At 34.1% G+C, this 143,212-nt stretch overlaps 5 protein-coding genes across 10 annotated transcripts in view; 4 read left to right on the top strand and 1 right to left on the bottom strand.

The window, feature by feature from the left end:
* Positions 1 to 13,446, bottom strand: part of LOC106111287 (round spermatid basic protein 1-like) — a 16,275-nt gene extending 2,829 nt beyond the window's left edge. The window contains exons 1-12 of the mRNA XM_013293314.1: positions 13,035 to 13,446; positions 9,861 to 10,560; positions 6,469 to 6,624; positions 5,899 to 6,016; positions 5,191 to 5,379; positions 4,251 to 4,391; positions 3,571 to 3,707; positions 2,927 to 3,066; positions 2,188 to 2,347; positions 1,518 to 1,657; positions 1,253 to 1,351; positions 6 to 1,068 (exon numbers count right to left, since the gene is read on the bottom strand). Of these exons, the coding sequence (XP_013148768.1) occupies positions 6 to 1,068; positions 1,253 to 1,351; positions 1,518 to 1,657; positions 2,188 to 2,347; positions 2,927 to 3,066; positions 3,571 to 3,707; positions 4,251 to 4,391; positions 5,191 to 5,379; positions 5,899 to 6,016; positions 6,469 to 6,624; positions 9,861 to 10,560; positions 13,035 to 13,242 (3,251 nt within the window). The 5' untranslated portion in view covers positions 13,243 to 13,446. The remainder of the gene's footprint in view (positions 1 to 5; positions 1,069 to 1,252; positions 1,352 to 1,517; positions 1,658 to 2,187; positions 2,348 to 2,926; positions 3,067 to 3,570; positions 3,708 to 4,250; positions 4,392 to 5,190; positions 5,380 to 5,898; positions 6,017 to 6,468; positions 6,625 to 9,860; positions 10,561 to 13,034) is intronic.
* Positions 13,447 to 24,241: 10,795 nt separating this feature from the next.
* On the top strand, positions 24,242 to 80,554 carry LOC106111434 (forkhead box protein P1). 2 transcript variants are annotated; one of them, XM_013293526.1, is made up of 18 exons: positions 24,242 to 24,919; positions 42,092 to 42,291; positions 52,643 to 52,669; positions 69,069 to 69,157; positions 69,334 to 69,439; positions 69,572 to 69,772; positions 70,036 to 70,147; positions 70,544 to 70,660; positions 71,334 to 71,442; positions 72,190 to 72,359; positions 72,981 to 73,058; positions 73,437 to 73,513; positions 73,789 to 73,890; positions 74,433 to 74,575; positions 77,839 to 77,914; positions 78,178 to 78,269; positions 79,027 to 79,169; positions 79,824 to 80,554. In XM_013293526.1, the coding sequence occupies exons 2-18, from the start codon at positions 42,244 to 42,246 to the stop codon at positions 79,973 to 79,975; spliced, it is 1,842 nt and encodes a 613-aa protein (XP_013148980.1). In that variant the 5' UTR covers positions 24,242 to 24,919; positions 42,092 to 42,243; the 3' UTR covers positions 79,976 to 80,554. The 2 variants fall into 2 exon arrangements, with proteins under 2 accessions (XP_013148980.1, XP_013148981.1); XM_013293527.1 differs by lacking the exons at positions 24,242 to 24,919; positions 42,092 to 42,291; positions 52,643 to 52,669 and adding an exon at positions 65,208 to 65,300.
* An 11,173-nt stretch (positions 80,555 to 91,727) lies between these two features.
* On the top strand, positions 91,728 to 96,007 carry LOC106111309 (zinc finger protein 891-like). The gene is made up of 6 exons (XM_013293333.1): positions 91,728 to 91,969; positions 92,636 to 93,682; positions 93,808 to 93,906; positions 94,558 to 94,676; positions 95,192 to 95,353; positions 95,647 to 96,007. Exons 2-6 carry the CDS (start codon positions 92,770 to 92,772, stop codon positions 95,881 to 95,883), a joined length of 1,530 nt encoding a protein of 509 aa, XP_013148787.1. The 5' UTR covers positions 91,728 to 91,969; positions 92,636 to 92,769; the 3' UTR covers positions 95,884 to 96,007.
* Positions 96,008 to 99,071: 3,064 nt separating this feature from the next.
* On the top strand, positions 99,072 to 105,501 carry LOC106111286 (vitellogenin-like). The gene is made up of 7 exons (XM_013293312.1): positions 99,072 to 99,102; positions 99,431 to 101,675; positions 101,746 to 101,959; positions 102,094 to 103,081; positions 103,157 to 104,035; positions 104,185 to 104,377; positions 104,650 to 105,501. Exons 1-7 carry the CDS (start codon positions 99,072 to 99,074, stop codon positions 105,473 to 105,475), a joined length of 5,376 nt encoding a protein of 1,791 aa, XP_013148766.1. The 3' UTR covers positions 105,476 to 105,501.
* A 1,161-nt stretch (positions 105,502 to 106,662) lies between these two features.
* The window catches only part of LOC106111401 (trehalase), a 51,077-nt gene continuing 14,527 nt past the window's right edge, over positions 106,663 to 143,212 (top strand). For 4 of the 5 annotated variants that reach the window (XM_013293471.1, XM_013293470.1, XM_013293468.1 and 1 more), the window contains exons 1-13: positions 117,404 to 117,513; positions 130,702 to 131,050; positions 133,428 to 133,565; positions 134,347 to 134,462; positions 136,156 to 136,311; positions 136,857 to 137,022; positions 137,891 to 138,043; positions 138,583 to 138,660; positions 138,970 to 139,082; positions 139,900 to 140,066; positions 140,469 to 140,639; positions 141,619 to 141,834; positions 142,405 to 142,513. In XM_013293471.1, coding sequence (XP_013148925.1) covers positions 130,968 to 131,050; positions 133,428 to 133,565; positions 134,347 to 134,462; positions 136,156 to 136,311; positions 136,857 to 137,022; positions 137,891 to 138,043; positions 138,583 to 138,660; positions 138,970 to 139,082; positions 139,900 to 140,066; positions 140,469 to 140,639; positions 141,619 to 141,834; positions 142,405 to 142,513 — 1,666 coding nt within the window. In that variant the 5' untranslated portion in view covers positions 117,404 to 117,513; positions 130,702 to 130,967. Of the gene's footprint in view, positions 106,855 to 117,403; positions 117,514 to 130,701; positions 131,051 to 133,427; positions 133,566 to 134,346; positions 134,463 to 136,155; positions 136,312 to 136,856; positions 137,023 to 137,890; positions 138,044 to 138,582; positions 138,661 to 138,969; positions 139,083 to 139,899; positions 140,067 to 140,468; positions 140,640 to 141,618; positions 141,835 to 142,404; positions 142,514 to 143,212 lie in introns of those variants that run through there. The other variant, XM_013293469.1, reaches the window with a different exon arrangement.

Below are 143,212 nucleotides of genomic sequence, written 5' to 3'. Positions count from 1 at the left end.
CAGACTTATCGGAAGCTCTACTTTCCGGTTTGTCAGACTTATCGGAAGATTTACTTTCTGATTTGTCAGATTTATCTGATGATCTACTTTCTGATTTGTCAGACTTATCAGAAGATCTGCTTTCTGATTTGTCAGACTTATCGGAAGATCTACTTTCTGATTTGTCAGACTTATCAGAAGATCTACTTTCTGTTTTGTCAGATTTATCTGATGATCTACTTTCCGATTTGTCAGATTTATCTAATGATCTACTTTCTGACTTCTCATATTTATCAGAAGATTTACTTTCTGATTTGTCTGCCGACTTACTTTCAGCCTTATCGGATTTGTCAGAGGATCTGCTTTCTGTCTTGTCACATTTTTCTGACGATCTGCTATCTGTCTTGTCAGGTTTATCTGATGTTCTACTGTCAGACTTGTCGGTCAATTTGCTGTCAGGTTTCTCTGACACTCTAATTTCCGACTTTTCTGTTGCTTTGTCACTTTTATCTGCCTTTTCTGTATCTTGAGTTTTTGTTTTGTCACATTTATCTGATAATCTATTCTCCGTTTTATCTAATTTGACATTAGATTTTTCTTTACTCTCAGATTTATCGATAGCGTCAACCTTTTCGATCGACTTATCTGTTTTAACTAAATCTGTACATTTACCGTCAACTTTGTCAGTTAACCGATTTTCCAATTTAACAACTACCTTATCTGTTAATTCTATATCTAATTTATCAATGTGTTTGGAAGTTTTATCTGAATCTACTTTTTCAACCTTAATTTCAGTTTTGGTTGTTTTGACGTCTTTTTCAGTTTTAACATCGGGTTTTTCCGATTTCTCTGATTTCTCTGATCTATGTCTGTCACTATCTCTGTGTCTATGTGATTTCTGGTCCGTTCTATCAGACCTTTCATGTCTGGATTCTCTCTTTTCCTTCTTATCTTCTGTCTTGTTAGTCTGTACTTCTGTACTCTTTCTGTCTGTCAGTTTTAACGTGGGTTTGTCTTTGTATTTAGCGCTCAACGCTCTCATCTCAATAACACCACTTTTGTGCTTCGTTGCTGATGATTTTTTAGGTTCTGTGGAAATATAAAAAAAAATTACATTCCTTACACGGGGTAATTACAACTTGATTGAATGAAATTCGACTATTATAATATTATTTTACAATTTTGGACTATAAGTAACAAACAATATTTTCAATTCACGTTAATATTTGTGCCAAAATGAAGGTTTTTTTCATATAAGTAATTAATAAATTACCAGTATTGACGTGTGGCGTGGGGTCCGCAGCGGGGCGCTCCTCAGCCGGGGACGAAGCCTCCGACGACGGATAATACTGCTTCAGCCGTAAATGCCATGCTGAAAATAAATAAAAAATATTGTTTCAAGCGCCCCAAATGCTCTGATCTTAATGCAACTCAAAATACGCAGAAAAATTCGCTGATTCTGAATGGCGGTTATAGCTTTTCACATATCGATGTTACTTAAGGTAATGTTTGTTTGTCTGTGTGTCTGTGTGTCTCACCGACGGAAGTGACAGCGGAGACGGTGCGGAACTGGTGTATGATGTTGCGTGGCAGGAAGTACACGTCGTCTGCGCACAGCGCCAGCCGCGAGTAGCGCACACCCTCGCGCCGCAGCTGGTTCAGCTTCGCCTCCTCCAGCCTGACACACATACATTTTACATAAATAATAGTTTGTAGCCTAAACTGTTCAACGGATCTCAATTAAATTTGGCATAAACGAGGATAATCTGGAAGAACACATAGGCTACTTGGTTTTGTTTTTTAAAACCACGCGGACGGAGTCACAGGCGAAAACTAATACATACTTTTAGACAACTTATTTAATTGATACTGTCGCTTTAAACGCAGAGCAACACTTCTCGTCCAGACCCAGGTTGCGCGCCAATCTATCCATACTTCTAGTGACATTGACAGCTGTCAGCTAGGGACGTGACGTTTATGCCGATAATCTAGAGTTGCGCCAATTCTATAGCACGGTACTAATTTTATTCCTAACAATACATACATTTGGTCAAGTTGTGTAAATTTATCACAGAAAAACGATAATTTTCTGAATAGAGCGTTAATAGGCTCGAATTGTAGATAGTCTGAAAGATATGGGCTACTTCTGTGTTTTAATTCCACGCGGACAGAGTCACAGGCGTAAGCTAATACATATAGTGTACTGACCAGGTGACGCACTGCGATATGGGGGGCTCGTAGAGGTCGAGCTGCAGCAGCTGCACCAGCTTGCTGAAGTCGGCCGCGTGGAACGCCACCACGTCCTTGGTGATGCGGCCCCGCACCTCGCCCTCGCCTTCGCCCTCGCTCTGTATGGCCTTCAGCACACCTGCAATATACATTAGCCAGTACAGTTGGACAACGCTAACTGGATTGGTGTGCTGCATGTAAATACTGACGCTCGTGAATTTATGTTTTTGTCTTGAAATGTCTGTGTCAGATACATATTAAAGTATATAATGTAGCGTAATGTAGTATAACGTAGCGTAGTATATTATAGCATAGCGTAGCGTATAGTCACGAAGCGTAATGTAGTGTTAGCGTAGTGTAGTAATAGCATAGCGGAGCATATCATAGTGAAATGTAGTGAAGTGTAGCATAGTGGTGTGAAGCTAAGCGTAGCGTAATGTAGTATAGGATAGCGTATAGTGTAGTGTAGTGTAGTCTGGCATAGCATAGCGTAGTGTAATGTAGTATAAGTAATGCATGTAAAGTGAAGTGGTGTGGTGTAGTGTAGTATAACGTAAAGAAGTGTAGCGGAGTGCAGTGTAGCATAGCATAGTGATGCATAATTTTTTTTATAGAGGGAAAAATGCTTTGCTTTGCTTAGTGTTGCATAGTGTAGTGCAGTACAGTGTAGTGTAGTGTAGTGTAGTCTAATGTGCTCTAAAGCGTATGGTCAACGTACCGACTGCGGCAGTAGTGATCCTGTCCAGTCCGTGTCCGACGTGGTCCGCGTGCGCTCGCGTGCGGTCCTCGAACAGGAACTCGCGCGCCTCGCTCCAGCGCGGCAAGTACTGTAGGTTGCGTAGCTCGTTCATGCCAGTACTAAAAACACGTTGGATAAATACATATACAAGGTGATAGCGGTCACACACTTTAGGGAAAAAATAAGTACAAACGAAAATGGATAAAAGTACACTAAACAAAAAAGGCCCAAAAGGTATTGATAAAAAACAGTCTATCATATTGTATTATTCTTGCGTACATCAGCTAACTTCGCGACAGTTCTGTCAAAATCAGTCCAAACAAACAGAAAAACAGACAAACAGTCATACGTAGTACATTTGAAAAATTCAATTTTCATCATAAACAACGCAACTGTCGATAAAAACACTGTCAATTTTGATAAAGTTAAAAATCTGGTCTAAATTCATTTAAAAACTAGATTTAACAATTTAATTGGTCACACAATATTATGGATAGATTTAAACCAAATGTTAAAATAGAATTTTTAGAAGCATTCACCAGATATAAGACCTGTAAAGCATTTGCAAAGGACACTTAATAACGTTTTTTCAGTATAATTTGAATATAACAAGTGAGTTATACCGTCTTTTCTTGATGGGACTCTTCCCAAGCTCTGCGGTTGGCACCAATTGTTCTCCGGGACGGATCCATAAGATGGGTCCATCGTTAGACTCCTGCGGTTCCATCTCTACTGCAGCCATTGGACCCCACGGCATTGTCTCCATAAAAACACATTTTTATTATAATTTGCTTCAATAATATGAAAATATAATAGAAATGATGAATTATAAGAAAAAATCAAAACAAAAATATCTTTATAAGGCTGTGATTGTAGACTATATAAAAAATAGACATGTTTCTATCGTCAAATCATTAAAAAAAAAGCAAGTGAAATGGAATTATTAGCCAAAAACGTGTTTATTTAATTACTCGTAACTATTAACATAATTTTAATAGAAATTTACTTTGTTAGTACTGTTAAAAATAGGAGATATTGTAATATAATGGATTAGACAATATTAACAAAATTTTAATAAATAAAAAAACAAAAACTTCAGACTTATAATACGTTTTTAAACTCTGAAATTACAAGATACTTTTGAATTTTGAAAAAATTGAAATATTGCAGATCGCGGAACATAACTATCGATTAAGAAACTTGTTTATTCTAAAAAAACACTTTACGTTTTCGGCAGAAATAGAGTAACTCTGAAACTTTATTTCGGAAACACTCAATAAATGGGGGGGTAACTGGTACTTACCAGTTTGAGGAACGGGCATTGGGCAAGCATATCCAGCATATCAGGGAAATATCCCCCTACTTCCTCATGCACGGTGCCCACCAGAGAAATCTGGTGCAACGGCCCACAACGGAATGTACCCGCTGCGTATGTTTGTTGCACCTAAAATACATAAAACGCAAAATTACTCATCTGTATACTTCTATACTATTATAATAAAGCGTAAACACACACTTTGTTGCCTAAGATTTTAGCAATTACAGCATATTTTTGAATAATTCTTTCTTTAATTAAAAGCTCTACACTTACGTCACGCTTTAGACTATATATTTTAACGCCATTAAACTTAGGGGGTAAATATTTTGGATAAAAACCCTAATGTGGGAAAGAGACCATAAGTTGCTGCCGACATCAAGGCAGCAAGGTTACATTGTTTGTCGTAGTCATGTCATTTTGACATTTGCTATTGATAATTTGACAAATGTAAATAATAAAATTAAATTTTCTTAATTTCATGCGGATGAAGCCACACGGGAGCAGCTAGTAATACTAATATAATAAATACGAAAGTTTAGATGGATATTTGTTAGAGTTTTAAGCCTAAACAGCTAAATGAATGAAATTTGATAGATGTAGAGGATAGTCCTGAACATATCTTTTGTATTTTAATTCTCCGCAGACAAAGTCGCGAGCGACTTGTATACTAATATAATAAATAACAGATAATGTTGACAAAATAGAAAACAGTCATGCTAGAGTCCAAGAAGTGGATCACACATACTAATAAAAAAAGGTTATGAGTTTGTCCCACAACTGGCTGATAGAGGCTCAGATAGCTTAATGACGTCACTGTTAGATTAGGGAATAAAATCCGATATTTCAATCAATTATTTACTTGATTATTATCAATTTAAAATTTGTTGAGACAGGTCCTTAAATCAACTCTTGATGTCTTACTAACCTGCTGATAATATCTGCTGATAGTGGTAGTCTCTATATCGGAAGCGCGTGCTAACACTCCCGCTTTAACTGTGAGTGCGGGATGTCTCTCTGAGAGGTACCGCAGCAGACAGGGCAGCCTGCCCGCCGCGCCCCGCACCACCCCGCAGACGAACTGAGCCCACCCCCCACTGTCCTCGGAGAATACCAGCTAGAAACAAGGGAAATTACATTATTTACACTATATATACTAGATTTTGTGACTTCGTCCGCGTGAAAACACCTATCTTACTCTCTGATGACATAGCTATCTGGTGGTGGAAGAATTTTTTAAATTAGCCCAGTAGTTTTTGAGTTATTACAATACATACAAAAATACAAATCTTTATACAGAGTGAAGATTACTTTTGTATTTATCGAATTATATCAAAAACTACTGGACCTATTTTAAAAATTATTTCACCATTAAAAAGCTACGTTATCAGTGAGTAAGATAGGCTATATTGGATGGATGCTTGTTAGAGTTTGTAGCCTAAACGGCTGTACGGATTTCGATAAAATTAACTATAGATGTAGAGGATAATCTGGAAGAACACATAGGCTACTCACTTTTGTTTTTTTTTATATCTACGTGGAGGGAGTCGCGGGCAAAAATTAGTTAACAATAAAATAAAGTTTTTATAATTTCATGTGGATGCATTGCACGGGATACTATGAGTATTCATTTTACCTTAAGAAACTCCTTGGCTAAAGATTCCTGTTGTTGTTCGCTCAACATGTCGATATCATGCTGATATAGGTAAACTACACTAGCGCCCCCATTCGGATGAGTTTCCACACGCATTAACCTGCAACACAAGATAAATATTGCAGATGGAAACTTAATAAACATATACAAATAAAAATTCAGGTCCTGTCCCACCAAATTGTAAATTGTCTGATAACAATCCAAAATAAAACATGTGATGGAAATATCGGATTTTGTTACCTCTGATAGTGACGTCATTTTAAGCTATCTAAGCCACTATCAGCCAGTGGTGGGAAGCCCTTAGAATCATGTATTTAATTGGCTTACTGTTTATAGCATAGAATAACATTGTAAACATAAGGTTGAAAAGCTATATTTTAGTAAAATGTTAGAAAAAGAATATTTGGAATAGCTACAAAAAGCTTCAATATGTTTCTACATTGTAATTGCAAACTCATAGTTAAATTTTACATTTTTTTATTTTTCTTATTGTAAGCGAAACATTGTTTTTCATAAGAATAAAATATCTTTAAACTTGAAGGGAGAATTTACCTGTGGTATTTAAGGCCTTTAATATCCACACAGGGTCCTCTAGGACCCCAAATGGGTGCTGCCCTCTCCCGACGACATTGTACACCAATAGAACATCGTTTGACGCGCGCCCGTCGCCTACATTGTTGACACGAAGAATGACGTGAAGAATGGGACCTAAAGACCAAAATTTTTACATACTAGATATAGCTCATGACTTTGTCTAATCTGTATAAAATTTTAATAAACTAGCTGTTCACGATTCCTCGGCTTGAAATTAAAAAGTAATAAAATAAATAGCCTAGAGATTGCTCAGAGCAATAAGGTTGCTCTGGGGTAAATCTTGTAGTAGCTTGATTTAGTATACTTATTGTAATAATTATGCAAAGTATTAAATAAATAAATAGCCTACGTTACTCACTAATAATATAGCTACCAAATGGTGAAATATTTTTTTAAATAAGCCCAGTAGTTTTTGAGTTACATCAATACATACAAAAACACAAATTGTTCCTGTTTATAATATTTAGAAGACTATTTTGGTCAGTTATAACATCTCTTATCTGTACTTATAAAGAGGAAATATTTGTATTGGATAGTTTCTGAAACTACTGATGTGTTTGAAAAAAATTCTTTCACTCTAAGAAAGCTCCATAATTAAAATTCTAATGAAGTCATTTTTTTACAAACTTTTATTGTAAATTGTTCAGTTCTTATTTTAGAACAAACTATGATTTCCATATAAACGCGAAACTCAAGCAAACCCCAAGGGTAGGATAAATAATTAAACACTGTTCATGTTTGTGCCATTTTCATTCCCGGACAGACAGACAAGCAGTGCAATTACATTATCTCTATTAAAATTTAATCTTTGTTTATTCACTACAATTTTATTAGAAATAATTCAAAAACTACTGGGGCTATTACAAAAATTCTTTTAACATTAAAAAGCTATGTTGTCAGTGTAACACAGGCTATTTTTCATATTATTTTTTAATTTCACGTCGACAATCGCAGGCTAGTATCTAATAAGAACATAAAAATGTATCTCTTTTGTTTTTTTAATTTATCAGTTACTTTTCTACGGCAATGAACAAATCCCCATTGAAGTTAGGTAAATATAAAAGACCACTTATAATGTAAGGTTGGCAGATCTTACAATTTAAAACTACAAGAAGTTGTACATTTTGTGGTAAAATCAAGATTTCTTACTAAATTACGGACCTAGTTTTTTTTATTTCATCTTATTGAGATTTAATTAATAATCTACAACAGCTATATCGTAATATTCTCGGCTTAGTTTATCCTTATGTGTCATACAATACAACATACAAGTAATACAAATCCATTCAAGTTTATCAAATGCCGCACCTCACAAGCATGACATCAGCCAACAAATTACTTTTATGCTAAAAAGGTTTTCCCTGTGACTGTATGAATCATTTTTTTTATTAAGCTATTTTTTTTATAATATACGGCGGTAAACGTTCAAGCGGCACCCTGAATCCACCGAAATAAAAAGCGACAGCTGCCCATAAACATCCGCAATTGCAGAGGCGTTGTCTACCTTTCATTAGCGGAGGAGGAGACGCACTTAAATAGGACATTTCCCCTTCCTATGCGTCTCCTCCACCTTTTCTTCCCATCCTTTCCTCTTTAGAAAAAGGTAAAGGTGGAAAGGGAAAGGGACCAAAATTAGGCCTCCGGCATAACACTCATCAGACGAAACGCGGAATTGCTTCCACTTCACGCCTGTTTTCTGTGTGGTCGTGGTATCACACCGGGCGAGCCTACCCATTCGTGTGAAGATGTTAAAGCTGGCTCTACCACTGTTAAAATAGCTGCCTATGTCTTTTTCAATGCAAAATTTAAATAACTAAATTAGCCTATTTGTACTTCTAGAGTATGTTCATCTGTGCCTTCTTTGATTCTTCTAATTTTATTAGACTTTCTTTGCCGACATGGTTGTATTTGTAAATTTATTAATAATTATTTATTGCCTATTAGGATCCATTACTATTTGGAGATAAATAATAACAGACATCCATCCATACATCTAAAACAATCACATTTATAGTAGTAAGTAGTAAGATTTAAAATATGTATTATTTAATGATTATTCTATACTTTAAAATTGACAGTAAATTTATTTGTTGTACTTGCCGTAGCTCACGACTTTGTCCATGTGAAATTACTAAAAAGTAAAATAATATTGTTTACATTACTTAGTGATAATATAGCTTTTTAATCATGAAAATTTTTTTGAAATCGGCCTAGTATGTTTTGTGTTCCATACAAAAATACAAATCTTTCCTCTTATAATATTAGCATGGAAAAGATATATTATTGGTGATAGTAACACATTCAGTACTAGCTGTTGATCGTGACTTCGTCCGCGTGAATTAAGAAAAGTAAAAACATAGCGATGTACACATACGGTGAAGGAAAACATCGTGATGCAACCTGCACATATCGGCGAAGAAATTCAAAGATATTTGTGAAGTCAACCCACAGTGCAGCGTGGTTGACTATGGCCTAGTCACCCCTTACTTAGGGTAGGCTCCGAGCCCCTCGGTGGGGATGTATAGTGTGATGGTGATGATGAAAAACATAGCCTATGTTACTCACTGATAATTTATCTTCTTAATGGTGGAAGAATTTTTAAAATTGGCTCAGTAGCTTTTGAGTAATTTCAATTCATACAAAAATACAAATCTTTCCTCTTTATAATATAAGATTATAGTAAAACTGTTGACATTTACTTGTGTTGTTATTGACATTTTAATGTTAAAGATCCAAACTTAGAGTTATTTTCAAAAGTATTTGTAAACAACTAGTAAAAAACCCTACTATTTTACCAATACCAATGGATGGATGTTGGCAGTTTCTCCAAAACTTCTAACAAAGACTCATTATCATCTTTCTTCTTATCCTACTCCCGTAGGGTCGGTGCAACAGTCCATCCATCTCTTTCTAGGTCTACCTCTACCGGTGTACCCTTCCACACTCATAACTAACATTCTCCTTATAACATGCAATTCATTCCTCCTCATAACATGTCCATACCATGCTAACCTGATACTCGTTACCTTTTCGACTACTGGGGCTACTCTCAAACTTCCTTCAAACAACTTCTAACAAAGACTCTCAATGTAATTTAGCACTGATATAGAACATAGTCTTGAACACTTAGGCTACTTAAGTTTTATGTTAATTTACTAATATTTCCATTAACCATTCCAACTAAGCTCTAGGCTTGTGCTAGGATATGGTTCACGACAATAGTCGAATGGTGGGATATGAGTCCTCGACCGCAAGATCCGAAGTCCGTACCCCAAAACATTAGGCTATTGCCGCTTAAATCGTGCGAAAGTTGGGGGCAAAAGCGAGTAACGTACTATTCTAACACTTACCTATCTTTATCTCTTTCTTTCTCTTTAACTTTCTCTCTTTCTCTCTCTATTTTCACTTTATCATGTTCAACTTTCACTAACACTTCACTTTTCACTTTATCAGGGTCCGTTTTAATACCAGTACATATAGCGGGAAAGACTTGTGATGAGCCTTTCTCCGGTTTCATCTTCAAAGGTAGTTCCAAATTCCCATAACATGGTAACTCTCTTCTCGGAGTTGTTTGGAACTTGATCGCTTTTAGTGCTAAACTGAAATGAGTCGCTGGTCTTCGGAGATTGGTGTGTTCTAGAAGGATATTCGACCTGGTCACTCTGGGATATTTATATCTCTGCATGGATTTCTGGAAGTGAGCATTTATTATCTTCAACTGACGGGAGACTGATGAGAAGATGCGTTTCGTGACGTCATCACGTGGTATAGTTTGGTTTAATTTAGTTTGACTCCATGATGCATTGATTCCTCCAAACCAGTCTTCATTCAGAGTTTGTTTGATCTCTAATAAGCTTTCTTTATCTTGATGATATAATAATGGGTTGACAATATTCGGGGATTTCTGTACAACATGTAGAGTTAACATGGCAGCATCTCCGAATCCTCCGGAATCAAATACTGGCCATATTTTACTCATTTTCGGTGGCTTAGAATTATCTCCCCATACGCATACTTCTTGAGAATCGTTGCTGCGTTTACGTTTTTTACCTGGAACGTACAAGAAAACTATTAAGTATTAAGTAAGCTGTTACTCGCGACTTCGCTCGCGGGAAATAAAATAATAATTTAATGGTATAACAATACTTTAAGGCCCAGTAGTTTTTGAGTTTTTACAATATATACAAATCTTTCCTCTTTATAATATTAGTATAGTTGTTTATGTGAAATCCATTCATAAAACTAATATATTTGCAATTTGAAGATTGAACATGATAGTTGTGTAAAAGAATCTTTGACTTTAGCCCAGTTAACCAATATTATTAAGAAAATTATGTGAGAGGGTGTCAGTATTGGTCATATCTATACTATTATAATAAAGCGTAAACACGCACTACTTTGTGGTGTAAGATGTCAGCAATCACAGCATATTTTAGAATAATTCTTACTTTAATAAAAAGCCCTACACTTACGACACACTTTAGGCTATATATTTTCACGCCATTAAACATAGAGGGTTAATATATTGGTTAAAAACCCTAATGTGTGAAAGCAACCATAAGTTGCTGCCATCAAGAAAGTAAAAATTGCCACAGTAAGGTAATTGGTATTTTGATATTTGCAATTGATTATTTAACTCATGTAAAGAATAAAATAAAATTTTCATAATTTTATGTGGATAAATTTGCAGGGGAACAGCTAGTAATCTTATACAGCCTAACAAATAAATATGGTATAAAGTTAAACTTAGGAATAAACTGAGAATAAGCAAATATTAGTACAATAATAATAATAATAATAAAGTCATTTTACAAATCTTGCTTATACTTAGTTTATTCCTAAATTTAACTTTATATCACATTATGATACAGTCCAGATTTAGAAAACTCAAGAAGAGTGCACCTAAAACTGACGAAGACGCTGGATATAGAAGAATGTAGAAAGGTTGGTCAATACTGTGTTGTAACAGATATTGTATTCAACTTTTTAAACTGTATTTTCAACTTAATAGTAAAAATACATCATACACAAGTAGGAATAATCAATTTATTGTTATTAAGAGTGTAATTTTTTTATTATGAACAATATTAGCTTGTGCTATTGCTCAATTTTGATGTAGATTGTTAAAAAAGTAGTGAGAATGTGCTCTACTACCTAAAGTAATTAGTTTACTACAGTAGAACCTCCATAACTCAAACCTCGATAACATAAAACCTCTATAACTTAAAAAAATAATATGTTCCCTCCCCATCAGAGCCCAAAACCTCTATAACATAGACCCTTGATAACTTAAAACTTCTATAATTTAAAGTATTGTGTGTTTCTTTCCCTTGGACTTTAACTTATAAACATTTACCAGTAATATAAATGCAAATGTTTAGATGGATAAATGGATGTTTCTTAGGCTACACCTAAACAGATCTGGATGAAATTTGGCATAGATGTAGAACATAGGCTACATACATTTGTTTTTGCAGACAGTCACAGGTAAAAGCCAGTTTATTTATATAGAACATTAAATGCTCTTTAAAATTTATATATCACAGTAATTATATGAAGATCTGTACAAAACACTTCCAACAGTTAAAATCAATTATTTAGGGATTTTACAATAACTTCAGTTAATTATTTTATGGTGAATATGCAACAGAACTATTTTAATCAATAGCAAAAAAAATTGCTTGACCAAGGCCCACAAAGGGCTGTAGAGCTAAGGAAGAAGAAGAAGAAGAAAAAAAATATTATAATTTTTACCACTCTGGGATAGAACTTTCATGTTATCTACATTGATGAAACCATTAAATACAACTCTGTTGTGGAAATCTTTCCATGTTATTTACAACATGAAATTAAAGGTTTTTTATAAGAGTTAGGGCTAAGAATGAGCGGGAACACAAAGATTAACTACCAGACATCTACCTTAGGGGAACTGCAGTGTTGGCAGCGTTTGAAGTGTTATTTTTAAAAGGTGATGTGAACGAGAAGTAAAATTTAATTGTGGAAGATAGATTAGCCAATTGACAGGAGTGACAAGCAAGGTGATGTTATAAAATTATGTTCCAAAGCAAAACATTACTAATTTGGACCAATAACTTATAAAAAACCTAAATAAATTACAATTTTGTACATAACTACACTTTTAGTGATGCTGGAACATTCTAGAACATTTAAAGTTGTTTGTATAATACAATTTTTTAAATTTTTATTTGTACTAGTATGACAAATAGAAAGTGAGTGCATAACACAAGGTCATGTACTGTTGCAATCGAAAATAGTATAATAGTGTTGGTTTAGTTGATTTATTGTAAATTTCCGTGTAAATTTAATTATTATTCTTTCAATTTATATTCTGCATATGTTTATAAACAGATATGACCTCCAGTGATATGATGTAACATAGAATTTGATAGGTTAACTATTTTCCCACCAAAATGTTTTATAGCCCAGATGACTCGAAATCTAGCTTATAAAAGAATGTAAGGGTATTATTATTCTTTGTAATAAGACAGTCTAAGGTTTCTTACCTATAGAATCAATAGATGCGTGTGTGGATTCAGTTGACATACTTGGATCGTATCCCAGTTTACAATGTTTCTTATTATCTTGAGTCATTTTACGACGCTTAACACCTTCACCGGCGTCCCCAGCGTAACTTGAATTACAATTATCATCTGACAAACTAGGATTTTCACTTAGTTTTACGTGGGATTCCAAATGTTCATTCGACGCCATTGTTTCGTGGAAATAATGAAACGTCGACGAAGTAAACAATGTTTTTCAATTAGATTATAACACGTATAACTAAATAACTGATACGACCGTGGTGTACATTTAATACGACACAGTAAAAGAGAAACACATAGAAATCGCATAAAAAACAACTTGAGACGCCATTTACTTGGCTGCCTCGTACTTTTTTGTTGAGTTTTTTGTGAAGGTGTTGTTACATCGCGATGTAAGTCACAGGTAACATTTGTACAGCCAGTGAAACGAAAATTTATTTTGTAGTTTATCCCAACATTTAAAAATAAAAAGGTATCTTGAATGTTTAAGCAAATCCCATAAATTTAAAATAAAAAATTTGTAATAAATGCGACAAAAATTAAATCTTTCGGAAAAACAGCGCACTCTGTTGACAAAAGACTGAAAGTTGAAACGTCACCCAGCTTAATGACACGTCACTCTGAAATTTTTTTTACATAATTGATTCTAGAGGTCGCTTTAATATTTATTTTAAAAGTTTTTTTAAGAACTCAAGAAAATGCTTAGTTTTATAATTCACGGAATAGCTTTTACGGTAAACTACCGTTACCTAATTGAAGTCACATAAGCAGTTAAGTGCCTGGCAAATATCTTTGTAATAAATTTACTTCTTGATTAGGCCTTTTTACGAAAAATCAATAGAATCGAGTTGTTTATATGAATTTAATCTTTAAGCTAATATGTAAAAGTTTTAATTTTTTATTTAATTGAAAAGATACAGTATTCATTAACTTTTGGACTAAGACACTACAATTTTCTTACTGTTTTCTCCATCAGATTGAATATTAAGAGAAGTATCAGATGGATAACGAAGGAGAGATATACATTTAATTGATGATTCATAAAAATATGGCCAGCAAGACATTACAGGAGAAAAAAAGTCGTTTCTGTTCCAAGGAAAGTGAGGGTAGGAGATCACTTTTTAGTGAGATTCTAATGACAACATGGGTAAGCAATATAACTATATAGTCTGTCTATGCAGATTTAAACTAAACTAGATTTCATTTATTTTTATCTATACACATTTGTGGACAAGACGTTATTTTTTACCCAGTAAACTCGTTCGACAATAATGCAATTTGGTCTCATCTTGTATAGGCCAAATTCTGAAACGAATTCAAAACATTTTGCTTAGTAACCGCCGCTTACAATCTGTCATACGTCAACATTTTAATGAAACTTGGAGTTTAAGCGTGTTTTTATCGATACGCGGTCCTGTCGTTTCAATATTAGGCCGATGAATGTTAAATTGTAGTTCTTATAGCGATATTCTATCACAAGTGGGAGAATTTAATACCTTGTCTACGTAGGTAATAATTTGTCTAACGGCCATAAAAGTTTTAATAAGTCTATGGCCGGACAGATATGATCGGCGCGTGTAAGAACGCCGAATTGTGTTCCGTACCCGAGTACCCGTGTATTTGTGTTTGTAGTATGAAATAGTCGCGGCTAGATGGAATCGCAAATAAAACATGCCTACACGCTCACACGTTCGCGGCCAGCGCGGAGCTATTTTTTTTTCGCTGTAAAATATTGTAATCATAGATTATGAAACAGAGTGAATTGCAAACAAATAAATCACAGATTAAAAATCGATTATTAACTGTAACGTTAATTTGAACTGAAGTAGTGAATACTACGGGAACTTTAGTATTCTTTCAAGAATCCGAGATTTTAAAAACATTTTTTTATATGAAACAGAAGTAAACCAGATCTTAGTCAGAATATGATTAATTTATAAACTATTGAATGGAAAACTTGCCATAGATCTTCAATTATTGCTAATATCATACTTCAATTGGGAGGAGCAAAAAGCTGATTTTAGCGCCAGTAGTGCCCTGGGCAATATTTCTGCAGTAAAAACTCATACGTAATAAAACTCCTCTGACTCCTTTATGTCATCCCATCTCGTTCTAAGCTAGTATTAAAAAAGCTTTATTAATTTAACACCTCTGAGGTTACCTACTCTATACAGTTTAGGTCACATTATGTAACCGGCAGTTCGTAAATTTTGAATTCATTAACAGTCGGCGCGCGGCGTGCTCGGTGCGAGCTAAACCCGAACCAATTTGTATGCCACTGGCACCACTATTTGGCCCTGAATCGTTTAATTTGCGAATAATACATCACAATATTTTACTACGGCTCGTCTGAACGCGTTAAAATTCGCATTCAACGTCTGCATTAGTATTAATGGCGGGGAAACGAGTCAATGGCGATTCTATTACAAGGAGCGTTCGATTCCCGCGCATTTTTTTAAAATTACGAACCATTCGTTACATTTTTTTAAAATAATAATGAATAGAACGTTCACCTGATTTTAAGTGTTTATTTAATACGAGCTGTCGCCCGCAAACTTTGTTAGCGAAAAATCGTCCCAGCCGTTTTGGAGATTGCCCGGAACAAACGCGGCTTGTGGACAGACAGAGAGAGGAAGAGACAGACAGACAGACAAAAAATGTTTAAATGCGATTTTCGTTATCAGCAACGCAAATACATCATCTTCCCGAAATCTCGAATTTTTCTTTTGATATTACAGACACTCCAATTTTATTATATGTATAAAAGATATTGACAGTACAGGTTTAATGTTTTTGAAACAATTTTAATACTAAGACCATTTCTGCTTCATCATCATCAACTTGCCCTTATCCCTTACGGAGGGTCGGCACAGTATGTGCTGCTTCCATACATCTCTATCAGCCATATCTGAATCCTTTCTTAAGTATATCCTCTTTCACACAATCCATCCATACTTTCTTCGGTCTTCCTCTACCTTTGTAGCCATCCACATTCATTCTTAACACATAATGCTTTATGTCCTCAAGACCATTCCTTCTTGTTTTTGGGAAAATATCTTAATTCAAGAAGACTAACTGAAGCACGATATTAAAACGTCTTAAACGACATTAAACTTTGTTTTTTTTTTATCAATACAATATAACAATATCGCGGAAAAAGTAATAAATGAGGTAAATATTCTCTTTTTGACTAATTTTCCACAACTTTAATTGTTGTGTAGTGATTCATAACTGAATACGTATTCTCTCGTAATTGGGAAATTCCCAGCTCGAAAAAAGTAAATACATTTTGCATGATTTGATAGGATTAAGTCCTAATTACTCTTAAATTAAGAATTTACACACGTGGCATATACGCGGTATAATGTACAAGAGATGGCGATGTCAACTTTAATTAAAAATAAGAAAAAACGGCTGGTTTTGCCAAAATAACGTTTGTTGTCAACAAACGACAAGCATCTCCACCGCTGTATATAATGCTCCTTCCGATTATTTCCTAATAAGAAAAGAGTAGGAAGGAATTACGCCTTTGCCCAGTACTTTAAATTGCACGAGGAATTATTACTTGATCACGCTTATTAGTGTGGTAGTGGTATTGCACCGGGAGGCCCATTCGTGCAACAGATGTTATTGTGGCTGTCTGTTAACCACTGTTTAAGGGATTATTCCTAACCGTCTCCCGCTCTGTCTCCACGTGAGAATACAAAGTTTCAGCTGTCCCACCTTTTAGTTCCACTATCACCAATAAGGTGACAGATGGAACCGTTACGAAATAAAATCAGTTACAACCGTCCCCTTGTCGCAAAATGTGGGAAGGATGGAACTTTTTATTCTCATCTGTCTCCACACAGACTTGGGGACAGAGCAGGGTGACGGTTGGGAATAATCCAGTTTAAGCTATATTACAAAATTATAAATGCGAAAGTTTAGATGGATATTTGTTAGAGTTTGTACCGTAAACGTTAAAATTTGGCATAGATGGAGAGGATACACTGAAACGACAAATTGGCTCTTTAGTTTCGTATTTTAATTCCACGAAGAATCGCCGGCTAAAAATTATTGTTCTATATTAACTAGAAGGAAAAATATTTTAAAATACTTCTGGTTAAAAATTGCACAAAACGTAACCTGTAACTTCACGTTTGGGTGAACAAAAGAAAAAAACGCTCAAAGAAATTTACATGTATACGTTTATTTATAGCGCTAATTGTTGTTTCTTTTGTTTTTTTTTGTTTTGTAATTCCAATGGCATATAAACTCGTTTTAAAATAGCTTACTTGGTACGGTAATGGTAATTGTAAATGATGGCATTGGAATAATCTTAACCATTCATAAAATCTACACCACACTTCAAAGATCTTTTAAGAGTGGTAGAGCCCGCTTTAACATCTTCGCACTACAGGGCCGGCTCGCCCGGTGTAATACCACGACCATACAGGAAACAGGCGTGAAGTGGTAGCAATTGCGCGTTTCGTCTGATGAGTGTGGTACCGGAGGCCTAATTTAAGTTTTAAGTCCCTTTCCACCCTTTTCTTAAGAGAAAAGAGACGCATAGGAAGGGGAAATGTCCTCTTTATCTGCGTCTCCTCCTCCATCAATTAGGTAGGCAACGCATCAGCAATTGCGGATGTTTATGGGCAGCGGTCGCTTTCCATTTCGGTGGATTCAGGTGGCCGCTTGCTTGTTTTCCACCTTATGTTATAAAAAAAACATAATTCCTAGTATCATCATCACCAGCTCACTATATCCTGACGAGGGGCTTGGAGCCTACAATAATTAGTGACTAGGCCAAAGTCAACCACGCTGGTCAAGTGCGGGTCGGTTGACTTCACATATGTTTGAATTTCTTCGCCGATATGTGCAAGCATCACGTTGCTTTCCTTCACCGTAAGAACGTCGGGTAAATTATGTACCTATTAAAAATCCCGGTACTAACCCGGTAACTAAATTATGCCAGCTCTATCGTCCTCAAAAAAAAGTATCACAAACTCCTTTTCGTACTACAACTGTCATGTCATATTTTTACAATTTCACATTCGATATTTTCACCATTTATAAAAATTCTCCAATTAAATGAGTAAATTAAATGCAATTTATTGAAACTGCAGTAAGTTATTGCTCTTACAAACGTGATTTTCGTATATTATTTTTAAGAAAAAGCAATTTGTTTAACAAAATAGAATAAAATAACAACAAATTGTGATGCGTAGGTGAAGTTTCGAAATTTAAAAAAAAAGCAGTAAACCTTAACAGATGGTTTCTAACTTTTATATTTAAGTAGGTAAATGCACTAACGGATCTTTGTTTTTTTTCTTCTTCAAAATAATAAAATCTAGAATCTCTCACTATTTAGGGAATTTTGTAGTGACCCTTCGATTAGGACAACAGAGGGCGCTTTTGTAGTATACTATTACTAAGTAAGATTATTGCAGAATTTTGATACGAATCCTATAAGCTAAATAGGTAAGCAGAGGCACGTTAAATTCATAACGACCGTTAAATTACTTTATTTTTTAGTTTTTTTTTTTTTGAAAATTGTGAGATAAAGTGAACTCATATTGTAATCAATAATTATTATAGTTACGAGAAAAAAGTTTTATTACAAACTAGCTTACGCCCGCGACTTCTTTCGCGTGTAATTTCCAGACTATCCCCTACATCTATACCAAATTTCATCAAAATCCGTTTAGCCGTTTAGGCTACAAACTCTAACAAACATCCATCCATCTATCTAAACTTTCGCATTTACCCTATTACTAGATTTCGCCCGCGACTCCGTCCACAAGGAATTAAAAACAAAAGTGAGTAGCCTATGTGGTCTTCCAGACTATCCTCCACATCTATACCAAATTTCATTGAAATCCGTTCAGCAGTTTAGGCTACAAACTCTAACAAACATCCATCTATCCATGTAAACTCTCGCATTTGTTATTTTTTTTATGCGGCTTCTGCCGCTCTCGTCGCTCCCCTGACATATATTTCTCAGGGACCTGGGATGCGGGTGTTTTTATTTTCAAAAAAGTTTACCATTGGTCTAAATCTGAATTTACAGGTATCTTATTTCTATATCACAGTTTTCTAGCCTAGTTTAAAATCAATAAATCAAATTAAAAACCAAATTTACAATTAAACCGACTAGTGTGTGATTAAAACTTACATTACAGTTAAAAATTTAAAATATTAAATTTAAAAAACAAATATTTATAATAAAACGTTAAACAATAATAATAAAACAAATTTAAATACAATTAAAAACAACAAATTAAAGTAAAAAGTGCATTTATAATATTAGTATGATGTTTTGATATTCTGTTACCGTAATATGTATTGAAGATTGAAGAGTTTGTATTGGAAGGTATACGTTTATCTATATTGGTGTTGATAAGTAATATTTTTTAAGTCTAGATTTAGTTAAAGGCCCAAATCTTGTCAGTCAAAACATATTGTTGTAATAGAAATCCGATAAATTATATTCTTATCAGATAAATGAAGAATTTGGGGAAGTACCTCGTTATAAAGTTTTATAAATACTTGTTTAGTTTTTATTGCTGTACTAGCTTTCACTCGCGATTCCTTCCGCGTGGAATTAAAATAAAACAAATGAGTAGCCTATGTGTTCTTCCAGACTATCCTCTACAACTATACCAAATTTCATCAAGATCCGTTTAGCCATTAAGGCTACAAACTCTAACAAACATCCATCTATCCATCTAAACTTTCACATTTATAATATACTAGTTTTCGCCCGTGTATCCGTCCGCGTGGATTAAAAAAAACAAAAGTGAGTAGCCTATGTGCTCTTCTACTATCCTCTACATCTACACCAAATTTTATCGAGATTATTTCAGCCGTTTAGGCTACAAACTAACAAACATCCATCCATCATCCATGACATTAGTATGAAGTATGATTTGAGGACTCATTTTTTTATTTATTTGCTTAGTCTCGCGCCCAAAGATTATTTTTATGAATAGGGCTGTAAAAACGTACTTATTTAATTTTATTACAAAATTAATTTTGTTTTTAACTGCCGCGGAGCTATAAAAAAATTAGTTTTTTTTTTCTTTTTTTTCTATTATAATAAAAGGTAAAAAAAAAAAATAGCACGTGCATATTAAGATGTAGTTTATCACTTTTGCATTTGAATTATAAAAAAAAATATTCATTTACGTCCAGTATTTTATTTATCGCTTTATAATATAAATATTTACATACTTATCTATAAAATAAAAATGTATTGAGAATGAAATAAATCGGAAAAAAATGCTTTTTTTTTTCAAAAAGTGCTTGAACAATTAACATATTATGCTAAGATGGGTACAAATGGTGAATTATAATTGGGCATACATTTAAATTTGAGTATTTGCTTTCCACCCTGGTATACCTGGATATTTGGAACTTAATAAAAATATTTAATTATTACTGAAAACATCTAAATACAATATTTTAGAAAAAAAAGTTGCATTGTCTTGAAAATTGGGGGTTTTCTTATTTTTTACCTATTTTAGGCGATAAAAAAAATGATAATATCATATTGTATAGGTGGTATCGTGGTCAAGCGCTAACAAACAAAAAAAATGTGTATTTTGGCAGTAGTCCAATATATGGTAACAATTAAATGAATAAAAAGAAGTTTATACAATTTTAAAAAATAATTTGAAAAAATATTTTACAAACACTCAAAATAAAATAAAGATAAAATAAATTAAACATTGACTTCTAATTGTATGAGAAATTTAACATCAAAAATCATGTATTTATTCCACGTATCAAACGCAATAATTTATTCCTATATACATTTTAATAAGACAAATAAACCTTTCAATAAGACCCGTTTCTTTTAGTAAAGATTTATGTATTTTTTCATTTTCAATAGATAAGGTTATCTTAATTATGGGAATTTTGAATCGATCGCAATAAACTGACCCGTACCGTTCTTAAATATTTAAAAATGTTAATATAATTGTTATTTTGACAACCCTAAGCTTATTAGACCAACGAAAAATAACGACTTTGTCGCCATCTTTATTTCGTTCGGAAAACTATTCTGACATTAGTTATCTGTGAGAAACTACAATTTAATTACTTTATTTTTTTAAATACGAATCAAATATCAACCCTGGACTCGATTACAGAACTAAAAGCTGTATACTGAAACGACATTTGTAACATTGTCTTCAATGATAAGGCTAAGCTAAAACTCCAAATTCCAATTAATATATCTTTCAGATTGTAAGCCTACGACTTAGGCTTTAGTGTTTAAGAATCGTTTCAGAATTCGGCCGTTTGACATCCGAAGACATCTTATTGAAAGCAATCATACGAGATTATAAAATTAATGTTTCCTTATTACAATATCAAACCAAAATCTACAAGCGTCTGCATTATTCTACCTACAATTTGCAAAATCATACTTCTATCTTACTAATATTATAAGTGCGAAAGTTTAGATGGATGGATGTTTGTTAAAGTTCGTAGCCTAAACAGCTGAACGAATTTCGATGAAATTTGGCATAGATGTAGAGGATAGTCTGGAAGAATATATTAGCTAATTGCATTTTTTTTAATTCCGCGCGAACGCAGTCGCGGGCGAAAGCTAGTTATAAAATAAACATAAGTTTTATCTCAATTCTATATTCAGCTAAAATGTTTCCCACAAACAAAACACTGGCCTCTAACATAGCATTGAATGTACGCATATTTTTTTAAAACAACAAAACTAAAAACAAAACACGGACGCAAAATGGCGGAATAGCGAAATGTCAAATTCAAGGTCGCCATTATGATCTACGCTACGCATAACATTATTCTTTTTAACGTTAGCTTTAATAAAATAAATAATGTTGTTGACTAACGATATTAAAAAGTGTACACTCGTGCGAAAAGAAACGTGACTCAATAAAAAAATTTTAGCTTTAGAAATCCTATAGTAAAATTTAATTGCTTTATATTAAAATAATAAATTAATCGATCCTATTGCGATTCTTAGATCGATTAAAAAACTAAGAGCGCGCGCACACATTTGACTAAAATATCGCACAACTGTTTAGTTGCTCGTATCTGTCAGCTTATATGACGGACACTACTCGTTTTTTAGTGCAAAAAAACAGATTTGGTTGCGAAACAATCCACAATCGCGCAACGGTCGTGCGATAGTTTGGTCAAAGACAAACGCTCACTTAATTAAAAATTCTGCGTAATGAACTAAATCGTTTTTATTGAATACGAGCTGTTGCCCGCAACTTCGACCGCGTGGTATTAGTAAACATACAAACTATATAAATTACAAAAAGCTTCGTATCCCTCGGGAACTGGACGTTTATCGGGGATGACGCTTATCCCAGGTGTACTCCAGACTTTGTTTTATATCTGTGCCAAATTTCAATAAGATATGTTGAACCGTTGCAAAATAATCGAGTAAACATTAAAAAACTAAATTAATGAATCCCACGGGAACCGTAACTATTACCGGGATAAAAAGTAGTCTATGTGTTCTTCTAGACTACGCTCTAAACCTGTGCCAAATTTCATGGAGATCCGTTCAGTCGTTTAGACTACAAACGCTAACAAACATCCATCCATCCATCTAAACTTTCGCATTTATAATATTAGTAAGATAGTAAGATTGTATACGGCCATTTTAAACATGGTATTATTGACGTTTGTTTATACACAAAATAACCTCGCAAAATCTTTATAGATAACATTATCAATGCGGAAGAGATAATTTACACTGTAAGGACTCAATTTGCTTATAAATATTTTACTCATTCAAAAATTGAAATAGCCACAATATTTAGTTAACGATTACATCAGCCCTTAGTGTTGATTTCTCTGATTAAAAGACCCATTGTGGCAAGAGGTTATAAAAAATTTGTCTCTGAATATTGTAACAAAAGCACCTATTTCAAATATTTAAAACCATTAACAACTAAGTTAATTAGAAACGCTTATAATTGTAATTCAAAAAACGTTAATATCACTTCTTTACATTTTACTAGCTTTAGCTGGCGACATCGCCCGTGTTGAATTAAAAAAAAAACAACAAAATATTGCCTATGTTACTCAGTGGTAACGTAGCTTTTTAATGGTGCAAGAATTTTTAAAATCGGACCAGTAGTTTTTGAGTTATTTCAGTATATACAAAAATCCGAACATACAAATCTTTCCTCTTTATAATATTAGTATAGATATACTCGTATACTCGTAGACAGTGATGAACGATTCATACGAGTAGCACTCTTTAACTTATTGTTTTAAGTTAATAACTAACAAAGAAATTGTGTTTTTATACTGCAAAATGCTATCCAAAGAAGTGCTATACAATTCAATATCTCAATCGTTAAATGTAAATGAGCAAAACCGCAAGCGAAAGCTAGTTAAAAATAAAACATGGTTACTCCGGCCGACGTCCGTCTCACCCGCGCTCCACATTCGAATTAATAATTGTATTAAGGAAACATGAGCGCAGCGCATGTGTTTGTTTGTTTGTTTACCCGCCGGTGACGTCATATGTTTATTCTCGCGGGTAGAATCGGGCTCGCATGGTATATCTGTCTGGATATTTTTTCTAATTTAGTTTATTTTTTGTTTTTAAGACAACTGTTGTACAATTTATTATTGCAAGTTATTCTTTGTTTGTATGTTTGTTTTAGTTGGCTGTGGGCAGGCAAATTAATAGTTAATTAAACTTAATGTGATGTGTGGTGATGAAAATGAGAACGCTAGTTATGAGTGTGGATGGGTGCACCGGTAGAGGTAGACCTAGAAAGAGATGGATTGCGTGAAAGGTGACATCATCAAAAGGGAGTGATGACTGAGATGACGTATGATAGAGTTATTTGGAGGACAAAAACCTGTTGAGCCGACCCTTCGGGAGTAGGATAAGGAGGAAGGTGATGGTGATGACGGGTAAATAAGCAAAAGCAGCAATATGAATTATGTAAGAAATATGGGATACGATGTGGACCAGTGTTATTTAAAATTAAAGTTGTATACAGTTGTGTTAATTTTTAATAAAATAATTATTATAATAAAATAAAATAAAGCATAGTAACAATTGGGAGTGTGTTTTGCGTGCCGCACTTCCCCTTGTTTACACACGCACACTGCGGCGCGCACGCACACCGCCGAGGCGCGCCGCGAGCGCGTGTTTAGGTATATTGTTGTTTATTTTATTCGGCGCTATGCTCCACCACGGGGCGAGCCTTTCGACTCAGTTTTAACGCGCGCGTTTTATGAAACGACAACTATGCGTCGATGTTCGCTCGCAGATAATTCATATCGTGACCGAAAATAACTACCGCGGTAAACAAATTCGCAACTTTATTATAAGGTTTTTAATTTTTTTTATAATATTTAGAGACACCGGCGTTGTCTCCGCGAATCTTAATAGTTGATCATAGTTTATTTTTACCGCCCAACGTGTGTTAATAATTGTGCTGGGGCCACTAGCGACTGTTTCTTTTTATTATCGTGTTTGGTTTGATTCGCTGCATTCGTATTGCGGAAGCGATTTCTTGTGCAAATAAAAAATATAACGCGAAAACCGGCCGTGTTTTGAGATTGTTCACCCACAGACCTGATTAATGCTGATAAGAATTGTTCTTTGCCGCGTTGAAAATATAATCAAGGAGTTTTGACAACAGATATTGTTTCGCTTTGATATAGTCGAGTATTTTCGAAAGTTTGCCGTTTGAGGAACATGTGCTGAGGAATAGATACTGGACAGAAAGTTTGGAAAAGTGCTGAGTACACATTGATGCTGCGAGTGTTTTTTCAACGCGTTTTCGAGGCTAAGCGCTAGTTGTTTGAACAAGTGTGTTTTCTAATGGATTTATTTTGAGGTGAGTTTAAATTTACTTGTGTGTTGGTGTTTGTATTGTTTGCTCGCTGTGTTTTGTGTGAGTGTTCGCGCCGGTGGCGGGAAACCGAATACCCAGCCGGTTCCCTCGTTGTGTGCGTGGACAAACATTGCGCGTGTCCGCGTACGACTTATTGTCACTACGAGGGGAGACAAGGAGGGAGAGGTTACTTGTGATGTATTTAGGCAAAGACGAAACATTGATGAGTTGACTTTTTAATTTATATGCTCCTTAAACAGAGATTGGGAAAATGTGCTCGTGGTGCCTCATTGTTGTTTATTCACGTATTATAACCTATACAGAGTTATATTGATTTTTGACATCACGCCACCAAATTTATTATGTAAACGCGAAAAGTAATTAAGCGTAGTTTATTTTAATGTCTTAGTTATTTCGCACTTAGTTTTTTACGCTTATTTAGCGACAGAAATACTGTAAAATGTCTTAGTATATTGGATTTGTTACTATATTTAAATGAAAATTTTTGATTGAATTTTTGCAATAGCAACCAATGTATAAAAATAAATTAATCAAAAGATAAAATCGAAGTAACTTTTAGAAATAAGACTGCTTATCATTTGATATGTATTTAGGTACGTCTGCGAATATATTTCATTCATCTATACTATACTAATATTATAAAGAGGAAAGATTCATATTTTTATATGTAATTCATGTAAAAACTATTAAACCGATATTAAAAAATCTTTTACCATTAGAAAGGTAATTTATCTGTGAATAGCATAGGCTAAGTTTTTTTTTAAATTGCAGAAACAGCTAGTGATTAAATAATTTTATATCAAATATGATTAATTTTCACTGTACATTTCCAATCTATACTTCAATACTATTATAATAAAGCGTAAACACACACTTCTTTGTTGCCTAAGATGTCAACAATCACAGCATATTTTTAAATATATTTTTTTTTAATAAATAGCCCTACACTTCACGCTTTAGGCTATATATTTTCACGCCATTAAACTTAGTTGATAAATAATTTAAAAACCCTAATGTGGGAAAGAGACCATAAGTTACTGCCAACATCAAGGAAGTAAGGTTGCCATGGTTTGTCATCATGTCATTTTGACATTTGCAATTGATAAATTGACAAATGTAAGCGATAAAGGAAATTTTTATAAATACCTGCGGATGAAACCGTATGGGAACAGGTAGTGAAATATATTAGTATATTTTTTAATTTTGGTACATAAGAGCGTCAAGTCGATGGATTATGGTCTAGATGGGGGTAGCTACCATTATTGCCTTTTTTAGTAGTTTTATACTTATTCTACATTTTTCGAGTATTTATGGGGAATAGATTAGAATGAAATTTAGCTTATAATGAGAAAAAAATTACACGTTTACATGTGTGAAGGTACCCTTAACTTAGGATATAAAAAAATGGACTCTTCAAACTCAAATTGTCGCGTCGGTCCGACTGGGAAAGGCAAATAAGGGGGGAGTTGTAAAAACAACGAAGGACCCTCGTCTTTTTTGTTTTTTCGACCTCGTATTTAAAGTATTTTAACATCTTACGTTTTTAAGAATAAACATGTACTAGATTTTTTTATACTAGCTTTCGCTCGCGACTCCGTCCGCGTGGAATTAAATAAACAACAGTAATTATATAAAACATCCTATGTGTTCTTCGTAAATCCGTTCAACCCTATATGCTACAAATTCTAACAAACATCCATCCATCCATCTAATCTTTCGCATATTTAATATAAGAATTGATTTGTTTTTTTTTTGTATCTATACATTGTAGCAATTATAGCATACTTTTTTTAAAATTCTTTTTTTTTAATAAAAAGCTCTACACTTTCGTCACGCTTTAGGCTATATATTTTCATGCCATTAAACTAAGGGGGTAAATATTTTGGATAAAAACCCTAATATGTGAAAGAGACCATAAATTGCTGACATTTGCAATTGATAATTTGAAACACGTATAATAAATTTTTCATAATTTTATGCGGATGAAGTAGCACGGGAACAGCTAGTTATCTAATACAAAAAACAAAGTTTTCGTCCGCAATATCATTTTATCTACTTAATATAGATAGTTTTCCCCTTAAATACTATTTTGGTTAACACGTGTTTTAACTCTGATCGCCACTGATTGACATTGGTCAACGTTATATCCTACTTCCTACTAATATTATAAATGCGAAAGTTTAGATGGATGGATGGATGTTTGTTAGAGTTTGTAGCCTAAACTGATAAATAGATCTAGATGAAATTTGGCATAGATGTAGAGGATAGTCTGGAGGAACATATAGGCTACTTACTTTTGTTTTTTTTTTTAATTTTGCGCTGGCGGAGTCTTGAGCGAAAGCTAGTTCGCCATAATGCGTACACACTTGGCACAGAATAGTTGGTCGCTCTCAATAACTGGACTGTCAATCCACTGGCATAATGTGAACGCTAACTGACGCCAGAGAGTACTGGCCAAGTATAAACCAAGCATAAATATGTTACCACGCAGCTTTGGTATGAATACTTTGATTACTAGGAGTCGCTCGCGACTTCGTCCGCATGGAGTTAAAAAAATGAAAAGTGAGTATGTGTTCTTTCAGACTATACTCTACTTCTATGCTAAATTAATCCGAGATCTATTCAGCAGTTTAGGCTACAAGCAAACATCCATCTAAACTTTCGCATTTATACTATTAGTAAGATTGAGCGACAACCTATTTAGTTTACATATAATTGTTTTAATAATGGTGATTTGTAAAAACCCGTGCTTTACCGTGATAATGATGTGTTTGACCTAAAATGTATTGAAATGTTTAATTTTTTGGGAAGACAGTAATGTAACCATACAATACAAATTTACGAGGATATTGTGAACTAAACGAATTCATTAAAGAATCAAACATTACTTTATGAATAACCAAATAATTGTTTATCACACAAAGATATACAATGAGGTTAAAGGTTTAGGCTTTTTGATATATTTCGCGATATTTACTGGGACAAAAAGAGCGTCGGTGGCTCAGTGGTTTAAGCACTTGACTTGTAATCTACAGGTCTTGGGTTCGAATCCCGTCGTACCAATGTGATTTTCGATTTTTCGAATTTTCATATGTACATAATTTACCCGACGTTCTTACGGTGAAGGAAAACATCGTGATGCCTGCACATATCGGCGAAGAAATTCAAAGATATGTGTGAAGTCGACCAACCCGCACTGGGCCAGCGTTTGACTATGGCCTAATCACCCTAATTTAGGGTAGGATCCGAGCTCCTCGGTGGGGACATATAGTGAGCTGGTGGTGATGTGACTGTGACAAATAAAATAGGCAGTCAACAGTACCAGACATAGGACATTTATTCAAATAACTCTGCAGTTCGATTCTGAAACAAATCTCAAACACATCGTAAGCAACGTTTACAATCTTATAGACTAGTATTGGAATTTGAAATCTAAGAGCGAGCACAACTTGTGCGATTGTCGATTGTTTCGCAGCAAACTTTTAGTTCTTCAACTGTTTTATTGCACAAGTATAGTGTGTCCAAATAAGTTAAATTAGTTTGACTTCACTTCAAATTTAGTAGGGATGATTGTGTAAAATCAGTCATGAATCTTTTCGATTTTTATTCTCATAGAAGTTGGAATCGATAGATTCATAGTTATAACTTATGAATTGTAAAAAAAACACTGTTTTCTCAAATTATGAATGACCATTACAAATAATGAGAGTAAATAAATGTTTATTACTACTACAGCCGTATGTAATCGAATTGGATTTCGCTATTATTTCTGTCCTCGCTAAATTCTCTACACTGTAATCAATAATAGAATTGTCCTCTAAATTAGTTTATAAGAAAATAATAATTTTGGTTAAGTTTAATAATTATTTAAAAGGAATATCGATAGTTCATAACTGTTCGCTGCGTGTTTGTTTCGTCACTACGATACCTGTCTATTAACTACGGCATTTGCCTTCATACCAATTGAATTCGATACTTCATATGCGTCATTTATCAAACTAATCTATCTTATTTAGACAGACTATAAAATTCGAGTAATGTGCGCTCCATAAGAGCTGATGGAATCAAAGCCAGACTAAACAGTTCTGCGATAGGTATGCTCCAAACGTGGTTTTATAATTCAAGATGCCGTATTTAAATGTCGTTTCATTATCCATCTCCAAGGTGAATGATAAATCATTTTCACAATACGTATTTGTATAGATTTGGTGACATAGTTTTTTTTTTTTTGTATTTTAATCTTATTTTATACACATCTGTACAATTAGGTTATCGTGTGTTTTTTTTAATATTTGATATTATTTTTATTTAAATAACTTGTTCTCATTTTTCCTTGATAACAGTGATATAATGCAGTTGCATTTTTCAATGAATATCATGATGTTAGCAAATACCCGCGACTTCGTTCGCACGAAAACTTTGACACCATCTTTTCTTCCAGACTATGTTCTATATCTGTGCCAAATTTTCGATTTCCGTAAACCGTTCTGTAGATTCTAAAAAAAATCCGTCTAAAGTTTCGCCTTTATAATTGTAAGTAACTAGCTGTTCCCGTGCGACTTCATCCGCATAAAATTATGAAAAATGTATTATATTGTTTACATTTGTCCAATTATCAATTACAAATATCAAAATTACATGACATGATGACAACCTTGCTTCCATGATGTTGGCAGCACCTTATGGTCTCTTTCCCACATTAGGGTTTTTATTAAAAATATTTACTCCCTAAGTTTAATGGCATGAAAATATGTAGCCTAAAGCTTGACGTAAGTGTAGGGCTTTTTATTACAAAAAGCTATTCAAGAATATGCTGTAATTGCTGATTTCTTAGGTAACAAAATGTGTGTTTACGCTTTATTATAATAGTATAGATAAAGCCTCCATTAGCTCCGACCCTATACAATTAAATTTGCGTGTGTAGGCAAAACTTTAACTGTACAGTTCAAAGTTTGACTGTTCAGTTAAAACTGTCAAAGTTGAGCTATGCCGAGGGCTTTAATAGACATTTTAGATTAGATGTAACGATAGTTCCACGTCATTTAATTATAAAATTCTTCTATCTATTTCATTCTCTTTAAAATGAACAGAGATACCAATATGTTTTATAGATGTTTCGTCAGTGGAAACGGCCTCTTGTCTTGATTGTTATGTGATTAAAATGTTTGTTGAATTAAGTTTACAAGATTCATCGTGACTTTGCTATAACTTGGCTTTTATGTTTGTTAACGTCACGCTTACCATCAGTTAAAATTCTAATTCTCAGGGTTCAAATTCATCTAACGTTTTAATTTGTCACTAAGGAATACTTTCTGAGTGTGATCACAATTCCAATTTTTTTTTATATCAATCAATCTAAATAGTTCAAACTTATTGCAAATTTTTTACCATCCAACTACCGCTACGCACCGCCATCTTACAAGTTGTCAAAAAAGAAAAATGGCCGCCACAAAAAATACAACAGCCAACAGCCTACAGCGTACAGCGTTCTTTTTAGGCAACTTAGCAACAAACAAAGTACTTAAAACTATGTTTTTTTGTCGTGTGCGTGAACGCGTTTGTAGGCGTGACGGCTTGCGATAATGTTATCAGTATGAACCTTGCAAAAATACACAATAAACATGTCAAGTTAGTAGATGCTACACAGGTGTGGTTTTTTTAACTCGATGACCTCATTTTGTTTAGTAACGAGACAGTTCGCCGCTGGTTCGAATCTTCTATAGTCAAAATTGTTGCATTTAATACGTGAAATTAAATTCATATTAAACTGCGACTTAGGAATGCGGTTCACCAAAATTTGGCCCAAAAGGGGCCCTGCCCCAAATCTAGTCCCATACATAAACGTGGAGTTGACGGTGGAGACGTATAGGAAAGGGAAAGATCCTGTTTATGTGCGTCTCCTCCGTCGATTAAGGGTAGGCAATGGATCCGCTATTGCGAATGTCTATGGGCAGCGGTCGCTTCGTCATTTTGGCGGATAGCCGCTTGCTCGTTTGCGACCTTATGATTTATAAAAAACACTTTCCACATATTTTTATAAGCAAACTAGCCCTGAATCCATCAAAATGGTGAAGCGACGATGAAGCACATAAAGAGGATATTTCCTTCTTGCGGCTTCTTCATTGTGAAATCTAATGTGGAAAGGGAAAATGATTAAATTTAGGCCTCCCAAGCATATTCATCAGACGAAACGTGGAATTGCTTCCGCTTGACGTCTTCTATGTGGTCGTGGTATTGCACCGAACTATTCGTGCCAAGAAAAGTGTTTTATCCCTTCACTAGCTGTTCTCATGCGACTTCATCCGTATAAAAATATAAAAAAATCATTTTATTGTTCACATTTGTCAAATTATCAATTGCAAATGTCAAAATGACATGACATGATGTCAAACCATGGCAACCTTGCTTCCTTGATGTTGGCAACAACTTATGGTCTCTTTCCCACATTAGGGTTTTTATCCAAAATATTAACCCCTAAGTTTGACGGCGTGAAAATATATAGCGTAAAGCGTGACGTTAGTGTAGGGCTTTTTATTAAAAAATAGTTATATGAAAATATGCTGTGATTGCTGACATCTTAGGCAACAAAGAAATGTGTGTTTACGCTTTATTATATTAGTATAGATTTGAAAACGTGGGACAAATCTGCCAAATATTAAATTTAGCACAGTCTGATATAAATCATCCAAGGACATTGTTTACGATAGTAAAATAAATTTTTGTTTAGAAACAGGTAATTTAATGATATAAATAATCAACTTGTTTTTCCGGTAACATACACGTGTAAAGTGGCCTGATATCCGCAGTTATTTTGCGGTATCCAAGGTCCTTTTTTTATATTTATACGATTCGCAAAAGATTATCTTGCAAGTTGTTTTTTTTGTTTGTCTCTTTGTTTAATTCAAAACGTAATTAGTAATAAGATATTTATACGTATTGTGTGATTATTTTGACTCTATTTGTAAAAGTGTTAAGAATGAATGTGGATGGCTACAAAGGAAGAGGAAGATCGAAGAAAGTATGGATGGATTGTGTGAAAGATATGCTTAAGAAAGGAGTGGATTCAGATATTACGGCTGATAGAGATGTATGGAAGCAGCACATACTGTGCCGACCCTCCATAAGGGATAAGGGTAAGTTGATGATGGGTGATTATTTTGATTGTAATATATTTATTTCAGTTTTGATAGTTTTATTGTTAGGATAAAAGTACTGATTAGATTAACTAAAGGTTTGCAACCTTTAACTGAATAGTCGAATTGTATAGTGTAGTTAGAACCGAAATTTTTACTGCCAGAGATAAAAGTAAAGGTGTATAATGTTCACACAAAGGTTTCTTACATTAACACGATGAAGTCGCGGGCAAAAGCTAGTATTGCAATATTTTTGACTAACTAAATAATAGTGTACCAAAACAATTTGTCGATTTCTTACACGTACCAAACTAGTTATCAACAAGGAAAACTCCTATTTTACTATAAACAAACTAATTTGACATTTCAACTAATTAGTTAGCAAATTCGTTTATCGTTTTTAATTAAAATTAAGAATTTGGTATTTTATCCCAAGTGGTCGTTAAGTCGAAAAGCTTCGCCTACAGAAGACTAGCTTAGCAAATACATTATCTAAATGCAATCTGAATATCGATGAAAAAATGTCATGTCTTTTTGACATTTGCAATTGATAATTTGACAAATGTAAACAATAAAATAAAATTTTCATAATTTCATACGGATGAAGTCGCACGGGAACAGCTATTATATATGCGAAAGTTACGTTGGATGGATGGATGTTGGTTAGCGGTTTATCCTAAACGACTGAACAGCACTCCACGAAATTTGGCAAGTTTAGAGCATAGTCTAGAAGAACATATAGGCTAATTTTTATCCCTGGAATAGTTACGTCTCTCTGGGATTCATTAATTTTTTTTAAATTTTAACTCGATCATTCTGCAACGGTTCAACATATCTTATTGAAATTTGGCACAGGTAAACAAAGTCTGGAGTACACATGGGATAAGGTTCATTCCCGAGAAATGTCCAGTTCCTGAGGGATAAGTAGCTTTTTGTTATTTATATAGTTCGTATGTTTTCTAATACCACGCGGACGAAGTCGCTAGCAACAGCTAGTTAGTTTATATTTGACTACGTTATTTGCAAGTGCGGAATATTTTATATTTATGCTATAAATAAATTATACATCAACCTTGGGATATTTTACTTACGTTTAGGCATATTTTAGTAGCAAATTAATTAGAATTTTAATTAATTCTTATGTATAATTTACATTACGTAATGCGCAAAATTTTAAATATAAATAGTTGGCCGCGACTATGTCCTCGGAGTTAAAAGTAGTCTATAGAAAAATTATATACTCGTATTATCATTGAAAAGAAAATTCCGCAAACTGCAAAATTTGTGTTCCCAATTTCATTAAAATCCATTCAGTCGTTCTGAAGTTACGTGCAAACAACCATACTTTTGCATTTATATTTATAGTTTGTCTAAATAACATAGATTAGTTTGATAAATGACATAATGAAGTATCGAATTCAATTTGTATGAAGGCAAATGCCATACTTAATAGACGGGTATCGTAGTGACTAGTGACGAAACAAACACGCAGTGAACAATTTTGAACTATCCATGTTCGGTTTTAATAATTATCGAACTCAACTAAAATTATTATTTTCTTATTAACTAATTTATACGACAATTCTAGTATTGATTATAGTGTAGAGAATTTAGCGATGACAGAAATATTAGCGAAATCCAATTCGATTACGTACGGCTGTAGTAGTAATAAATATTTTTTTACTCACATTATTTGTAATGGTTCTGTAGGTCATTATTAATTTGAGAAAAATCTTTTTTTAATTCTTAAGTTATAACTATGAATCTATCGATTCCAACTTCTTTAAGGATAGAAATCGAAAAGCGATACGAATCACTGATTTTACAGAACCCATCCCTACTAAATATCAAATGAATTGTCAAACTAATCTAAGTTATTTAGACACACTATAGACTGTGTCACCGATTTATTCTAATAGATATTCATTTATAGACCGACTATTACTAATATTTCCATATGTTACAGTTATTTAAAATTCTAGTTATCAACGTGTGAAGCCGGACGGGTCAGTAGTATGGTCTTTTTTTTGTGTCACGTTTTATCTTCAATTTTAGTACATACTACACTTCAGTATGAAATTGCGACTTCGTATAGATAAAACAAAACAACCTAAATAATGTTGCGGCCTCGAATTCTAAATAAATGGCTATCTACAGTGTTTCCGACCTCGTTATGTTTCCTAAACACTCGACGATGACGCGTGCCACAATAATTTGATTGTCTAAAAAATTGTAACAAGTAGTCACGTACAGATAAAAAAAGTAAACTGGAGGCGCGATTTGCTCCTCGCTTGATTGTTGCTAAGTCAACGGGTTAGGGTAACAATACACTTGGCTAGTATTTAACACTACCTGTTGCTCGCGACTTCATCCGCATGAAATTAAAAAAAATATATAGCTTGTTACACAGTGAATACATAGCTTTTAAATGGAGCAGAAATTTTTGAAATCGATCCAATAGTTAATATTTTGGATAAAAACCCTAATGTGGGAACGAGACCATAAGTTGCTGCCAACATCAAGGAAGCAAGGTTGCCATCATGTCATGTCATTTTGACATTTGTAATTTGACAAATGTAAACAATAAGATAAAGTTTTTTTTTAATTTCATGCGGATGAAGTCGCACGGGAACAGCTAGTACTTCATATTTCTGTATATATTTTAATTTGACGTAATAGGTGTTTATTTGATTATCAATAACTTGATAAATACTTTATGATTCATATATCAAAAGACACCGATTCCTTGTATTTTCTATTTAAAGAATTACTTCGATAAAGAAATCCTTAGTTTATCATACTTCATACTAATATTATAAATGCGAAACTTCAGATGGATGTTTGTTAGAGTTCGTAGTCTAAACGTCTGATCGGATTTCGATGAAATTTGGTAGTGTTAAGAAGAAAATTAGTACCGTGCTCTAGAATTGATGCAACACTAGATTGTCGGCATAAACGTCACGTCCCTAGCTGACAGCTGTCAATGTCATGAGAAGGATTGGGATATTCGAGTGCGTTCCTGACGAGCTCTCTAGCAGTGTTATATTAATATCGCTAGTAACAATTATATTAATTGTAAGAGTATAGTCTGGAAGAGCATATAACTACTCACTTTTGTTTTTTTTAATTCCACGCGGACGGAGTCGTGGGCGAAAGCTAATCATATCTATGACGTACTCAGTACCTTGAAGGTGCGGTAGGTAGACAGCCCAGGGCGCTGGGTAGAAAAGGGCGCGTGAATGAGCAAATTACACTGTCCTACAAAATCCTATTTAAGAATTTAGTTCAAGAAGTATAGTAGTATAGTAAGTACTACCTTGTGGGTAACTTTTTATATCATAATGTGGAAACTGGAAACGGGTCACTTTTCGACGAAATAGCAAAGTGTCTGCTACGCATAGAAATCCACAAACGTAGGAGTGTCAAAAACAAAACTGAAGGACACAGAAAGGATATTTCCGGTACCTATGCATCCCTTCTCCGTCTACTTCCCCTTCCCCCCAATCATCAGACCAAACGCAGGATTGCTTCCACTTCACGCCTGTCTTCTGTGTGGTCCAGTCAGCCAATTCGTGTGAATCTAAAAGTCCTACCACTGTTAGACTCTGTGGGTAGTCACAAATAATGTAGGGATTTTGTTTAATATGTACAGATTATCATATAGTCAATAGGCACTTTCATTAAACAAACGCATGTCGACTCCCACTCTTATCATTATCAGCAGCCAATATTTATTTTCGCCAAACACGTCCACGGTGTGACGTCATATCTTCTATCTCCTTCTATGCAATTCATATGCAGTGCAACTATCTCATTCTAACACTCTAGTTTTACTGATAATTGTGATTATGAACACTTGTTCGAATTTAAATATTTCATCTATATTATAATAGAATGTATTGTTAATTTTTAGTTCTCCTTGTCTTTTCTTTCAATTGTGAACGTAGTAAAAGTGCAGTTATAACCTTACTCTTTTTTACTCTTCAAGTTGATTATTCCCAACCGTCACACCGATCTGTCCCCACGTGGAGACAGATGAGATTAAAAAGTTTCATCCGTCCTACCTTTTGCGACGAGGCGACGGTTGGAACTTATTTTAATTCATAACGGTTCCATCTGTCGCCTTATTGGTGATAGTGGGACTAAAAGGCGAGATGGATGAAATTTTTATTCTCACATGGGGACAGAGTGGGGTGACGGTTGAGAATAATTCATTCAAGGCATCTAAATCCTATTTATAGTTACTTAGGGTCCCAGAAACGAACGTACCTTCTCAAAGGCCTCTGGTATTGCGGATGTTTGGGCCTCGTAGATCACCTCGGTGTTCCCATTTTTTATAAAATTTGCCCCTTCCATAAAAAAAGGCACTACCTTATTTCTTTTTTGCAATACTCTTTTTCTTGTAAAAGGTTAACCTTTGCCATCTATCTTTAAAGACATAAAATCTCTTGTAATAAGAGAGGATATTTTAATTTTTTAAGAATGAAGATTGATGTTTGTTTTTTAAATGTTTGTTAGCTTCAACACTTATACGAATTCCAACTAAAATTTAGCGTAGAGATATAGACAATGGCTCTATTTACGCAATATTTGTTTACAGCAAAACAATGAGCAATGGGAAAATTGTTCGAGTTTCACAACCGCGAGTTTGCAATGTGAACCCGAGGAATTGCGAATTCATTATATAATCTTTTTTAATGAAATGTTAGATGCTGAATGTATCTGCGATATACTTATTTACTAATATTATAAATGCGAAAGTTTAGATGGGTTTGTTAGAGTTTGTAGCTTAAACTGAACGGATTTCGATGACATTTCCATCCTTTTTTTAATATTAAAAGGTGGCAAACGAGCAAGCGGCCAACGGGATACACCGAAATAGCGAAGCGACCGCTGCCCATAGACATCGCAATTGCAGATACGTTGCCCACCCTTAATCGATGGAGGAGACGCACAAAAAGAGGATATTTCACCTTCCTATGCGTCTCCTTTACTGTCAAATCTACTCTTCCTTACCTATCCTCTTAAGAAAAGGGTGGAAAGGGAAAGAGACTAAAATTAGGCCTCCGGCACCACACTCATCAGACGAAACATGGAATTGCTTCCACTTCACGCCTGTCTTTTGTGGGTTTTTTATATTATAAGTGTATTTATATGACGCTTTGGTGTAAACATTTAAATGGTTATTGAGACATATTTTCATCTTTGTCACAATTCTAACTAATGTTATAAATACGAAAGTTTAGATGGATGGTTGTTTGTTAGAGTTTGTAGCCTGAGCGGCTAAACGGATCTCGATAAAATTTGGTATATATGTGAAACATAGTCTGGAAGAACACAGGCTACTCACTTTTGTTTTTATTAATTCCACGCGGACGGAGTCGCGGCCGAAAGCAAGTGTCATATAAAAAAATATTGATATAAATTTGAATTTTATTGAATGAGTTAATATTTTGCAATCATTTAATTCTCAGTAAGATAATAATTTGATATATCTTATATTTGTGTAAATACACACATACTCTTATCTTTATGTTTGTGGAATCTCAAAGAGTTCGCGATTTATTCTTAATAATAACAAATATTTTATTTAAAGATATGACCTAGTAAAAGAGATTGATGTTTAGAGGTTTTGACTTCGATTCCTACCAAATGTAAGTTTCTTTTACTATAGACTAAGGTTAGGTTTTTCTCTAGTATGTGATTATTGTAATCTATGTAAAAATAGTTAAGAAATTTAACAGATTTTTCCCTTTACGTCGTCAGGGAATTAAGAAAACTTGGTAATAACCCTATGTTCTAAGTTTAATAGCGTTAGGCATTTTTACAGTAACAAAGATCTATATAAACTTTCGTATTAAAAACGTTAGTATGTTATAAAGTAACATTAGCATCTCTTTCTTGTCTTTTTACATTTATTTCAACAAATTAATGAAAGACTTTACAGTAAAATCACAATACGTTATAGATTCATGAAGATAGTATTCGGTATAACCTCTTTACATGCAAGTACAATTTATTGGCCGTACCACACAAACAACAACACTTATATCGTCCTCCACAGTCGGCTGTGAAAACATTGCGCACACAGACACACACGCAAACACTATAGAAATGAGTACACACAAAACAAACCAGGAAACGTCTAGCGAAAAACAAACAGGGGTCTTTTGTATTGTGTAAACAATTGCCTCGCCGTATGCAACAGGCGTGACGCGGCGGAAAAAAAGCGTTTTCTTCTTTTACCCATAGATGGCAGTGATTCTAATCAAGTTCTAGTAGTTTCGTTACTTACTACTAGATGGCGCTGATGTAAATAACAATTAATTTTTTTATCTGTGAAACATAAATGTGCAATACAAACAATTGTTTTTCTTTTTATTATTGTAAATGCAATAGGAAATTAATTAAATGTTATAAATTTTAGTACATATTTTTATCAGGTAACACTACGCTTGTAATCGTTTACCTTTTTCTGTTAGAGATTCAAGTACTTTTTAATCGATTCCAGATATCATCCATATCTTGTAAAGGGTTATCTTCTGAATCAACCCCACGAGGATCGACCAGAGCGATGACTCAACTGGATTTGGAAACAATCCATGTTTTGGCTGGCACCCGATACATTCGGGCGTGTCACGCGGGCACCCGCTTGCAAAACAAACACACACAAATCATAACACGTAATATAAGCCACCTACTATTTGACTATAGATTGTCGTTACTTATACGTAAACAAATTTATTCTTGGAGTTCGATAAAGTACGTGATCAAATCGAGACCTTTCTTTGTACAATAACACTCACGCTTTAACTAAAGTAGGCAAAGTTTTTGCAACTAGATAATCGTAAGACACAAACATTAGTGACAAAAATAATTTAAGATGAGATTCCTTTGCAAACTAATTGAACAGAAGTTAAATGGTTGAAAGTTCGATGGTTGATTTTAATTCGTGGAATTAACTCCCATCAGAGATTTCAGATCATTCAGTGATCTCTCTATCTTTACATACATTTTGTTGTTTGTTTGTTCGTTGTTTTGTTTTTATTCCTTCTTGTTCTCTCCAATCTTGTTAATCCGTCTAGGACGACAATCAACTTATTTCTTAACTAAAATATGGCGATATAATCTTGTTTGTTCCACATTTTCTGTAACCTAACCCTAGTTTTTTTTCTCTAACAATGTTGTATACCTATAACTGGATTTGTTATCATTCTTGTGTCTTATATGTTATTTCTTATGTAATTGTTCTATAACTTATTTGTTGGTGTACTTTATAAGTATAAATAAATAAATAATTAAATAAATATAATCCGATTTGTACGTTAAAAGTTGTTAAGAATATTAAGCTTCATAAAAACTTCTAGAGTTTTCTATGGTTTGGTAATCATACTTCATACTAAAATTATAAATGCGAAGGCTTAGATGGATGGATGGATGTTTGTTAGAGTTTGTAGCCTAAATGGCTGAACGGATTTTTATGAAATTTGGCATAGACGTAGAGGATAGTCTGGAAGAACACATAAGCTACTCAGTTTTGTTTTTTTTAATTCTACGCAGCCGCAGCAGGACGGCGTAGCGGGCGAAAGCTAGTGTGTTAATATTACAAGGGTTTGTCGGAAAAGTTACCTTTTAACCACGTTATCTTGAGTGTCATTACCACTTAGGGTAAGGGTAAGTCATCGGTTTTGCCTCTACAACGCCCTCCTTTTTGTCATGATTTAGGGAGGTTTAACAGATTTATGAAAGATTTTATAATTGACTTTGGCGTCTCTTTCCGTTCAGTAGTAGTAGTGAAGTAGGTATTTGATGAATATACGATTTACTAACTTTCGCCCGCGACTTTTCGCGCGAAATTTAATAAAAAAGTAAGTAGCCTATGTGTTCTTCCAGACTATCATCTACATCTGTGCCAAATTTCATTGAGAGTCGTACAGCCGTTCAGGCTACATACTAACAAACATCCATCTAAACTTTCGCATTTATACTAGTACTAACTTCTGCACACGACTCCGTCCGCGTTTAATAAAAAAAACAAAAGTGAGTAGCCTATGTGTTCATCCAGACTATCCTCTACATTTGTGCCAAATTTCATATAGATCTGTTCAGCTTAGGCTACAAACTTTAACAAACATCAAACATCAAACATTTCTTTTTTTAATGGATTTGTATGGGTCATTTTACACCGTGGGGGGTGATGTGGCGATGTATCTGGCATGCAGAAACATCGACGGCGCATGTCAGTGAAAAGGAAGAAAAGAAATGTCATTATGATAGTAGACTAGATCGAAGACGAATATATGTAAATAAAGAATTATTACTATACGAGTCTTTACATCCATCCATCTAAACTTTCGCATTTATAATATTAGTAAGATGACAATTATTGCCAAATAGTATTTCTATTCGTTTAACTTAGGTTTTAATTGGATCTTTATTTTAAAATGACAATGTCGAATTCCACAAACGATATTACAGAACATCCCAAACCATTGGGACGGTGTGTTTTAAATTCTTGTGACGGTACAATGGTCGATATTTAAAAATATAGCATTTATAATTATTTATTATTTCAGAATCGAACACCTTACCAACCTTCACGGCTGTATAGAAACAAAATATTTACTTTCACGGCGCTGTTGCCTTTTAGTGTTGCGTTCAGCTAAAACTGTTTGATAAATCTAAAACGACCAATGTTCTGACGAATGTTATTCAAATATACAACCTATAGCTTACGTGTTAGAGTTCATATTACGATAAACTCTGTACAGTTGTTAGTTAGGTTTGTTAGGTACACATTAGTCATAGGCTAGGACCGCGTGATAGTATTTAAAAATACAATTAATTGTTTTTGTTATAGCGTATTGTGGGCTAAGTTATACGTGAGAATTGAACGTTAACGAAGGGTTCTTTATATTGTACGTATACTTCCATTCGTAAACAAATTCTTCAAAACGCTATATGATTGCGAATTGTACTACGAGAGTAAGGTTACCCACCAAGTTACAAATTGACAACAATCTAAAAAAAATGCCATGGAGATCGGATTTTGTTACCTCTGACAGTGACGTCATTAAGCTATCTGAGTCTCTATCAGCTAGTTGTGGGACAGACTAAAAATTGATAAATATTACATTGTTGTTAATTAAAGAATTTTATGAACTAGCTATTCCCGTGCTTCATCAGCCTGGAATTATAAAAACTTTATTTTATTGTTTACATTTGTCGAATTCTCAATTGCAAATGTCAAAATTCAAATGCCTAAATGACAACGAAAGCCTTTGACATTGGATACCAAATACCGTATCAAGGCAATCTTGCTTCCTTGATGCTAGCAGCTTGTAGTTTATAGTCCCTTTCCCACATGGAGGTTTTTTCCAATTTATTTACTCCCAAGTTTAATAGCGTGAAAGTAAATAAGTATATAATAAGTTATTTTCTTATTTTCCTTGCATTTGACGGATGAACGAATCAGGAAATCTCTGTCTGTACGTTTACTGCATTAATTAAAGGTGACATATCTGATTTTGCGCCAGATAAAAAAAATAACTGAATAAGTCATGTTCAGGCCTTTTTAGACCAGCTAAATTGGAAAAAGGTATATGATTCTTCTTGCTTATATTATTTGTTTAAATGAATACGACTTAGGGTCCTTTAAGAAGCGAGCCTATCATTTCCTCAAAGGCCGGCAACGCATCTGTTCCTCTGGTGTTGCGGATGACAATGGGCGTCGTTGACCACCTCGGTGTTCTCGTCACTCGTTTGACCCCTTATATCATAAAAATAATAATAATAAAAAGTGTCTGTAGTTTAAAGAATTAGAAATCCAAGTATTTTTATTTGAAGCCTTTACTTTGTAAATTCGTATCGTCTGTTCTATTTGCTGATCGCAGAAGTATCAACTCTGATCTGATGTGCTTTGACGTTCTTTTTTATAAAACGCATTCGTTAGAAACTACAAATCTACGACCACATAAGAGTTAACACTAAGGATTATTATTGTTTTTCTTTTCTGTTACAGATTGTGTTCAAAACATAAGAGCTGAATTGCTTCAGTTATTACAAGAGCGGCGAGGAGGTGTGCCGCAGGGTACCAATCGCGGCCCCATATTGTAGAACTTAATTAGTGTTTTATTAATAAATATTTATTTATATACAATCTGTGATACCTGGATGTGTCTCCAAAGGGACGAAGACGATGGTGGTCATATAAATGATTTGGTAAGTCAATTTCTTTTAAATAATTTTTATTTTCAACACTTTCATATTAGATTATCTTAAATTGTGCTGGTTTTTTTTTATCGATTTGTAAGAAAAAGAAATATATTTTATGTAAATATTTTATTAGTTTAATAAATTAATTTATTTAATGTTAAATGCAATCGATTAATCATTTTTTCGTTTTTATACAATGCGAACAATAAAGCAATAAAATCAGAATTAAATTTATTTAGCATCAAAATATATTGCGTTTTATAATAATCATAAAAATAGAGCCAATATTTGTCAATTATTAGATATTCTTTATTTTATAAGTTTTATTTTTAATGTCCAATAATACTGTGAATGAATTTTTCCCTTTAAAAAAATAATAAAATAAACTTAATATTTAAACGCCAGCGTCAATTAAAATATTTCTTTGCAGGTTTAATTTTTATATATTATTTATTAAAAACTGAATACCCTAAAGTATGCAGAATTATTTTTATTTAAAATTTATATTAATTTATTCGTTTTCGTTACTTAGTGACAATTAATTGGATTTATTGAAGAAATATTTTTACGATTGCTACTGGTATTAAATTATTGTTAAATTAATGATAACATCAGAAAATTGAGTTTTTTCATGTCTTAATGATATATTTTGATATAACGTAAGTGGTGATTTAAAAAAATATATATATTTGTAATGAAAATTAATTTGTACTGCATTTATTATTTGTTTTGACTATTCAAAAATATATTTTACTAGTTTTCATCAGCGTGGAAATAAAAAAAAATGCGTTCTTCCAGACTATCACTACGTCTATGGCTAATTTCATCCAGATCCATTCAGCAGTTTAGGCTACAAACTCACAAACATCTAAACTTTCGCATTTATAATAGTAAGATATATTACATTATTGTGATAATTAAACATTTGATATAAAGATTATGAATAATATATCAGGCCTAATTTAAGTCCCTTTCTCTTTACCACCCTTTTCGTGTATAGAGAGGTTGGGAAGAGAAAGTAGATTTAACAGTGGAGGAGATGCATAGGAAGGGGAAATACCCTCTTTATGTGCGTCTCCTCCTCCATCGGATAAGGGTAGGCAACGCATCCGCAATTGCGGATGTCTATGGGCAGCGGTCGCTTTGCCACTTTGGCGATTTCAGGTGGCCGCTTGCTCGATTGCCACCTTATGTTATATAAAAAATATATATATATATATTTTTTATATACTTTCTTCAATTATTATATAATTTTTTGTTAAAGAAATTTTAACTAAGAGTATATAAACCCGTCTTCACTTAGTCATAGTGGCATTTTAAATTATCTTATAAGATTATGTAAATACCACTAATTAAATTAAAAATTAAAAACGTTACTAAATAATTTATTAAACCCATCGTTTAATAAATTAAACAGTGAGCAATAACTATCGTATATTTTCCTTTCCCGGTATAACAACGTCTCGATCCAGAATAAGACTTCCATCCAGGTTTCAGATTCTCCAATTTACAAAATCTCAGTAATTAATACATGGAGGCTCAACATTAGTCCCTTTTCCTTTCTATTCTTTTTCTGGAGAAGGATGGGAAGGGAACATGGATTTGACGGTGGAGGACACGCATCATCATCATCATCATCTCCTTATCCTACTCCCGTAGGGTCAGCGCAACAGGTTTTCGTCTTCCACATAACTCTATCATACGTCATCTCAGTCACCACTCCCTTTTTGATCATGTCACCTTTTACGCAATCCATCCATCTCTTTCTAGGTCTACCTCTACCGATGTACCCTTCCACACTCATATCTAACGTTCTCCTTGTAACATGCGATTCATCCCTCCTCATAACATGCCCATACCATGCTAACCTTTTACTCCTTACCTTCTCTACTACGGGGGCTACTCTCAAACTTCCTCTAATATACTCATTTCGTATCTTATCCATTCGTGTTACCCCACTCATCGCATAGGAAGGGGAAATATCCTCTTTATGTGCGTCGATCAAGGGTAGGCAATGCAACCGCTATTGTGAATGTCTATGGGCAGTCGCTTCGCCATTTTGGCGGATTATGCCGCTTGCTCTTTCGCCACCTTGTAATATTAAAAAAAAACGTAACATTTGAACCCTGGATGTGTTATGTCACGTAAATTAAAAATAAAAATGTTTTTTTTATTTTTCCGAGGAATTTATAATTATTGAAGATCAATACAAAACATAAACAATTATTTTCAACACCAGTGGCGCATAGTTTTAAAATAATTTGCATTTATTTATTTGCTTACATTAAATTACATTTACTACATTGTTTTTAAGGTTTTTTTTCACTAATTAAAATCTTTAATCATACTAATATTATAAATGCGAAAGTTTAGATGGATGTTTGTTAGAGTTTGTAGCCTAAACTGCTGAACGGATTTCGATGTAATTTGGTATGGATGTACTCGTAGAGGATAGTCTGGAAGAACACGTCTATACGTCATCTCAGTCATCACTCCCTTCTTGATCATGTCAACTTTCACACAATCCATGTCTTTCTAGGTCTACCTCTACCGTTGTACCACACTCAAAACTAATGTTATCATTGTAATATAAGATTTATCCGTCCTATGTAGTTGCTAGTCATATTTTAAAATTATAAATGCAAAGTTTGGATGGATGTTTGTTAGAGTTTGTGGCCTAAACGGCTGAACATATTTCGATGAAATTTGGTACAGATTTAGAGGATAGTATCAAAGAACTTAAAGACTACTCAATTTTTTTTTTAATTCCACGTGGTTGGAGTCGCGAGTAACAGTGAGTATGTTAAAATTTGAACTAAGTTATGGGGTCCAGGTGTTTATGTATGCTGCAAGCGTACCGTCAAATCAGTGATAAAATCTTATCTTCATGCATATTATTATAAAAATGACTACAAATGTTTAATATTAGAATATATAAATATTTATGTAGAAATGCTTGAAAAAAATTAACCCCAGCTTATCATAGAGATCGAATCTTTTATAATGATTTTGCGATATCAATCGATTTTCTGTTATTTTTAAATTTTATTTTCATAATAACGGAAAGTGTTACGTTCAGATAATATAGTTTGATGATGAACAATTATTAAATTCAATTTGGAGATAAAAATGACAATAAAATCATACTAATGTTATAAATGCGAAAGTTTAGATGGATGTTAGTTTGTAGCCTAAATTGCTGAACGGATTTCGATGAAATTTGGTACAGAAGGATAGTCTGGAAGAACACATAGGCTACTTGAATTTGTTATTTTAATTCCGCACGCACGGAGCCACGGGTGACAGCTTGTTTATTAATAAAATAATATGCGCTACTTTCAAACTTACTTTAATATAAAAAAATAAATCAACTATAGTAAATTTTTACTTAGTCTAAGTAGTTATAAACTTTAAATTTCTTATTAATTGTTATATAAAAGTTTAGTAAAGAAACTTAAAAGAAAACAGGGGAAACGAGTTATTTGTTATAACTCAGAGGGTAAAAGTTTGTTTACTTAAGTATTAAAAAGTACAACTTTTCTGTGATTGGCTTCTGTTAAAGTTTGTTTGATTTTCAATTAAGAAATAAATTTTAAGGTTTTCTTTACAATTTTATGTTTACGGAAAATTTCAATCATGACGCAATGTGTAATTTAGTCCCTTTCTCTTTCCACCCTTTTCTTAAGAGGAAAGGATGGGAAGGGGAAGTGGATTTGACTGTGGAGGAGACGCATAGGAAGGGGAAATGTCCTCTTTATTTGCGTCTCCTCCGTCAATTAAGGGTAGGCAACGCATCTGCAATTGCGGATGTTAATGGGCAGCGGATTTCCATTTTGGTGGATTCAGATGGCCGCTTCCTCGTTTGCCACCTTATATTATAAAAAAATGTAATAGAGTAATAGTTATATTATAGAGGAGGCATTTAAAACATAAAACAAACTTTAAAACAAAAAGCATTTCATTTTTATTTTTATTAAAATTTTACACTAAAAACAATTAACAAATATAGCCTCGGAAAAACCGTATCTACCATTATCCGCGTGTGCGATGAAACAATATTATGTAGAGTGTTACTACACAATTCTGTAGGAGTAGGAGTGGAGTGTAGTTGTGTATAAATTTATGGCAGCAAGGATTGAAGTTTCCTGTTGTCCCTTCTATAGGCATCTCCAGGGTACGGCAGCAGAGAATAGAAAAATAAGAAAACTTAAAATAAGACCATGACAGAATCCATTCCCTGGCCTATCTGACGACATTGGTGACGTCTATTGTAGTTGAATATTTTCAACACATATCAAATTATATGTTATCGCATAATGCGATCTGAACGTAAACTCAAGAGATCAACTAATACAAACAGTTTCCGAAACCACCGTTTCATAAACAATTCAATGATTTTATAACAAAAAAACCTCGTCACAAAACTTACGAGATACGAGATAAAAACGTTTATAAAATACACGAAGTTCAATACAATATTATTTGATTAATGTTTAAAATATGGAATATTTATTTATCTGTTTGAAAGGAACCTTCGTGCTAGAGTCCCTTGGAGGTCCCGGAATCCTTTTCTATACTCGAGGTTGGATTTTAGTGGGTCAAATCCGACATGACCGTTCACAGAGGTCAGGAAACCTCTAGAAGATTTCCCCCAGACATCAAAAAGACTAGCACGAACGTTTGCCAAAGATTATCATAACCAATTAGTGCATGTCCCATCACTGGCTGATAGAGGTTCAGATAGCTTAAAAATGACTCACTGTCAGATAAGAGGATAAAATCCGATATTTCCATCACTTGTTTTATACTCAGGATTGATCAGACAATTTACAACTTGGTGGGACAAGCCCTTAGACTTGTACAGCGTCCATATCAGGCAAAGTACAACAAATTTTGTACTTCTACATTTTTGTTTGATAATTTTACTAAGGTTTACGAAAATCTTCTCTGAACTATTTATTATCTAAAGATTCATTAGTTTTAGGTCGACCTAAGTTTTAACGTAGTTAAACTAGAGTTACGTAGTTCAGAAACGAATTTCATGAAGTTATCAAAGCAAAAACACTAACGAATGGTTAAATGTAGCTGGGAAACCGGCCGTAAGTTTAATACCTATCTTTTATTATAAATCTTTATCTTTTCTTCCATTAGTAAGATACGCGTAGTCACGTTTCATTCAGGTCTGGAAGTTCCAAATATGTTTTGAAGATGATTTGCAATATACTGAAGAAAAGCGTTAATTTATCGATATTTTCTTTCAAAGATTAGCCATTTTTTTCTTTGTGATATTAGTAAAAAATAACTCTATACTGATTTTTTAAAACTAGCTGTTCTCATGCGGCTTCATCCGCATGAAGATATCAAAACTTTATTTCGTTATTTACATTTGTCAAATACTCAATTGCAAATGTCCATATTACCGTCACCTTCCTTGCTTCATTAATGTTGGCAGCTTGTTTATTGTCCCTTTCCACATCAAGGTTTTTTTTCCAAATTATTTACCCCTAAGCGTGAAAATATATAGCCTAAAGCGTGTCATAATAGTAGAGCCTTTTTTTAAAGACTAGCTGTTCGCGTGCTACTTCATCCGCATAAAATTATAAAAAAAATGTTTTATTGTTTACATGTGTCAAATTATCAATTGCTAATGTCAAAATGACATGACGATGACAAACCATGGCAACCTTGCTACTATGATGTTGGCAGCAACTTATGGTCTTTTTCCCACATGAAGGTTTTTTTTTCCAAATTATCACTACTAAGTTTAAGCGTGAATTTATATAGCCTAAAGTGTGTCGTAATAGTAGAGTCTTTTATTAAATAAAGAATTATTAAACATGCTGTGATTGCTGACATCCTACGCCACGAAGTAGTGTGTTTACACTTTATTATATTAGTATAAAAGTGCTGTAGAGTACAAAATGGTTGGGAACCCCTTTTTATTACAATATAAGGTGGCAAACGAGCAAGCGGTCACCTAAATCCACCGAAATGGAAAGAGATCGCTGCCCATAAACATTCGCAATTGCAGATGCGTTGCCTACCCTTAATTGACGGAGGAGACGCACATAAAGAGGAAATTTCTCCTTCCTATGCGTCTCCTCCACCGTCAAATCCACTTTTCCTTCCCATCCTTTTCTTATAAGAAAAGAGTGGAAAGGGAAAGGGACTAAAATTAGGCCTTGCTTTGGAATGGTTCATCTTCCCTATCCCCACTTGGCGATAAAATAAATGTAAAAACAAGTTGAGGAAGACAGTAAAGTATGTACAAATTGCTAAATATGTGCGTAAGGGAGTGAATACAGATAACATCGTAAATATAACATATAAGCAATAAACAATAAACATTCCAACAAGTGAAAGGTGCCCTATATGAAAACAATAACATCAATCAATAATTATTTATATATAACAGTTTAACATATACGTAGTTGTTTTTGTTTGTAAACTCTATCTCTTTGATTGTACTTAGCTTGGTAAATATAGCGATAGTACAATATTTGTGATACAGCACACGACATACAAACACGCAAGTTTTAGATAAATGTTACGTACACGCCTCTATACTAATATAATAAAGAGAAAAGTTTAATATTTTTATATGTCTTGATATAACTCAAAAACTACTGGATCGATTTCAAAAATTCTCTCACCAAAAAGCTACGCTACCACTGAGTAATATATACGTACTTATATATATATACGCTATATTTATTATTCTTTAAATAGGCCTAATTTAAGTCCCTTTCTTTTTACCACTCTTTTCTTATAAGAGGTTGGGAAGAGGAAGTGGATTTGACGGTGGAGGAGATGCATGGGAAGGGGAAATATTCTCTTTATGTGCGTCTCCTCCGTCGTATAAGGGTAGGCAACGCATCTGCAATTGCGGATGTCGATGGGCAGCGGTCGCTTCGCCATTTTGGCGGTTTCAGGTGGTCGCTTGCTCGTTTGCCACCTTATGTTATAAAAAAAAAATAACGCCGACGAATTCGCAAACAACTAGTATATTGTACTTAGTAAACGATTTCGTATATTTATGTATCGTCTAGAAAGTTTTTTATTGTATCCCTCTCTAAGGGTAAGGAAAGGAAGATGAACTCTCTAAATATTCGTCTTCTAGGCGTGTTATAATTAGTTCTCATTAGCTCACTATAAGTCTCCACTTAGGGGCTCGGAGCCTACCCTAAGTAAGGGGTGACTAGGCCATAGTCAACCACGCTGCCCAATGCGGGTTGGTTGACTTCACACATATCTTTGAATTTCTTCGCCGATATGTGCAGTCATCACGATGTTTTCCTTCACCGTTAGAACGTCGGGTAAATTATATATATATGAAAATTCGACAAATCGAAAATTACATTGGTACAGCGGGATTCGAACCCAAGACCTGTAGATTACAAGTGCTTAAACCACTGAGCCACCGACGCTCCTACGTGTAATAGTAACAAACATTAATTTAGTTAGCGACCAATTATCGCTATACCACGCTTTATTCGGCGACTACGTCACATATTACTATGTTAGTACTAATAAAACCAGTAAACAATACTTAAGAGCTGGTATGGACAAGTTTTTCGCTCGTGTATATTTTCAGACAAGAGATGTTGTGAGTTTCTTGTAAGAGACACTCGTAGAAGGGTGTAATAGTTTACCTACACAGTTCTTAACACTAAACACAGATTCATAGCCACTTTCCCAGATATATTTAACAATTCGTTAGTGATTTCAATTCGATAATTTCTTGAAAAGCGTTTTCGAAAACTCGAGTTTTACTCCTTTGAATTTTAGTTTAACCCTATCACTAATTCATCATTAGGTAATGATAAAAAAAATGGAAATTTCAGCAACACAATATCGGTTTTCAGTAGAACTTTAGTATTGATTTTGCATTCTAAATCTCTCGACACCTTAGTGATCAGAATCTGATGCCAGTGTTCACTAACCATCCCCTAATTATAAAAATTACAAAACGCTTAAACCACATGAAACTTTCGTTGTAGGCACAGACCAGTAACTGACCCGTTGGGTCTTCACAGTGAAGGAATCATCTTCTTCCCCTAATCTATACTATTATAATAAAGCGTAAACACACGCTTTGTTGCCTAAGATGTCAGCAATTACAGCATATTTTTGAATAATTCATTTTTAAATAAAAAGCCCTACACTTACGTAACGCTTTATGCTATATATTTTCACGCTATTAAACTTAGGGGGTAAATATTTTGGATAAAAACCTCAATGTGGGAAAGAGACCATAAGTTGCTGCTAACATCAAGAAAGCAAGATTACCAAGGTTTGTCATGTCATTTTGACATTTGCTATTAATAGTTTGACAAATGTAAACAATAAAATAAAATTATCATAACTTGATGCGGATGAAGCCGCACGGGAACAGCTAGTTAAGGTCTCTCTAAATGTAAAGAAGAATAACTATTGGTGAAAAGGGAATTATAAGTAGAACCCTCATTACGTACTGTTTAAAGGACCTTTTAATTTATAGGATAGTTGGTGATAATTGCCATTAGTGTTGCACTAAAAGAAAAGTTTTTAGGTTATTTTATTCAAACCCAATAAAGCTAATAGAAACTGAATATTTGATTAAATATTCGTTAATACGTGACGTCATATTTACGTACAGAGCTATTTGTCTATATTTACACAGAATCTTCTGATACGTCATATGTTTGCACAACTCTTTAACACGGAGCCTAGAAATAAACAAGCCTGGTTAATAAAATACAACGTTCGATTTGTAACCTTTGGCCTTTTAATAATGTGCCTGAATCACTATTTTATTAAAATACTAGCTGTTCCCGTGCGGCTTTATCCGCATGAAATTTTATTATTTACATTTGTCAAATTATCAATTACACAAATGTCAAAATGACATGAAATGATGACAACCTTGCTTCCTTGATGCTGGCAGCAACTTATGGTCTCTTTCCCACATTAGGGTTTTTATCCAAAATATTCATCCCTAAGTTTAGCCTAAAGCGTGACGTAAGCGTAGGGCTTTTTATTAAAAAAAGTAGTATTCAAAAATATGCTGTAATTGCTGACATCTTAGGCAACAAAGAAGTGTGTGTTTACGCTTTATTATAATAGTATAGATAATCACCAATTTTACAAAATTTCTTACAATTTAAAATAACTGGAGAAGATTGGGATTCGAACCTAAGATCAAGCAGTCAGTTTCGCTTTAACATCTTCGCACGAATGGGTCGGCTCGCCCGGTGATATACCACGACTACACAAAAGAAGTGGGAGCAATTCCGCGTTTCGTCTGTTGAGTGTGGAACCGGAGGTCCAACTTTAGTCCGTTTTCCTTCCCACCCTTTTTCCTATAAGAAAAGCCTGGGAAGGGAACGCAAATATTTGTCTAAATCGGTCGAAATCCTCATATATGTGGACAATATGACTAACTTTGACCTGGATACTATCTGCTCAGAATTAAAAAAAATATATATTACCTGTGTTTTTCCAGACTATTCTATCCGTCTATAAGAACAGAGGATACTTCCTATTATGCTTTATATTACACACGGAGTCGCGAGCGGAAGTTAGTTATTAGTAATGTATAAATTAATAAATTCGCAATAACATAGTTAGTAAAAATGTTTTAATATCGTTATCAAAAACTCGATAATGTTACGGTCAAGGAATGTTTTGGTTCGTCGATTTTGTCGTTGATATTTATTATCTAACATGACCTCAGCATAAACAAATATCTCTTGTAAAAATAATCAGTTAATTCTTAAAAGATCTTGTAAACTATAGTCTATAAAAATATATACTAGTGTTAGGAATAAAATTAGTACCGTGCTATAGAATTGGCGCAACTCTAGATTATCGGCATAAACGTCACGTCCCTAGCTGACAGCTGTCAATGTCACTAGAAGTACGGATAGATTTGGCGCGCATCCTAAGTCTTGACAAGAAGTATTGCTCTGAGTTAAAAGCGACAGTATCAATTAAATAAGTTGTCTAATACTAGTTATTTCCCGCGACTATATCCGCGTGGAAAAAAAAGCTTATTTGTTCTTCCTTACTATGTTCTACATCTATGCCAAATTTCATCGAGATCAGTTCAGCTACTAAAATTATCGCATTTATAATATTACTAGTAGAAAAAACAAAAGTACTATGTGTTCTTCCAGACTATCCTCTACATCTATACCAAATTTCATCGAAATCCGTTTAGCAGTTTAGGCTACAAACTCTAACAAACATCCATCTAAACTTTCGCATTTACGATATTAGTATGAAGTGTGCTAATGTGTTTGTTCCCTTTACATTACTTTAATGAATACAATATTGTTAATATTTATATGATATTTATTTCTATGTTTGTTTACAGAGACCAATGGTGCAGCTACCTGTACTGGTAAGTAAAAGATTTTTTCTTTTTAAAAAAGTAGAACGAACTGGATGTGAGGAATTTAGTTTGCTTTGTCTAAGTAACCATTCTTTTGTATTGAAACAAAATACGAATTTTCTTTTCTGTTCGTATATCTTTTTTACATTTCTAAGTTTTTCTCTACCGATATATCTTAACACACTTAAATACAGTCATGCCCATCTTACTAATATTATAAATGCGAATGTTTAGATAGATGTTTGTTGGTATTTGTAGCCTAAACTGCTGAACAGATCTCGATGAAATTGGACATAGAAATCGAGAATAGTCTAGTAAACAAATGGGCTACTTACGTTTTTTATTTCGACGCGGGTACAGTCGCAGGCAAAAGCTTAAAAAAAGATTTATTTATAAAGTTTCAAAATTTGTTTTAACACGAATGTGGTCAATCACCTGGTTCCTACACTAGGCTCTAGGCCCGTCTTGTAGGTGCCAGGGTTCTTCCGTCTTAGTGCTAGTTGTTATTTTTAGAACACTAATTTAAATCTAAACAAATTTACAATAAAAAAGGTAAGTTGTTTGTGAATTCAAATATTACTACGTATGTTGTGTTAGTGTGTGTGAATGTGAATTCGTAGGTGTATATGCGCTAATGTATATATATGTGATTATAGCTTTATGAATATAAAGATGTATTCCCTTCTACTTACCTTTTGAATCATCTTTAATACTTTTTAGAAACAAACTACCCTCATTTACTTAAGGGCTGATAACGTCCTTATATTGCTTTAAGCCTACTTAACCCCTCAAATTCTTATTTTATTTTTTGACAACATATCTTCGATTGAAAATGAACCTTAGAGACATTACACAAAGAGTTCAAATTGCAATAATAATGTGAATAATGTAGCTTTATTTATACGCCCTACGTTTCGAAAGCCAGACTTTATTTGACTAATGAAAGTCTAGTCTTTATTGATTTACGTTAGGTCTTAAGTATCATTAATAAGATTATCACTCTGTCCTTATCTACCTTTAGGTATTGTTATTGATTCAGTGTTTGTCTTCTAGATGGATTATACGTCATCTCTGTCAAGAAGGTAGTGACCCTTCTTGATCGTGCCACTTTAACGCTATTTGTCCATCAATATATCTCTCACTAGCTAGGATTAAAGAAAAGGTGCCCATGTGTGCTTCCAGACTATCCTCTACATCTATACCAAATTTCATCGAAAACGAGCCGTTTGGGCTACAAACTCCAACAAACATCCATCTAAACATTCGCATTTATAATATCAGTATGATTTATTTGTAAAAAAAGCCTACAAAGCTGACACAATGCTAACGTTAAGCAATAAAACTGTTTTCGAACCTTTGGATATCGTAAAAAAATCTGCTTCGACAATCACAAGATTCTAACACGCCGTTACAATTCACCAAAGGGTCAATAAAAACTTCATACTTTATTAGTGGTAGTAGCATCAAGTAGTGATGTGCTAACGCTTATTTGAATATATCGATAACTAGCTGTACCCGTGCGGCTTCATCCGCATGAAATTGTAAACACTTTATTATATTGTTGACATTTGCCAAATTTTATTGTAAATGTCCAAATTACCGTTACCATAACAACCTTGCTCCCTTATTGTCGCATTTAGGTTTGTCTTCAATTTATTTACTCCCTAAGTTTAATAGCGTGAAAATATATATCCTAAAGCGTGTCGTAAGTGTACGGTTTTTTATTAAAGAAATAATTATTCAAAAATATCCTGTGATTGCTGACATCCTACGTCACGAAGTAGTGTGTGTTTACGCTTTATTATATTAGTATAGAAGTATAGAATTGAATTTAAATTTTTAATATTCAGATGGTAAAAGTAAGTATTATTTCAGTTTACTTTGATATTTAAACATACAGATTAAAATCAAATCTTCCGTAGGGCACAAGGCAGCTACCTTCTATAGACCTCAAAATTACAAATTAGGTAGTCCTAGACCTAGCCTAGATCATGTGATACACCAGTAGCTTGGCGAATAAAAATTAACAAAGATGTTATAAAATGGTCAAAAAATATATCACAATTAAAGAATCGATATCGATACTTCTAAAACAGAACATCCCTATATACAGCATAGATAGTGTATGAAAAGCAAAAATTTAATTGGTCACTAACTACTTTAACTACATAGTTATTGTTTAGTGCGTAATATTTGCATTTTGTCTCCTTGACACCATTTTTTTTGATAAGGGGCAAACGCTCGTTTCATATTTGGTTATCATTGACGTGTCTAAATACTGGTAACACTAAAGAAAATGCTGTTGCAGAAATGACTACGTTGTTTTCTTGTAGGATCTTAAACTAAAAACTTGAGTTGGATTCTAGGAATCATACTCAAGCTTTCAGTTTATCTATACATATAATAAAATGTGAGTGTCTGTTTGTAATATCGATAGAAAAACTCCAGATTTCGGAAAGATGATGTATTTGCGTTGCTTCGCGCCGCGTTTGTTCCGGGTATTCTCCGAAACGGCTGGGCCGATTTTGACCGGACTTTCACTGGGGGGTACCTGACGTAGCCGGGCATGTTATAGGCTACTTTTTTTATTCTGCGCTATTAAAATGGTGACCGGATCGAATGGACCGATTTGGTCGAGACTTTGACTGGAAGGTAGCTGATAAATGATAGATGCACGCGGGAATATTCTGCGCTAACGTAGTTTGCGGGCGACAGCTAGTGACATGTACTCGTAATTATTACAATGACGTAAAGTCTAGTACTTCAATTTGAACCTAATAATTGAAGTTTCATCAACTCTTTTACATTCCATTTTATTAAAACCCGTCTGCGTTTTCAAATAGTGCATAAATTTTCAAAGTAAAATAATTTCCCGGCGAGCGGGCGAAGTTGTGAGGCGTTAACTATCCACCTACTTAATATTACGAGGTACGAAGTTAGTTCACGAGTCTAGACCTAGGTATAGCTAGGTGGCGGTACGGCTTTTATTGTTCCACCTAGACTGGGGAGTTATTACGTTTCTGCGCCATTAACGAGTATAGACCAAGAGCTATTGCTGAAAAAAATATCTAAGAAAAATTTTCTAACGTCGAAAGAACTTGATTTAATTGTTTACAGAGTTGTCAGTGACTACGAAGAATTGTGTACAATCGGCCTATTTATATCTTTACTAATAATATAAAGAGGAAATATTTGATTTTTTTTTGTATTGAAATAACTCACGAACTACTGGGCCGATTTCAACAATTCTTTTACCTTTAAAAAGCTACATTATCAGTGAGTAACGTAGGCTATTTTTAATGGCACACGGGTGAAATAGCGGACAACAGCTAGTTCTATCTAAGATAACTAAATAACAGCAATCCATGTCTCTTTAATTGCTAAAGTTAGAAGTATTTGATTTGTTTATAAAAACTTTATTCCCGTTGCTATGCTGAAAATATAGACAGAAATATCTAGTATGAAAAAGTTTCTGTTATATATCAAGAATATATTATAAATTTATATACGGACACTTAATTTCCTTACATTTTATTATCGCCACGATCGTTTTGGTGTAAAAAGGGTTCGTTTTATCGGATCGTTTAGAGGCTTTTCCATTTCCTGTCTAAATTCGTAGCTATCTTTGTATTAGTATACTCGACACTAATATTATAAAGAGGAGAAATTTGTATTTTTGTATATATTGAAGTTACTCAAAAACTACTTGACCGATTTTAAAAAATCTTTCACCATTAGAAAGCTATGTTATTAATGAGTAACATAAGTTATATTTTTTTATTAATTCTTAATTTCACGCAGTCGAAGTCGTGAGCAATAGCTAGCCTTAAATATATAATTAAATTATAAAGGAATTTAACTATAGCAATGTATTTTTCATCCAAATTTTCACTTTACAATATATTTTAAGAACAATCTTACTTCTTACTTCTTACTGTATAATAAATGGTAAAGTTTAGATGTATGGATGGATGTTTGTTAGAGTTTGTAACCTTAAATGTTGAACGGATCTCGGTAAATTTTGGCATATATGTAGAGGATAGTCTGGAAGAACACATATGCTACTTACATTTTACTTAAGTCCACGCGGACGGAGTCGCAGGTGAAAGTAATACAATTTAATTTAGTTATTGATCATCAAAACCTTTTCAAGGCCATATTTTCTTTTATAATAACTAATAACTTCATAGCAAGATATGTATCATCATCATCATCACCAGCTCACTATACGTCCCCACCGAGGGGCTCGGAGCCTACACTAATATGGGGTGACTAGGCCATAGTCAACCACGCTGGCCCACTCCGGGTTGACTTCACACATATCTTTGAATTTCTTCTCCGATATGTGCAGGTTGTATCACGATGTTTTCCTTCCCCCTAAGAACGTCGGGTAAATTATGTAATTATGTAAATTCGTAAAATCTAAATGGAAATGTATGAAATAAAGAAAATGTGTCCTTTGTAAATATGATATACGTTTTGAAATATCTAGCTCCTGTTACAATTTCAGAAGGCGGTCACTGTAAAGCGTGGCTGGGCGTCGCTCTACAGGGGCGGAGTCCCGCCCAGGCTCATATTATAATATAGTTTCCTTTTTAATTAATGTTTTTTTATTCTCCGCCATTATGCTTTTAATGTATTGATTGGGTTTTGTTGCTGGTTTATAGGTCACGAGATATACGATTGCATTGATTTTAGATTTTTTTTAAATTCCTGATTAATATTCTAATAAGGATTTAAGTTATACTTTTCTTGTATATTACTTAATTTTCAAGTAAAGAATAAAAATAATAATAATAGTTAATAATTTTGTTTTGTACTCGTATAAAATCGTCGAATTTGTCTGAAAAACCTTCCATATTCTAAAGATATTCATTTTAATATGTCAGATATTGTATAGATTAAATACAAATTAACTAGCTTTTGCCCACGACTCTATCTACATGGAATTTAAAAGCACAATAATAAGTAGTCTATGTATTCTTCCAGACTATCCTCTACATCTATGCTATAGATATGCGCTATAATAATCCATGTAAAGTTTCGCATTTCTAATATTAGTAAAATAAATTTGACACAATAATATATTTCGTATAGAAAATTCTAGTAACATTTTCTATATTCAAATCTGTATGTGAATCCATCAAGTAAAGACGCGATCTTAGATCGGTACTAAATTTAAATTTCCCTCGGATGAGTAGTTGAGACGCAATCGATAGCCGCTAAATCAACGCCCAATAAAAATGTCAATGGCCTACCAGTCTGTAAAACCGTCTATCACACCGTAATTCGGATACGAACATTATAATCCTGAATATTCACAACATCAAAAAACCTTTGGAATCAGTATTAATTGCGGTGTTATCTCGGTTACATCAGAACATATGTAAAACCTTCTTCAGCACAGGAAATGACACACGAGACCATAGGACTAACAACTACAGTAATAGACGAATAAACTCATATTCTTTAAGTTCAGAGAGTTTCGGTAGATAAAACACAAAATATACTTCCACTCCATCTATACATATAAAACATTGAAGTGTCTCTTTGTAGTATCAAAAGAAAAATTCCAGATTTCGAGAAGATGATGTATTTGCGTTGGTGATAACGAAAATCGCATTTAATTTTTTTTTTCTGCCGAGTGTCTGTCGATTTCGACAGGACTTCCACAAGAGGGTAGTTGACATGGATAGGCATATTATAGGCATACTTTTTTTAATTCCGCGCTGTCCAAATGGCGTAACGGGTGGTCCAAATGTGCGTATTTGCTGGACAGCTCGTATTAAATAACAGACAATACCTTTACTTATATTCAAAAGTAGATAAACTTAACGCTATATGTCATCGCTGTGTAAAAAACATCCAAGAAACTAAGACCTTTCTGTTTTATTAATTCGAAGCCTTTCAAGTGTATAACATTTAGAGATATATCAGTATGTTAACCAGTTACTAAACAGTCGCAGGAAATGTACCAAACAGTCGGAAATGTTAAACCACAATAATATAGGTAAGTTATGTTTATAAATATGCAGAAGAATTCTATAACTATCTCCCGGAGACGCGGAGCGATTTGCTTGCATTTTTCATAAATGTGTAACGAAGTGATCGTAAATGAACTGGATACAATGATTCACGGAATCTAGGGAAACACAATAAACTGAAATACATTATTTTAAAAAAAATCTTTTAAACATATCATGATAGAACTATATTAAAGAAATTACAACTTTAGTTAAAACATAACAGGCTCAGAAGTGTAAAATAACGCCATCTATTGGATCTATTTAAAAACAAAGTTTCAAAAAATTAATTCTAAATTACATGAAATGCTTTCCTCTTTTAGAATATACATTCGGTCGGGTAAAAATAGTGAAGGAAATGAATAAATGTCTAGGGGTCTTCAACAAGTTACGTTACGGTGTAAACGCAGCCGTACGCATGCGCAAATCACTCATATCGGATTATAATTGAAATAAATCCGACTCAAACTCCCTCTGGGCTTGTTAGAAAAATGATTCTTTTTATCTTATTTCTTATAGTAATATGTTAGAAACTTCATATCTTTATACCATCTTTCCCGCCTAAAAACTTTTGTCTCGAACATGCTTACAGAATTTAGAATGCATTTTATAAGGATGTAGTCGATTTTGAAAATGGAATTTCTTTTTTTGAAAAACCAAAATGGCCGCGCATCCGTTAAAGCAAGAACGTGAGTCTGTGAGAGAAAAAATAAATATTTTGCATCGTCAATAAAATTTCGCTCGCTTGTATTTCACGCATGCGCCGTACACTTCCGGGTCGGTCGGCGCGCTGTCAAAAATATGCAAATTAATCTATAAAAATAAATTCTATTTAAGATGTTGATTAATGTTAGTATATTTTTAATAGTGATGAATTATTCGATAGTATTCAGGATGGTTTAGTGTTGCAGTTGTTGTGTGGTCAAGGCCCAGGGTGGTTCGTTGCGTCCCTGTCTAGGCGTAGAGCGCATGCTCAGTCGCGATGTTTATATTATTTGTATTTGAGCTGTGTATCACGTAAACTATAACTACCACAGGCGTAGCGCCAATACTGAGGGCCGGGGCCGCCCCTCCCCGCTTCGGTAGTTAAATATTTCTTGCTTATTTCGCCCAAGCATTGTTGTTGCCGCCGCGGCGAGGGCTGTTGTATTGTTTAGACGCGCGATATCCAAGCAAATATTTTAAATACAGAATAAATATGCCTCGGTTCGAATTTTAAATTTATGTTAGTAAAGGAGAAAAATTAAAATTTTACAATTCCGCGATAAAATGCAACGCGCTGCAGTGTAAATAAATTGCATCGGACTGCAAGCTGGGCGGAGCTTATAAGTGGTACTTTAAGTCGCTTTTCAGTGTTGTTCTATTTTGTCGTTGTTGGTTATTTTTTTATTTATCTTTTTAATTCGAGAGTTGTGTGACGTAACTTTGGAATTTAAACTTTTTACGGAAAAACCTTCACGGTATGAGATAAAACAAGTTTTATTATAAGTCATTTATTTTTTAAATTAATATACGATCGTGTTATTCAGTGGTATAAGGATTTAATATATCGTAAGTAAGATATATCTATTTTTAGAAAGCCATTTGCTTAAAAAAATATTTACAGCTTTAATTTAATTCAGCATTATTTAATTTAAACATTTTTTTAAAAATCACATTTCAAAAACAATATTGAAATTATCTAACCGTTAACAATATTTCCGAACGTAAAATAAAAAATAAAATAGATTTTAAAGATAGAACTCCACATTTACTATTAAAAAGTTTCTTAATTTAAAACTGGCCGCGTAAAAAGTTTAGTTTTAAATTGTAACTCATAAGCACGTGGCGCGGCGCTGATGTGCTACCGACCAATGGCGGCGTCGCTCATGAGCGGGGCCAATCGCGCCCGCTGTACAGCGCCCGCCAACACAGCTGATAAGGGACTTGGCGCGAAAATAACTGTCAAATAATTATTTTGTCACAGAATATTTATGCAACTTTATTATTTTGCGTTTGCGTTGTTTTCTGTTTTTTATCTTTTTAATTTAAGTGGTAAGCCATTTTAAATTATAATACACAACTGTCTAAAAATAATTTATAAACATAATAATTTTGTGACAATGCAATTAAATTTAATTTCTTTGCGTATTATTATTATTTTTATTTTCGATTTTTAGCTTTGCATTTGAACTTTGTCGATTTTAAATGTTTTAAGCGATGTTTATTGAATTTTATTTTTTCCATTATTAAAAGGCGTTCTCGTTTTGTTTTTTTAATTATCGTTCTGTTTTTATGATTTCTCAACATAACACACGATATACAACCGTCCTTTTAAATTCTTCTCTTCTCTTCTTTTTATCAGCACACCTAGATCAAAACATAAATTTAAAACAAAAAAAAGATCTGTAGATTTTCTTAAAATTAAATGACATCATTTTCCAATCAAGAATGTCGATAACTTTTTTTAATGTTTTTTTTTGTCTGTATAAATAGATAGGCTATTGTTTGGAAATGAACTTTCGTCTGTTTCCGATTTAAACACGATTGTTGTTAACGACTGATGTCCATAACTATTAGTTCGAAAACTTACGAACAAACAACCATCAGCACCAAAATTACAAAAATCAAATAGATACATTACCAGAGTTTATATCCTGTCCTATAGAAGTTAGTGGCTAATGATTCAATCATAACCTTTTCAATTAAAAAATAAAAAAAAATTTAAAACGAATCGGCCAGTGTCTCAAAATAAAGTAGGTCAGTGGTTCTGTGCTATCGGGTCCAGTTCTATGCCAGATTTGGTCGGACAATGCCATTTGTATTGTATATTTTATCCTCGATAATATCACAAACATTGTTACTTTTATAGTCTGTATTGTTTATTCAACATAGAATCAATGTTTAGGTTGCTTTTTTAAATTATGTCACAAAGTAAAGTATGAATATTTCAGAAAGTGTTATGAATGAATGTGGATGGCTACAAAGGAAGAGGAAGACCGAAGAAAGTATGGATGGATTGTGTGAAAGAGGATGTGCTTAAGAAAGGTGTGGATTCCTATATGACGGCTGATAGAGATGTATGGAAGAGCACATACTGTGTCGACCCTCCGTAAGGGATAAGGGCCAGTTGATGACGATAATGAAGAAATTTTCTAACAAACCTATATAAATCTTTATAATGCTTTAAACACAGTTATTGAAAAAACAGACTGATTTTTAAAATTAAACAAACGTTCAAAAATAATCCACAGATTATAAATTGACAGACAGAAGTGTAATTACTAATTAAAACTTCTCATTTCTATTGCATTCCAATATAATTTTTATTGGCAATTTTAAATACCTTTAACAGAACAAAAAAACAAAACACTTTTTTTTTTATTTCTTACGATTATCAAAAAAAACTTCAAGACCAATTTTATTGTAAATACAAAGTTTTTCAATAGTTTTATTGAACAAGCAATGAACCAAAACGATTAAAATCTCCAAAATATCTATTTAGGCTACAAACAGGAATGACACACGAGGGAAAAAACAATGATCATTTCTAACCTCAAATGTCTTAAGAGTTATCTCTTTGTCTTTTGACTCATTTGGGATATACATTCTCCCATTAAAATATGAGTTCCCATTCAATAACTAGCAATAAATGTGATAAACAGCATGAAAATAAACAAATATTTCAAGCTAGTTTTCATTGACAATCATTATCTCTACACCCGTAGGTTGGCGCACTGACGTCCTCCAAATAGCTCTATCATCCGCAATCTCAGTCACTCCCTTCTTGATCATGTCACTTCACTTCATCCAACTCTTTCTATGTCTATCTACCGGTGTACACTCATAACTAACATTCTTCCTGTTAAATTCACACACACCACACACACTTGAGTGCAATGATGGCTTATATAATATCTCAACTGCCCCCTGTATCATAAACTGAACAAAGTTATAGTAGTTTAGGGAAGGCTGAAAACCAGCGCGGCCTTCAGTGTCAAGCTGAAGGCCGTATCAGCTGAGCCTTCTCCTTTTGGCCAAGAATTTTTATCTTTATTTTTATTACAGTAATATGATTTGTAAGTTGTGTTCTTTTAATTTTTTTTTGGTCAATATATAGTGTTTTATTTTATTTTGTTTATTCATATTTTTAAATTCGATTCGTTTCTCTTCATAACATGCAAAAGCACGCTAACATTTTACTCATTAACAGTACTTTACCCCTTATAAATGGGTAGAAGTGTCTTTAAATACAAACGGTATATATGCACACATTTAAGTTAGGTGAGAATGTATATGTAATATATATGTAGGGAAATAATACAAAGACTACATAATAAGTGTTCATTTTAGTTTCGTACGAAATCGCGCTTCTAAAAGATAGTATCCTTAATACGAAAGTTTTGATGGTTAGTTGGATGTTAGCAGTAACTTCAAATTACCGTTATTTTATTCGAAAACTGTTGTTAATTTCGGTAAAAGCTTTTATAAAGCTTAGATGTAATAGAACTTGAATATTTGAAGTATTTAAGTAACTTACGATATTGTAATACTATAAATATTGTAGCTTTAAAACGAAACTTTTCAAGCAAATTTTCAAGATATAAGCGTAAATTTCTGCAACTCATAACCATAATTTACAGTACATTTAACAATAAAACGTTCATACGAAGCTTGTATTAGAAAGTCGGTATACATCAAACGGGCGGCGGTCTCTTAAGAGCGGGTGGGCGTGTCTCTGTTCAGCGGCGCGCCGCCATTGGACGGTACGGCCTCGCAGCCTTTGATCTCGCCGCCGCCGCTGAAAAGTGGGCACGCCTGGAGCTTTTCAGGGTACAAAGCTCCACAAATCGCAAGTTCAATTTGCTATGTGAATTATACGAATGAAACTTTACAAGTATTTATATAATGCCATTGTTATGTGTTAACAAATTATTATTATTCAGGGTTCAACTGTTTATTTAAATGTTAGTTTATTATATTAGGTTTATAAACCAAGTAAACTCAAATAAATTTTCTTTGATGTTAGTTTACTTAAGATTTAATAATAATAAACGAAAATTATTTTAAATTTTTGATACGAATAGAAACCGAATATAATTATTGAATCTGTTTTAGATAACTAAAAAACTACACACTAACACTGAATAATATTATTTATTAATATTTAAAATCGATGGTTGAAAGGCTATTAGTTTCAACCCCCTTTTTAGGCGATATTGACGATATATTCAGAATCAGCGAATATCTACCATTATAATAAAGGGTAAACACACACTTCTTTATTGCCTAAGATGTTAGCAATTACAGCATATTTTTAAATAATTCTTTCTTTAATAAAAAGCTCTACATTTGCGTCACGCTTTAGGATATATATTTTTTACGCCATTAAACTTAGGGGGTAAATATTTCCGATAAAAAACACTAATGTGGGAAAGAGACCATAAGCTGCACGCACATCAAGGTAGCAATATTGCCAAGGTTTGTCATGTCATGTCATTTTGACATTTGCTATTGATAATTTGACAAATGTAAACAACAAAATAAATTTTTCATAATTTCATGCGGATGAAGCCGCACGGGAACAACTAGTTCAAAATATGAAATGTGCAGAATTATAGTAATTTTAATATGGAACCGGTCTGAAAATATTTCAATTGAAATTATTTTTAGGATTTGCTTTTATGTTTTTTTTTTCTAAAAATGAAAACTTTAAATGGCTCTCCTGAACGTTTAACCTAATGGCGCTTAAAACAAATAGCCAGGGATATAATATTTATACTTGCCAGCTTTTTCAAATGGTAGGGGTATCGTTTATCTTACTTCTTACTAATATTATAAATGCGAAAGTTTAGATGGATGGATGGATGTGTTTATTAGCGTTTGTAGCCTAAACGGCTGAACGGATCTTTATGAAATTTGGCACAGGTTTAGAGCATAGTCTGGAAGAACACATAGGCTACTTTTTACTCGTACTCGTTACGGTTCTAATGAGATTCATTAATTTAGTTTTTTAATGTTTACTCGATCATTCTGCAACGGTTCAACATATCTTATTGAAATTTGGCACAGATATAAAACAAAGTCTGGAGTACACATGGGATAAGATTCATCCCCGAGAAATGTCCGGTTCCCGAGGTATACGTAACTTTTTGTAATTTATATGTTTTCTAATACCACGCGGACGAAGTCGCGGGCAACAGCTCGTTAGATATTTCAAAGTATAGAGTAATCTAGTATTTGTAAGATTCTAATGGAAACTTTGAATTACCAAGAAGGTTTTTCTCTATATTAAACTCTTATCTCAATAAAATAAAAATCCCTTTAAAAATATTAATCTATTTAATCAAATTTTAAATTTGATTTCTACCCACTCTACTTTTTATTCAGCAAATACGACGACAAAATAAACAACAACTGCAATTAAAAATTCATTTTCAGAATAAACTAAATTAAACCAATTTTGAATAAGAATGCAAATAATTATTAACTTAAAAATAAGTATATCGTTAAAATTTACGACTGATAGTTAAGTAAATTCAAATTAACTGAGCGTTAATTTTTCAAACGTTAAATAGTGTTAAAACAGTTGAAGAATTTAGAAAGAGAAAGAAGACATGCTGTACGCTGTGAGACAGGTAATAAAAAAGATATTAACTTGAAACACGTTTGCTACAAAACAGTAAATATCATTTGCACACTGAGTCCATTAGTTCCGAAACAATTGAATTATATCTCCTAAGACTAGTCTAAATTTACGGGAACACAGGCTTACTGGCGTCTTACTTACTTGCCAGAGATGATGGCTATACACTATTTCTATGCCCACGTCTGGAATGAAAAAAATTGCATTCTGACGTCGAATTTAATTAGTAATCTATATCTATCTGTACTAATATAATAATGCGTAACCACACTACTTTGTGGCGTATGATGTCAGCAATCACAGCATATTTATGAATAATTCTTTAATAAAAAGCCCTACACTTACGACGCTTTTGGGTATATATTTTACTATAAAATTTAGGCCGTAAATAAATTGGAAAAAAACATGTGGGAAAGGGACCATAAACATCTGCCAACATCAAGAAACGAAGATTGCCGTGGTACGGTATCCAATATCCAAGGCCTTCGTTGTCATTTGTATATTGTATATTTGAGTTCTGACATTTTCGATTGAGAATTTGACAATTTTAAACAATAAGAGTTTTTATATTTTAAAGCGGATGAAGCCGCGCGGGAACAGCTAGTTTATAATGATTAAATTTTTAAAACAATATACGGCATTCGATTCGCAAAAAGCATGACCTCATGCTTATACTTTGATTAATTAAAACAACAATAAGTTAGTTATTGGTAAACATCACGTATGCGGTGTAAGTACGTGACCTTACCAACTATGGAGTGCTCTTTCTGACATAATGATTTATTGCTTATTGAGCTGAAAATGGTGCTAAGAATATGAATGTATTACATCGGAAGCATTAATAACTTTTTTATATCATAAGGTGGCAAAAGAGCAAGAGGCCACCTGAATCCACCAAACTAGCGGAGGCGTTGGCTACCCTTAATCGACGGAGGAGGAGACGAACCTAAATGAGATATTTCCCCTTCCTATGCGTCTCCTGCACCGTCAAATCCACTTTTGCTTTTCATCCTTTTCTTATAAAGGAAAAGGGACTAAAGTTAGGACTTTTCGATAATTTTATTACTTACAATCTACTAGTACTCTCTCCGGATCGTTTCCTCATTCCTGAAGGTCGCTACCACTCTCCTTGTAAATTAATACTAGACCACTCTCTAATACTAGACAGTGTATTTGTTTACATGGGTATTAGTGTAGTGTTATTAGGTATTAGTAGATTTACAAGGGCCTTGCTAGCGAATGATTTAGCTACGATTATCATAGTCTTATTTGAAATTGTAAATACAGGATGAAGTTGCCCTTCACTCTGGCTCACAAGATATCTATCTGAAGCAGGAGCAACGTATGAAAAAGGAACATACTGTATGTAAAATGTGTTTGTATTTATTAGGAAAATTTAGTCATTCTAACATTTAGGTTTTAATCGGAGATGATAGATTAATTTAATATCATAGAAAATAGACCTATGTGTTCGGGAATCATTATCGCCCCTGTCTTATCCTACTCCCGTAGGGTCGGCGGACCGGGTTTTCTTCCTCCAAATAACTCCATCATCGGTCATCTCAGTCACTCCCTTCTTGATCATGTCACCTTTCACGCAATCCATCTCTTTCTAGGTCTTTATGTGTGTTCTGTATGGTCTTTTTTATAATTTCACGCCTTTTTTATACTTTTTTGTTTTTATTACAAATCCAAGACTGAATTTTCACCTTGACAAATACAATATATTTAGCAAGTTCATTGGTCATTCATCGGTATTCTAAAGTTCCATAAGTTTAAAATCAGGACGCGATTGAAAAACCGATACAATCTGCAGAGTCCTTGCCTAGCTCGGCTAGGTGACTAAACAATCTCAGACGTCACTAATGCATTGAATACAATCATTAAATGAGGATGTTATATAAAAATAATGTACATAACGCAGTTTACATTGGACACTTGTTATAACCGTCGTAGTGTTTATACAACGACACGTTATTTATCAAAACACATCTCCCGGCGGTGTTAGGTGACCTCATTTTGTAAACATATTTGCGGGGCTAGCGGGCCGATTGCAATAACACGCGATTAGTGCGATCAGGGTTCCTTGCTGCGAATTGTAACACCAACTAATTTAAGTCCCTTTCTCTTTTCCAACCTTTTTCTTATAATAAGAGGATGGGAAGGGGAAGTGAATTTGACGGTGGAGGAGAAGCATAGGAAAGGGAAATATCCTCTTTATGTGTGTCTCCTCCTCTGTCGGACACGGGTAGGCAACGCAACTGCAATTGCAGATGTCTATGGGCAGCGGTTGCTTCGCCATTTTGCCGGATTCGGGTGTCCGCTTGCTCATTTGCCACCTTTTGTTATAAAAAAAAACACTAAGAAGTACATACCTGAAACTAAACACAATTTTTTAATCACGCATTGATATAACACTCGATTTTTAGTTGTGCAAAACAGTTGTATTGGCAGCGAAACAATCGACAATCGCACAACAGTTTTGCGATAGTTCAGTCAAAGGTGTGCCCGCTCTAACAGTGGTAGAATCAGCTTTAACATCGTCGCACTAATAGCCCAGTTCAATATAATACCACGACTACACAGAAGACAGGAGTTAAGTATAAGCAATTCCCCGTTTTAGTCTGTTATGTGTGCTGGAGGCCTAGTATTAGTCCCTATCCCTTCACTTTTTACTTATAATGAAAGAATTTTTATAGGAAAGTAGATTTAATGGTGGAGACGCATAGGAAGGAGAACTATCCTCTTTATGTGTTCGTCAATTAAGGGTAGGCAACGCATCTGCAATTGATGTCTGTGAGCAGTCGCTTCGCCTTTTTGGTGAATTTAGATGTAATGCAAGAACGCCAAAACTTACGTAATTATTAAGGGTTGACCGCTTTTTAAATATTTACGTAACATAACAAAGGTTTATGATATACTTCCTCATATTAGATAAGTTTTATAAGGTTTTAATTAAGACGGAAATTTTTTTTTCTTTCAATTTTCTGTCGGGATTGTGTACCATATTATTGTGAAGTAAAGTTCAAAATTTGTAAGAATCAAATCTACTAAAGGGAAAAATTATGCTTAATTTGCTTGTGATTTTAGAAGTTTTTTTAGTCAACATCTTGGTTCGTTGTATTTGCATGACGATACGGAACTTCCAATATTTATGTTTAGGTTAGTTTTTTTTGGTGTTGTCTAGCGAAGTCATAAAAATTGGCACTAAGTGTACATACATGTGTGCAAAACTCGTTGGTTTATTTTAACAAACGGCTACGTGCCTAGTTGTTGTTTTATTAAACTAAACAAACATTAACGACTTGAAAATGTTTAATCATCGTACCAACGAAATGAGACGGACTATACGTTTAATAAAAGTATGTTGAGAACTTCAATGTGTTATACAAAGATGGTTGTGTCCTTGGACTTGCTGCACACAAATCCTTCTCGAAAATTCGAATGTTATATTACAGAATGGTTAAATATTTTGGCATGAGATTAATGTATTAACACTAGTTACAATCATGACCCCCCCCCCCCGTCTGAGCTGGTTAGTCAAGAGCTTGACAAAATATATTTACATATTTTGTCAAGCTCTTGACTTAACCACGACTATGTGATCCCCCTGGTGCGAAAGCTGGATCCGCCCTTAACTAGTTATGTTACTGGTATGTGAGATATTTGTTCTCCCGTGGTATATACAACGCCACTGGCAGGCGATTTCCAGGGGAGTAATCTTGAATCTGGTCCTGTTTGATGTATAATCTATTCTCAGGGTCCGGAGCCGGCACTGAACGCGAGCCCGGGCGGTGCTGCCAAGCCGCCGCTACTCAACGCATTCGAGCTGGACCGCTGTCTGGACCGGTAAGTCCTGTTTTAACTAATTCTCAAACTTAGGACCTGGGCTGTCTTAACATGGTGATGTAAGAGTTGTAGGGCATCCGGGCCCTTGCCTTTTTTGCAGTTGGACACCCAATACTATTGATATCGCCCTGGGTAGGAAAAGAGGATGTAGTAACCGTCTTATTTCTGTATTTTAGAGAGGAGTCGGGCAGGTGGGGCGACCCGGCCCGCCGGCGGCGGCGCAGCTCCCCTCCACGCCGAGCCTCGCCGCCGCGAGACCATGAGCCCCTCTCACTCGCCAGGGTAACTGATTTCATTCTACTCTCTACAAACGACAAATCTAGGGCATTAGCAAACATTTCATCTTTGAATACTGTTAGCAGCTGTCTCTTTTATCCAGCTTTTAGGTTTTTCTAATGGTCTATTAATGTACAGGCATCAGCCCCGACTTCCCCTACCGGTGGGTCAGCGCACTCTAGCCCTGCGCCAGTGTCGCCATCCAGCGGTGCGGGACCTCGGTCCCCATTGCCGCTGGTGGCACCGGACCTGCTGGCAATGCAGCTCCTCGACCAGCACTCGCAGCTGCAGGCTCTCATGAAACAACGCCTCTTCCATCAACATCATATGCAGAAACAGGTACTCAAAAAAAACTGGAAGCACCAAGTATTTTTATAACAATATACAAATAACTAGCTGTAGCTCGCGTAAAATTAAAAAATATAGCCTATGTTATTTACTGATAACGTAGCTTTTTAATGGTGAAAGAATTTTCGAAATTGGCCCAGTAGTTTTTGAGTTATTTCAATACATACAAAAATTCAAATCTTTCCTTCTTATCGTATTAGTATACTCGTAGATAAATATGGTATCTAGATGGTTTAAATTTAATTTTGTTACAGCATATGTCATCGGAGGCTGCGAAGAGGCAGCTGGAACAATCTCGGCTGCAAGACCAGATCAACTTGAACCTCCTCTCACAGTCGCATATGCAGCCACCTGACTCTTCTCCAGGTGAGGATAAAACAACGTATTTATATTCTTTCATCTTCATTTCGTGCAATCTATACTTAATATAATAAAGCGTAAACACACACTACTTTGTGGCGTAGAATCTCAGCAATTACAGCATATTTTTGGAATAACACTTTCTTTAATAAAAAGCATACACTTACGTCACGCTTTAGGCTATATATTTTCACGATATTAAGCTTAGGGGGGTAAATAAATTGAAAAAAACTTTCATGCGGAAAAGCGACCATAAACTACAAGCTACCAACATTAAGGAAGCAATATTATTATGGTAACGGTAATTTTGACATTTGCAATTGATAATTTGACAAATGTAAACAATAAAATATTTTTTTTATGATTTTGATTCAACAGCAAATAATGAAGCATCTTGTACAGGATCCCTGCAGCAGCAGCTCGGAGCGCAGCAGCAGCAGCTGGTGCAGCAGCTGCAGGCGGTGCAGCGCCAGTACCTGATGCACGGCCCACTCTCCGTGCCACCTAATGCACCTCCAGGTCATCTTCTTCTTCTTTTGTCTTCGCCTTTCCCCAGTTATTGGGGGTCCGCCTTCTTTGTCCTAAGTCTCCTTACAGCACGAATCTTAGAGGCTTGTTCGTCAAGTTTTATTTCCTTCATATCATCTATCTTCTATTTATCAAAAGAAAAAAGTAGGGAAAAGAAAATAATATAAAAGGAACCCATTAATGTAGCACAAGGCTTACGCAACAAAAAAAGATATAAACCGTGCAAAAAAGAGTACGGACCAACAGTCTGTAGATGTTGATTTAAAAAAAAACTTCTATTCATCTTCTAGCAGATACTATTTAACAATAGAGCCCGCTTTTATATATTCACACAGCCGGCTCGGTGCAATACCACTACCACACACAAGATAGGCATGAAGTGGAAGCAATTCCGCGTATAGTCTGATTAGTGGTGCAGTAGGCCTAATTTTAATCCTTTTCCACCATTTTCTTATATGGGAAGGATGAAAAGGGAAAGTGTATTTGACGGTGAAGACGCATAGGAAGAAATATCCTCTTTATGTGTCTCCTTCTTCGATTAAGGATAGGCAACGCATCTGCGATCTCTTCGCTTTCTCGGCGAACGCAGGTGGCCGCTCGCTCGTTTGCTACCTTATAATAAAAAATAAGACATTTGACAGTAAATTCCTTATTCTAATTGCAGGTCTGATGCTATGGGGCAGCGAAATGGAGGAGCACCCGTTGTTCGGTCGCGGAGTCTGCAAGTGGCCGGGATGTGATGCTCTCGCTGATGATTACCAAGCATTCCTCAAGTCAGTATTACTTCATCCACTAATTATCCATATCACATAAAACCCACTCATACCTCATGTATCACAAAATGTCATTTTAAAATAATTTAATTCCAATATTTATAAGTTACAAGAAGGACGTTAGTTATGAATGTAGTACACCGGTAGAGGGAGAATTAGAAAGAGATAGATGAATTGAAAGGTGACATGTCTGTACTGTATGCTTGGGACGTCCACTCCTGTCGGAACGACGATACGACAGACTTGCTGGCATGACGCCATGACAGTAGTAAACAATGTGGCCATACACTTCATATCTCCCTTTTTCTCTAAAAGAACAACTATAACATACTTTATAAGTTTCCCGTTGTGTAACAATTTAGATATCATATAAGTGTTATTGGTATTTTCCCATTCATTTTCCTCGTCGCCATATGTCTTCTTCTTCTTCTTAAAGTGCCTCTCCGACTAGCGAAGGTTGGCGGTCAGTTCTACAAATTTGACCTTGTCTCTTGCGAGGCGAAACAGTAAACAGTCGCTATATGTACTGTATGCTTAAGACGTCCGCTTCCGTTGGTGTCTCAATACGACTGACTTGCTGGCATGACGCCTTGACACAAGTAAACAGTGTGGCCATACACTACAATGACCAAGAAGAAAATGACTGAGATGACGGATGATAGATTAGAGGACGAAAACCCGGCGCCTTACGGAACTAGGATAAGGTCTCTTGATGTATGTTTGAAGCACGAAGTTGGACACTTGCAGGCACCTGGAGGCAGCTCATACCCTGGACGACAGGTCTGCGGCGCAGGCGCGCGTGCAGATGCAGGTAGTGGCGCAGCTGGAGCTGCAGCTGCGGCGCGAGCGCGATCGCCTCGCCGCCATGATGCGGCACCTGCACGCCGCTAGAGACACACACCATAAAATGCCACACGGTTTGAAAAATTCCCTTCATACTTTTTTACACAAATTAGTGTTTCTCCTACTTATTGACCGACTTCCCAAAAGAAAGAGGTACTCATTTCGTTTGTATGTTTTTTTTGTATCAGTAGGTGGTGAGCAGTTGGTTGAATTCGCTAAAATCGCGAAGCGATCGCTGCTCATAGACTTTCGCAATTGAAGATGTGTTGCCTACCCTTAATTGAGCGCACATAAAGAGGATATTAAGAATAAGAATAAGAATATCTTTATTTAAGAAGAAGAAAAGGGTAGAAAGGGAAAAGTACTAAAACTACGTTATTTACGATTTCACATTTTAAGTCAAATGCACAGACATCTGAATTCGATAAAGTAGCGAAGCGATCGCTGTTACAGATGCAATACTTTTAATCGACGGAGGCAGAGACGTATAAAAAAGATATAATATTCGTGTCTTTAACGATAAGAATCTTGAACTCTTAATTCGACGGAGTTTTTAGTATCAAATAAAATATTGTATATTACCAACATACAAAATCAAAAGCTCACGTATTTTTCTCTTAACTTTTTTTAATTTAGTTGTTTGTCACATATATTAGTAATTTTTTTCATTCAACATAGGACAATTTATTTCAAAGGTAGCGCAAGTGAGGGCGCATCTCCCGGCCCCGTGCGGCGGCGCGTCTCCGATAAATCTGGTGTTGCCATCGCTGGTGGTAAGTTTTCACAATATTTCTATGAAATCTGTTTTTTTTTAAGTAATTGATATATTACATACTTTAAAATATCCATCTTTATTGCTAAGGTCTGCCTTATATGCTCGAAAGAGCAGGATTAGATGTTCAACAAGGTAAACGCTTATATTCTAGAATGATCTATTTAAACTTTTAATAGCTTTCGTCTGCGACTCCGTCCGCGTGGCATTAAAAAAATAAAGAAAGTAACCTATGTGATCTTCCAGACTCTTCTACATTTATGCCAAATTTCATCCCGATCAGTTCAGCCTTTTAGGTTAGAAAGCCGAACAAACCGTCAATCCAAACTTACGAATTTGTAGTATTAGTAAGATATTTATGATTTATTGTATTTTCCAGAGATACAACGCAACCGCGAGTTTTATAAGACAGCGGACGTGCGGCCTCCGTTTACTTACGCCTCGCTTATTCGTCAGGTATGTGTTTTTACTTTATTTTGTGATGAATAACATTTTTTTTCCAGAAATATTTATTTATATTTACTGAGTAACATTTTCCACATAATTTTTCTATGGTCTTGTTTTGTAAATCCATAAATTTAGGTTATATCGAAAACTTTTGTAAAAAATTGCTATTATTTTTTTAAAGTGACCTTAATAAAGTTCATTCTCAGATGTAAAATTAATTTACTCATATTGAAAACTCTCAAAAAACTTCTTTTCTATACTTACAAGTAAATTATATTTTCCAGGCCATTATCGAATCTCCGGACAAACAACTCACATTGAACGAAATCTACAACTGGTTCCAAAGCACATTTTGCTATTTCCGACGAAATGCCGCTACTTGGAAGGTAAGATTTTTAAAAAATAATAATTTAAAAATGACAAAATAAACATTATACGTTAATAATATTTTTTTCAATATGCTATATGTAATTATATGATGGAAATAAGGTAACCTGTGGTTTTTCAACCAATTTACATGTTATTTGGACTCGTAACGCTATTTTTTACTAAATACAGGTTTTAAGTTACATTCAAACGTTATTATTATTGTTTTAAAATTATATATTTGTACTAAAATAATAAATCAACAATATTCGATATGACTAAAATTGTTATAGTTAAATAAAAGACTATCTTCATGAGATTTAGTAAAGCTGTCCAATTAATCAATTAAATTAGCCTAATGAAATCAACATAAGGACAACAAAAAATAATTCAATTTTTATAATAAACAATACAACTCTGTGTAATGAAACAGAGTAAAGGCGTCACAGTGTAACCAGATGAGAAAAACTATAAGAACCTTTTAAAAATAAGGCTAGGCTTAAACTATACGTAAAATATAATCGGGAACAAAATAAAAACATGAGAGAGCGTGAACAAACAGAACGCGGTGCGTCACAACTTGTCGCTGCACAAATGCTTCATGCGAGTCGAGAACGTGAAGGGAGCTGTGTGGACTGTCGACGAGGTGGAGTTCTACAAGCGGCGGCCGCAGCGAGCCGCGCACGCGCCCGCACTGCACGCGGGGTACGGCCCCACGCGGGACTACAACACATTTACACCAAACACGGTTACACATTTACGCCAAACACAGTTACATTTACACGAAACACGGTTACATACTTACATCAAACACAATTACACATTTACTCCAAACACAATTATACACTAACACCAAACACAATAATATTTACTAAGTATATGGTTACATATACCAAACATAGTTACATACTTACATCAAACGCAATTAAACAATTACATTAAACACAATTATACATTTACACAGGACATACTTATACTAAATACAATTACACACTTACACCAAACACAGTTCAATTTTCAATAATAACAAAATTACACTAATTTACATATACTTTTACAATAATAATCACCGACATTGTACAAACTCACACGGAAATAAACAAACTTTCGACATGCACTGGACCCACAAATGACACTTTCACTACACACAATAACACTGTGCATAGATACACTGAGCAAAGCCTTGATTGTACAAATTACACAATGAACATACTACTGAACACTGCTCACTACACACTTGCACTAAACACATTTAAATCGAACACTTGGCTTATTTTAAACAGCCAATCTCAATGAACTCAATTTTTACATATCAAATTTTCTATCATAACAAATACTATATACACTTGCTCAATTTTACAATATTTTTATGTCTTCAGAGTACACATTTGCACCATTTTATCACGTGTTTAAACCTATGAAATCATTACTAATTACATAATATTCAGACGCATTTCACACATTTTAATGTGCTACTTTACTACACAATGATACTGTACACACTTTCATTACATTATTTAATGTATGTGTGTAAGTAAATTTAATGAGAAAAAAAATAAGATCTGGAAATATTCCTGGTACTTTATCAAACCATCATTAGTCGACTGAACCTACTCAAAATGTACGATATTCTACTATGATTCTATACACTGGAACTATATGTACACTAAACTTTATAAATTTATACACTAAACTATTCTGAATACATCAAACTCGACTATAAATCTATACACTAAACTGAACTATAATTTTATACACTAGACTACTCTGAATACACTAAACTCAACTATAAATCTATACACTAAACTACTCTACGTAAACTAAACACAACACAACACTAAACTACACCATACATGTGAATACACTGAACAATTTTCTTCAACATAAATTTTCTACGCACACTTGTCACTAACGATTTATTCTATTCCACATTCCATCTACACTTGATCCAACATTATTAATCTCCTCTTTTAAATATTTTCTATCTAATCTAGACATTGTGCCCTAACTCTTATTGTGTAAATAAACGTTTTTATCTCGTTTCAGATTTTTGAATTTCGTAATTATTTGTGTAGTGAATTGTATATGATTTGTAAGCGACGTCACCACTGCCACTGGCGCACTTTGTATGAATGCCGTGTTGACGCCGCACGTTGTGGGGTCTTGTTATCGTATTTAGGTATCGTTTATTGTGTGTTCGTGGTTTTCAGCGGAACGGTGAATAACGTTTTTTCTCGCTTGCCTATTAACCTCGCTCCTATCTTCCGATTCCTATGGGGTTTATCTCTTCTTGGGCGATTCCTGCATGGTTTTAACTCGATCTCCACGACGATCTTGATGTGCTTCCATCGTACGATTGGAGCACATCTGTTGGGATGAAAGTTAATCGATTATTGAATTTCAGATCGATTTACGAATCGAGTTTTAAGTGTTTTGCTAAAGGGAGATGAATTGTAGAATGCGATCCGGACGAACCTATCCCTGCACAAATGTTTCGTCCGCTACGAGGACGACTTCGGCTCGTTCTGGATGGTGGACGACGCGGAGTTTGTGAAGCGACGGCACCTGAGCAGGGGCCGGCCGCGGAAATACGAACCCTCGCAGGGGCCCAACGCCACCCAACAGTAAGGGCCCAACGATGCAGCAAACGCGAACGTCCAACGAATCTTATATCGGGACTAAATTTCAATGGACATTTCATCAAATTGTGCAAACCTTCAAATCCATCAAAATTGTTATCAAATACTTTGTTGTTATAATTAAAATTTTAGTATCAATAATATACATTTTAAAGTTCATATTAGAATCGTTGGACGATCGTGTCCAATAGTTTAAATGTCTGTGAAAAATATGGAATAAACCAAAAATTATATTGATTTAAGTTAAAAATCAATCATGAATATAATTTGAATAATTTTTGGTTTTGTTTTTCTAAATTAGATCGATGTTTCTACCATAATGTCAAGTGTATAATTGTGAAAGCTTAGATAATATATTCAAATGTTATGTTAGATTGTAACTAGTTGAACACGTGATTATAACATAATATAGTAAGATACTATTCGTACTTAAGTTTCTTTAAATTAAGTAAAAAAGTATAACAGCACTAATATTAACATGAGAATGTAACTTTAACGGAGTCATTTTTTCCATATTATACTTATCGACAAAGCCCCTTGTATTTTTTTTAAGTCGAATAATCGGTCATATCAGTAATAACCACTTAATTTGTTTTTTTCCAAAATCTTGTAAATGTCAAGTATATTTTGTGGTATTCAAAATGTTTAAGAAACCTAAGTACATAGTATTCTAGACTACTAGAGTGCGAAGCTATAACCCAATTGTTTTGCTATAGTTTTAACATCACTGTTATATCGAATTCTAATAGTAGCTTACAATATGTTGCTATTGTAAAAAAAGTTATGTTTTAATTTGTACTTGATACGTGAAATGAAATAAACAAAATTGTTTGTTTACTATAAACTGCATGCAAAAAGATTGTAAAAAGGATCGTCGTTGGACACCCAAGTAAGAGTTAAAAGATTTATCTTTTCCCCAAAACTTTATCTTTTGCATGTAAATTCCCATCTTCAGGTGAGTCCCGCTTTTTATGCTTCGGTCTTGCATTTGTCGCATGTTGAACTTTTTATATCTTTATCTGCTTGCCTTTTTATTCTATTTACCTTTTTTATCTTTTTTTCAAACACGATACAACTTTAAACTCCTTTACATTCTTAATTGGATATTTTTATAAACCAAATTCGACACTATACAAATAACACAACAAAATACACTATTTATTTTTTACAAACAGAAGAATTCTGGGGTATGATTTTAATTTTTATAAAACACATGTGAAAAAAATGTCTCTTTGTATATTTTTTAAATCCTCCAATAGATTACCCAGAGTTTAAAATGATGTATTTTTTATGTAATATCGGTTTTTTATTAGTTAAATAATTTGGCAGATTCATGGGCGCTCAAAGCCCTCCAATGATGTCGAGCCCTCACGGCTATAGCGAGGCGTTGAAACGTAATCTTCAGGTAAATACGTAACAAGTTGCTTTGTTGTATAAAATTTAAATGAAAATTCTGTGTTTTTAAGTAAATTCTCGATCATCTAAAAATCATTTTATCACAAAAAAATTTTTGAAAAACTTTTTTGATTTTCAAAAAATCTTAAATTGAACCATATAGGTATTCGAATTAATTTAATTTTCGATTCATAAAAAGTTTTTATTGCTATTCTTATTAATTACAACATATTTATTTCGATTAGTACTAATTTTTTCTAATTTTTTTGTCAGGGCATGATGGAAGATTGCAACCTGTCCTACATTTCTGGCGAGGACCATATGATGCAGCCAGAGGAATATCCCTCTTCCCACGATGATTACAGGTACTAACGACTGTTTATAATATTTTAACTCTGAAGGAAACCAAGAGAACATTAAGTATTTTAACCTACATTGAAACATTTTAACAGTGGTAGTGCCCGCTTTAACATGTTAGCACTGCAGGGCACGCCCCCAGTAATACCACCACCACACAGAAGACAGGCGTCAAATGACAGCAATTCCGTGTTTCGTCTGATGAGTGTGGTGCCGGAGGCCTAATTTAAATCCCTTTTTCTTTAGCACTCTTTTCTTATAAGGAGAGGATGGGAAGAAGAAGTGGATTTGACGGAGGAGGAGATGCATAGGAAGCGGAAATATCCTTTTTATGTGCTTCTCCTCCCCTGTCGAATAACGGTAGGCAACGCATCTGCAATTGCGGATGTCTATGGGCAGTGGTCGCTTCGCCATTTTGGCGGATTCAGGTGGCCGCTTGCTCGTTTGCCACCATATGTTATAAAAAAAATGTTATTTCTGATTAAAATCTGCTTATCGAATTCTCAAGAAATGTATTCCTTGTTTCACTACTCAAAATTTTATTTTGGATAATGCTAAAGCATGTAGGAGCCTTAATTTAGACTGATAAGTCCAAATTAGGCGCATTGAAAGAAACCTGAACAATCTATACTTATATTATAAAGAGGAAAGATTTATGTTTTTGTATGTTTTAAAATAACCCAAAACTACTTGGCCGATTTCAGAAATTCTTTCACCATTATAAAGCTATGTTATCATTAATATCTTAAATCTATGTTTGTACAGTCGTCCTACGATGATGAACGGTTACGGGGGTAGCAGTAGTCATGATAAAGCTGAGGACTTGAGCGGCGGCGACGTGCAGGACGTCAAGCCTAACATATACGCTCTCAAAAACGAGATGCAAGCCTCTGATTATTCTAACAAAGGTAATACACTTTTTTAACTTATTTCCTTTACTACACGTAACGTGTAACGTTAAATATAAATTAAATTCGTCTAAAATAATTCAACGTTAGCGTGATTTATCTTGACTTTAACGCCATCTGTTAAGTCGTTTTGTTAACAATCGATTTTAATCATAAAAACCTGACATGACAGTGGTAGAGACCAGCAACTTGCAGGTAATTAGTAAAATACTACGACCATACAGAAGATAAGCGTGAAGTGGAAGTAATTTCGCGTACTATCTTTTTTATATTATAAGGTGGCAAACGAGTAAGTCACCTAAATCCGCCAAAATGACGAAGCGACCGCTACCCATAAACGCACATAAAGAGGATATTTCCTCTACCTATCTATGCGTCTTCTGTCAAATCTACGTTCCCTTTCCATATTATTCTTATAAGAAAATGGGAAGGAAAAGGATTAAAGTTGGGTGTCCGGTACAGTCTGATGATTGTGAGATCCAGAGTTCGCTTTCAGTCTGTTTCCCTTAACATCTTTGTCTTAAAAGAAAATAGAGGGAAATATCTTCTTTCTGTGTGTTTCTACCCTTAAACATAGGTAACTCCAATTGCGGACATCTCTAGCATTTTCAGGTGTACACTTCACAAAATTAAAAAAAAAACATTGCTCCACAGATTACACTAATCATAAAGATTCTTCAAGCAATCGCAATGATCCTAGCCCATATGAAGACTATACTCGTTCTGACGACAGATACAGACCGTCTATGTCCCACGTTAAAGACGAAGCTGAGAATTTGTCACTAAACGAACAGAGATCTGAGTAATTTTCATATTCGAGTGCTCTCTAACAACGAAATCAAAGACCTTAAAAAGCAATACGCAATTAGCTAGTTTATAAACTCCTTTCCGCGTAGAAATAGCTTTCTATAATCACAGTATGTAATACTTCTACGGGTGTAGAATTTGGTATAGGTCATGTGTTCAGGAGGAATGTTACGATTAGACGAATGTAGTACCCTAGTTATGTTAAACCCGGTTTAACGGGACATTTTCAAGTATTATAGCTTGTATGTTAATCATTTCGTTTACTTGTTTAAGTTTAGGGAGAGTTTCGAATTGTTAGATAGTAGGAAGGGTCAGTCCTTCGACCTTTAAAGGTCCATATCAATATTTAGAAAGTAAATATTTAATCATTTGTATAAAATAAGAACAATAAGTAGGTGTATTTGTTTACAGTATGGTACATAAGTTGATACGCATAGCGTTGTGTTTGTTCACACAATTTGTGGTTACTTATTTTACAAATTTTAAACATAGATAATAGATCTCAACAATCCACATCTGTGCAGCTCACAAAATAGGGTTGCCATTATATTTAACAACCATAAAGTCTAAAAAAATTTCAACGCATTTTTTTTCCATTTTTTCAATTAACCCTTAAAAGCCTGATTTTTTAAATCTAATTAAAAAATTAATAAGTGTAGCCTTTACTGTGTTTTTTTTACTAAAGGGGAAAAATAGTAAAAAAATCAAAACGATGTTTTTTATATATTTTCGTGACATGCTCCTTTTTGTTTTCTAAATTGAAGATTATCAGTCAAAGGTAAACCGCCTAATAAAATTTAACACCGGTAACTTTGAAACTTAAGGCTTAAGGGTTGAATTAACTCTACAGTTAAAGTGTATTTTTGTACACTTTTATAATTCAATATCGTGTAGTGGCAACCCTATTAGTGTGACGTAATGAAAGATCTGAGAATAAATTCATTTTGTGTTTACCCCGTGTGCCATAGACAAGAATGGTACCATATTTTGCTTCTTTATTGTGATTCCATGGAATTGTTTATTGAATTATTTTAATTATATTTTTTTTTTTGGATTTTTACATTATAGGTTAATTGTAAATATTACTTGTAAATTGATTTTTAAGAATTCGGTAGGCTCTTAACTTTAAATATTAAATCGTTCATGTAGGAAATTTAGATGAAAAAAAAACGTAGTAGTAAAATTTTCACTTTATGTACTCGATTTTCGATTTTTTTCCCCGCTGTGACTCCATTGCATTTGTAGGTATTTACGCATTTATATAGTTGACAGGTTTCAGTCTTGTCGAGGTAAATAAGAGGGTGAAACTATCATATCACAATATCTATGTATAGTAAAATATTAAAATATTAGAAAAAAAAAACTTCTCGCTGTAACCAAAATGCATTTAATCAAAGACTACTAAACAAAAAATCTGGCTGGTTATGTTTTTTATTTTTTCTTTTCCGTGTTAAATTGACAGTTGTATTTTTTAAGTTTTTCACAATTCATTTTTGTTTGTTAATAAATTGAAACATATTTTTTGTTACGATATTTTTTTATATTTTTTTCTATAAGTTTAAGAATACAAAAGTTGTATACATGTTAGTATTATTATCGATATTTTGCCCTTTTTATGATGAAGACTTACTTTAAGTTATAAGTTGTTTGCTGACAAACAACAATACTTAGAGCGTGAACCCTAAACTATCGCACGACTGTTGTCTCGCTTTGATTCCTATAAGCTTATGAGGTTACTACTCGATTTTGAGTTGTGCAACTAAACAGTTGAATGCTAAACAATCGACGATCGCACAACCGTTATGCGATAGTTTAGTTAAAGTTGCGCTCTTATAGTGATGTTCCGATTCATTCAGTTGTATACGTTAATTTTTATTTTTCATTAACTAAAAACCAATATGAGGCATTTCAACGGTTTTAACACTGTTTTTTTGTTATTTTTTTATCTGTATTGTAATTTGACAGCTGTCAAAACTTTGTATTTTAACTCTAATTGTTCTATAAATAACAGAATTGTTTTTTCAAATATCTAAATTGTTTTTTTTTGCAATTTGTTAATATTTTTTTGAAAAATGTACATCAAATTCTCTTGTTCCGTAAGTACAACTGACTAACATACAGTTGGAAATGTCTGGAATTGATTTATTTGTTATTGTAATAATTTTATGAGTTACACTCTTTAAGACAATTTTACAATAAAACCATCTGATCCAGTGAGAGTGAGACCGCACGGTGTCCCCTCTCTGTCCCACAATGGCCGCCAACGTGGGACCGTTTATTCAATGTAAATTATATACTTAATTAGTGTTGTATTAAACCAAATACGATTATACATGTGTTTTATTTAATACCATTTTACCGAACCATATAAGCGACATTATCGGCTCAGTGGTTTAAACACCTGACTTGTAATCTACAGGTCTTGGGTTCGAATCCCGCTGTACCAATGTGATTTTCGGTTCGAAATTTCACATGTACATAATTTACCCGACGTTCTTACGGTGAAGGAAAACATCGTGATGCAACCTGCACATATCGGTGAAGAAATTCAAAGTTATGTGTGAAGTCAAGCCGCAGTGCAGGTTGACTATGGCCTAGTCACTTACTTAGGGTAGGCTCCGAGCCCCTCGATGGGGACGTATAGTGAGCTGGTGATGATGATGATGATTTTGCTGAAAATTCTCCAGCACTTTGTTATTCGAATCCTTAATAACTATATTTTTGAAATAAAAGGTAAGTAAGTTAGTTATTTAAGCATTGTAAAAAGCGTATAGCTTAAAACTTGCAAATTGACAAAAAAACATGAACTTTTAGGTAAGCAATCATCACAATAATACAAACATTATAAATGTAAAAGTTTAGATGAATGGATGTTTGTTAGAGTTTGTAGCCTAAACGGCTGAACGGATTTCAATTAAATTTAGTATAGCTGTAGAGGATAGTCTAAAAAAACATAGGCTACTCACTTTTTTTATAATTTCACGCGGACAGAGTCGCGGGCGATTGCTAGTACTTCATATTTGTTTAGTTATTTTTTATTTCGTGAGGACGAAGCCCCGGGCGACTAAAAAATAACTAATGCCATTCGATTTGTAACAAGAATAATAGAAAAATACCTTTTAGCAGAAAAAAAAATGTATTTTCAAACGATATCGTTTCGTATGATTCATTTCGACTCACATTTGCTAACCAGAGATCATGTTCCGACACATCACTATTAAAAAAACAACTCCGATACACTCATATCCGCTGAATGACATCTGAACATTTTATTAATCATATATAAGATGACAGTATACATCTTACTAATATTATAAATGCGAAAGTTTAGACGGTTGTTTGTTAGAATTTATAACTGCTGAACGGATCTCGATGATTGTCATGTTGTAGAGGATAGTCTGGAAGTACACATAGACATGTTTTTGTTTTTTTTTTTAATTCCTCGCGGACGGAGTTGCTGGCGAAAGCTAATAACAATAAATGTGAAATTATAGATGACCGTTTCTAGCTATGTATTTTCAAAACAGCTTAAAAGATTTCGATGAAATTTGACACTGGTGGAATAGAATGAATAGAAAAATTTTATCCTGATGACAAAGGCTACAAAGAGTGTGCGCACACTTGAAACTAAACTATCGCACAACTGTTTAGTCACGCTTTGATTCCTATGAGCTTCTATGGTGCGCAGACTACTACATTTTTAGTTGTGAAAAACAGTTGAATTGGCTGAGAAACAATCGACAATCGCACACTTTTGCGATACTCAAAAGTGTGCGCCCACTCTTACTTAGTTTTCTTACTCGCGCGCGGGTAAAAGGTAGTCCCCTATCTCATACATATATCTTGTGTGCCAGTTTAACAGCAGTAGAGCCCGCTTTAACATCTTCGGACGAATGGGACGGCTCTACCGGTGTACCACGACCATACAGAAAACAGGCGTGAAGTGAAGGCAATTCCGCCTACAGTCTGATGAGTATGGTGCCGGAGGCCTAATTTTAGTCCCTTTCCCTTTCCACCCCTTTCTTTAGAGGAAAGGAAGGAAAGTAAAAGTGGATTTGACGGTGGAGGAGACGCATAGGAAGGGGACATGTCGTCTTTATATGCGTCTCTCTCAGTCAATTAAGGGTAGCATCTACAATTGCGTATGTTTTGGGCAGCGGTCGCTTTCCATTTCGGTGGATTCAGGTGGCCGCTAGCTCGTTTGTTATAATACTAGATCTTATTTTATTAATGTAAGAATTTGACCAATTAACTACGACAAGAAAAACTACTGCTAGTAAATAAAAAATCAAAACGAATGATAACGAAAACGGCAAAGTTCATCAATAATTCGTAACTACGATGATTTCAAAAGTACTTCTATCTGCCAGATTGTTCACTAAAACAGCTCAGTCACTAACTTGTGTTCAATAAAGCAACGGTTAAAATAAGACGAGGTTATGTTATTATTATAAATGCATCGTGTAATTTCATCGATACGCCGCCGCGTGCATGATTTATTACGTAAAACAAGTGCATTATGTCGTACCAGTGACAAATATATCGATAATTAATAAATTATTATTAATAACACAACTCTATTACTAACTTAGATTCAGTGTTATTTTTAATACGTGATATTGGTACATAAAAACCATGAATTTAATAGCGAGTAATTACAAAAAGTATTGTAACATCTAAAAAAAATATTTGCACTTTTATAACTGTAAATTACGTTGCTTTAAATGTACAAAAGACTCATGGATTACCATTAAATTACATACAATTCAATCCAAATATGTCTGTAATGACAACAAAAGACAAACTTGCACATCTGAGAATCAAAGTTTTATCGATATCGATTCATCGACATCATGCACATCTCTCTTCTCGACTGACATGTGGCTCTTTATTATAATAGCAGTCGCGGCTACAAAACCACTGAAGCGACAAAAAACGTCGAAAATAACTGTATTCTTAATCCTGATCTGGTTACTGAACTCTTCTATATATTAAAAAAAAATCTTAAGTTTTTTTTTCAGCGCACATGTCTACGAATGGGTTATATTTTTTTCTTCAACTAAAATGTGTCATTTCGATTCGAAATGGAAAGTTAGAGGTTAATTTAGTATTCCCGAATGCATTTTAGTGAGCGACGTGTTTTTTTAATGCTTAGAAAGAAACGAGATGAGTAATGGTTGGACATATGGCAATGATTCGGATTTTTGTGTTGTCACACGACACACGTGAGAAACTTTTTTTAGGCGAAACAATTTTTAATCTATGCCCGTTTTAAAAACATGAATTCCAGAGATTTTACTAGGATTATAATCACTTTATTTAAAGCGAATCACATTAATTACAACTTCCGTAATGTTTTATTTAAATTGTAAATTGTTTATGTTTTTTCGTAAGAAAAGAGGTACAAGAGTAGCGGGCACAGAGGTGATTGTCGACAGCCATAGACATTTGCAATACCATAGGTATTGTAGATGCGTTGCTGATCTTTGAGAAAGAACGCTCGCATCTCGATGGCCTCTTAGTAGGTGTTGGAAAATACCGCTGAGGACAGATCGTTCAAAGGCGTCTGTGCGAGGCAAAATTGTTCGCGAATATCGCAAGGATTCCAAACCGCCGCAATGGTATTGAATGCATATAGTAATTAGTATTTTACAAATAGTTTTAAAATACCGAAGAAACTCCTGTTCTTTTGCCTACTCAGGATTCTACATTAAATAACATGGCCATTTAGTTCACCTAATCATAACTTACAACTTAACTAAACAAACTTATCACCACGTAAACAAAACGATCTGGATTTTCCATTACGTTTATAGAAAAAAACTGTCGGGTCGCATTGAAAGGGTTTTTCTTTTGATTTAAAAAAAAACAAGCACATCGCTTTCAAAGAAAGTTTATTTATAAAGTTAGTTTTTTATCTGTGCGGAGGCGTGTGGCACAATTATGCTCGACCATTATTGTATTTATATCTGTTGTCCACATGTGCGCGTGCTCTTACGTCTAACGTAGTCAGGGCTGCTGCGATTAGAAATTCTGCGACCCGCTACGACGTATTCAGACTTATTTAACAATTGAATCTTAATATAAGTCTACGAAATAATTTATTGGTTGTCTTTTTATTTGCAACGCGATGACTGAAATGTATCTGGTAACTGCATAACCTTTAAGCCCATTAATATAGGTAATTTAATATTTATATAAACCATTTTTTTCTGACTTTATTCATACATTTCTGGTCTGTGGGGTGGGGGCTGGTGATCCATCACACAGGGTACCCTAGTCTGGACACCAATCCCCTGCCCAAAGGGGAAATTGGTAAGGTAATTTTTATTGGTATCCAATTTAAATTTATTTACATAAACGCGGCCCGCGGTTGTTAGCTGCTGTCGCTCGCGAGCGTGTTAATTTGGTGTACCACCGCGATGTTCGTCGCTTTTCAAACTGTCGAACTTTTCACCGATTCTAGGAATTTTAACTTTTCATTATATTAACATCTTAGACGCAACTTCAGTTGTAATTCAATACTTTGATTATGTATAACTTTCGCCTGCGACTCCGTCTGCGTAGAATTTAAAAAAAACGAGTAGCCTATGTGTTCTTCCAGGCTATTCTCTACATCTATACCAAATTTCATCGAAATCCGTTCAGCCGTTTAGGCTACAAACTCTTACAAACGTCCATCTAAACTTTGGCATTTACAATATTAGTAAGTATTAAGTTATGTTCTAAATTTGTTATGTTACAAAAACACGTTTTCAAATCAGTATTTATTTCAGTACAGATTTCGATAGATGTAGACGATAACAACAATAATATATCTATACTTTATACTTTAATAATAAAGCGTAAACACACACTTTGTTGCCTAAGATGTCAGCAATTACAGTATATTTTTGAATAATTCTTTTTTTAATAAAAAACCCTACACTTACATCACGCTTTAGGCTATATATTTTCACACCATTAAACTTAGGGGGTATATATTTTGGATAAAAACCCTAATGTGGGAAAGAGACCATAAGTTGCTGCTAACATCAAGGAAGCAAGATTGTCAAGGTTTGTCGTGTCATGTCATTTTGACATTTGCTATTGATAATTTGACAAATACAAACAATAAAATAAAATTTTCATAATTTCATGCGGATGAAGCCGCACGGGAACAGTTTGAGAAGCCAATGTTTAACAAGTGTAAGCATTTCTCGTATCCATCGCGGCCTAGATAACGCTATGCAATACTTATAACAACATCAATCTCACTAGACTATCGAAAATTGACTCAAAATACGATAGTCGTGTTACAATATAAACAGTTTTATAACGTCTAAAACAGGAGTAAACAAAGATATTGAAAAGTTAAATTCTTATCTTAATATCCTTTTTTACATACGAGAGTATATCTATGGTTCGATTTACAGGCATTTTATAGACAAACTAGCTTTCGTTGACAAGTATGTCTGCGTGGAATTAAAATAAAAGTAAATAGTCAATTTAGTCTTCCAGACTATCCTCTACATCTATGCCAAAATTCATCGAGATCCGTTCAGCAGTTTAGGCTACAAACTAACAAACATCCACCAAAACTTTCGCATTTATAATATTAGTATGAATCAATTGTTTTATTATAATTTAAAAAGACGAAAAATCTATCACATGATGATAAATTTGAAAAATAAATCAATTTTTAATATAGACTGTTAACTTCTTTTTTTACGTTAGTGAATATTTTAGCACTGCATTGTCAAAGCCGGAAATAAAACACATGTTTGATTGCAGCCGTTCGACGAGATGAGACACTTGCTTTTTTATAAAATGATCATACTAAGATGACGAATTGATTTATAAAGATTATATGACTTTTTAGCATTACTTAAACATTAAAAACACAACAAATAAACGTCATTTAACAAATACCAACAAAAATAACCTAATTTATTTACTTTTCATAAACTTCTAGCTTTAGCACACGACTCCGTCCGCGTGGAATTAAAAAATCAAAAGTGAGTAGCCTATGTGTTCTTTCAGACTATCCTCTACATCTATACCAAATTTCATCGAAATCCGTGAAGGCTTTTAGGCTAAAAACTCTAAGTAACATCCATCCATCCATCTAAACTTTCGCATTTATATTATTAGTTAGTTTAGATTTACTCGCAAATCCGGCCCACTGGTAATTAAGGGATTTTTTGGTAATAGGAACAGTTAAAATCCTATAAATTTAGTCACATTTGAGATTATGTGATACAATACTTCAAAGTCCTTTTAGCGAAAATGCAAAACTAGTACACAATGTGCGAAATATTATTTTTAAATTCACGTCCATAGTCATTTCTACGACGCACGTATTGCAAGCCGGGGATGCGGCCTTGAGAACGAAAATAATTTAAAAACATATTCTTTCGTTAGAAAAATATGACGTAATCCAATAATGATTAAAAATAATTTTAGACGCTATCCATTGTTTGATTTTTATAATTTAAAAAATTACATTTTTAATGAAAATTTAGTTCCTAACATCTTATTGTTACTTTAGTATTACAATTTCTTTTTTTTTTGTCAGAGAAATTGTCCGGATGTTGTTAAATCGCGAATCTAAATATGTAATTGGACCTGAAAAAAGATAGGCATTACACATATTGTTCTGTAAACGTGAACACGTGGCGCGCAAGTGCGATCAACACGCAAGACGCGTGTAACGTGCTTTCCTTTGCTTACACTATCTTTTTTTATTAACCGTCAATGTGACAGTTTTTTTTTCTTTAAAATCCTGTCAATGGCCAGTTAGCGTTGCTTCTGTGCGTTTCAAAATGTTTTTTGCTAATAGTTTTGTTAATGGCCAGTTTTTCGTATTTTGTATTTCTTATCCTTTTGTTTTTTTATAGACTGTAAAGAGATATTTTTGTTTTTGTATTTTTTTTAATAAATTCATATTATTTATTAATAGTGTAGTTTTTAAATGGATATTCATGATTCTTGCACCATATTTTATAACTTTTAGATTTTCTAACCTAGAATTTAGTATAACACTAGCATTCAGTCTTGAATCCGTGGGCGTGGAACAAAAAAACAAAAGCCTATGTGTTCTTCCAGACTATCCTCTACATCTATGCCAAATTCCATCGAGATCCGTTCAGCAGTTTAGACTACAAACATCGTTTTAGCCTTAATGTAATGGAAGTTTCTAGTTTAGTAAATTAATTTCTAGAATAACAAATATAACACGTGTGGTCATAACTCGGCTATCAACCTCTCAGCAACATTGTTATAAGGTTGTGATCTTTGTCCAGATTAACCTTGTATAGACTCAGATAACTGTAGTGTGTGACTTTATCTACTAGCAATAAGAAATAGGCTGACTTCGCACGGGTATACTGATAGGAATATCTGTTTATTTACATCTTTACAATTATCAATATTTCTCTACTATATTACACATAAAAATCTTCCACTTGTATCAATCTATCTATTAAAAATTGCTTCAAACTCCATTGCGTAATTTATCAAAATCTAAGCATAATTAGCGACAGACAGACAGCGGCAATCTGTTTTGTTTTATACTATGTGGTAAAGAAATAAGAATCAAAGAGATAATGGTTGAATTGAAAAACGAATACGACGATGAAACGACCAATAAATAAGTCAATTTTGTGGATAATTCAGGTCTACATAATGCGGTATTACATGCTGACGTCTGATAAAAATGACCGGTCGATGAAAAGTAAATGTACGGGGACTCAGTCGACAAGAAATGCACATTGGAAAACTAAGGAATATTGAACTAACGCGCGCTAAGACCAGGCGCACACTTTTGACTAAACTGTTGCACAAATGTGTGATTGTCGATTGTTTCGCAGGCAATTCAACTGTTTAGTTGCACAACTAAAAATCCAGTAGTGTGCACTTCTATAGCTTTTAGGAATCAAACTCAACGAGATTAGACAGTTGTGCGACAGGTTAGTCAAAGAGGTGCCCGTGCTCTTAGATAATGTAAAATCTGTCACTCATTTGCAGATAAAACAAAAATTAATTAATAATAAGCTGTTGCAACATTTTGACAGAATTCGATGACAGCGCGGGAAAAGTTTTACAAATCCCGCCTTTTTCACAAATGTCAACATCATTATATCGTCCTTTATATTATCTTTGGCTGTCAGTTCGCGGCGACTTTTTGTGCAACTTATGTTTTTACGACTTTGAAAAACTTTGACATTTTTTTTTAAACAAGAAGCGTTTTATTTCATGTTTAACGACAACCACATAAATTATGGTCTTAAATACTAATAATATAATTATTACGGTTACTGACATAAAATTTAAAGCGTAGCAACTTGAATTTAAAAGTTTTATGTGGGAGGCGCCATTAGGATGTTTATTTTTTCTTTTTATTCTGAGAACAAAACATCAAATCTTCAAATAAAAGTTTGAACAAAATATTGAAGCAGATTTTCTTGTAATGTTTACCTGAATGTTTCACATATAAAAGGTGTTACCCTCTTTTTATTCATTACTGTATCTATGCCAATATTAATAAAGAGGACATATTTGTATTTTTGTATGTATTGAAATAACTCAAACTACTGGGTTGATTTCAAAAATTCTTTCACCATTAAAAACTGCGTTATCAGTATCATAGGCCATTGAATACGCGGACAAAGTGCCGAGCAGCTAGTCTTTAGTAAAAACATATATTTTAAAAATGTTTAACTAATTTTCTGCCTCTAGAATGGTCTATCCTGGGAAGTATTTAACCTCAAAACCTTCGGCTATTAAAGGGAGTAATCAGATAGCAGCAACCGTTTAAGTCGAGGTTCAGCCTTCTCGGGCGCCCTTGAATCGGAATGCTAAACGCGTATTGAATGACAGCCCAAGCCGAGGTCCCCACTCGGGGGCCCTTGTGCCTAGTCACTCTATGGAGCGTCCACCGAAGCGATCTAAGAGCTCGGTGGCCTCCCAATCCGGTAATAATAACGAAGTAACGGCTTGTGCCGAGGCTCCTGAGGGAGCCCTAGAGCTAAGTTACTCATAAACGAGGTTTAGGCTAAGCGCTATCTGCGCTCGGCCACCTCAAACCCAGTGAATCTGTAAATGCCTCTTCAAGGCAAACAGTGGCCATACAATCACAAAAAAAAGTATTAAAGAAACGGGAGTACTTTAACCAATAACTAAAGAAGCAAGTTTAGGATCAAAATCACTTCTTTAAAGGATTAATAAATCCTTAGTCTTAAATAAATCAATAAAATCCTTGAAATTAATGAAGACAGCAAAAAAGAACTACCACCAAAAATTTATTGCTGACATAATACTTTGTAAGGTAAATCAACCCTTAAAACAATAGACATAAGGACTACAAATTCAAGGCAAGTACAATATTATTACGAAGTATAAATCGGTAATCTAAAAAGCACATGTGCTTCTGTAGGGATACCATAAATTACGCGATTTAAGGATATTTCAAACGACTATATTATACTATATATATATTTTCAATAAAAAAAAGCATATTTTCTGTGCATGAGTAAATTTTATATTTAAATTTTTTTAAAACATTTTTAGGATAAACTAATAGGATTAGAATCATTACGTTGTTATTATTTAGATCCCTAGTGTACATTTCATGTGTTATATTATGAATAAACGACAGTTTAATTGCATATTTAGTATGGAAAAGACCTTTTATTTTGAAATTTAATATTTAATTTGGCTTTCGCATTTAATTGAGTTTACTTAGGAAGCGTTTAGTTAATGAAAAATAGACTTCTTAACTTCTAACAGGATTTTTCCAAGGATATACAGTAATATGGTTACCCTATAGTAGTAGTTAAGTTTTTTCGCTATCCTAAAAGCTCCCGTGTTATTCCCGGTTGAAAAGCAAACGGGTGCAGTCGTGCCCGACACGTGAGTGACAATTTATAAGTTCAACTGTCAGTTTGACAGCGCGCCAAAATTGTGACATTTGATCTGTGATAATTGACAAGTTTGTTGCGTTCGGAAAAGCGGTGAGTTAGAATATTTTGTTACTTATACTGCAGTATTCTTACATTCTCTTTCGTAAATTTATTTAACTAAATAATAAAGTCACTATTTATAATTCCTTAAAAAATTAAAAAACTTTAGTATGCACTTAACTTTTTTTAAAGTAATGATTTTGAATTAAATAAGAATTTATGTGTCTATCTACCGCACTCAGAGTTGTTAATTGGTCATTAAGGGGAATCTTGAGCATGATTTTTTGACATTCTACACTAAATAATGTAAGCATTCTAAGTGTAGCAGTAATAACAATTAAGTAAATCCTCCGTGTTCACACACTCCAATAATTCGTTAAGTATATAGTATTCGTATAGTATTCGTAAGTTGATCAAAGCCTTAATACAAACCTTATAAAGATTTGATGATTATTTCTTCAACGACCCCTTCAATAACTACCATACAAAATAATTGCAATTGCTATGCGATATTTGTTGAAATTTGCAAATGTCTATTGTGTCACAATAATTATTGTTATATACAATATCACATAATATTCAGATGTGTCCTCAATTAAATAATATAGAGAAATAAAACTTTGACTAAACAAAATGTCTCAATTACTTCCTCGGATGTGAGAATAGGTGGTGAAACACGTGTACCAAACGTGTTGTAATTCATTTTATAATTCGCAGATGTTGAAGCCACACGAGATCATAAGCAGAGAAAGTTTATTTTTATAATAATAAAGACACATGCGAAACTAAAGCAACCATATGCCAATTTACTAAGAGATTACTGAACCTAGAGGCAATTGAACCTTAGCAAAATGGCCGACTATGATATCATACCATGTTACGATGACGACGAACTATTCCAAGACAAAAGTGACAATGTAACTGATTTGCATGCATATTATATGTCACAATTTAATCTGGAATTAGAAAATGGTAAGAAATGTAAAGACAATTTTAAATATGGCGTCGAAGAGAGTTTTGATTTCGAAGTTCTTGATAATTGGAATGAAACTGAAAATAAAGATTTTGAAATAATAGACGAAGTATTGGATAGTAATATAAATGATCAAAATATAAAAGAGGTACTTTTAGATTTGGATGGTATTGAATTTGATGAAAATTACCAACAAGAAACTAAGAATAAAGAAGTGGAAAGTAATTCTAATAATGAATATATAGACGATGAATCTCTTATAGACGAATTATGTAGAGAAGAAGGCGAGACTTTATCACCTGATTTTAACGAGGATTATTTAAACACAATAACCAATGACAATCTTCTACCGTCAATTGAAACGGCATTTTCGAAACGTTATTGCAATTTTAATGCAGACGAATTCAATCAAGGGTACAATGAAATAACTCAAGCACAAACAAACACAACTATACATAGCTTAGCTCAGTACAGTTATCCAAACAATTTCATATATAATTTGGAAAATGAGAAAAAATACATTTTACCAGATACACCGACAAGTTGTAATGAATTTAGTTTTGATAGAAACGAGAGGAAAGCATCAATATGCGATTCAATCGAAAGTGATGTACAAAGTTCCTGTTATTATGATGAAAATTCGGAAAATTTCGATGAAGATGAATTGTTTATTAATTTGGATGATTTCGGTCTTAACTTTGAGAAGGATAACGAAGTTGCTATACAAAATAAAAACGCAATAGACAATAGAACGAATAGAAATGAAAGAAAGGATAAAGAGAGGACCCAAGGTGAGTGAAATTTTCTTGATATTTTAAGTCTATAATAAATGTAATGTAATAAAACATTTTATACTGTAAATTATCTTCAGATAAAAATGTGTTTAAATAACCAGAGACATTTGTTTACATTTCAGGTGAAAGGGTGTGTTTATGGGAGAATTGCTTAGAAAGGTATCCCAACCAAAACACATTGGTGGAGCATATTGAGAGAGCACACGTAAACACGTATAAAGGTAATAATTTGTATTAATAACTTATTATTTTTTCACTAATTCTAACCTAAAAAAAATGCTACTTTTATATGCAGTTAACAAAATTATTTACAGTTGTAGATATTACATTATTCTTCCTCTATACAACCTTTTTGTTTTTTTAATTACACTAGCTTTCGCTGTAGACTCCGTCCGGGTGAAATTAAATAAGAACAAAACGTAATACAATTATTAAGACTCTGTTCAACATCTATGCCAAATTTAATCGCAATTCGTTCAGCCGTTTGGCTATAAACTTTAACAAACATCCATCCAAAATTTCGCATTTATAATATTAGTATGATTAGTAAGATGGATTACGTTAACATAGCCATATGTTATTTGCATGATCAAAACTGTTGTTTATACTATTTATTTCTTACTAGCTTGCAACCGCGACTCCGTTCGCGTATTATTAAAATATGAAAGTGTTCTTCCATACTATTCTTTACGTGTGTACCAAATTTCATCGAAATCCGTTGAACCGTTTAGGCTACAAACTCTATCAAACATCCATCCAAACTTTCGCATTTATAATAGTAATTACATAATAATAGTTACATTTGCATGATAAAAACTGTAGTTTAGACGATTTCTTGTATTGTTCTTTCTAAAACCTTACCTTTCTTCCAGGAGATGAATTCAGCTGTCTATGGCGGGAGTGCGCACGCGCCCGTCGGCCATTTAATGCTCGTTATAAATTGCTGATACATATGCGCGTTCATTCAGGACACAAACCTAATCGATGTCATGTAAGTAACTATGATATTAACTAAGTTTTTAGTGTGTTTCAAGGACACTTGGTCCTTTGTTATTCCACTGCTGAACGTAGACATTACCTATGGAAGGTCAGGACTACCGTCTTGGTTAATACAAAGAATTTAATAAATAATTTATACTAGTATAATTAGAAACTTTTCTACAATCTTTGTTTGTTCGAGATTGTAGACTAAACTGCTGAACAGGTCTCGATTAAATTTAGCATAGATGTAGAGGACAGTCAGGAAGAACACATACGCTATTTACTATTTTTTTTAATTCCTTGGTGAAAATGAATGAAATTTATAATAATGGCCAGCCACCACTACAACTTAGGGACTTTATGTAGTTAACATTTTCGTGGTTCTTGTTTGAAAGAAGAGATATCGGGAGTTCAAGATATCTATGTTGTGGTTAGAATATACTTCAATCTTCTTTGTTTATTTAATAACGTCACCTTCTGGACAACATAAATAGGTAATTTAATAATATAAATGTCCCTCTCCAGCATCCCGGTTGCGGTAAAGCGTTCTCTCGTCTAGAGAACTTGAAGATCCACGTGCGATCCCACACCGGCGAGCGGCCGTACGCCTGCCCCGCGCCGCACTGCAGGAAGGCCTTCTCCAATTCCTCAGACAGAGCCAAGCATCAGAGGACGCACTTTAATGCTGTAAGTTGATAAGAGAATAGATTAATTGAACATTGGCGTAATAGGACGTGACGATCTTGAGCCCCACTTTCTTTTAGATGTATGTTTTTTTATATTATAAGGTGTCAAACGAGCAAGCAGCAACTTGAATCTGTTGAAAAGGCGAAGCAAACGCTACCCATAGAGACCGCAAATTGTAGATGCGTTGCCTACCCTTAATCGAGGAGACGCACATGAAGAGGAGATACCCTTCCTGCGACTCCTCCACCGTCAAATCCACTTATCAATATCAATAAAACTTGCTTTTTTCGCAGAGACCATATGCTTGCGGTGCAGCCGGCTGCGGGAAGAGATACACGGACCCTTCATCCCTCCGTAAGCACGTAAAGTCGCACCCCCACGTGACCAGCGTGCCTCGAACCTGCATCCCTCCTTCAAGGCCGCTCCGCAGACCGGAGCACGAGCAGATGGTGCCCAGCTCGCCGGCAAAGTTGACAACTCTAAGATGTATCAGAGACAAGCTTACAGTACCGAAATTACAGAAACTTTAATCCTTTCCGTGCTGGCGCTTACAATTTAGCACATTGAAATTGTAGTTGCCTTGTAGATGTTAATTGAAGAGCAAAAAGTCCCAATATTGTATTTGGATATCTTTCGATCAGTATCGATGGTAGGGTAGAGCGATTGCCCAGGGCGCTGGACATAAAGGGGCGTCACAAGCGCCTTTTTGTATGGGTTTATATTGCAGTAAGAAGGCACTGTAGAAATGCCCAGGGCACCAGTAATGTTAAAACTGTTTCCTCGTAACATAGTAATACAAGTTTCAATATTGGTGTGAATAGCAAGGAATAATTGAATCGGTAATTCATTGAAATTAAGATTAGGTATGTCAAATATTCAAGAAATCTTGATGGTTTTTGGTAATAACACCCATAGAAGACTAAGAAAAGGCGTTGTAGGAATATTTTTATGTTTTCTTTTTAATGATACTGTAAAAAGCTCAAATTCGCTCAATCCAAAGACTGTAAAATACAATTGGCTCAAATAGTATAGATGTTAAATATTTATGTTTAAGTTATGTTTACAAATGTGTTTAAAACACAAAACGCTCACCTGGTTGTGGGGATCAATTATGTACAATATTAAGTTTTTTTTTAAATCTTAGGTAAAGGGGATTTTTATCTTGGGAAAGACATGCCAATCCCATAGTGCTGCTAGTGGATCCTAAGAAACAAGCTGGCATAATCGTATAGCCGCTTCAGATGCTGGCTCAGCCAAATATTAAGCTTGTTAGTTAACACAAAGACTAATTAGTACTAGAATTTTTTGAACCATGGCCAAAAAACTTTTAATCTTCCTATTAGATTTTGCAAATATTTTTTTACAGTTTTAAGGTTTAATAGATCGTTTGTTTAAGTTTAAAGTATTAGTAACTTTTTATGCAGTTTAATGGTGTCTAACACAGATCTCTACGAACTCAGAGGGTCTATCACGAATATTTGTGTGAAATTTGTATGTTGGTGTAATTTACGCTGCAAGAATAATATAAACTAGTTGTTCCCATACGACTTCATCCGCATAGAATTATAAAAATTTCATTTTATTGTTTACATTTGTCAAATTATTAATTGCAAATGTCAAAATGACATAACATGATGTTAAACCATGCCAACCTTGCTTTCTTGATGTTGGCAACAACTTATGGTCTCTTTCCTACATTAGGGTTTTTATCCAAAATATTTACCCTTAAATTTTACGGCGTGAAAATATATAGCCTAAAGCGTTACGTAAGTGTAGGGCTTTTTATTAAAAACAGAGTTATTCGAAAATAAGCTGTGATTGCTGACATCTTAGACGATAAAGAAGTGTGTGTTTACGCTTTATTATATTAGTATAAAAGTATAAGTATAAATTTGTCGATTACGTTACAAAAACGTTCTCACTAATATTCGTGATAAGCTCTCAGTTGTGTTTACGATACATTTATAGATTTATAGTCGAAATCTTTATGAGATCTTTGAGATCCAGCAGAAAATTATACTCGTATGTAACGGAGTAGAAACTTTCTTTGTCGCTTTTTGAACATTACAAAGTTTCCGAAATGCATTTAGCATTAAAATTTTAATTAAGAGATAGATTTATCTATCGTAATCAATACTTTTTATGCTGTAAGTAATAATTCCAAAACACCTATATTTGCTCAATTTTATAAGTTAAAATGATATTTTTTAAGTTACTATTTCTATTAAGTTTTAATGTAAGGTTTTATAAGTTTCTTTTTTATAAAAAATCTAAGTTATGCTCAACTAAAAATGATATATTAATTGAAAGTGGAAATGTAATAACTTATTTTTTAAAAGAAATTGTGGCTACAGTTAAGCTTAAGCAAAGTATAACTTCAGTCAAAGAATAATTACTTCTATCAAATGACAAACATAAAAAGAACTGTTCCTGGTGCCATCTACTTCTAACTTTTAGTAATCTCTCCATCCTATGTTTCGATACTAATATTTTAAAGAGAGATTTGTATTTTTATATGTATTGAAATAACTCCGAAACTACTGTTCGGATTTCAAAATCATTATCACTGTGACATAGGCTATATTTTTTTATTCCACGCAGGCGAAATCGCGAGCAATAGCAAAGTTATCAACCAACATCTCGTTTTCTGACCCGTTGGAAAGGTCACTTATGTAACTAGGACCAAAGCCTACTTGGCAACTAAATTGGGATAGCTGTATCGATGTACAAATTTGCATGCTTTCCAAAGAATCTCTTTGATTTTTATAATAGTTTTATAAGTGTAATTTCCATTTTAAGATCTCTACATTGCTCACTTTTATTAGGTAGATTTGACAGAGACTGTCATTTATTTTTTAAGTTGATATTGTAAAGAAAATAAAAATTTTTGTCTTTGCCTTTTGTGTTTTGTTTAATAAATAATTCCTGAGTTTGTAGTTTCTTGGGATAAATGAAATTATCATAATATTGATTTCTATCTATAACAGCATCTTAATTCATTTATTTCAAGAAACTAATTTATAGATACGAAAGGCAATATATCTTTCCTATCCTATCCTGGATATCTTGCCTATTGCCTGTTGCAAAAAACTTTCTAAACAATTGGTTTTTATTATGGCTTAATCAATTATTGACTCGCTAGCTCTTAAAAATTGTTCATTTACAAGCAAACCGCCCCGGCTTCGCACAGGTGCAATGCTAATACGAAAATATGTATTTACGACATCGCATTAGTATTTCTTATATCACTAATTTTACTAGTATTTCTCTGCTAAATTATACACAACCTTTCTTTTGAATCACTTTATTAAAAACTGCTTCTAACTCCGTTACACAGTTTTAAAGATCTAAGCATACGTAGGGACAGAAAGAGAACGGGAAACGCCTTTGTTTCATACTAACTTTGTAGTGAAGTCGTTTATTTCATATTTTGTCTAATTATTATCCCTAAAATGTTTGTAAAAACACTTTGTCTCAGCTGTTGCCCTTGTCTAATTCGATTAATCAGCGAAGTGATTAATACGGTAACCTAGCATTGGCCTAAGCGTTCGTACCTACAAAATCTAGATACAATGTTGTTATCATAGAAAGTACATGGCCTAGGGTCACTGCGGCGCACGTGTAAGTTCATATAAAAGCGGTGTGGAGACCAGGATGAGACAGAAGTGTCTTCTCAATCGGCAAAACCACCAACATCTGCTGACAGACCTAACTCAAGATGAAGTTTCTGGTGATAACGGCGCTTTTCGGTGAGAATTATTCTTAAATTTCCATCATATGACAGAATATTACTTGATTGTATATTATTTCTTATATCTTAAAATAAAAATTGATATTTCGCTAATTTATCTTAATTTTGCTTTTTAAATTTTGTTGTATTATTTTGGTATTCCTTCGCCTAAGTAATTTTTAACGTACGATTTTTTTTTGGATCAAGGAAAGTGTTTATTTAAAAATTTAAAATTTACGTAAAATATTACCATAAATGAAACATATTTAACTCCGTTAACTTAACCATTTGGAGTATAAGGTTTAATTTTCTACTATAGTCTAAAAGGATTTTTTTTTGTTTATTAGTCGCCGTTTCATCTGGCCGCTTAAGCAGTGAAAACCAACAATCCAAAGAGACACAGCAATGGCCATGGCAAGCGGGCAAGGTATACCGCTACGATGTGAAGTCCCACACCCTAGCGCGCCTGCACGAGGGTGCTAGCTCAGGCAGCGCGTTCAAGGCTAGGCTCATTGTGCGCGTCAAGGCGCCCGGACAACTGCAGGCCAGACTTGAAAACCCCCAACATGCACAGGTCAACCAGGAACTTAGGTCGGACGGTCAATTACCTCAAGACCTCAAGTACCAACCGGCGCAAAATCTCGATAAACCCTTCGAGATCAACCTTGTGGGTGGTCGCGTTCAGTCCCTCAACTTGCCATCATCGGTACCACTAGCTCAAGAGAACTTGCTCAAAGGTCTCATCGGCGCTCTGCAAGTCGACCTCTCTGCACACAGAAACGTGCGCAGCCCTCACGACACCTACGATAAAGATATCCAGCAGGGTAACTTCAGAAAAATGGAAACCGACGTCACTGGTGACTGTCAAACTTTGTACACAGTATCCCCAGTGGCATCTGAATGGCGTCGTGAGCTGCCCAAATTCGCAGAAGAAGAGGAACCGATTGAAATCACCAAGAGCAAGAACTATGGCCACTGTCATCATCGCGTCGATTACCACTTCGGTGTGCCCGAAGGCGCTGAATGGGCCGGTACCGCTCACAAGACCGGTGAAGACCAGCTAATCAAACGAGCCACCGTTGCCCGTATCCTCGCCGGCAAACAGGGTCCTATCTACAAAGCGGAAACTACCAGTACTGTTCACGTGCATCCTCATTTACACGGCAAACAAAAGGCCGAAGTACACAGTCATGTGAAGGTAACGTTAGACTCGCAAGAACAGGACAACGAGCCTGAGTGGGAAAAACCAGAAGGTGGCCGACCGATTCAAAATCTCTTGTATTCCCTTACACCCAAGCAGGTGAACATCGAAGACAGTTCCTCGTCGTCATCATCCTCATCTTCAGAATCTCACGAGCATCGCGATCAACAGGAATATAATCAGGAATCCCCAAAAAACAGGCAACGCCGTTCTTCAGGGCCCAAAAAGATTGTAACTGTTAACAGGGTCGTTATTAAGAAGCGTAGTAGTGATCGTTCTAGCTCATCAGATTCGTCAAGTTCCAGTCAGTCGAATTCTGCGTACATTAACGATGATGTGCCAAGGAGCAACGAACCAGCATACGCCGCTCTTTACTTGAACCCTCAACCACATGGCGACAAGAAACAGAACCCGATGAACGCCCAGAAACTGGTCCAGGAAATTGCCCAGCAATTACAGAATCCCAACAACATGCCTAAAGGTGACTTCCTTTCCAAATTCAATATTTTGGTACGTATTATTGCATCTATGAGCTCGGGACAACTGAGCCAAACCAGTCGCAGTATCGAAATCGCAAAGTCCTCAAACAACAACGTCAAATCTGATATGTGGATGATCTATCGTGATGCAGTCACACAGGCGGGTACCTTACCTGCATTCCAACAGATCAAATCTTGGATCGAGACGAAGAAAATACAAGGAGAAGAAGCCGCAGAAGTAACAGCATCTCTGCCAAATACTCTTCGCTATCCCACAAAGGAACTGATGGCACAATTCTTTGAACTTGCTATGAACGATGAAGTTCGTCAACAGAGGTTCCTTAACAACAGTGCTTTGAATGCCGCTACCAAGTTCATCAACAAGGGCCAAGTTAACAACAGGACTGCCCACTCATTCTACCCCACTCACATGTATGGACGTTTATCTAGCAAAGACGATGACTTCGTCCTTAAGCAAGTTCTACCACGCCTTCAACAGGAATTATCGCAAGCGGTACAAAACGAAGATCGTCACAAGCAACAGGTTTACATCAAAGCAATTGGCAATTTGGGACACCGAGCTATCCTAGAAGTATTCGCTCCGTACCTTGAGGGCCATATCAGAGTGTCAAATTATATTCGCACTCAAATGGTGAATAACCTACAAACTCTGGCCAAACAAGGAGACAATCACGCTCGCGCTGTGTTGTACAGTATCTTGAAAAACACTGCTGAACATTATGAAGTTCGAGTCGCCGCTATTAGGAACATTTTCATGGGACGTCCTAACAGTCCTATGATGCAATCTATGGCTGAAATGACTCATAATGATCCCAGCATTCAAGTTCGTGCCGCATTGAAATCTACCATTGAATCAGCGGCTGCGTTGAAGAATCCTCGTTACTTCGATCTGTAAGTATACTACAGTTTATTGAATGAGTGTCGTATCAAAAACTTGTACTTAGTATTAATTTTATTACAGTGCCCGAACTGCACAAGCTGCCAAGGATATGCTGACCAAGGAAGACTTCGGCAGACAAGATTCTGCTAAGTACTTTGACGAGAACCATGATGAAGATAGCGACAATACCATCTTGAGTGTCGTCTCCCAAATTGGTAGCCGCGACAACCTTTTGCCTAAGCAATTTAACTATGTGTTGAAGAACAAAGCTGGAGGCTGGGATAAACCAGAATCAGTGAGTAGCCTTATTCTTCATATGTTTAAATTATTGCTCTATTAGTCTCTAAAAAATCTGTAAAAGGTTTCAATAGATTTATGAGGAGTCTGGAAATCAATTTAATGTTTTTATAATACTTTATGTTTTTTCAGATTTCTGCATCTGTATCGAGCGTTCGGAAAGTTATGGATTACTTAAAAGAGCAATTGTTTGGTAAAAATCCAAGAGACAACAACGATGATGCTAACCACAAATATTCTGCCCAGAAGGTCGCTCAGATGCTGAATATCAAGCGTGACAATGATGAACCTTTAGGCGCATCGTTCCAAGTTAACTTTATGAACCAGGATAGATTCTTCGCTTTCGATGAAGGCGATTTACAACTGTTAGCCCAAAGCATTAAGCAATACGCTCAGGAATTCCAAAAGGGAGTCGACAAGCATTACACGAAGGTGTTCAACCAGGACCAAGTTTCCGTCATGTTCCCAGTAGCCACCGGTATGCCCTTCATCTACAAATACAAGGAACCAACTGTCGTCCACATCATGAGTAAGGCAAAGGGTCAATACGAAATGAAGTCGCCGAAAGAATTCTCTGGATCGATTGACAAGAACATTCACTTCACATACGCTAAGAATATCGATGGTAGCGTTGGTTTCTTGGACACGTTGTCGAACCAACACTCTAGTGCTGGAGTCGTTAATAAATTCCAGTTGCACATCCCAATTAAAATGCAAGTCCAAATAAACACCAGAGACGTTCAAGTATCTGTTACTTCGCTGGAACCGGAGCAGGATCACACCATCTTGCATTACAGCTCTTGGCCGTACACCGCTAACCAGAAGAAGGATACACTTACACCAATCTCTCAAGACCCGACCACTAAATTGGTCGCACGTAACAACAAAGTTGTCGCTTTCGATACTAAATTTGGTCAACAAGTCGGTGTACAATTCCAACTTCAAGGATACTCGTATTCTAACGATTACAAGAGCATAAGAAACAAATATGATTGGGACCATCCAGTTTCGAGCATTGCATCTGCCATATACCAGAAAGACATTGCTCAGACACATTTCAACCTTAAACACCTTGGAAAACAATCGAAGAACAAGGACATAAAGTTAACGTTTGCATACGGTTAGTTTTTTAATCGTTAAATCATTAAAAAATCTCTGAATTTCCTACAATATTTACAATATCTCTTATTTACAGATGAGTTCTACAACCAAAAGCAAGATGGTCAGTACAACCCTACTGCTTCTGAGGTTAAAGACGCATCACCAAACAGCGAAGATCGCCGCAAGGAGCTCGTCAAGAGAGCAGTTACTGGCATCAACACGGCGAAAGCACAGGTAGTCGACTTCAGTGTAACATTCGAGGGACCACAGAAAGTAGAATACGTAGCCACAGCCGCTATCGGTGACAGCCCCGTTGATGACAAGATTCAATACGCTATTTTCGCTGGAAAGAACTCGCCCCAAGGCAACAGCCAAATTAACGGCGTAGGTAAACATAACAAACCTGAACCGACAACTTTCAACTACCAAGAGGCTCTGAAGAAGGACCTTAAGATGCCTTTCGACTTCGACATTCGCTACGGACCAAGTGGAAACATACACATCAACGGTCAGGCAGAGCGCAGCAAGAAATACGGCGACGAACTTAAGAATCAACCACAGGCCAAACAATGTGACGAGGAGATTGCTCAAGGCAACCAATACCAACGCGCTTGTTACCAAATGATCGTAAGATCTCAAGCTCCTGACAGCCTGAGGGCGACGGTGACCTACAAAGATGTGAGCCCAGCTGTCAAGAACTTGGCATTCCAAGCCTACAAAATCGCTGAAAGCCTGGGCTTCTGGCAAACTGAAGTAAATCCTTTCAAGACGTTGCCAGAGGGTAGACTGGAATTTAGCGCTGAAGCATCGTACTTAACCAACTCTCTGCATTTGGCTCTGAACTCCAGATACGGCGAAGTTCAGGTTAGGAATATGCACATACCTGATGTCGCTGCTCACGCCGCATCCGCCTACAGGCCATTCAAGACTCAAGAACGTGTAGCCAACCACTACAGCCGTCAACAATATCAACGTAAGTTTTATCTTTTGCGGTTGATTTAACACTTTTTGTTACACAGTCATTTCAGTATAGTAAAATTTACGTTTACAAATTAAGGTTAAGTCGCAGAAACAAATCTCATTGTACATCCAAGTATCTGATAATTATTTTTTTATAAACAGCTTACTGCTCCGTTGATGGTACAAGAGTGAAGACATTCAGCGGCCGTAGCTACGAGTACCCGTTGACAAAGTCCTGGCACGTTGTTATGCAACAGGACGCCGAGTACCCCGGCCAGTCGAGAGAACAGTTCGCCATCTTAGCAAGGAAGCCTAACAACAACGAGAAACAGCAGGAGCTGTACATATCGTACAAGTGAGTTCTACTTATCAATACTATATGTACTTCTAGCTTTCACCAGGGACTTCGTCTACGCGGAATATAAAAGAAAAAACTTAGTAAGTAGCCCATGTGATCTACCAGACTATCCTCCATATCAATGCCAAATTTTAGAGAGATCTGTACAGCTGTTTAGGCTACAAACTCTAACAAACATTCCTCCGTCCACCAAACTTTCTCATTTATAATATCAGGATTGAAGGATATTTTTTCTGAAGACGTGAAACTAATTGTGATTTTTTTAACAGATGCGAACACGGCAAACACTTGGAAATCGAAATCCAGCCCACTGAAGGTTCCAAACAACAGCAAGTCAAAGTGACAACCAACACGAAGAAGGTTTCTGATGGTGATTTGACAATGTACTGGGATGACGATGAAGACAAACCTATTCTGCAATACCACACGGAATCCGATGGAACTCTCATGCTGAACATCCGCGAGGATCGCCTTCGTATCATGTATGATGGATACAGATCGGTAGTGCTGAACCGCGAAAGCCGCAACAGCTCCAGAGGCATCTGCGGACAGATGAGCGGTGAGAAACGCGATGATTATCTTACACCTAACGGCCTCGTCGACAGACCCGAACACTACGGCGCTTCTTATGCTTTGGACGATGAGAACAGTGACCCTAAAACAAAACAGTTGAAGGAACAAGCTAAGGAGAAGGCGTACGAACCCGAAACCCACTACACTACCATTCTCCGATCAGACCAAGAGTGGAAAAACGCAATGCAATCGTCATCCTCTTCAGAAGAAGATTGGGGATCACAGAACGTGTACAGATCGAGGAGTTATTCGAAACAACGTGGACCATGCAAAGTCCAACAGCAAGTTCAGTACTACGAGAACCACGGAGAAATTTGCATCACCACCAAACCGTTAGACGCTTGCCAGTCCTCTTGCCGCGGTGATGGCTACAAGGTCCAGGCCGCTCAGGTCGTGTGCAGACCAAAGTTGGACCAGCAGTTCCGCGCGTACAGAGACCAGATTAAACAGGGTCAAAACCCGCAGGTGAACGGTGTACCACAGAACAAGCAATTCAGAGTACCAAGTTCTTGCCAAGCGTAAAATAATTCACCATTAACTTGACCAGGCGTGACATTGGACCGATTAATATAATAGATATATGTATTTATATATTATTTATTTATTATATAATATAGTATGCTATCAATTTGACTTTATAGTATTTATATATCACAAAATTATTGTATGTATTTTTATATAAATCTTATATATCGTTTATATATTTAAACTAATTTTGTATAGTATTATTATAAATAATATAATGTAGATGTAGTAAGCAAATGAAAAAATAAAAACAAAAAAAATAATATTATAACGAAATATATGAAGTAAAAAATAAATACTGTTGTTTATGATTTTCTTAAAATACTCATATGTAAACATTCATTAAAGGAAACAAGTAACTTTACGACTCACCTTTCTCAAATATTCGTTTGAAATTCGATTTGCAACAAAAAAACTCAAAATCTACACTAAATTGAAGAGAGCAAACACAAAACTGTATAAGTAAACAACTATGTATAAATAACAATTTATAACAAGTATTAATAAAACACTATTTTAATCAAAGAAATATTATACCTACAAAAATGAACTTTTTTAACAACATTCACTGTCAGAATTTTACAAGAATGGCGTCGACATATTTAGTTTTCTGAAGCCAGTGGCTTTTGTTTCTATTTTAAAACAAAAGAAGTTTGCAATTCTAACAATTAAATAGTTTTAACTGTTAAAATAATAAAAAAAATAAGGAAACTAAACACTTTTAAATGGGTCTACGAATTTACGAATCTACCGGCCACATCAGTGTTGCCAATGTTATGGCAATAGACGTGTCCTAAGGTATTCGGGTCATCAAATTGTAGATTGTAGATTCTGTGGTTTTTCTAAAATCTACAATAATTCATTGTTTTTCTTTAATGAATTCGATTTTAATAGCCTAAGAATAAAAAATAAAAAAGTTGTTAATCAACAGTGATTTAGACCTAGAATAATGAAATTCAAATAAAATATTTCCAATTTTATAAAAGGAAATGGTGGGCAATTAACACAGTTCATTGATATTAAAAACGATAAAATAGCGACATTTACGTAATGTTGAAAAGTTTTCCTTTTTTTTAGTGGTGTTCCGTCCACCGATGAACTTTTCCCATGCAAACATGGTTTTTTAACACGATGTGCCCGGCCGGGTAAAAATGTTTACTGGCAGCACTTTGCCGCATCCCGAAATCAGCTGTTTGTCAGTGTATGCGTTTTTCTCCTGGTAGAATTTCCTAACTGCTTGCTTGTTTCATTTATTTTAATAGAAAATTCTGTACTAAAGCAAGAATTAATTTGAAAATAGTTGTTATCTCCGTGATTAGCAAGTCATATTAAACTAGTGTTGTGTTCATTTTGAATTTCGAAGCCTTCTACATTGGGTAAGTTTTCAAGTCGAAGTTTTCATATTTTATTTTGCTTTTATTTACTGTAATTCATAACTATCTAACAGACAGATAAACAAGATGAAACTGTGAAGGAACCATGATGGATTCTATATTTCTTCAATGTATATTGGAAGTTAAAATTAATATTTCTGTTAAAACTTAACTATAATAGGAGAAAGGGAGAGTAGGAGAGGAAGAGAGAGAAAAAAACGTAAAACTAATTAACTATTTTGACCAATACTTAAGAGTTTTTCATTAGAAAATTGTGTGACATTGAAAAATAATCACTTCGTTATAAAATAAATTGATTTAACTATTAGTCCCTTTGTAATTAACCTAGAAGAAACGGTTAATGTTGTTTTCTTAATGTGTTTTATCAGCAGAAACCCTTAACCCTAGATAAATAAACATCATACTAATATTATAAACGCAAAACTTTAGATGGACGTATAGATGTTTGTTAGAGTTTGTAGCCTAAGCGGCTGAACCGATTTCTATGAAATTTGGTATAGATGTAGAGGATAGTCTTTAAGAACACATAGGCTACTCTCACTTTTGTTTTTTTTATTCCACTCGAACAGAGTTGTGAGCAAAAGCTAGCAATGAAATAAAAGTAAAAATCACATTTTTTATCCGAGTCCAGCTAAGAAGTTTTTGCCTGATATCTTATTTTTAGTTAAATATCATTCACATATTTTATACTACACCTATTCTTTTGATAAAAATGCAACCTCTGTTTAGTATATTTATTTTTTTGGGTTCCGTATCTAACCTGAAGTGACAGTGACTTAAGATCTTATAAAGTATGCTCCGTTGAGCTTTGAAAACAGACATTTGTTTTTTTTTAATTGACATCTTGTCTCAATGCTGGTTGTTTTGCAATAAAGATAATTTAATATCATTTGATTATTGGTTCCTTATATTCAAAATTGTTAAAATACTTACTTCATTATTACTAAACATATTAAGTTTAAATCATGTGGTCTTTTTGAAAGAGATGCTGTAGTAAATGGTCCTAATAAATTTATGTTAGTAGATTTTGGGGTAAACATTTACATTTTTATTTTATAGTGGTTAAGTACATCTATGTGAAAAGTTTATGTGCCTGGTAGATTTTAATAGCAAAATGTAAAAATCTAGGATAGATGTAGCTAACGGAAAGGCATCTTCATATAACTGTGTTTATAATTTTTTTTTATGTTTGTTTTATGTTCTTGTCAATTTCAAATCTCATAATATAACAATTTTTCAAAGTGAAATTCATATATTTGCTTAAAACAAAACTGACTTCAACATTTGATTACTAGATGGCGCTATAGAGCGATCTTGGTAATTAAAAACACAAAAGAAGGCCAAATTGCATTGTTTTAACCACGCAGGTTATTCCAATCATTACGTAAAATCAACAACGAGACGTAAAACTCGATAGTCATTAAAATGAGAACAAAAACTTTTAATAGTCTACAATTTGCAACTTCTTGTGTATTAACTTGACATTCAAACGTCCTCTACAAGTCTTACGGTAATTTTTTGTTTATCTGTGGTTACGTGAGTTGGCTCGCGTCGACCAATGAGAGCGCGCCAACAGGAGGCGCGGCGCTGACGCATGGCTGACGCAACAACGACGCGTGTTGATTTTTGGCGGCAAATAGATTAGTCATAAATATTATTTATTGTTTAGTTTGTTGAGTTTTCCTTGTATAGTTACTATTCAAAAGTATGTATCATAAGGTAAATTTTATCGACTAAAAAACTTATTTGGAAATGTTTTTAGATTTCTTTACCGGGAACTTTTAGACTAGTATATAAAATCAAGCTAAGGCCTTCGAAAGCAACTACAGATAAAAGATACAGTAATTTTAGACGTCAAAAGTGTGGCTAAAAATAGATCAAACGATAAGGAAGTTAGGCCTATTTTATTCCAGTCCAGTGATTGAATCCAGCGTCGCTTAACTTGTATATTTTTTAACACACTCGTACTCACACTGGATAAATGTAAAAAGTACATTAAGTCTTTCAAAATTGTTAGGTATTACTGCATACTAGATCTAGACTACATCGATGAACTTAGTAATGTACTAAGCGTAAGCCACATTAAGAGGGCGCATACTTTGACCAAACTATCGCACTGTAGTGCGATTGTCGATTGTTTCGCAGCCAATTCAACTGTTTAGTTGCACAACTAAAAATCGAGTAGTGTGCGCATCAAAGCGAGACTAATCAGTTGTGCGATAGTTTAGTTTCATTATCACATGAAATATATCAAAGTACTTCTCATGTCTCTTATCAATATTGCAACATTATTAATCATTCTTATCTTTATAGATCGTAATGAGTCCTGTTATATTCTAATGATATAGGTGGAAGGATTTTCATGTTTCGTACATGTAATGGTTTAAAAACACTACAAATGCATGCTTAATCTTAGGTTCTAGATTCAGAGACGAAAATCTTTTCATACTTTTCATATAAATGTAAACTTAAGTAGTCTCCTAGACTACTAGTAAAGTATTGTATTATCTACTAGCTGTTCCCGTGCGACTTCATCCGCATAAAATTATGAAATGTTTTAATTTTATTGTTTACATGTGTCAAATCAATTGCTGATGTCAAAATGACGTGACATGACAAAACTTGGCAATTTTGCTTTCTTGATGTTGGCAGCAACTTATGGTGTCTTTCCCACATTACGGTTTTTATCCAAAATATTTACCCCCTAAGATTAATGGCGTGAAAATATATAGCCTAAGGCTTGACGTAAGTGTAGGGCTTTTATTAAAAAAAGAACTATTCAAAAATATGCTGTATTTGCTGACATTTTAGGTAACATAGAACTGTGTGTTTACGCTTTATTATAACAGTATAGATTATAAAGGTAAACATTCCCTTTAATAATCTATTAAAAACTGCATCAAAATCCGGTGCGTTTTAAAGATTTAAGCATACATAAGGATTATTCCCAACCGTCAACCCACTCTGTCCTCACGTGAGAAGAAAAAGTTTCATCCGTCCTACCTTTTAGTCCCACTTAATAAGGTGACATAAAGAACCGTTCTGAAATAAAGTTCAAACCGTCCTCTCGGCGCAAAAGGTGGGACGGATGAAACTTTTTATTCTCATCTGTTCCTACGTGGAGACAGAGCGGGGTGACGGAGGGGAATAATCCATACAAAGGGACGGACAGCGGAAAGCGACTTTCGTTTATACTACGTAGTGAAGTTAGATGACGCAATATTGTATAATCATATGCTAGTACTGACTTAACGTCGGCTTTCACTGGCACAAACATCCGTACAAAAGATAGAACTATCTCAAATTTTATAAAGAGAATGAGTGAGACGAAATGTTCTATTCTAAATTTACGTCAGTGATAACTAATATTTGAAAAATTGTCATTAGTAATGTTGATTAGATAATCTAACTAATATAAATACAAAAGTTTAGATAGATGGATGTTTGTTAGAGTTTGTAGCCTAAACGGCTGAACGGATCTCGATGAAATTTGGCATAGTTGTAGAGGATAGTCTGGAAGAACACATATGCTACTTACTTTTATATTTCCACGCGGACGGAGTCGCGGGCGAAAGCTAGTGTTTAATATGACTTTTATGTTTATGAGATTTCTTAACGTTGATCTAAAATACAAATATCAGCCTGCAACTTGGCATTTAAAGAGACTAACTAGATAATAATAAAAAAAAATAAAAAATACAGGCGAATTGAGTACCTCCATCTTTTGGGAAGTCAGTCAATAATCACAAAGGGTAAAAGTTCAAAACAACCTCTCTAACTGGATATTTAGTAGTTGACCTATAACCAAGGTCAAAGTATTATTTTTCATAAATTAATAGACTAGGTGATATTTAGATTCCGGATACGAAATGAAACCGGTTGTACAAAAATCTACTTTTTGCGATGAAATACACAAAAACTGGTAGTTGTTAAAAAATATTTATTTGGCTCCAAATATATTTATCCCCAGTACTAGCGTTTTAGGCGATCTTTCTGGGTGCCATAGGCGCACACAGTGGTCCCGGGGAATCTTTTTCGTGTTAGTTTATATTGCATTGCTCGCGACTTCATCTACGTGGAATTAAAAAAAATATAGCCTATGTTACTCGGACGTTAGTTATGAATGTGGAGGGGTACACCGGTAGAGGTAGACCTGGAAAGAGAAGGATGGATTGCGTGAATTGACATGATCAAGAAGGGAGTGATGACTGATCTGACGGATGATAGAATGCTTTGGAGGAGGAAACCCCGTGCGCCGACCCTATGGGAGTAGGATAAGTTACTCAGTAATAACGTAGCTTTTTAAGGGAGAAAGAATTTTTGAAATCGGTCCAGTAGTTTTTGAGTAATTTCAATAAAACTAAAATAATATTAGTATAGATTTAGGGGAGGCCATAGAATACTTGGTTTCTACGATGATGTCAGTAATTGTTTAACTTTTGGAATACTAAATAACCAAACTAATGAACAGGCAATTTAAGCAAATGAAAATATATTACCACTAAAATCAAGACAAGAACAGCCTTGATGTGCGAATTTTAAATTTGTCAACAAATATCAGATTATTAGCGCCTATTGTAAATGCTATACGGTTCAATTTTGTCTAATATGTTATATAATTTACGGAACTGATTGACGGAATTAATGAAGGTCACTGTGACAAGTGAAAAATTTCGCAATTATTTATTCTAATACGAACTCAAGATTGTTTTAATTAGTAGGGGTTTTCCATTGAATTTGCAAGACATTTACTGGTAGAAACCTAAACGGTAATATGTACAAGAATGAGTCCACATCATAAAAAAAATTCAACTTAAAATCTTTAGGAAGAAAAGTTTAATATTCTTAGACTTAGATGTTGCTCGTGACTGTCCACGTGAAAGAATAAAATTAACAAAAAAATATAGTCTATGTTACTTACAGATAAATCACCTTCCTGGTGAAATTTTTTTTTAAATCTGCCCAGTCTTTTACGTGAATCAAATACATACAAAAATACAAACATTTCCTATTAAAGTATAGATAATATTTTTTCATTAACGGAAAATATAACGGAAAGTACGATAGTAAAAAAAATGCAGGCCGTAGCTTGGTGTACTGATCAATCAAACTGTTGACAGATGGTGTGGAAAGTACCTAACATTGTATACACTGACCTGTACATCTTGATACATGTGCACTTTATGACAAACAAGATAATTCACATCTAGATAATTAAAAATAGTCAGCGTATGATCAAACGTCGAGCGTTAGTTTATTCAGTTTAAAAAGAACCCTAAAATCTCATTGACCTATATCTATACTATTATAATAAAGCGTAAACACACACTTCTTTGTTGCCTAAGATGTCAGCAATTACAGCATATTTTTAAATAATTCTTTTTTTAATGAAAAGCCCTACACTTACGTCACGCTTTAGGCTATATCTTTTCACGCCATCAAACTTAGGAGCTAAATATTTTGAATAAAATCCCTAATGTGGGAAAGAGACCATAAGTCATAAGTCAGCCAACATCAAGGAAGCAAGATTGCCATAGTAAGGTAATTGGTATTTTGACATTTGCAATTAAGAATTTGACAAATGTAAGCAATAAAATAATGTTTTTATAATTCCTCACGGATGAAGCCGCACGGGAATAGCTAGTGGCTAATATAGTTACGTCTATCAGATCTCAGAGATTTAACTCTTTTTGTATGGGTCAATTTAGGCGTAATACATGACGAATCTCAAGTCAGCAAGCAAGCAACGTAGCCCTGTTTGGTACTCTGCTGTATTCATGTTAAAATACTTAGGGCCTGTCCTACCACTGGCTCAGGTTCAGATAGTTTGAAACTGTCGTCACTGTCAGATAAACAAAATTCGATATCTCTATCGCATATTTTACACGTTCGATTGTTATCAGACAATTTACAATTTGGTGGGACAGGCCCTTATATTTATATTCTATTCTAAAAATGTGCCAAAGACCTATTTTTAAATACCTATATTTGGTACACAATATATCTGTTGTGTGGTTGAAAAAACACCTATTATTTCGTAATAAGAATTTGAAATGTCTAAACATTTTACTATGCTAAGTAAAATAAGGCTAAACTTCTGTTATTGGAAAACTCATTATTTATTTGCCACTAAGAGATTTCTTTAGTGTTTTATGGTGAAAAATGTACACTCAGAGATAGTAAATTATCGAGCGTAGCAGTTAAACTGTTCCTCTCCTATTCGGCATATTAATTGTTTCAATTCCTATTTCTACTATTTAGGTCACATATTGAAACGAATCTTAAAATCTCCGCTTCGTAAATTTGATGTTTAAACGTGGTATTTAAGACACTTACATATTTCGTTTGCGTTTCAGTATTCGGCCGTTAGAGGTCATTACCAGTCGATTATAATTATTGGTTGTCTCGTAACAAAGTCTATTTAAATTTATTTATAACATTTTATCGTTCAACTATTAGTACAAAGAGTACGGTTATGTACTGCTTAAGGTTATCTACTTTCTAAAGGCGATTTAAATGATAAGAGATAGCGATTACAGACTATACGTATAGGTATTTGGATAACATAAATGATTTATTTTATTTACCGCTTTGGATAGTTCGAAAGTGACTCATGTGGAAGAAAATATAATTTTAACAGTAGGTTTCTATTGCCAAAAATGAAATTTCCACGTTTTATTGGCGCTTCATGCGCTTACGCAACTTATTTGGTAATACTTGTGTGGAAAATCCCACGGATCGTGTTATGAAGGAAAAATTATACTTTAACCGCCATTCCTTGTAACATAACACTGGTGCGGGCGGATGACGTCAGTAGAGGCATGCGAGTATCGACCAATCAGCGGCGAGTATCGCAGGGGCTCGTCAGGGTCACCTTGCAAGCGACGGTTTATGTTGGAGTTCTGTTGAAATACCAGTTAAGTTTTATGTTAGTTTATGATTTTCTAGCTTAGCTGTACTTAAGTGTGTCTTACTTTAAATATACGGGAGACCTTTAGTGTTCATTTAGCATGTGAGATGAAGAATTTTAGAAGAAAATTAGAACTAAGATGCCGTTTAAATAACGATTTTAAGACTGAGTGTAATTAAAGTAATTATAAAAGAGAATTATTGGAATCTCTCAAAAATAATGCAGGGATAATCTAAAATCCATTGTCTCAAATCTGACTCAATTCTTATGATAAAACGTAATTACTTATCTAACTTTACGTTCCCAGACTAAAGTAATTCAACTATACTTTCAGCATACATACGAGTACAAATTATGCTACCTTATGCAGGTAAATTAGCAATATTTTACATAATTACAACGTTGTTATTGTAATAATTTATAACCTCATTTCAATAAATGTAGCGAACGTTGTAGTAACACACATTATTCATTGAACAGTTTTATTTATTGGAAAAATCGTAATTTTGTAGTCAATATAATTAAATACAAAGCGATAAGTTTTTAGAGTTAGGTTAGAAAAACTTTTGGACATATTTAGTTACATGAGAGAGAACAAAGATATGAAGGATAAAGGTTTAGAGAGGGATATATAGATATTACAGAAGAGACAATGTTCAGTTACATTTACAATCAATTGTTAATTTCTCAAGGAAATAAAGACGTGTAACACTAATAGTTTCAGTAGAAATCAGTGTAAGATGATGTCATCTCTTTATGAATTCACTACTGTGGTTGGTCAGTGCTGATAGACCGCTGGGAGCTTAAAAACCATTAATGATATAAACTAATGTAGTGATGTGCGCAAATAATTATCGACTATCGATATTTTTTAGCCTTAAATCTATGTTTTAAGTATAACATAGTAAAAAATCTATTAAGTATTGTAGTTAACTTAAGCTAAACCTAAGCTAATTACTAAATAAAAAATAGTCTCGTTTAGTTCAGAGTGCCGAAGTTTAGAGCAAAATTAACATTAGGGTTAGTCTATTAGACTCTAATAGTTATTGTCAAGAACAGTGAGGAATAAAGATATTTCGAGTACATAATCTAATACTTCAATAGGATTGGCCTGAATCCAGTTTAAAAAGAACTTAAAGACATAATTCTTCAACAACCATGGGTCGGCACATTGTCCCTTGTGTTGTGCCGATGTCGAGAAACATTACAGCAGAGAGTTATAAGAGAAAACTTTAATAATATTGGAATAATTCCTATGATTACAGAAATATGATAATAAGCGAGGCTACGGTCGTCGGCTTATTAACAAGAGATCCATTCAAAGTACATGCTCGTTACATAAATCGTAATGAGCAGTACTTAACCTGCATTTCTATGTAAATACTATCTGAATTGCTGCCATCAGATTCTCCAGAACCCGTGTTGGTGCACGTGTTTTGAACAATTAATAATAGGAATTTATTTATAAGGCGTATGTTATAAGCGTTAGCGTTTTTAACACACGTTTCGTTAAATTTTGTTTAAAACTTTAAATAAATTAAACTGGGTTATAAATGATTTAGATGATATTGATTTATTAAAATTGTATTTCATACTTAAAAATACTCTTATTCTAGTTGTTTTAGATTAGATTATTATCTTATAACTTAGACCATACGCAAAGAGGGCAGCGGAGCCATAACGACTGCATGTGATTGCGTGTCGGTTCTCAACGGATATTGAGAGTTATCTCTAATGTAATAGCAATCATTTTTGATTGCTCCCAAACATCCATGCTAATGTTTAACCGTGACTCGTCGATTACAGTCCCCTGAGCTTAGATAGTGGAAATAATTCGTAAAGGTTGTTTCCGTTGAAGTTTTTAGATCTTACCTGAGTAAATTTCTTTGTAATTCTCTAGTTAATTATAGTTAAAGTAGTGTTACAGGACATCTTGAGACTAAATGAAAGTTTAGATTATAAAATCGCTATCGGGCGCTGGATATCTTTATCCAATAGCTAACAAGCAGTTGATTAATATATCATTTACCTTATAAAAGGCTAGGAATAAACTAAAAAATAGCATTTCCGTTCTTCACGTCTGAAGGTACCATATGCCCCTTAATTCCAATGTCAATATTTAATCTTCTAAAACTCATCTACTATCCCTTTCTTTTCAACACAAATGGATGATGTTTTATGCTTGCTCAGATTCTCTCTTGTTTTTTTTTAAGAATGTTGAATGAACACTAACCGAATACGGATGTCGAAGCACTTCCAGAATGAGTGGCATTACTGCTTTTTCACACGAGGGCAACAATGAGGCAAAGTAGAACAATACACTGCTATTCTTTGAATACAAACGTTTGTGTGTTAACTGCTTCATCTACTGCTCTGCTTCTCTCCTGCTGTGAAACTGTCCTTACGACTGGCATTTAGTGGCAGGGGGACAGAATTGCGCGATTCCTGTTTGTGATCCCGTTGCAAATTAACCGAGTTGTTATATCCTTAATGACTCACGTAATCTAGATATATCTAGACGTAATAATCCGTAGGTTGGTGCAAGTTTAGGGCCTGTCCCACCACATTGTAAATTGACTGATAACAATCCAACGTGTAACATATGTGATAGAAATATCGGATTTTTTTACCTGACAGTGACGACATTTTTAAGCTATTTGAGCTTCTATCAGCCAGTGGTGGGCCATGCCCTAAAACTTGTATAAAAATGACTAATAGTTTAATACGATAAGTGCAACACTAAACTTAACTAAAGTCTAACACGTGTACATTTTTATTAAACTAGTCTAGTATATTTCCTTATCTAGATATACTTTGGTAAAATCAAAATAAATAGAAATGTACCTTAATACAATACAATAAGATTTATTTTATTACAAAATTATTTTAGCATAACGATTAACAATAGTGCATAACGTAGTCCATCGTACGACGATAAGGGTCGACCAATCAGAACGCGTTGCGCAGACGCACCCATCGCTACGAAATACAAACTTTGTTTTACGACTTTGTTTGTATTTTAGGTTTTTTTTAAACACAAACAGGCTCTTATTACTGTATTCAGTGGGTAAAAAGACTTTCGCTCTCAAAGTCGTTAGATTTTTTGTTTTTAATTCGACTCGTCTAAATGGTCACTGAGTGAGACTCTAATTGTAGCTAACATATATATCTCTATAATAATATAATATATATCGAAATATCTCATATGTGAAAAGAATGAAGATATATAAGTAAGTAAACCCTAATTTAAAAATAACATTACTAAGCATTACTTAAAAAATAATAAAAACCAGATTACTAACAGTATGCTATATTCATTGCATAACATGTAAAAAAAAAACAAAAGAGATAATGACTTGAAAAGTTGGCAAAAAACCGATTCTTATTTTAAATAGCTTACATATTTTTTTAAATTACAATTACGTAACTAATGTCCCAGTTATATTTTTCTATTTATTTGACTGAATTTGCAGTTTACAAAACCGGCCTTGTCTCCGAACTTTTTAAGATCAACGCAACCGCATACGTCATTTATACACATAGACAAGTGACTGTAAGTACACATTACTTTCATTTAATACACCAGTGTGCGTACACCTATACGATGTGAAACAATAAATTTTCAGTTGTTATCGCACCGTCGAACCGTTCGGACGTATTCATTACGCGAACACTTCAATTGAATTAGTATTGTGAGGTGTTGTGTTGGGATTGACTGATCTTGTTCCTCGGTGAGTGTTCAAATGTGTTGATGAACGTATATTTAACTCGTTCTTCATACAGAAATAAACGTTTTGGCACAGCTCAATGCCCTTGACTGAATTGACATTGCTCTGTATGAAATTTCCTCATTCTTTTAGTTATTCGTTTATTAATATTGAATTTAATTCATATTTAGATTCAGACTAGTTTATCGAAGGCTAATCGCTGTTTTTCATTCTCAACTATATTACCTAATACAATGGACATCTGTCGTCAATTTGCTAGTACGTATTCTAAACGTCCATTGCTATTGTATTCTTTATTGCATTTAACATACGTATCACATTGTCAATCTTTTTTCACACTACACTAGAGTAATTTGATGCAAATGAAATGTAAGCGTTTTCAACTACAACGAGCGTTTCTGTGTTTGATTTTTATAATATGACCAGTAACAGTACCTTGTGGAAGTCAGAAAAACAATTGACGACCTTCAAATGAACTTGAAATGTTACTCTTAAATTGTTCTTAAATCAATAAATTAAGAAACAGGTTAAATAAAATTAGAGTTGGAGATTTTTTTAGGTTATGTAATATACGATTTTTATCCGCGTCTTTATCAAATGCTATTTTAAATTCTTTAGAGTTTAAATAGGCTAACTTTTTTAAATCCTCTACTTTTCGTTGGAATTTTATTAAATTACCACAAAATATTTAAGACTAGTAACCTTTAAGACAAGTTTTAGTGTGTAAAATTTGCAATAATTTTTTGAAACCCGTAAACTTATAGCTAGCACGTAGTTGATGAACTGATATTTACCAGAAACATCATAAGCAGAATTTGTCTGCACCCTGCTGGACATAGCTACTCCAATACCTTCGAGAGAACGCGGTCCTCTTTTTGCATTCAACGACTTCCCGAAGTTGTTGGTCAACCAGGAGGTTGCCCCACGTACCTGGTGTCCATCTGTGGCCTCCTCAATTGTTAGCAGAAACAGCTTTTTAGATTTCATTACTTAAGATATTTTTAATAGTAACGTTCTTAGCCATTTGATATTTTGCTAATGTGATTGGATTCCAACACTATGTTCCCTTATATACATTGCCCAAGCTATAAACATTGTATACAAGTGCAAGACCCTCGCATTGAACGGCCTTGCGATCATGACGTCTTGAAGCAGAAATTTCCTAGACGCATTCGATCCATTGACTGTGTGTCAATTGATGCCAATTTGTCCTAGACTCGTTTAAAAATTCCGGTTTTCTTTGATCTGAACCTAGAATGTATCTCTGAAATTAAATATTTTTGAAATGGGACTCGCATCCTGTTAAAAGGTTAGCCAAAATCAACAGTCTTTTATTTATTTTTAAACTTATAACAAACAGCTTCCTTTCCTTTCAGTATTTCTTTTCTGAAGATTAAATTCTTTAGTAAGTCTGGCTTAGAGATTTTTTTAAATTACGTCATTGATTAAAAATGAGGGATTTCAGTTAAATATTCTTCATAGACCCTCTGCTTCGAAGTATTGACGACTAGCTGTTGCTCATGACTTCGTCCACGTGAAGTCAAAAATTGAAAAAATGTAGCCTATACCACTCAGCGAAAAACGCAGCATTTAATGGTGACATAATTTTGGAAATCGGCTTAGTAGTTTTGGGTTTATTAATATAACATTTAACATACAAAAATCTATATAATATTAGTATAGATTTAACCTTCTCTAACATCTATAATTTCTCTCTATGTTGCCAACAAATTTCTTGATACTTCTTGACATTGGTGTGCACTGGTCAACCTTGTTCAGTATTTGGCACGTTCCATTTACTTGTACTACATTCAAGGACAGAAGGACAACATGCGAATATCTTACGAAAATACATTTTTCTACATTGCAATTCATGCAAAATCAATAGTAATGTTTTATAGCATTACTAGCTGTCCCCGTGCGGCTACATCCGTATGAAATTATAAAAAAAAGTTTTATTGTTCTTTGTGATGTCAAACCATGGCAACCTTGCTTCCTTGATGTTGGCAACAACTTATGGTCCCTTTCCCACATTTTTATTCAGGGTTTCTATCCAAAATATTTACCCCTAAGTTTAACGGCGTGAAAATATGTAGCCTAAAGCGTGACGTAAGTATAGGGTTTTTTATTAAAAAAACAGTTTATCGAAAATATGCTGTGATTGCTGACATGTTAGGCAACAAAGAAGTGTGTGTTTACCCTTTATTATAATAGTATAGAAAAAGCATTTTATCTAATAAGTACTAAGAAATAAGAAATGCCCTCTAAAATTACTTGTTTCGATGAGTACTAACTTGAAATACTATTCAATCGGGACTAAAATATAACTTAAAAACAATAATAAACGCTTAATACAAAGAATATCACGTATTTATCCTGCAAATTGCGAAGTCACATAATCACTATCTAATTTATCATTAAGTTATCAAACGATTGTGTAACTTTAACTTAACATTCATTAGAAGTTAAGTTATCACACTTGATAATTGAGTGTGAGATAATCTATTATCTGTGCACAGATTTTATCTTATCTGTGCATACATTAGTATATAATTTAGTTTTTAAAACTAAACATTCAGTAATCGTGTTGTCTTGTTCAGTGTAAGTTTTATCATATTTTAGTGCATTATAAAAGTGTTTTTTTTATTTGTTAACTGTAAGTATGCTTTGGCCTGCGACTCCCCATCGTGGAATTAAAAAACAAAACAAAAGAACGATCCTATGTGTTCTTCCAGATTTTCTTCTACATTTATGTCAAATTTCATCGAGATCCGTTCAGTTTACGCTACAAACTCTACCAAACATCCATCTATAGTAAGACTAGGTCACTCAAATTCGTCAACACGCAGCGCTTCCCTTGCTTTTTTTTTGCGACCTAAAATTACATCTCACACGATGTTCCGAGCTGCAGAAATTTGACAATCTATAAATTACTCGTTTTATTTAATGGTTAAACTTGAAACCTTTGTAATATCTAATTTCTTTCATCATCAACTTGCCCTTATCCCTTATAGAGGGTCGGCACAGTATGTGCTGCTTCCATACATCTCTATCAGCCATATCTGAATCTACTCCTTTCTTAAGCATGTCCTCTTTCACACAATCCATCCATACTTTCTTCGGTCTTCCTCTACCTTTGTAGACATCCACATTAATTCTTAACACTTTCTGGTTTATGTACCCATCGTCTCGTAAATAATAAAATATCTAATTTCTTTTATGCAATAAAAACCAGACAATTTTTATTACTTCATTATCAAATAGAACTAATAATTTATGTTTATAAAAATGCCTTATGCAAATTTATTTAATTTGTATTGTTGATGTTGTTTTCTTACATTTAACGTATGTTATTTACAATTGGGAATGTATTTAGATTAATAAAATTCGGTTTTTGGTACAAAAAAACCTGTACTGAATAATTGAAATTGTTATCAAATTGGGTTAACATTTTATAGTCTGTTTAAATTAAATTAAGAATATTTTTTGATACTTAGAGAAATTCTTCAAATAGAATTAGTTTAAAAAAGGCATTTTGTTAAAAAATCTCCAGAAATTATATTTAAAAACAAGTGAAAGATGTAAATATTATAACGAGTGCAGATTTGTATTTTTGTATGTACTGAAATAACTCGAAAACTACTGGGCCGATTTCAAAAATTCTTTTACCATTAAATACGCTTGTTATCGGTTAGGTTATATTTTTTTCTATTTTTTTAATTTCACGTAGATGAAGTCGCGAGCAACATAGAGAATAACGGCAAACGGACACATCGATTGTAACTAGATGTAAATTAGCGTCAATCTGTTGAACAAACTAGTGATTTTCCACTAGTGTTGTAAGATCCTTCCTGCAAGACTATTATAGTAGAACACCGTGACGTCATAATTGACTAGGGATATAAGGCTCCTACGTCATCGGCTGTCCCTTTGCCCTTATAGTTACTCATGTCCTATATATATTGCAATTTTGTTTTTGAGATTTTTACCTATTGCTATTCAAACTGGTTGATGGTTACAATTATAATTGATTTGAGAAGCCCCTATCGTTGTAAGGTTTCTTTAACACATCAATTTCTCTCGTAGATAACATACGTAATAAGAAAATAGTTAGTATAGGTAGTATAATAGTTTATAGCTGAGCGAGGACCCAATCCGGTCAGCACTGCAATACACATTTTGAATACTTTTGTTTGTCCTGTAATTACGTGTTTTTTTTTGCTATTTTAATTACTTTTTTGTTTTTTTTTTCTCTTATTCCTAATTGTGTTGTAGTGGAGATAAGATTAAATATTATTTTATTTCTATTTTTTTTTTTTTAGTTTCTTGTTTACTTAAAGAATGACCTTGACCAATTTGTACTTTTATACTTTAAATTTAGTCCTGCTAATTCATTATCTTTGATTGTAAAAGGCATGTTAATTAGAGTTTCATGTATATGGTGATTATTGTGTAAGGTTTTTAACAGTGGTAGAGCTTTAATATCTTTGAATGGGCCGGCTCGTCGGTGTAATACCACGACCACACAGAAAACAGGCGTCAAGTGGAAGCAATTCCGTGTTTCGTCCGATGAGTGTGGTGGCGGAGGCCTAATTTTAGTCCCTTTCCCTTTCCACTCTTTTCTTAAGAGAAAAGGATGGGAAGGAAAAGTGGATTTGACGGTGGAAGAGACGCATAGGAAGGGGAAATGTCCTCTTTTTGTGCGACTCTTCCGTCTGTCATGTTTATGGGCAGCGGTCGCTTTCCATTTCGGTGGATTCACGCCGCTTGTTCGTTTGCCACCGTATATTATAAAAAAAAAGTTTACGCTAATAGTTATATAGCGGCCAGTGTTATTAAAATTGTCTTAATTTTGTCAGCTGTAGAATAAAATCCTGTGTATCTCGTTCTTATTTCTACATTTAATTCTGGGTCAATATGAGTATCGTAACGTTCTTGGTATTAATGATTCGATGCGATGGATTGGTACAGTAAGTACTTTTGCAGCTTTCCTGTCTAAATTTATTCCGTTCTTTACTCTTTCTTACTTCCTAAGCCTTTCCAGTCTACTTTCAAAATCATTGCTTTCTTGTATGAACCCATTTCCATATCAGCTATTAGCATTACTGTTGTAAAGGTTAGTATTTCGTATGCAATGAATATACTAGAATATTACTGGACAGATTTCAAAAAATCTTTCATTATGACAATGCTACATTATGACTAAATTACATAGGCTATATTTATTACTAGATTATAAATCCCAGGGAACGAAGCCGCGATCAAAAGCTAGTTTGATAATATCTATGCTAATATTACGAGGAAAGATTTGTATTTTTGTATTTGATTCAAGCAAAACTACTGGGTCGATGTTAAAAATTATTTCACCGTTAGAAAGGTATCTGTGACTAACATAGGCTGTTTTTACTATTTTTTTAATTTCACGCGGATGAAGTCGCGAGTAACAGCTAGTGAGTTAATATAACGATTTGTGTTTATAATATTGTTTTCATTTGTTACATTATAGTTTTCTTGTGTAAGAAGCAGGGGCACAAAGCTTGCTCTAATTCGATGTAATTTTCCTGTTATTGTGCACCTACGCGTATTCCCGTCTCGCACATTATGTTGTTATATTTAGAATATTCTCTATTATCAACGACCATAATGTTTTATTGGGTCTATTCGACTTCTTAAATTGTGAAAGATTTGATTTCGGCGGGAATTTTTGACAGCTGTCAGATTAGTCATAGAGTATATTTCATTAGCAGACGGAGAAGTCGAAAGACAAATTAATAAACCTTTTTTTATAATTAAATTGCAAAAATTGATGATTGAAAAATAATGTAATAAGTATATTTATCTATTTTTAATAAAGTTATAAACAGTGGAGGTAATTTAATTTACTCTTTTTAACAATAGCATTGACAATCAAACGTGTCTTAACATTCTTTCAAGTGCTTGCGCCGTGAAATATAAAAAAGTAATAAAAAAGCTATAAAAACTTTACGATCTAGTCTAGTGATATATCTTATAGGTTATATTTGCACAGATAACAACATTGTGTAGTTAGTATGCTTCCTAAGAAAAAAAAAATAAAACGAACGAGTTTGTAAAGGTAAAGATGTTTTTTTGATTTAATGAGAGCCAACGAAAACATAAACTTTTTTTTAATACTAGCTATTCCCGTGCGATTTTGATCAGCATAAAATTATTTGTTCACATTTGTCAAATTATCAATTGCAAATGTCAAAATGACATGACATGACAAACTTTGGCAATCTTGCTTCCTTGATGTTGGCAGCAACTTATGGTCTCTTTCCCACATAAGTAAGTGTCGGGCTATTTATTAAAGAAAGAATTATTCAAAAATATGCTGTAATTGCTGACATCTTAGGCAACAAAGAAGTGTGTGTTTACGCTTTATTATAATAGTATAGATTTCATAGCGATCCGTTCTGGAGTTTAACTCTAAAAATATAAAATGAAATTTTCAGCTAGTCATAAATGTAGAAGATAGTCTGGAAGAACACATAGGCTACTTACTTTTGTTTTTTTTTACCAAGCGGACAGGATCGCGGGTATAGTAGTAGTCATAAATAATTTTACGAGTTACCTTTCCGTGACGTCATATCCGTTTGATTAAGATTGATATGTAAAATTTTCCTTTATAAAATACTCTAACACCCATCTTAATCTTTTAGAACAATGACACGTGTCATAACTTTGGTTTCCACTCGTGATAATCTATATATATAGGTCTATACTAGTATCATAAAGCGTAAACACACTACTTTGTGGCGTAGGATGTCAGCAATTACAGCATATTTTTTAATATTTCTTTCTTTAATGAAAAGCCTTCCACTTACCTCACGCTTTAGGCTATATATTTTCACGCTATTAAACTTAAGGGGTAAATAAATTGGATAAAAACCCTAATATGGGAAAGGGACAATAAGCTGCAAGCTGTCAACATTAAGACAGCGAGATTGCCAAGGGGTGTCATGTCATGTCATTTTGACATTTGCTATTGATAATTTGACAAATGTAAACAATAAAATAAAATTTTCATAAATACATGCGGATGAAGCCGCACGGGAAAAACTAGTATAGTATAAAATAATCGCTTCCCGTTGTCTGTCCCTATGTATGCATAGATCTTTAAGACTACGCGAAGGATTTTAGTGCTGTTTTAACAGTAAACCTTACACAGACTTAAGAACCTTTTTTTTTAAATCGATTAATATTTAAAAATAAAAATAAAACAAGTGAGTACGTATTTTGTGCATGGCCTTTTTAAATAGTTCAACGCAAGCCTTACTTCAATTTTACAAGGTTCAATTGTTTTTGAGAATCAGCGATTCTATTTTTAAATTATAACCGTATTATAAAGTTTCTAGTCATCAATTTTCGTAAATGTAAACCGAGATGGCTTCAGCTACGTTAACATAAGTGGTAATGCATAAAAATGGCGTCTAAAAATATTGAAATAAGGTGCAAAATGGATTCCTTTGTTTTATTTATTCCTGTTAAGAACAACTATGACTTAGGGATTGAATTTTTCTTGATCTAAATAAGTATACTAAAGTGTAATAGCATTACAAATAAACGCAATATAACGTTAAATTTGAGAATAAACTGAGTATAAGCAAATATAGTACAAATTTTGCTTATACTCAGTTTATTCCTAAGTTTAATTTTATACCGTGTTAATATCAGGCTGTAAATAACATTCGAGTATTAGATTTTAGTTTTGTTAAGACCTAGAGAAAGCTTTTTATTAGGTGATTTTTTTTTACACAAAACAGTACCTAACTTCTTAGTTAACTGGTTTCGCTGTAACACTACATACTAACTACATTAATGCTCGCTTTGTAACATGTTATATTACACCCTGTAACGTTGGCCCGTACGCATTAATCTTCTTTTGATTATTGCATCGAAATTTTGCATAAATATTATAGTCCGTTTAAATTCCCTGAAATAAACTCGATGTCCCGTTGTGTTAAGACCTTTTACGTCACTTAACAAATCGGTTAAACCACGCTATAGAATACGTAGTCAAAGAATATCTGTCACAGAGTATGCAATAATTCAGACATGATAGTTCTTTGAAATAAAACATGACAAAAAACAAATGTAAAAATAATTCGCTCACAGCTAAGATATATAATTTGTAGTTATTTTTTTTATATTTCGACGAATTTTTTAAATTTCAACATATCTTGGCAAGTGAACACTGGTTGGTCATTAAATTTACTGTATTCGAGACAGAACATTTGCATCATTGCCAACTCGAACTGCCAAGAATTATCTCTTCAAATAGTAATGTTTACATTTGTCCATAATTAGATTTCATTGAGACACACCTTTAAATTTTAATGAAAGTGAATACAACCATAACTTCATAATACATAGTATTAAATGTCGTGTCCCGCTGTCTTTAAGAATGCTTAGATTTAAACTACGCAATGAATTTAAATGCATTGCTTGACGTGTAGAGTAATAAAAGAGGCAGGTTTATATTATCATCACCAGCTCATTACGTCTCCACCGTGTGGCTCGGAGCCTACCCTAAGTTAGGGTGACTAGGCCATAGTCAACCACGCTGGCCCACTGCGGGTTGGTCGACTTCACACATATCTTTGTATTTCTTCGCCGATAGGTTTATATGTATTATCATATTTCATATCCAATGTAACTAATATTATAAATACGAAAGTTTAGATGGATGGATGTTTGTTAGAGTTTGTAGCCTAAACGGCTGAACGGATTTCGGTGAAATTTGGTACAGATGTAGAGGATAGTCTGGAAGGACACATAGTGTACTGTTGTTTTTTTTTTTAATTCCACGTAGTCGCGGGAGAAAGCTAGTACCTATGTAACATAGAGAAATATTGCTGATTTTAGTGGTTTTTCATGTGATGTCGTAACACATTTTCCTATCAGCATTGAACCCGTGCGAAGCTGGGATACAAATATATTTATATGTTAGTTTAAAAAAGTATAAAAAAAGGTGTAAATCGCAGCATTTGCCGAGAGCCGACATTTGTCTTGATTTGGAGGCCGGTCGTTCAATCGCTTTTGTATTGGACAATTGTGATATACATTTACGTCGGAATTAAATTATTTAGGCGAAATGCCAAGATGCGCGCCAAGAAGAAAATCACACCATACCAGATCAATTGACGCAAATATGTTTGGGGGTGTGACAGAAGTGAGTGAAGTGATTGATAAACAACACGTGATAATACCTTTATTTATAACTAAGTTAACATACGTATAATCATTTATGGCTTACGACCGCTACTCCGTCCAGAATTTCATATACTTATTTAGTAGTCTACGTTCTTCCAAACTATGTTCTACATCTATGCCATTCGTGATGAAATCCATCCATCCAAACTTGGCATTTACAATAAAAGTATGAAGTATGACTAGCTGACGCCCGTGACTGTCCTACTCCAAGTATCCTTCTCTTTTGTTAAATGTTAGCTAAGTTTGCCACGCATTCGGTTGCGTCTTCATTAGTTCTTAGGTGGAATCGTGGTCAAGCGCTGGTTTATTTATGTTAAAAAAAACAAGAAATCGTCACTTCGACTTAAAATGTATCAAAACTCATATTTACACGTCAAAATGTAACAAAATAGAAATAAGTAAAGAGTATTAAGTTTTGAACCATTGCGACATCTCACACTGTAAATTAGCAAAGAAAATATTTGCATACATTAAACTATTTGGAAATCCTTAAAAAAACAATCTTTAAAGCTTTTATCATATACAGATACTCGATAAGTTAAAGTCCAAGGGAAACAAAAAATATTTAAAGTTCTATAGGTTTTAGGCTCTGATGTGAAGGGAATATTATTTTTTGAAGTTATGGAGGGTTTTAAGTTATCGAGATTCTACTGTAAATAAGTATTCATTGACTTATTTGATGGGTGTGACCGTTTGGAAAGTGTCCCGTTCACGTGCGCCGCCGCACGCACGCCACTGCGACCCTGTTAGGGTTGGCACGCTAAAGTTATGTTTATATTAAAATTACATTTTAAACGCAATTTTATACGGTGCATGTGTAAATAACATAAAAATACCATATTACTTATTTCAAAAGTTGTTTTCTTTGCTGACAAAAACAAAATCATTGCAATATAAAAGGATATTAAAAGTATACTAGACTCTTAATCGTCCAATTTTTTGTCGCTTAATTAGTATGAACATGTATGGTCCCCTAATTAAATCGATTTTTCATATCATTACAAGTTGTTAAAAGCCTATGTTACTCAGTGATAACGTAGCTTCTTAATGGTAAAAGAATTTTTTAAATCGGTCAAGTAGTTTTTGAGTTACAATACATACGAAAATCCAAAAATACAATCTTACCTCTTTATAATCTTACTAATATTATAAATGCGAAAGTTTAGATGGATGGATGTTTGTTAGAGTTTGTAGCCTAATCGGCTGAACAGATCTGGATGAAATTTGGCATAGATGAAGAGGATAGTCTGGAAGAACACATAGGATACTTACTTTTTTAATCCCACGCAGACGAAGTCGTTTGCGAAAGCTAGTATTAGTATAAATGAGTAGAGAATTGGAAAAATCCGAACTGTGCGGGGGTATCGTTGACAACCCTAATTCAATTCTGGGAGGTGTATAGCTCACGTGACTTTACTCGCGTATGATGGTGACTTGCGTCTTGCGTTTAATTTGTTCTAATTTTAAAGCTCACGTGCGCATTAAGAAATATCTCGATGTTATTAATGTTTGCAATGTTTAATTGAATATTTACTATGCGAACTTAATGTAAGTAAGTTGTCATTTACCTAAACTAGCGTACTGAAATATACAATTAACCTCGAGCCAATGGAATCGGGTTGTGTTTGCTAACTTCTTTCTTTTAAAATAGCTTTAACTTCTTCAGTTATAAAAAAAAAACATATTGGAAATATTAGTTTATTTTAAAGCCCAATGTACATATAAAGAAAAAAAAGTTAAATCGTAATTTTTTAACGCCGGGCTCCAGAAATATGTTGTTTATTAATAGTTATCAACATTAGTAATAATAAAATATAGCCTATGTTATTCACAGATAAATTTCCTTTCTGACAGTGAAAGTATTTTTTAAATCGACCCAGTAGTTTTTGAGTTATTTCAATACATACAAAAATAAAAAAATACAGATCTTTCCTCTTTATAACATTAATATAGATTAGTAACTATTTACATTAATGTAGGTGGTAGGTGTGTCGCTCACGTGCCCCCTAGCGTCAGTGACGAGAAACTCATTGTTCTATTTTTATCATAGTCATGTGCTTTGGGAATTCGCTAACATTTACGTAGTTGGCGAGGATTACAATCAACGCCTACTGTTAATTGATACAGTGTTGTGATTTATATTGTAATAAATTGTAATATAAACCAATACATACAAGTATATACACACTATAATATAATAAAGCGTAAACACACACTACTTCGTGGCGTAGAATTTCAGTAATCACAGCATATTTTTGAATTAATATTTCTTTAATAAAAAGTCAGGCTATTAAACTTAAGGGGCTTTTATTTAGACATTAGCAATTGAGAATTTGACAGATGCAAAAATAAAATAACATTTTTATAATTTCATGCAGATGAAGCCGCACGGAAACGGCTAGTATGTAATAATAGTAGAGATATTTGGCTAGAGTTGGGCATATCTTTTGGAAGGAATTAAAACAATTTATTCATCTAAACTTTATTAAAATTATTATTTTTTGTTTCTCGTCCTATTTACTTACGAAACAATTGTAGGTCTATGTGAGCATAGCTTTGATTTTAAATCCAAATATCTGTTACGGCAGTTGAAAATTAGATCCTATATCAGTTACCACGACTGAATATCGATTCTCCCTGTCTCTTTCCCACTCTGTATCTCTTTCTAAAATCGGATCTTGAATTTGGAAAGCATATACCAAGGTTGACCAGAAGGTAAGCCAATCTTTCAATTGCACTCAATTGTGTCTCAGGAACGGATGCTCGTAGTTGACGCGTTGTGTGGGTGACTAAAATGTACATTGACACGACAGTCCGCTGATGACGTCTACTCCTATCAGTGGTTCAGAAACTGACTTGTTTAATATTAGAATTGTAAAAAGTAAGGACATATAAATCAAATCACACACGTTTAAATAAGTAAATGACTTTGTTATTGTATTCGGAGTCATCTTCCTGTTGTCGTTTTCTACAGTTGCGTTTAAGTCTGAACGAAGCCTTTCACTTCCAAGCAAAGACATTCATACAGTAATTCGATAGTCATCCATCATCATACGTCACTGAGGGGCTCGGAGCCTACACTCAGTTGGGGTGACTAGGCGATAGTCAACCACGCTGGCCCACTGCGGGTTGGTAATCCAACAGCTGGCTTGTAACTGTAATTACATTTAATATTCCTGTGACATAATAAATATTGGTTTGTAGTCAATAAAAAATCATTAATTCCTACAGACGTTTCTGGGCGTCAGAAGTTCGTCTGGATTGATTAGTCGCGTCGCTTGGTGTTGCAAGGCGCCAGGCTTCATTGATGATTGACGTAGATATTTAGCAATATTAGATTTTATTAATAGCGCTATTGAGTTCAATTTGCGATGACAATGGATAGAGTGACGTAGCGCATATTTACAAAATAAATGGACTGTTCGATTGTGGTGTAGAACTCTTGCGTGTCGTTTGAAACTCACCATAACCTTTTTTTTAAATATTTTTTAATGTTTTCGTGTATGTTCGTATTTTAAGCAGTCGGGTTTATTGATTTTTTTAAATGTTGATGTTTGCTTATTATTCCTAACAAATCGAAAATTCATATTATGACTAGCTATTGCTCGCGATTTCGTCTGCGTGAATTTAAAATATAGCCTATTAAGCAGTTATTGAAAAAGTTCATTTTTAATGGTAAAAGTTTTTTTTTAATTCTGTCCAGTAGTTTTTGAGTAATTTCAATACATACAAATGAAATTAAAATATGTTATAAAAAGGAAAGGTTTGTATTTTTTTATGTATTAGATAACTCAAAAACTACTGGGCTTATTTCAAAAATCCTTTCACCATTAAAATACGTTGTCAGTGATTACCATTTTTTTATTATTTTTTTAATTTCACGAGGGCGCAGTCGCGAGCATCAGCTAGTTTATATTATTTGTAAAGATTACTTAGTTAAATTATTTCTTGTTACAGATGAATTTCGGCACAGGGGTGCCGTGTACCGAGGAGGTCCAATCGTCGCCATAACGCCCAAAATGACAAGCCAACCCTTCCGTAGGAAGCCGTTTAAAATTCTAAACACATTCTTGAACACGTAAATAAAGACAATTGGACAATCAGCAAATAAGCCAAAGTCAAACTTTTAAAGTGATTTTAAGTTAGTGAATTTTGTTCCTCTATTTATTTAGTTTTATTCGAGTGATATTAGTCTTAAGTTATTTAAGTGACGTGCCATAACAATGGTGAATACTTGGTGCGTTATCGCCGCTGTGCTTGGCCTGGTGGCGGCCGACAGGAACGGCCTACCACCTACTTGTGATAGGTGAGTACCATTTTTATTATTCTACTAGCTTTCGCCCGCGACTCCGTCCGCGTGGAGGTCAAAAAAACAAAAGTCAGTAGCCTAAGTGTTCTTCCAGACTATCCTCTACGTCTATGCCAAATTTCATGTAGACCCGTTCAGCAGTTTAGGCTACAAACTCTAACAAACATCTATACTTTCTCGTTTATAATATTAGTAAGATTAGTACAAAAACGGCCAAATACTGAAACGAAAAAACTCTTCTTTCTAAACATTGCTTACTATCTGATAGACGTCAATTTTAATGGATATTAGTTTAAGCGTGGCCTTATCATTTAAGACTGTTATATAAATGTCGTTTCAATATTCGTCTGATAGTATCTTGAAACACATGAATGGCCATCGATTCGCGAGTTCGCTTGAAATAGCTAAAATAGCATGGAATGTATTATTACTTTAAATATTGATTTTTCTCTAATTTTTGACGTTACTATGTAAGCTAGTTTGTATAAAAATCCTAAGTATATACATTTAAGTTATCTACATTCACTTAGTAGCTTTGTTATAATATTGCAATTCAGTAACCACGCATTATAAATTAAAAACCGGAAACTAAATGGCCTTGACAACTGGTAATTGAAAACCACACACACTAGACATAAATGTCATATTAAACTTGCTTTTATACTGTTACAAGAGAAAATTTAATGTTTTTAATATACGCAGAGCAATAGATCATCTAATACCAGACACAGCATAACTGAGATACGCTTCCGGTCTTTGAGAAAGGAAACTCTAAAGATCCGTTTTCGCGACAAAGCATGTGCTATGCAAACATATGCCATCTGTCGTCTGTCAATCACAAACCACCTTATCACTTAAGAAGAAATCGTTTAGAAACAATTATAGAAAAAAAAATTGCATACACTTTAGAACACTACCATTTGACTAAACTATCGCACAACTTTTTAGTCTCGCTTTTATTGTTATGAGCTTATATGGAGGTGCGCACACTACTCGAGTTTAAGTTATGCAACTAAACAGTTGAATTGGCTGCGAAAAAATCGATAATCGCTCAACAATTATGCGATAGGTTAGCCAAAGGTGTGCTCTAAAGACAGATTATTTCGAATGCCGATACATCATCAGCCTTTGTCTACCCACTGCTGGTCATAGACCTTCCACAGAGTGTGATCCATACTTCCCGCCGTGTGCACTTAGTCATGTCCATCTGGATGACCTATGATCCGAGACAAGGGTTTTCCTTTCTCAACTGGTGTTGAACCGACTAATGTCATCATCACCAGCTTACTATATGTCTCCACCGAGGGGCTCGGAGCCTACCCTTATAATGGGTGACTAGGCCATAGTCAACCATGCTGGCCCACTGCGGGTTGGTTGACTTCACACATATCTTTGAATTTCTTCGGCGATATGTGCAGACATCACGATGTTTTCCTTCACCGTAAGAACGTCGGGTAAATTATGTACGTATGAAAATTCGAAAAACCGACAATCACATTGGTACATGGCGAGATGCAAACCCAAGACCTGTAGATTACAAGTCAAGTGCTTAAACCACTGAGCCACCGACGCTCTTTCAGTTCAGTTAAGTCTGGTGGACTTGAATATCTTTAACAAGGTCACAGACTTGAGTAGTAATCTATGACACGAGTTACATTTGTAAATAGCGTTCTCTTTACACAAGCTTAGGCAGTAACCTGACGAGATACCGGATAGAACCGGTTGCACCGATATCTCGGTTACAAGCTATTGTAATATTTGTTTTGCATAGCCGATGTTTGTACGATCAATTGTAATTTAATGCTATTGTCTGATTGATGTCTGGATCTAAGTGATCAGGTCAATAAGCCCATTGAAATTTCCTTGCTGTGTTACTTCGTATAATACTGGTAGTCTACTATAGTCGATGCCCTTCGAGTGAACTCCAGCAACCTTGACTAGAGCATAGGTTCTGTAGTGTCATTCACACAAAATTTGAAGTATCCAATATGATTGCCAGGTTTTTACTGGCACTTGTGTATTTCACATGTGTAAATTTTTACTTTTTTATATTATAAGGTGGCAAATGGCCACCTGTAGCCGCCATACATACCTAACCGTTGTAATAACTGCAAAAAGACAAAATGTACAGAGAAATGTTTCTTTTTATTTTCCTCGACATTAACTTCTCTTACTATTCATTTCACCTTAGAAAACTCTGAGAAAGGGTAGACGACTAGACTTGGCACACATTAAGTTAGTTTGGACACCAGTCCCCTGCCCAAGGGGGAAATTAATAAAGTTTTTTTTTTGTTAAGTGGAACGTAAGAATAGTTCTATCAGGGCAAAGCACATAAATGCAGTTAAACCACTGTTAATCTATATATATTTGCAGTTTAATCTACTGCCACGGGCCATTGCTGCATACGGTGCAGATGGCTGGCCTCTACAACGACTCCAAGACCTTCGTCGATATGAAGATCAAGTTCTCTCCAAACATCACCCTTGAACACTTTAGAAAGATGATGGAAAGGTAAATTTTCTAGCTCTTTATTAACACTAATATACTCTGATTTTTAGATATGCTTTAATGTTCAAGAAAGTCCCTTGATATTTGAATGATCAAGACAAAAAAATATATCTTTAAATGAACATTTTTAACTTGTATCCAAATATTTTGGGTTAATTTATTTAGAATTAAAAAAACAATAAGAATAGCCCATGTATTCTTCCAGACTACCCTCTACGTCTATGCTAAATTTCATCGAGATTCGTTCAGCCGTTTAGGCTACAAACTCCAACAATTATCCATCCTTCTAAACTTCACAATTATGATATTATTAAGAATTATGAATAACTAGTTGTTGCTCGCGATTTCGCCCACGTGAAGTAAAAAAATAGTAAAAATATAGCCTATGTTACTTAGTGATAACATAGCTTTTTAATAGTCCAACAATTTTTGAAATCGGTCTAATAGTTTTTGAGTTATTTCAATACATACTAAAATACAAGAGACAATTTAGAGGATGGGAAGGGGAAGTGGATTTGACGATGGAGGAGATGCATAGGAAGAGGAAATATCCTCCTTATGTGCGTCTCCTCCTCCGTTGGATAAGGTTAGGCAACGCATCTCCAATTGCAGATGTCTATGGGCAGCGGTCGCTTCGCTATTTTGGCGGATTCAGGTGGCCGCTTGCTCGTTTGCCATCATATGTTATAAAAAAAAAACAAATCTTTCCTCTGTATAATATTAGTATATAGATAAAAGATTTTATACGATTTCCTTGGATGACAGTTTATCCATACATTTTCAGGTTATACCCAATGGAGCCAACGAAAGCTGATATCCAGGAATTTGTGAACCAGAACTTTGACCCTGAGGGTTCAGAATTTGAGGACTGGAGGCCCACTGATTGGAAGGATAATCCGGGTAAGTTTGCTTACAATAAACATGACCAGATTAATTATACCTTTAACCATTATAGTTACAAAATTACTAATATTATAAATGCGAAAGTTTAGATGTATGTTTGTTAGTTTGCCGCCTAAACTAAACGGATCTCGAAGAAAGTCTTAGTAAAGCAAAGTCTGGAATACATAGGTATACTTTTGTTTTTATTTAATTTCACGCGATCGAAAGCTATTTCTATTCTATTATATAGCTATTTATTTAAATTGTTCCATAGTTTCAGTCGATATAAAAATATATTTTATCGTGTAATAAATGGAAATAAACTTCCTTTCTGTTAATAACTTGTAAACAAACGATTTCTCAGTATTGATTAGTGACGCTTCTAGTTAGACATATTGCAGTGAAATTACTAACTTAGTAAAAACAATAACTTTCGTCGGATTTTAATGTCTGTGAAACTCCACTGTCATATTGCTGTCTTTGTTTAATCAAAGAGAGAAACAGAGAGCAAAATACAACAGAACGATCTGGTCTGTCCATAAAGCAACATTTGATTAGCATATCCCTAATTATAAATTCTGTATTTTTTTGTCTAAAAGAGCGAGTACGATAAAACTAGCACTATATAAAATTACTAGCTTTTGCCCAGGACTTCGTACTTCGTCTTCGAGAGAATTAAAAAAACCGTAGTAAGTAATCTGTGTTCTTCCAGATCATGTCTGTGATAAATTTCAACGAGATCTGTTAAGTCCTTTTACAGATATGTTGAAACAAACATCCATTATTCATTCAAACTATCGCATTTATATTAGTACTAGCTTTCGCCCGCGACTCCATCCGCGTGGAATTTAAAAAAACAAAAGTAAGTAGCCTATGTGTTCTTCCAAACTGCCCTCTATATCTATACCAATTTTCATTGAAATCCGTTCAGCCGTTTAGGCTACAAACTTTAACAAACATCCATCCATCTAAACTTTCGCATTTATAATATTAGTATGATTCTTAGGGCCTGTCCCACCACTGGCTGATATAGCCTCAAATAGCTTAAAAATGACGTTACAGATAAGGGAACAAAATCCGTTATTTCCATCACATAATTTACACATGGATTGTTATCAGACAATTTACAATTTGGTATGAGTTACCCTTACAGTTATATTTGTATTTCTCTGCGATAAGTTCGTGGACAAAGAAATTGATAACAATAATGTATTTATTTCAATAATGAATATTTACTCTATTTTGGAATATGTACTCAACATGTAGTTATCAAATTCTAATTAACTACATATCATAGTTGCACAACATTGTGGTCTGGAAAAAAATAATTCTCGGTCCAATTTTAACTAAAAACAAATCGCAAGTTTTATGCTCTCTTCTTTGTTTTAACAATAACTTATTTAATACATTCAGAACGTAAAAAAAGTAGCAGATAAGTGATTAAGGAAACAAAAATAATAAAACATATACATGTTAAAACACAGAACAACAGAATAATCGAATATACAAAAAGCACAAACATAATTAGCAAGTGTAAAAAATGTACAGATATTTTATTAACTTTGGAGTGCTGAATGGATAAAGCCTTTACTCAGCTTTGGTGCTTATTTGTAAAATAAGCACTGAAGTTCACTTTACTTAAATCATTTAATCAGAAAAACATGAACCATCATCATTTGTTCATCTGATTCAAGCATATTTTCGTTTTCAGCGTTTCTGCAAAGGATCAAAGATCCACTTCTTCACCAGTGGGCGTCAGATCTGAACCGGCTGTGGCTGGAGCTCGGCAGGAAGATGAAAGACGAGGTGAAGAAGAACCAGGATTTGTATTCCATCATCTACGTTGATAACCCGGTTATTGTGCCTGGTGAGTTATTGAAAACTTTTTAGTGCAAACCATCACCTGATAACCACTTTAGAGATTGTAAAAGAAAAAATTGTATTTTTGTATGTACTAAAATAACTCAAAAACTACTGGGCTGATTTCGAAAATTCTCTCACCAATAGATACGTTACCAACTAGTAAAATAGGCTATGTTTTTACTATTTTTGAATTCCACGTAAATAAAGTCGCTAGCAACAGCTAGTAATAATAAAATGATGTCTTTGTATGTAACGAATGAACTCAAAAACTACTGGGAAAATGTCAAAAAATCATTCACCATTAAAAAGCTACATTTTCACTAAATAACATACACTATTTCTGTAACCTGTTTCTTAAATTAAACAACCTTATTTATACTGATATAAAGAGGAAAGATTTGTATTTTTGTATTGAAATAACTCCAAAACTACTGGGGCGATTTCAAAAATTCTTTCACCAATAGTTACGTTGTCACTGAGTAACATAGGCTATATTTATAAATGAAGCCGCAAGCAACAGTTAGTTTATAAGTATTGTATTTATTTCAGGCGGTCGTTTCCGTGAGTTTTATTACTGGGATTCATATTGGATCATCCAAGGATTATTGCTATCAGAAATGAGGATAACCGCTAGAGGCATGGTTTCCAATTTCCTAGATATTGTTGACAGAATTGGTCTTATACCGAACGGTGGGAGAATATACTATGTTATGAGGTTAGTAGAATATTCTAGGATATGTTTATAATAGTTAAGAGCTATTGGAGAACCTGGAATTTACTCTGTGTTGGACGGTTACTTTCCCCCGTCCGGGGTTCTGGAGGTGTGGGGCTATTGAAACACTTTCTTCTAGTTAATCATCATTATATTTAAAATATCTGAACCATATTTTATACAAGTCTATTTAGTCCTACCATGTTACTTGTTCCGTGTCGAGATGTGAAGTCTCTCTTTATTTCATCAAATGTAGAATTCTTAATAATTTAAATTATATATTATTCTAATTAAAAAAACCATCCTGAGTGTGTACAGTGTTGCCTGCCAGTATACAAACATATAAAAACTCCAACACTCTGTGTAACTGTTTGTGAAAATTTTAAGCATCAAATTAAGTTTTTGGAAATCTATTTGTCTTTTTCAATAAGACAGACTAATTTATCGTTAATGAGTAGTTAATTTCAAAATATTATCAGAGGCAAATGAACCCAAATTTTGTGAAATTTGTCTAAAAATGTATATTGGACCTTCACCTAATATTAAAAATGCGAAATTTTAGATAATATCATCACAAATGTAGTGTATAGTATGTATTAGTCTGAAATAACATATATGTTTATTAAGTGTTTTTAAGTGTGTGAGTGACAAGTTGCGAACAATCTATACTAATATTATAAAGAGGAAAGATTTTAATTTTTGTATGCATTAGGATAACTCAAAAACTACTGGGCTAATTCAAAAAATTTCACCACTAAAAAGCTACGTTATCACTGAGTTACATAGGTTATACTTTTTTTTTACAATAACAGCTAGATAATAAAACTAATAATTTTATTCTGTTCTTTTATTTTTTTATAATGTTTTTCAGATCACAACCCCCACTTCTCATCCCCATGGTGCAATCAATAATGGAGGATTCTTTTGATATTGATTTTCTAAAACAACATATACATACATTGGATAAAGAATTTGACTTTTGGATGAAAAATCATACAATCGAAGTTGAACACGACGGAGAAAAGTAAGTTATCTATCCTAATATAAAGAGAAAAGATTTGTATTTTTGTATATATTGAAGTAACTCAAAAACTACTGGGGCTTTCAAAAATTCTTTCACTATTGAAAAGCTATGTTATCGCTGAGTAACATAGGCTATTTTTTATAATATTTCTTCAATAATTAATTAATTGATAAAAAATATTAAGGTAGCAAGGTTATTATGGTAATTTTGACATTTGCAATTGAGAATTTGATATGTAAACAATAAAATAAAGTTTTTATGATTACATGCGGAAGAAGCCGCACGGCAACAGCAAGTCTAGAATAACATAGAATACTTATCTGTACTAATATTATAAAGAGGAAAGATTTGTATTTTTGTATGTATTTGATTCACGTAAAAACTACTGGGGCGATTTTGAAAATTCTTTAACCATTAGAAAGGTAAATCTGTGAGTAACATAGGCGTTTTTTATTATTTTTTTTTTACTTTACGCAGGCGAAGTCGCGAGCAATAACTAGTTTTAAATTCTTTTGTTTATGAACTTACATTAATTTCAGATTCTTAATGCTGAGATATGCAGATGGCTCTAAAGGTCCGAGACCAGAGAGTTACAAAGAAGATATAGACTGTGCTAAGTAAGTTTTTTTATAACAATAGATAGCAAACGGCCACATAAATTCGCCGAAATAGCGAAGCTGTTGTACAAAGTTCGCGATTACAAATACCTTATGTAATTGGAATTTTCAGTTTTTTTTTGGGATCAGAATTTTAAATTAATTTTTTTTTAATTTAAATCCATATGCTTTAAAATCACGATATTATATGAAATAATTAATCAATAAGCAATTTTTATTTTATTTTTAGAATAATGTACATTTAGATCTTAAAGTTTTTTGCCAAAAATTACAAGTTGTCATTATTTTTTTGTTGTTGGTTTTTTACAGACATTTCGATACAGCAGATAAAAAAGAAGAATTATACGCAGAATTAAAAGCGGCAGCCGAATCCGGGTGGGATTTCTCTTCTAGATGGTTTGTGCTGAACGGAACTAATAAAGGTAATTATTTATGTCACCGGTCGATTGTGAACTCTGGCATTTTTAATCTTTACTATGTTATAAAATACAAATCTTTCCTATTTGTATTTTTGTATGTATTGAAAAAACTCAAAAACTACTGAACCTATTTCAAAAATTCTTTCACCGTTAAAAAGCTACGTTATATTTGAGTAAGATAGGCTATGCTTTTCATTACTTTTTTTAATTTCACGCGGGCGAAGTCACGAGCAACAGCTAGTTTTATCTCTAAATTGTAATTAGTAAATTGTTATCTGATTTATTTATGACTAGCAGTTGCTCATGACTTCGTCTCTGCAATATTAAAATTAATAAAATTTTAAATGCGATTTTCGTTATCAGCAACGCAAATACATCATCTTCCCGAAATCTGGAATTTTTCTTTTGATATTACAAACAGACACTCCAATTTTATTATATACTAGCTGTTCCCGTGTGGCTTCATCCGCATGAAATTATGAAAACTTTATTTTATTGTTTACATTTGCCAAATTATTAATAGCAAATGTCAAAATGACATGACGTGACAAACTTTAGCAATCTTGTTTCCTTGATGTTGGCAGCAACTTATGGTCTCTTTCCCACATTAGGGTTTTTATCCTAAACAATTACTCCTAAGTTTAACGGCTTGAAAATATATAGCCTAAATCATAACGTAAGTGTAGGGCTTTTTATTAAAAAAGAACCATTCAAAAATATGTTGTAATTGCCGACATCTTAGGCAACAAAGAAGTGTGTGTACACGCTTTTTTATAATAATATAGATATATATGTAAATACTTTTTTTATTACATTCCAGGTAATCTAACAAATTTGAAAACCAGGTCAATAATACCTGTGGATCTAAACGCTATAATGTCCTGGAACGCTGAGATAATGGCTGATTTTTATCTGAGGCTAGGAAATATTGACAAAGAGAGATATTACAGAAACACACATGCAAGATTAATGGAGGCTATTGAAAAGGTAATAAAAATATAAAGAGGATTTTGTATTTATTAAAGTAACTCAAAAACTACTGGGTCGATTTAAAAAATTTAAAAAGCTATGTTATCGCTACATAGGCTTTTTTATTATTTAATTTCACACGAAGTTGCAAGAGGAAATATATGTATTTTTGTATTTATTAAAAATAACTCAAAAACTCCTGGGTCGATTTTAAAAAACCACCATTAAAAAGCTATGTTATCGCTTACATTTTTTTATTTAATTTCCCACAGCAGAAGTCGCGTGCAATAGCTAATTAGTTTTTTTTTTTTTTTTCAAAAAATGTATATTTCACTTACATATATAAAAACCAACAAGAGACCAAATAATTAAAAAAAAATACCAGTGCAAAGTGCTTACGATGATGATGATGGTTTTCAGGTGTTATGGCACGAAGACGTAGGAGTCTGGTTAGACTACAGTCTGGAGTCTCAGCGGAGAAGGGACTACTTTTACCCTTCCAATGTCGCTCCGCTGTGGACAGGCAGTTATGATAAAGCTAGAACTGAGTACTTCGTTAGACGAGTTATTAACTATTTGGATAAAGTCAAGGTAAGTTTTAACTCATCATCTCCCCTGCCTTATCCTACTCCCGTAGGGTCGGCGCACCGGGTTTTCGTCCTCCAAAGCATTCTATCATCCGTCATCTCAGTCATCACTCCCTTCTTGATCATGTCACCTTTCACGCAATCCATCCATCTCTTTCTAGGTCTACCTCTACCGATGTACCTCCACATTCATAACTAACGTCCTTCTTGTTACATGCGATTCATCCCTTCTCATAACATGCCCCCACTCTAACCTTTTACTCCTTACCTTCTCAACCACTGGGACTACTCTCAAACTTCCTCGAATATACTCATTTCGTATCTTATCCAATCGTGTTACCCGATGTAAGTTTAAGTATAAAAGTAGTTTATAGTTAAGTTTTAACTATAAAAGTATTTTTAATCTGTACTAATATAAAGATTTATATTTTTCTATGTATTGAAATAACTCAAAAACTACTGGGTCGATTTCAAATTCTTTCACCATTAAAAAACTACGTTATTAGTAACATAGGCTATATTATTAATGTCACGCAGGCAAGGACGCGAGCAACAGCTAGTCTCTTTTATTTATTTTTTTATAATTCAACTTCTCTTCTTATTATTATTTATTCTTACTTATTATTTATTCTTCCTTACTTAATATTACAAATGCGAAAGTTTAGATTGATGGATGTTTGCTAGATTTTGTAGCCTAAACTACAGAACTGGTCTCGATGATATTTAGCATAGGTGTAGAGGATAGTCTGGAAGAAAACAGAGATTATTTATTTTTGTTTTATTTAATTTCACGTGGACGAAGTCGCGAGCGAAAGCTAGTACTTAACATTATAAAGAGGAAAAATTTGTATATTTGTATGTATTGAAGTAACTCAAAAACTACTGGGGCGATTTCACAAATTCTTGCATTAATAAAAGCTATATCACTGAGTACCATAGGCTATATTTTTTCTATTTTTAATATACTATACTTTGTTTTTCAGGTGGATATCTACGAGGGAGGTATCCCCACCACGTTCGAGCACTCCGGCGAGCAGTGGGACTACCCCAACGCGTGGCCGCCGCTCCAGTACATGGTGGTCACTGGACTGGCCAGCACCAAGCTGCCGGAAGCCACTCGCCTGGCTTACGAAATGGCTACCAAGTGGGTTCGCTCCAACTTCGAAGTCTGGAAGCAGAAAGCAGCTATGCTGGAAAAGGTTAGTTCAAAACCCACAATAGGGGGGGGGGGGAGTTATCTTATTAATATTATAAATGCGAAAGTTTAGATGGATGTTTGTTAGTTTGTAGCCTAAACTGAATGGATTTCGATGATTGTCATAGATGTAGAGGATAATCTGAAAGACATAGGCTATTTTTTTAATTCCACGCTGACGGAGTCACGGGCGAAAGCTAGTACTTAACATTATTCGAGGAAAGATTAGTTTTTTGTATATATTTGATTTACTTAAAACTAATGGGCTAATTTGATAAATTCTTTCACTTTTAAAAAGGTAACTTATCTGTAACATAGGTTTTGTTTTATTATTTTTTTAATTCCACACGGATGAAGCATTACCGGTAAAGCTAGTTTATAATATTTCTGAGATACTAATTTATTATGTTTACATAGATTTTCTTTCAAACTACATAAATTACAAAAACTACACACTGATATTTAATAAAACTGGCCTAAGACTGCTGTTGTCCGTTTTGTATGCTTTTATTTAATTTTTATTGATGTAATTGTATACTTTGAGTGTATTTTCACTTTTAAATATGTTTTTTAGTACGACGCGACAATATTCGGCGGGTACGGCGGCGGCGGCGAGTATGTTCTGCAGACTGGCTTCGGCTGGACCAATGGCGTGGTGATGGCCCTTCTCAACAGATATGGAGGTGAGGACCTTATAAGGGGTTAAGGTCGCTTATCATTTGGATAACCTCATTTCTGATTTTGTTAATTTTTTTACTAATATTGCAATTTTTTAGATGGATGGATATGTACCTCTAAAATTCAACAGATCTTGTTGAAATTTGACGTAATACGTAGGTTTTTTTCATTATTTCCGAATACGGAGTCGCGTGTAAAACCTAGTTAAAATTTATTTAAATCGGCATAAAACAGCAGTATTTATGTTTAACATTTAAACATATATTTAATACATTATCTAGAAATCATTTTATCCCATCTTTAGTGCGATATTTTCAAATTTTTCATCTAATTTGTAGTTTTACATATTTACTAGCTGTTCCCGTGCGACTTCATCCGCATAAAATTATGAAAATTTTATTTTATTGTTTATATATGTCAAATTAACAATTACAAATGTCAAAATGACATGACATGATGACATCCTTGCTTCCTTGATGTTGGCAGCAACTTATGGTCTCTTTCCCACATTAGGGTTTTATCCAAAATATTTATCCTCTAAGTTTACTGGCGTTAAAATATATAGCCTTAAGCGTGTAGGACTTTTTATTAAAAAAAGCATTATTCAAAAATAGCTGTAATTGCTGACATGTTAAGCAACAAAGAAGTGTGTTTTTACGCTTTATTATAATAGTATCGTTAAATTTTGTTTTTGCTTTTCAAGC

The sequence above is a fragment of the Papilio polytes genome, unplaced genomic scaffold, assembly GCF_000836215.1.
Source record: "Papilio polytes unplaced genomic scaffold, Ppol_1.0 DF824169.1, whole genome shotgun sequence".
Lineage (NCBI taxonomy): Eukaryota > Metazoa > Arthropoda > Insecta > Lepidoptera > Papilionidae > Papilio > Papilio polytes.
This window is presented reverse-complemented; position numbering and strand designations above follow the sequence as displayed.

Excerpts from the sequence above, each read along its gene's own strand:
- LOC106111434 (XM_013293526.1), top strand. The coding sequence starts at position 42,244 with ATGTGTCTCCAAAGGGACGAAGACGATGGTGGTCATATAAATGATTTG. Across the intron at positions 69,158-69,333 it reads CTGGACCGCTGTCTGGACCG|AGAGGAGTCGGGCAGGTGGG; the intron begins GTAAGTCCTGTT and ends TCTGTATTTTAG. Across the intron at positions 70,148-70,543 it reads GCCACCTGACTCTTCTCCAG|GATCCCTGCAGCAGCAGCTC; the intron begins GTGAGGATAAAA and ends CATCTTGTACAG.
- LOC106111286 (XM_013293312.1), top strand. The coding sequence starts at position 99,072 with ATGAAGTTTCTGGTGATAACGGCGCTTTTCG. Across the intron at positions 101,676-101,745 it reads AATCCTCGTTACTTCGATCT|TGCCCGAACTGCACAAGCTG; the intron begins GTAAGTATACTA and ends ATTTTATTACAG. Across the intron at positions 101,960-102,093 it reads GCTGGGATAAACCAGAATCA|ATTTCTGCATCTGTATCGAG; the intron begins GTGAGTAGCCTT and ends ATGTTTTTTCAG.
- LOC106111309 (XM_013293333.1), top strand. The coding sequence starts at position 92,770 with ATGGCCGACTATGATATCATACCATGTTACGATGACGACGAACTATTC. Across the intron at positions 93,907-94,557 it reads ACACGTAAACACGTATAAAG|GAGATGAATTCAGCTGTCTA; the intron begins GTAATAATTTGT and ends CCTTTCTTCCAG. Across the intron at positions 95,354-95,646 it reads AGAGGACGCACTTTAATGCT|AGACCATATGCTTGCGGTGC; the intron begins GTAAGTTGATAA and ends CTTTTTTCGCAG.